At 43.4% G+C, this 143,453-nt stretch overlaps 7 protein-coding genes and 3 pseudogenes across 15 annotated transcripts; 4 read left to right on the forward strand and 6 right to left on the reverse strand.

Moving 5' to 3' along the window:
- Positions 1–961: 961 nt before the first annotated feature.
- LOC139389925 (large ribosomal subunit protein uL29) lies at positions 962–5,500 on the reverse strand. The gene is made up of 4 exons (XM_071136959.1): positions 5,465–5,500; positions 4,777–4,913; positions 3,251–3,332; positions 962–1,148 (listed from the first exon to the last, which is right to left on the reverse strand). Exons 1-4 carry the CDS (start codon positions 5,465–5,467, stop codon positions 999–1,001), a joined length of 372 nt encoding a protein of 123 aa, XP_070993060.1. The 5' UTR covers positions 5,468–5,500; the 3' UTR covers positions 962–998.
- A 257-nt stretch (positions 5,501–5,757) lies between these two features.
- On the reverse strand, positions 5,758–19,714 carry LOC139389714 (golgin subfamily A member 1-like). 2 transcript variants are annotated; one of them, XM_071136618.1, is made up of 24 exons: positions 19,522–19,714; positions 18,702–19,015; positions 16,524–16,614; positions 15,778–15,852; positions 15,024–15,121; positions 14,911–14,943; positions 14,686–14,814; positions 14,228–14,397; positions 13,950–14,061; positions 13,701–13,784; positions 13,347–13,472; positions 11,739–11,834; positions 11,511–11,606; positions 11,299–11,394; positions 10,977–11,108; positions 10,520–10,615; positions 10,187–10,276; positions 9,865–9,967; positions 9,580–9,740; positions 9,276–9,434; positions 9,086–9,145; positions 8,734–8,949; positions 8,532–8,618; positions 5,758–7,640 (listed from the first exon to the last, which is right to left on the reverse strand). In XM_071136618.1, the coding sequence occupies exons 2-24, from the start codon at positions 18,828–18,830 to the stop codon at positions 7,560–7,562; spliced, it is 2,520 nt and encodes an 839-aa protein (XP_070992719.1). In that variant the 5' UTR covers positions 18,831–19,015; positions 19,522–19,714; the 3' UTR covers positions 5,758–7,559. The 2 variants fall into 2 exon arrangements, with proteins under 2 accessions (XP_070992719.1, XP_070992721.1); XM_071136620.1 differs by lacking the exon at positions 15,778–15,852 and having other exon boundaries at positions 5,765–7,640; positions 19,522–19,701.
- LOC139390239 (serine/threonine-protein phosphatase 6 catalytic subunit-like) lies at positions 18,917–26,110 on the reverse strand (annotated as a pseudogene).
- Positions 26,111–26,935: 825 nt separating this feature from the next.
- Positions 26,936–64,000, forward strand: LOC139389648 (multiple epidermal growth factor-like domains protein 9). The gene is made up of 6 exons (XM_071136515.1): positions 26,936–27,615; positions 39,069–39,267; positions 45,791–45,930; positions 47,257–47,406; positions 61,508–61,777; positions 61,883–64,000. Exons 1-6 carry the CDS (start codon positions 27,063–27,065, stop codon positions 62,392–62,394), a joined length of 1,824 nt encoding a protein of 607 aa, XP_070992616.1. The 5' UTR covers positions 26,936–27,062; the 3' UTR covers positions 62,395–64,000.
- On the forward strand, positions 51,778–57,255 carry LOC139390148 (uncharacterized; annotated as a pseudogene).
- On the reverse strand, positions 58,436–59,662 carry LOC139390185 (uncharacterized; annotated as a pseudogene).
- A 3,319-nt stretch (positions 64,001–67,319) lies between the features above and the next one.
- On the forward strand, positions 67,320–69,953 carry LOC139389629 (lymphotoxin-alpha-like). The gene is made up of 4 exons (XM_071136486.1): positions 67,320–67,682; positions 67,864–67,891; positions 67,998–68,048; positions 68,148–69,953. Exons 1-4 carry the CDS (start codon positions 67,479–67,481, stop codon positions 68,615–68,617), a joined length of 753 nt encoding a protein of 250 aa, XP_070992587.1. The 5' UTR covers positions 67,320–67,478; the 3' UTR covers positions 68,618–69,953.
- A 3,514-nt stretch (positions 69,954–73,467) lies between these two features.
- LOC139390253 (proline rich transmembrane protein 1B) lies at positions 73,468–80,354 on the forward strand. Its single transcript, XM_071137514.1, has 4 exons — positions 73,468–73,668; positions 75,160–75,680; positions 76,054–76,182; positions 76,501–80,354. Exons 1-4 carry the CDS (start codon positions 73,659–73,661, stop codon positions 76,645–76,647), a joined length of 807 nt encoding a protein of 268 aa, XP_070993615.1. The 5' UTR covers positions 73,468–73,658; the 3' UTR covers positions 76,648–80,354.
- On the reverse strand, positions 80,111–98,935 carry LOC139390252 (SH3-domain GRB2-like endophilin B2a). Of its 4 annotated transcripts, XM_071137510.1 has the most exons (13): positions 98,781–98,917; positions 97,697–97,838; positions 97,475–97,486; positions 96,786–96,914; positions 93,279–93,412; positions 93,061–93,153; positions 88,456–88,518; positions 87,137–87,160; positions 82,727–82,816; positions 82,438–82,538; positions 82,265–82,279; positions 81,904–82,126; positions 80,111–81,727 (listed from the first exon to the last, which is right to left on the reverse strand). In XM_071137510.1, the coding sequence occupies exons 1-13, from the start codon at positions 98,841–98,843 to the stop codon at positions 81,620–81,622; spliced, it is 1,197 nt and encodes a 398-aa protein (XP_070993611.1). In that variant the 5' UTR covers positions 98,844–98,917; the 3' UTR covers positions 80,111–81,619. The 4 variants fall into 4 exon arrangements, with proteins under 4 accessions (XP_070993611.1, XP_070993612.1, XP_070993613.1 ...); XM_071137511.1 differs by lacking the exon at positions 97,475–97,486; XM_071137512.1 differs by lacking the exon at positions 82,265–82,279.
- Positions 98,936–98,988: 53 nt separating this feature from the next.
- On the reverse strand, positions 98,989–121,142 carry LOC139390251 (phosphatidylinositol 4-phosphate 5-kinase-like protein 1). 5 transcript variants are annotated; one of them, XM_071137509.1, is made up of 12 exons: positions 120,820–121,142; positions 120,497–120,593; positions 102,777–102,825; positions 101,915–102,142; positions 101,649–101,699; positions 101,365–101,519; positions 101,134–101,258; positions 100,570–100,604; positions 100,432–100,487; positions 100,236–100,348; positions 99,928–100,090; positions 98,989–99,722 (listed from the first exon to the last, which is right to left on the reverse strand). In XM_071137509.1, exons 4-12 carry the CDS (start codon positions 102,140–102,142, stop codon positions 99,284–99,286), a joined length of 1,365 nt encoding a protein of 454 aa, XP_070993610.1. In that variant the 5' UTR covers positions 102,777–102,825; positions 120,497–120,593; positions 120,820–121,142; the 3' UTR covers positions 98,989–99,283. The 5 variants fall into 5 exon arrangements, with proteins under 5 accessions (XP_070993610.1, XP_070993608.1, XP_070993609.1 ...); XM_071137507.1 differs by lacking the exon at positions 120,497–120,593 and having other exon boundaries at positions 120,820–121,134; XM_071137508.1 differs by lacking the exon at positions 120,497–120,593 and having other exon boundaries at positions 102,777–102,842; positions 120,820–121,104.
- Positions 121,143–143,453: the final 22,311 nt, after the last annotated feature.

Here is a 143,453-nt window from a genome sequence, read left to right on the forward strand (position 1 = left end):
TCCAGGCTCCATTTGAGCCATACCATTTCAGTAGTTGTTGATCAATGGCATTTGTCAAATACATCGTATGACATCATTGGTTGTTGCAGCCAGATTTTAATTAAACACTTAAACACCATAGGCTGTGTTTTAACCAATGACAAACAAGCCCAATGAAGGCTGCATCACATCCGGCCGTGATTGGGTGTCCCATAGGGCGGTGAACAGTTGGCCCAGCGTATTCCGGGTTTGGCCATCATTGTAATAAGAATTTGTTCTTAACTGACTTGCCTAGTTAAAGGTAAATGGAAAAAATAAAAATCCAACAAGTACATCCCTATAGTTTATGGGGTTGTGCTGCTGATGCTAATTAACTTTCCCACAATCACACATTAATCAACCCTATAGTATTCTCTGAAGTCTGCACACCACGTAATTGAGCATGGGTGGATTTGAGAGGGACCTCTAGGAAATTTAGTTCTCATTACTAATTTTGACATTGTTTGAGCTTTCTGTTTTACATTAGTGAGTTTCCAGGTGTTTTTCCTACCGTTCCTGAGTATTATGAGAATATTGCACACATACAATACAGATAAATGATGCATATGATAGGAAGTACAATGCTTGTTTATATAGCCTTATGATTTTGTTAATTTAATCATCACTATGTACCTAGTCAAAACATTCAGTACCCATACAGCCCACAGGTCTTTACAAGTTATTACATTCCTGCTATGAAATACTACATTCTTCAGATCAGTATTTTAGCAAAGGCTAAAAATAAAAGGTTGTCCCAATTCCAACTAAGAGCCTTTTTTCTAAACACAGCAGAATCCTCCGCATACCATAATATCCAATATCAGTGCATATTAAGGATGCAAAATGTCTCACCAAATAATTACCCTGAAGATGTTTGCAATCAACACCCCATCCGTTCACATAGACTATTTTGAGTGACATCCCTTTACAGAAGACAACACTCTCTTTTTAGTCAATTTATTTGTACAAGACAAACGACCTTAAGCCTTGACAGCAAATTTGCGAATGGAATACAGGCGATCCTTTCTCTGCATCTTCTTTGTTCGGAGAGTCTCCTCATGCTTGTTGAGTCTCCTGCGGATGGCACGAGTCTTCCTGGGTCTCAGGTCCAAGGGCTTATATTTCTTACCCTGAAACATGACATTCAGTCAAATTACAATAAACACTACATGTGATGTGTAATAAAAATAACCAGAACAAAACTCAAGATTAGGACTGCTGCTATTGCATTTTGCTTCAATTCTGGTCTTAAACTGGCCTTCAGCATTTAGCTGGGCTGTATAGTCAGGAGGCCTGGAATTTTGTGATTTTAGGGGCAGGGCCATTTGGCCTTCAAGAGGTGACCAATCTGCCAGGGCACCAAGGCCATTAACCAAAATATGCAATTAAATTGATGTGAAAAACAATAGTTATTCTGTTAAGAAAAACACAAGTGTGTAAATGTACATAAATAGCCTACATGTCGGAGTGTAGGTGAAAACCTATGTGCATTGGCTACAGCCTGTTATGTCCAGACATGGAATCCCCTGAAAATACTTGACATATGTAGGATTATTATTAATATATAAAGGCTTGATTCTGTCCACATAATTGAGGCACTGTTCATTCAGCTAGTAACTCCTTGCAATAGGAGGCAGTCAACATTTTGTAAATTTGACCATAGTTTAAAACCTGGACATGTCATTTTATGAGGCATATCTTAATGTGTTCCGACCATAGGAATGCTAAGGGGACTCGTTTATAAACACTTCCCCATATGCCATTGAAACCAGTATTTCTATTTTTTTCTACTTTCTTTCTCCAGCAGCCAAAGACACAATCCTAGTCATTAACAACCTATGCTTGTTTTTGCATCTTTAGATCTTCCCTCTTTCTACAGTTAAGTATATTGTCATCTGTTATATGAAACTGCTCACTCTTATGTGAAGAAACAGCCTAATAGGTGATCAACATTTTAAGCTAAACGTTCTGACCTGTTGCATCAGCCTCATTGCTTTTAAAAGTTTGATGTACAGTGGTTGTATTAATTGGGGATCTATTGTTTAAAACTTTTATTTAACTAGGCAAGTCAGTTATTAAGAACAAATTCTTATTTACATTGAAGGCCTAGGAACAGTGGGTTAACTGCCATGTTCAGGGGCAGAACGAAGATTCGAACTAGAACATTTTCAGTTACTGGCCCAATGCTCTACCCACTAGGCTGCCTGCTGCCCCATCTATCGCGTCCCTCAACTGTCCCAGAGTATGGTTGGAATATTTAAATCTCTCACAGAAGAACAATCTGACCAATAGAATAGGTAAACTTCTGTACTATGGGGGATAGTAGATTGACATAGGCTAGTGCCTTTGTGGTTGCTTAATCATATTGTTGGTTGACAAAGTAAATATGGACTAACATCTTCTATATGCCCATCAGAATTTGATAAGGACATGTGCTGTTTCATCCCTGATGTCGGTTTTCACTTACGGCGTACTTTGGAGCTGCGATGCCTGTGTGAAGGACTTGATCACGTGACGGGCATTGGTTTATTAGAATTTAGATCTGAGAGCGCCATGCAAGTGAGGTGCTTCGGAGCACGGTGATAGGCAGCCGGGAGAAGGGAATAATAATTATTTTCAGCTCAAGTTCACTACGGCCACACGGCATGGATTTTTTAGGGGGCATTACGGTCACACAAGGGGACATCGACGGCCATGTGCCGTCGGGAAATTCAAGGTCTGATAGTCAGGATTAGCACTCAACCTAGTTCTGAAATATTGAGCTTACATGGGTCACTTTACAAACTAATCTGCAGCATGTTTAACTACAGTCAAGATTGACATTTAAGAAAAGAAGCCATAACCCACACCATGTACAGCAGATCACCAGCTGGGTGTCGACAAACGGTGGCAAGTCAACACGTCAAATCAGAAAATAAACCTAAAATGTTGGCAGATACTCCGTGGTCAGAGCCACCCGCTGCTTTTAACCAGTCATCAGGTTTGTTAAACTAAAGTGTTGAATACATGTGGGTATGGGGCGGCAGGGTAGCCTAGTGGTTAGAGTGTTGGGCTAGTAACCAAAGGGTTGCAAGTTCAAATCCCCGAGCTGACAAGGTACAAATCTGTTGTTCTGCCCCTGAACAAGGCAGTTAACCCACTGTTCCTAGGCCGCCATTGAAAATAAGAATTTGTTCTTAACTGACTTGCCTGGTAAAATAAATGAAAATAAGTGGAGGGCGGTTGCTCTTACCTTGTAGAACTTCCTCAGGTTTTCCTTCTGAGTCTGGTTGATGACAGTCAGAACACGGGCGATGGATTTGCGGACGACACAACTGGAGAGGAAACAGATCAAATATGGGTTTAGTAAAATGCTAAATTTTTGCAGAATGAGACATTTTGACCTACTGCATATAATTTTTTATTTAACCAGGTAGGCAAGTTGAGAACAAGTTCTCATTTACAATTGCGACCTGGCCAAGATAAAGCAAAGCAGTTCGACACATACAACGACACAGAGTTACATGGAGTAAAACAAACATACAGTCAATAATACAGTATAAACAAGTCTATATACGATGTGAGCAAATGAGGTGAGATAAGGGAGGTAAAAGCAAAAAAAGGCCATGGTGGCAAAGTAAACACAATATAGCAAGTAAAACACTGGAATTGTAGATTTGCAGTGGAAGAATGTGCAAAGTAGAAATAAAAATAATGGGGTGCAAAGGAGCAAAATAAATAAATAAATAAAATAAATACAGTAGGGAAAGAGGTAGTTGTTTGGGCTAAATTATAGGTGGGCTATGTACAGGTGCAGTAATCTGTGAGCTGCTCCGACAGTTGGTGCTTAAAGCTAGTGAGGGAGATAAGTGTTTCCAGTTTCAGAGATTTTTGTAGTTCGTTCCAGTCATTGGCAGCAGAGAACTGGAAGGAGAGGCAGCCAAAGGAAGAATTGGTTTTGGAGGTGACTAGAGATAGACCTGCTGGAGCGTGTGCTACAGGTGAGAGATGCTATGGTGACCAGCGGGCTGAGATAAAGGGGGACTTTACCTAGCAGGGTCTTGTAGATGACATGGAGCCAGTGGGTTTGGCAACGAGTATGAAGCGAGGGCCAGCCAACAAGAGCGTACAGGTCGCAGTGGTGGGTAGTATATGGGGCTTTGGTGACAAAACGGATTGCACTGTGATAGACTGCACCCAATTTGTTGAGTAGGGTATTGGAAGCTATTTTGTAAATGACATCTTCGAAGTCGAGGATTGGTAGGATGGTCAGTTTTACAAGGGCATGTTTGGCAGCATGAGTGAAGATGCTGTGTTGCGAAATAGGAAGCCAATTCTAGATTTAACTTTGGATTGGAGATGTTTGATATGGGTCTGGAAGGAGAGTTTACAGTCTAAACAGACACCTAAGTATTTGTAGTTGTCCACGTATTCTAAGTCAGAGCCGTCCTGAGTAGTGATGTTGGACAGGCGGGCAGGTGCAGGTAGCGATCGGTTGAAGAGCATGCATTTAGTTTTACTTGTATTTAAGAGCAATTGGAGGCCACGGAAGGAGAGTTGTATGGCATTGAAGCTTGCCTGGAGGGTTGTTAACAGTGTCCAAAGAAGGGCCAGAAGTATACAGAATGGTGTCGTCTGCGTAGAGGTGGATCAGACTCACCAGCAGCAAGAGCGACATCATTGATGTATACAGAGAAGAGAGTCGGTCACTTAGTCTTTCACCATAAACAGCCAACTCATGACAAGCTGCATAATCTCTGCAGTCCAAATAATACTCACATTTTAGAGAGTTTGGAGGCAGCTCCACCAGTAACCTTGGCTACGCGGAGCTGGGACAGCTCTACCTTCAGGTCATCCAGCTGCTTGAGCAGCTCCTCCTTTTTCTTGCCCCGCAGGTCTCTAGCCTTGATCTTGCCCTGTAAGATTTACAAAGAACGGAGATACAAGCTTTGAAAATCGATTTGGCCAACAGTTAACGAACTAGCTAACTTACCCATGCAACGTTAACGTTAGTTCGCGAAAGTAACGTACTGTCAACGTGGGCTGATAGCTAATGAATCTCGCTAGCTATTCTAATTGGCAACACATATCGAAATAATTAAGTTGATAAGTAGTGTAATAATTTATTGATAACTGCCGTAGCTAGTTAGTAGGCCAACAACCATTCCATTTGGAAGTAGTTAGGAGACATGTTTGACAGCTAGCCAACGCGTAACTAGTTCGTTAACATTAGCCATCCATTTGCTAGTAGCTAACAAGCTTGCCAACGTTAGCTTAATAGCGTTCAGCTAGCTCGCGTTCGGTTTTTATGGTGACAAGCGACAAAAGAAGGGCCTTTCTCGAAATATCACAAACATATATGGCGAGATAAGATTCTCATCCTTATGGATGTTATCAAGTGTGGTCGTTTTATGTGGAATAGGCAGGACAATTTTCCAGAATTGAACGAAAGCCACGAGCCTCTCACCATGTTCGTCGACGCTGCCACAGGAAAAGAAAGAACGAAAACGTGTTGGAGCAGAAGCTATCTTCCGGTCGGAGGCGTCATTTTAGTTGCGCATGGGTGAAATGCCTACAGCACCACGGTGTGGATTCGGCTGGGAATGACTTTGTTCTGCTGCATCTCTGCTTTACTTAGAATCATTAAGATTTTACACTGTCCCGGAGAACAATTATGAAAACAAACCTTTATGTTCACAATATAAATTGAAACAAAAAATGGTTTAGTTAAATGGTAGCGCTTGTTAAAATGCAAATGGAGAGAATCTGTAGTGATTTATTTTTATTTTTTTGTTAAAAACCAGAGTTGAACACATAGTGGAATCAAACAGAAGGTTAAAAAAAAGCATCATATTTTTGATATTGACCTTGCAGTACATTGATAAGTGGAGTCATAGTCACCTGTGCTGTGATATCGTAGTTCTATGAAACTACTTCAGGCAGATTGCTTTCAAGCCCTCACTGGAGTGTGATATCAGGTACTATTCAATAACAGGTCAATGTTAATGAAGTGTGGTGTTATCATTGAATGTAGATCATGTCCATTTTAAGAAAGTTTAAAGCCCAAGGGTTGATTGACTATAGAAACCTGATGAATGTGACCAAAAAAAAATGCTACAGTATTGTAATGTCACTAGACACATGGAGATTTCTCACTGCATGATATGGGAGTAGAATTAAGAGTGCAGATTGGTGTATTCCTGCCTTGCACCTGGTTCACATTCTGGTATAAGGCATGCATACTGTATTCACTGGTCTTTCCTCCAGTACAACATGAATGCCCTCTCATTGTAAGCTCATAAACAGGGTCACTTCTTGCAGGATGCCAATGAACAGTGAGTCAAGCCAAGACTGGCAACATGGACAGACAGATACACGGTGTAAAATACTGAATATAAGAGGTCAAACAAAAATCATTTACATCCAGTGATTTATAAAGTTCTCAATGAATATGTACAGTTTTCATATATAAATAGGACATATGGAATGTCATTTACACAAACACAAGGCAGGTAAAGGTAGAGCACATCCTCCGATAATTCTTATTTAGATATCGTTCAATAATGATTTACTTAATCAACATTATATTAAGAGTCACTCCTCTCCTCTTTACATACATTTTTTTCCATTAATATCAATGCCACTGATGTATGGCTCTCACATCAAACCTTCTCATTCTAACATGATACTTTTCTACATAAGCCCCCCGTAATTAATATTGTTATAGGAAAGAACCAAATGAAAGACTGTTGTGAAGGGTCCTTCAGAAATCTTGGCGGTTATTAAATCTTAAGGTTATTATTATTATTATCATCATCATCATCATCATCATGTACTCCCAACAGAGACATTTGAACACAGAGACATAAATACATCTTCTCAGTCAAACAGAGTCGTGACAGTCTGGTAGTGCTGACCCATCCCACTCTTAACACCTGGCCAATTCCATAAGACATACTTGTACTGTGTGCATCAAAGATCTCATGTTAACTTAATTCCAAGAGGGAGAAGGGTTACTCTTAAAGGAGTACTTAGCGTTAGCGCAGTGACTGGAAGTTCATGGTAACTGCTAGCATGCTAGTAAATACCATATACTTCCAGTCATCGGCTAACGGTAGTTAGCATTGGCTCGCAAAACTACAGTACCGCTAACTTCCTTCACACTGGATGAAGAGACATAAACATGGTATCCATGAGTTCATCTGACTCTGGGGAAGAAGATAAATGCCAAAATATCCCTTGAAGGTTAACATTTATCAATGCATCAATACCATGTCTGCTTTAACCATTTTACTTGTAAAATAACCACCGCCAACATTTAAAAAAAAATGTTTAAATGACAAGACTGACTTTCCAAGTCATTGTAGAGCCCTTCTCTGTCCTCTTGAAGAGCAAGAAATGTCCTTCTAAGGAGAGATTGAAGAGCTACATAGGAATCTGTCACGTCAGAAACCATTTTAAAGCTTAAGTAGTGTCCTCTTCACAATGTTCAGTTGGTTACCACAGTGATGGGAGACATCATGCAAGGACATGATAAAAGTAATGTGTGTGTCTCTGTCCACTCAGCTCCAGTGAGCAGGCGCCCCTGAAACTGACGGCCGAACAATACCCTTTGGAGAAGGCTTGGATCCAAACCAGGACATCTGAAAAACACAGCAATGTTTTCCGATTATATCAAATGAAATACATGTAACACTGTACTGTTACTATAGTTACAACTGGGGAAGGGCCGGGCGCTGGAAAAATAGGAGGGAATTCATCTGGCAACTGGAGGGCTGCTGGGTTCACATCCTGAAGACATTCCCCTATTGTTGGGCCCTTGAGCAAGGCCCTTAACCCCACAACTAGCTCTCCATCCAGGGGTGCTGCATTGCAGCTTGACCCTGTGCTTGTCTCAACTGTATATGTGATGTGTGCTTGAAAGAAATGGTAGCCCAGACTGTTGTCTCTTTCCAATTTTATATGACACATGAATTGTCCATTTTTTATACTCTTCTATAAATTCCCTATTCGCCAGTCTCTAATTAACTATATGCTTGCAACTGTTGCGCACAGCAGGTGCCTTAAGTCTGTGTCTTCTTCATGTGTTTGTACAGCACTGATGAAGGCATAAGGCCCAAACATATTAGCACGTCCACCTTCTGTATTCTTCAGAGCATGGATTCAATTCATTATTCTATTTTTCCATCTCGGCCTCTTTGGGTTTTTCCCTTTTCATGGTTTTGAGTGCGAGTACTTTTGGAACTCCACAGATATTCTCCCTCCCACGCACCGGCCGCCTTTTATTCTAGCCTGTGCACAAACCCTCATACTGGCTTTCTAGCCTCTAAAATAACAATCGTCCTCCGGATGCAGCTTAGGTATTCAAAAATAAACAACAAATAGCAAGTGCATTTAAGAAATGAGGCCGATTGAGAACAAAAATAGTATCATGGCCTATTTCATTTGATACACGCTGGCTGTGTTATGGCCATAACGCCCATTCATTTGACACAGAAGTTTCAGGGAACAGATGTCTGAAAGGAGAAAGTCACCTTGTACTCCAGTGTCTCTTTTAACATGTCCTCTTCCTCACCAGTGAAGTTCAGCAACACAGACACCGCTCTAATCAGCTGATAGGCCTATGAGACAGAACGAGAGGGGGACAGAGAGAGATTTAGACTTCAGCCAAGACCATAGACGTCCAATACTGAGGGGTCTAGCTACGATAACAGGGACCAGGTAGATTGCTCTCACCTCAGCCTCTCTGGACGACATAAATTTTAGCACCACGTGTTTGAGGTACTCAAAGTTGATCTCTCGTGAGTCATTGAGGTCAGAGGTGTTGGTGACAGTGGTGTTTGGGCCAGGGGCTGGGGATGCAGCGGGCTCTGTAAAGGTTCTGTCTAGCCTCTCTCCTCTCCCTTCCTGGGCCCTTTCCTTCTCCTCTAACTCAGTTTCAGGTTTCAGCTTCTGCAACAGGAACACACAGGCACAAACTATCACACACAAAACTCAGCACATGGACCATATTCAATCAACGGAACAAAAAAAATGATTAGATTTAGATTGGATTCTCATACTAAAAAAAGGTATCTAAATGTCTCACCAGCTCCTTCTGCAAGGTCCTCTTCAGCTCGGCTAGCCTCTGCTGCAGCTGCTTAATGGTCTGTAAAGCAACAGGATTCCAATCAAAAACAGCACACACAAATTAACCTGCTCCAGATATTTCAGACAAGGAGTAATTATCCAAACATGCCTGTGTGGTGATCATGGTTTTCGTTTGGTCCAGTACTGACCTTGTTCTTGTCACTAAGCTGCTGCTCCAGGTCTCTGTTGGCCTCCTGCATGTGGTCCAGGTCGTCCACGGTCACGGTCCCATTCTGGTCCGGTTCACACACCTCTGGAGTCTGCAGCTGCAACGTCAGGGTCTCCACCTCCACCTCCAGCTCAGACACCTGACACACACACACAGTCAGAAAACACATACAAAAAGTCCAATCTCTAATGACAGACTTGAGTTATGTACAGTATGGAAGCTAAGAAGGACATTAAGAACAGGTTTATAGTGTCTTAATGGCTGTGCCCGCTGTGTGTTCAGACCCGTGACTGGCAGGAGTCCAGATGCTCGTTCTGGGTGAGGAGCTCCTGCCTCAGGCTGACCAGCTGGCTGTCCTTCTCCTCCTCCCTCTCCTGGGCCCATGCCCGCAGCCTCTCCCCCTCCTCCTGCAGCTGGGACAGGGAGCTCTGGGCCGTCTGCAGCTCTGCAACACAAACACAGTAGAAGGGAGCATCAGACACCACACAGTATGAAGTCAACTTCCAAATTCACATAGCATGGGAGACAGAGGAAAAGTGCACCCGACAACAGAGAAATCAAGTGTTTACCATTGCGAAGTGTTTGGAGTTCCTCCTCTCTCTGCTTCAGCTGCTCAGTGACGTGGGCCAGTTCCTGCGATGTGGTTTGATGTGACGCCGTCATCTGTCCAACCTGGAAAAGAAGACCGTGAACGTCCAATTTATTTATGAGCACAATCGACAAGCTGAATTCATGAATTTGAAAAACACATCACTCAAACTGCCCGAGTATGATTAAGCCAATAGCATTGGCAAGTTTTGGAAACCTCATTCCAACAGAGTGCAGAGAATATGGTTTGTTATTTAAAAAGAGTACAGAAATGTACGATGTAAGTGTGATGTCTCTCCAGACCTGTAGTTGGAGCTCCTCCTTCTGCCTCCTGGTGTCCTCCAGAGCCATGGCTATCTCCACACTCACCGTCTGCCTGCTGCTCAGCTCTGACTGGGGTGACATACAGGGACATCATTACCCCGTGTGTACAGGCAACAGGACCATGGTTTGAAGTTGTAATGCAGTAGCTATTCTCATAGAAAGGAGTGTGGCACAGCACACAAAAAAATCTGGAGGGACCCAGGAATGAAATTGAATTAATTTTTTTCTTAAAACTCTTGTTTGTTTATCAGGAAATCCGTGACTTCCTGTTTTCAACTGACTGCCTAATATAAAGCAGGAAGTGCGTCTGACCCTAGCCTGCTCCAGTTCCTCTTCCCGTCTCCTCAGAGCCACGTCAGCTTCATCCCTCCCTCTCAGCAGACATCCTCTCGCCTCCTCCAACTCACGCTGGGAAACACAAAACAGAGATGGGTGGGTGAGAGAGATGTGGGATAGGGACAGAGAAACACAGATAAAGGGATGTTAAAGAAAGAAAAGCAGAAAGAGGGTGTAGGAACACAGCCTTGTTTGAGTCCCGTTCCATGCCAGCCCTGTAGCCGAGATCAAATTACATGGCAACAGATTTCCAATCCACCGAGACCAGTGGATAAACTGATCAAAATCTGCATCGAAACGATCAAATACCAAAGTGAAAATGTGCCTTAACAGTCAGGCAACAAAACTATGCAGCACATGTCACTGAGAACACTTCAGTGAACTACAATGTCAACATCTACAGATCAAGTGAGAGCTGACAACTGTAACTCACAATCCTAGCTTGGGCAGAGGTCTGCTCTGTGTCTTTCTCTGTCTGCAGTGCAGTGAGCTGCTCCTCCAGCCGGCCTGCCCTCTCCTGGCCCTGCTGCTGCAGACTGACCCTCTCCACACTCCACTCTGCCTGCTGGGGGTGACCACAAGGGGAAAGGGCAGTCTCAGCATCACACATGCTTACATTAACTGGGTCCCTGGCTCCCATAGGATACATGAAGAAGTCTAATCAGTCTAAATAAGAGGTTCAACTGCATTTGCTCCAGCCTCAGCTTCATTTACAGTGGTAGAGCGTCTTTCACCGTAATCTGACAAATATTTACCAGTTTGTCCAGAAGTGCTTGCTTGTCAGTGATCTGCTGCTCAGTGTTCTTGAGCCTCTCGTTGCTCTCCTGCACCTGCTGTTCCAGACCTGCAATCTGTAAGACAGAGAGCAACATGGGGCCGTGTGTGAGAGCACAAGAAGAAAGGTTGAAGAGAGAGCACAGGTCTGAAATGCTTACATCCTTCTCTCCCACAGGGCCCGTTCTCTTACCTGTTCGTCCGTTCTCTCTCTGTAGTTCTTGGAAGAGTCGTCTTTGTGCCGTAGCAGGTTCTGTAGTTCAGTTACATGGTGGTTGATTCTGGATATCTGGGAGAGTAGAGATACAATATGCTTACCAGATGTGTTCACACAATTGCTCATTTGTTGCTGTTATGCAATGGAGCATCTAAGCCAGTTGCATGTGAAGTTGTATATCATTGTGATGAAAAGGCTGTTTACCTGAGTCTCCAGTGAGCTAACCGTGTCTGCATGGTTGGTGCGTGCCTGCAGCAGCTCCACTCTCGTGTCCTCCAGCGTCTGCTCCAGAGTGGACTTCTACACATTAACACACAGGGGGGGACGAGGATTGCTCAACACTTGAACTGACCATCTGCACTGACTTACTGTACCTTAGCACACATGCACTCACTCACACACCCATATGCACAAACACACTCACGCACCACGACTGCTCCTATTGGACTTTATTTATTATTGCTAAAAATAGCTCCATATCCCACTTCCCCGGCACACGTGTAAATATTATACTTTACATTTGTTGGAGTGCCTTCCTTGTATTTATACTTTTGCTAAATGTTTATTCTATTGTTACGCCATTAACCCTTTACACTCGTACCCGTATATACAGGTTGAAAATGGCCGATTTGGACACTGATAAGCGGCTAAATTGGAACGAAGTGGCTGAACAGTAACATGCTATAAATGACGTCAGAGCTCAGGCTCTGTGCTTCACAGCGCTGTCTGCGTTTTGACTGACAGCTGTTCTGAACTTGAGCACCGAATGGGACCAGTAGTTGCCTCCATCCCTCACGCTAATTGGGCAACTGGAAGAAATTGGCCGCGGAACACGCACCTGAATGCACTCACAATTCCTTTCTATGATCACCAGAATGATGATCTGTTTCTCTGAATTGCCTTGTGGAAGCCTAACTAAGTTGTTATTTTAGAACATTGCTAGTCGTGTTGACAATAGAGCAACCGTTCAAATGATGCCCACCTGACAAAGAATGCAATTTATAATGGACCGTTTTGGGATTTCGTAAGCAGTAATTGTGTGAGGCGGGGATGCAGGGCTGTGTTCAAAACAACTACAAGTGTGTTCGCTCTAATTCCTCAACGCCACAGCTAGGAGAGCTCTAAAAACACCTTTCTAGTTGAAGACTCTTCTTTGAGTCATCAAAGTACATGGAAGTGACTTAGGAACTGTGCACACTTTGGAGAGAGCAGTTAGTCCTCAGTCAAACCCTTGTTATTATTTTGTCTTATGTTGCACCTACACCACATTCTTTCAGGAACATTCTTATGTTACTAAATTTATCCAGAATATTTTAAGATTTGCTTATCAACAAACGTGGCAGAAAGTACAGTAAATGTAAAATGCACAAAATCAACAGTGCAATGTGTCAGGTGTACTGCTGTATCCTGAACTTTGGTCTAATAATTTCCCCATAATCTAACTGCTCTCTTTCAATTGCTACCATGCTTATGCATTTCATATTTCTTCTGTAAGAAACATTTCAATTTAGCCCTATCCATATAGGCCATATAGGTCATTATTTGTTCAATTCTTATGGTTGTCGTACTGTTGAAAGGTGAACCTGCAAGTAAGCATTTCATTGTACACTATGTGTTTCTGTCCACATGACTAATAAACTTGACTTGAAATGCATCACCATTCAAATCGAATTTTATTCGTCACCTACTTCGTAAAACAACAGATGTGGACTAACAGTGAAATGCTTACTTACGGTTCTCTGTTGGCCTTTTCCTTATACCAATTCCACAGGAGTCCCTCTGTCTTTAGGATTAGCTGACTGGTGTAGTTACCTCTTTGAGCAGCTCCTGGAGGAGCTCGTCTTCACTCAGGTTGCCCTGCAGACGTCTCTCCAGAGAGGAGACCTTCTCCTGCAGGTCCAGCAGCACACGCTCCCTGTCCTCATCAGTCACTGCTGCCTGAAGACCACAACAGGGAGAGAGAGGGATGGGTCAATTACAGAGCACACTGGGTGAGGAGGAGGGGTTAGATATGGGCAATTCCATGGTAACGGAAATACGCTGACACTTCGATTTTTCACTTTAAAATGTATGCCAAACAAAAACATTTACTGGAAAAACTGCAGATTTGGAAAACAGAAATATGGAATTGCCCATATAAGGAGTTACATTGTGATCTGGTCTTACCTTGTGTTGCTGCAGCTTCAGGGCATTGTAATCAGTTTGTAAGGTATAGAGAGACTTCTCTACAGCTGCTTCAGCGCTCCGTGACTGAGAACACACACACACACAGAGATTGCTACATTGTGAATCATTTTATAAACTGTTATCATCACATTTATCTAACTGTATTCATATGCTGTCATTACAGATATGTACCACTTCAATACAGTGAAAGGATTTTTCAAGGAAGAATCTATGGGTTAGAGGGCTAACCTTCTGGAAGTCCTCAGACACCTGTTGGATGACCTTCTGCAGGTTCTGGCCTCTGCCCTCCAGCTCAGCGATCTTCTTCTCCGCCTTCTCCTTGACCTCCAGCAGCTCCTTTCTTAAATGAGACCACACACACACACAACCCTGTACTGTTAGACAACAACCAAATCCTCAGGCAACCCAGAAGAAAACAGGCAAACTCGCCCTTATACAATTTATTTTTTTGAAAAGAGGTTAGGGGAGCAAGATCTTGCAATCACTGTGTCCTGTCCTGTCCTAACCTTTCGATCTCCAGCTCGGTGTTGAGCCTGCAACTTTCCTGATGCTCCTCTCCCAGAGCCCGCAGCTTCTCCTGGGCTTCGGACAAACCCTTCTTGGCCGTCTGCAGCTCGGTCTCCTTCTGCTGGAGCTCTCGCTCCCGCAGGCCCTGCTGCTCCTCCTTCCTCAGTAGCTACCAGAATGAAACAGGAGACACCACAGAAAGGATGTCACTAAAACAAATGTTTAGGACGTCACTAAAACAAAATGTCTAACTACTATTATTGTCTAGGGTAATAGGAACACTTTTTTCTCCCACCAAAGTGCTGTTTAACCAAGGTGGATGGCTACCGACATAGCTACAGCTTGGATCAGAATAGACAGACAAAGCATAAAACTACCATATGTTTTCAATTGCCTCCTATATGCCACGTGGTGGGTTAGAGTTAGACAGTAGGACCTTGTTGTCAGTAGTGCGTACCATGTGTTTGACTTTGGCGAGCTCCTGCTGCTGGAAGCCATCCAGCTCGTCCAGGTCATCCCTCTTCTGGAACAGAGTAAGGCTCTGCTCCATCATCTCATCTAGCCGCACAGACAGAGATGCCTTCTCCTGAGGGGCCCCAGACAGAAGAGATCTCTCATCTACACAGGCAATGACTGACTGGCTGAATGAGAACCTAGAATATTAGTTAGATGTTAGGAGTACCTGCTCCAGCGTAGACATCCTTTCCATCCATTCCTACAGACAAAGACAGGAATTAATCGAATTATAAACACACACAAACGTATGCCTTGTGGTGCAAAGGATATGATGCTCACCTGATCTTTCTTGTCCAGGGCCAAAGCCATGCCTTCGGCCATTTTGGCTCTATTGGTCTGGTGAGTCTCATTCTGGTCCTGCAGTTTCCTCATGGAGGCTGCATAGTAAAAGAGAGAGAAAGAGGGGAGAGAGAGAGAGAGAATGAGCAATAGAACTGGCTAGCCAAAGATGGCTCAATTGAAACAGCAGGTTGTAGATTTGTCAGTAGTTAGTAGCTGCTAGCTTTGAAAGGGTGAGAGTAATATTGACCATAGAATGTGTCCAGTAAGCAAAAGCTAGGTGTTTCCCAGAAGCAGGCAAGCAGTGCATCTAACCATGGCCAACACAGACATCCCAAATTGACTTATTTGTATAGATGTTTATTGTTATTGGTTACATTAGTACATTGTTGTTTGTTATAACATTGATTATTATAAAAAAGGGGAAGTAATAGACATTTACATACTGATAAAACTTCCACTGTTATATATGGTCTCACATAATTGTCATAGCAGAAATACTTACCTACTTCCAAACAGTGCCACAAACATTTAAAAACAACTATATGTCAACAAGCATGTAAGTCCCTTGTTTCAACAATATATATATATTTTTTGAAATATGGAAACCTATAGATGTGACAGCATATGATTCTGAACCCCTCCTTGATCGATTGACGGTGCGTTGGGTGACCATTACCACAGCCAGCAGACAAACAAATGAGAGAAAGAAAGAACGCAAAATGGGAGCAGATTGGAGAATAAAGGTACGTACAATCCTGATGTTTTTCTAATGCAATTTCAAGCTTGTCCTTGGTCTTCTGCATAAGTCGGAGCTGCTCAGCGTAGTCTAGAGGCAGGAGGTGTGGTGATGGAACACCAACAGCACATAAAACAAACACGTACACACACAGGAAAGGGGGGCAGGTGGATGAGGGTAAAAGCCATGGGGAGGAGGAGGAATAAAATAAAAACATGATTGAGAAAAAAAAATGGAAGGAAAAAAAAAACAATGATTTTCTTAGATGAGAAAACCATCCTGGTTAAGAGGCTGCGTGAAGATGTGCAACCTTTAACCTTTTCTAAGGGGTCACACACACCACCTCTAAGGGAGGAGTAGCTATCACACTAATCTGGGAGAAAAAAAACACACAGAACCTAAAAAGGTAGACTAAATGTCATGGCATTTGCTCTTAATGTTCACCAGATGGAAATGTGGTAAATAATAAAGAAACATTGTAAAAGATACCATATCGGCGGTGTTAAGTTCAAAAGCCATGAGGTCGAGACTGAAGCCAGACACCCGTTGGTTATGTGACCTTTCACCTGAGCGTACTGCTCTTGGTAAAAGCTGTCTCTAAGTACACTAGACACAGATCTAGAATCAGCTTACCCACCACCAAACCTAACCTTAATTGTTGTTGGGTTAAACGCAAAACTAACCTTAGATGAGTGTCTAGGCCTGGGTGCAACCACCTCATCCTACTCTGATTAAACTGGTTCCATACAGACATGTCTTACCTGATAGTTTGGCCTCCAGCTTGCGAATCTGATCATTCCTCCTGAGGATCTGGGAAGAGAGGTCGTCCCTGGAGCTACTGCCATCAGAGGCCTGGAGGTCAACACAAACACAGAGAATAGAGGGGTTCCTCATCAGCACAGCAGGTCACACTGGAGCTTCCATGGTTATGTGGCAGCAGGTACTAGAAACATATGTTGTGGATGTTGAAGAGTCTATGAAATATCCCACTTACAAGATATATCAAAACGATATTTCATAGAGGTACCCAACTCATGTCTATGAGTGTGTTTAGGGCAATTCCATGGTAACAGAATGATGCCGAGACTCAATTACAATTACAAAACAATTACTTCAAACCATGCAACTCCATGCACAAGGACTACTTAACAATTTCCAGTGAACATTTTACAAAATCACATTTTAACTCGGAGAACAGTGCAGATGCAAACCGTCATTGTTACCAAACTTTGCATTTGCACTGCTCTTCGTGTAAATGTGTTGTTGTTCAATTTTCTGTGGAAATGGCCCTTTACCTAAATTTGATGTCATCCTGATTTCACTTCACTACAAATTTGATGAGGGATAGCCTACCAGTTGATTTGATCTCACTGCCAGTCAATGACTTAAATAATTCAAAACGGTGCAAACGAGAAAGGAAAGACATCAGCCCCAAGACACTGGATCTGGCTAACACTGGAAAATCAGCCCCTCCATTCATAGTGTCAAACATGGAGGGGGGGGGGGGGGGGGGGGGGGGGGGGGGGGCAGAAAATACCAACTGAACAGATCAACACTTCTGATGCTTTTCCAATAACATCAACACAATTCAGTATCTAATGATATTCTGAAAGTTATATCAGGTCTAAAACAGCAGTGCAATGTGGAATAACACCATCACATTGACTACTAACTAACTAGCCTCAAAGATTTAAGCAGAATTGTCTCAACATACAGTATGTTAAGCTACCTTCTCCAAAAGAGAAAAGGACCATTGTGTGTGTTTGTTCTAGTGCCTACTTGTCATGTGTGGTCAAGTGAACAGAGCAGGGCAGATCTGACACCTGAGCTGGAGCTTCATGTTACACAGGTTTGTGCCTTAAGACTCAACAATGCATTAAAGGCATAGTTTGGGATTTTGGCAATTACTTTTTATGCATCTGCTTCCGGTATGAAGAAAGTTGAGTTTTGCTAGCTATTGCTAACTAATGTTAGCGCAATGACAAAGTCTACAGGAACAGCTAGCATGCTTGCTGTTTCCATAGACTTCCAGTCATTGCGCTTAAACTAGTTAGCAATTGCGCTAACGCTAGTTAGCAACTTCCTTCAAACTGCATGCAGAGACATAAAAATGATGTTTAAGACATCATCTGACTCTGGGTAAGTAAAGAACGGGCCTCATTGCCGAATCCTGAACTATCCCTTTAACCTGTGCTTACAATGGGGAATATTTCTGAATTAATGTCATCATTGACAAAAGAGTGGTGGTATCGTACATTTACACACTTGACCATGGAATCCACTAGCTTCTGCATGCCAATCTCCAGACACACCTAACCATATAACAACAGGCTAGCTGACTCACTGACCCAAATCATAATCCAAGAGACACTGTCGACTTGTATATAAAAAGACAATTACACCAAACTTCAAATTGCAGCAAATTGCTTCACTGCTCTTTCCCTGTAAGTCTTGTACATTAGGCCTACTTTTTTTGCTGATATTCATAAAGCCAATAGTGAATGTAGCCCTGTTGACATCACGGTGCAGGGGCATTCTGATATGCTGCATGTAAATGGTAGTGAATTACATCATCATGACAGTCCCTGGGGCTCTTATCTGGCCACAGAGGGAAACACTAATGGAGGGCCTGGGCCATTACGGTCAGGTAGGGGCCACAGAATCTCTTAAAACACTGAGAAAGCCTATCATGTTATAGATCAGTTATGTTGAATTGAAAGAGCGTAAAGGATATAAATTACCTTTGTTTGCATTTTATATGTGCAAAACTTAAGCCTATTCAAATTAGAGGTCAGAAGCCATCTTTTTTTCCTTGATGTCTTCCTTGTAGAATAGCCTGGGTAACCTTGTTTCGTGTCATACGACCAACTACTCTTCGTGGGTTCAAAAGATGACTGGCATGGACTGTGTGACAGTGAGGTAACAATACTGGTACTTACAAAATCATCCCCGGAGTCTGCTCCCACTGACGTAATGGACTCTTTGCTGCAGGAGCGAGGCATACGGACTCCGGTCCGGGGAGCTGTGGCAGCCTCCTCAGCAATCTTTTTTTTCAATTTGGCAAACATCTCCACCTTGCCTTAGTGTTTCTTTATCCAAGTGTACTGCCTGCTACTAGTTCTCTCCCCAAAAGCTTCACAATGCAAGTGCTCTGTCACTCAGGCTGTGGTCGTTCAGGGTCCCAGAACAGCTGTATTCCAGTGTAGCCTCCTCTCACGGGCAGGGGAACTGTCATTGTCATTCCTCTTTCAATCTGAAATAGACAACAGAGAGTGAGTCATGGCAATCAGCACGAAAACTATTAGATGCAGAATGAGGATATGCTACAGTCTGTAGCTACCTTATACGTCGTTTTGGCCTTATGATTTGTCATGTCACCAGATTAGTTGACAGATTGGTGACAGCAGGTTTAGCTAGCAGGTTTACGAAGACATACATATGAAGAGGCTAATGATATTTCAGCTGGATGACAAGACAATGTAAATTAGCTAGCTAGCTACTCAGTATTGGCAATGATAGCTGCCTGTTTGCTTGCTTTCGTTAGCAGTTTCCGAATAATTCGTTACCATTCTGTAAAAAGCCCAACATTTCGAGATTTAAGAAATCCGTTGGTCCCAGCTAACTGTTCACGGCTGGTTGATCATGAATTCCAGGAAAAGACAGATGATTTCAACAAATGATAGTTATCAGCTAGCTCCCTAGCTAGCTATTGTTATCCTAGCTAGCGAACTTAGCCAGCTGATCAAGGGAATCTCTTACCGTATGAACTCCGACAAAGTCACACATTCCTAGAGAAGCCCATTGTGTTTAACGTATTCTCTGCGACGAGTAACAACTCTACAGTTTCCCAATATAATACATCTACAAATATACTGCTTTACGACAAATGTGTTACTATGTCTGGACTCTATTTTGGCTAGCTCTCTTACATCAACACGTAATATGCTAGTACACTCTGCGTCCGTGTTCATTGGACAAATCTAAAAGGGTGTGGAAAGGGATTCGCTCTACTTCATGTCAGTCAACAAAGACAGTATGCTGGAACCTGGAGGTCATAAAATGCATTGATTACACACTACGTGGCCAAATGTATGTGGACACTTCTTCAAATTAGTGGATTCAGCTATTTCAGCCACACCCGTTGCTGACAGGTGTATACAATCGAGCACACAACCATGCAATCTCCATAGACAAAACATTGGAGTAGAATGGCCCATACTGAAGAGCTCAGTGACATTCAAAGTGGTACCATCATAGGGTGCCACCTTTCCAACAAGTCAGTTCATCAAATTTCTGCCCTGGTAGAGCTGCCCTGGTCAACTGTAAGTGCTGTTATTGTGGAGTGTAAACGTCTAATAGCAACAATGGCTCAGCCGCGAAGTGGTAGGTCGCACAAGCTCATAGAATGGGTCAGGCAAGTGCTGAAGCTTGAAAGCACATAAAATGGTCTGTATTTAAACCAAATACTTTTAGACTTTTACTCAAGTAGAAGTGTATTGGGTGATTTTTACTTGAGTCATTTTCTTGTAAGGTATCTTTACTTTTACTTAAGTATGACAATTTGGTACTTTTTTCATCAATGGGATAAATTGGAACGCCGACTGCGAGCCAGGCCTAATCGCCCAACATCAGTGCCCGACCTCACTAATGCTCTTGTGGCTGAATGGAAGCAAGTCCCCGTAGCAATGTTCCAACATCTAGTAGAAAGCCTTACCAGAAGAGTGGAGGCTGTTATAGCAGCAAAGGGGGGGACCAACTCCATATTAATGCCCATGATTTTGGAATGAGATGTTCGACAAGCACATGTCCACAAACTTTTGACCATGTAGTGTATTTCCTTGTATTTACTGATTAACAGTAATAGCAGAATCTCTGATTTTGATCAATTCCATATTAACTAGCTCATCCTGTATCACAGTCAGTTCACACAAGTAACTACAGCTAGGCTTACTGCTCTCATAGGCCTGCCCATCTTTAGATCAGTGGTCTTCATCTTAAGATGTGCTTCCCTCAATTATCAGGCTTATAGCTTTATTATAATATTACATTACAAGAGAACTAAGTGCATGAATAAATTCTCATTAAACATATTTCTGAACAAAAACAATATTGCTCATATGTGCTGTTTCTGATTTGAGTGATTTATATATATCTACACGATAAACAAAATTCAATAAATAGAAATTACAAAAATAAAATCAAACTTCTGAGAAATAACATATTCTATAGGCTGAATAGGTTGCAATAGACCCAAGTCAAACTGAAACTGAAACAAGTCAAACAAACTGACTTCATCCTGTAAAGTGGCTAAAAGTGATCCTGCTTCACTTCATGTATTCTTATTGTGAACTACCATAATGAATTTAATCTAACATGCCATGCGTTAGATAAAAAACATAAAATATTGACACTGCTATCACCTAAAACAGTGGTATTACTTGATATGGTACTTCTGTGTCAATGCATGTGGATTGGTACACAGAGCTACAACAGACACAAAAACATGCAGTACATATATAACGTACACACTATAATAAAATAGGAATGACAAAATCAGTGGTGTCACTTCAACAAGAGTTGTTGTCGCTTCTCTGCATGTGATGCATTACAAATGTGGTGCTTGATAACAGTGCGGTGGAAGCTGATGATCGTTAGTGCAGTGTTTACAGGAAATATGGTGTCGTTGTTCTGGGTCGCACTGCCCGGAACAGCTTGGGCTCCCTCGTATTGGCGTCTTTGAAGACCATGATGGAGGCAATGTTGCCGCAGCGATAGCAGTAGTTAGGAGCCGACCAGGCTGTGACCAGCTTATCATCAAACATAAACTTGTAACCCTCATGGACTAACTGGTGTGCCCGACAGATCAACTTCAAGTTGTTGATGTGAGCAAACTGCACATCGAGGGATAATTAATGAAAAAAGAAAGACAGTGAGATAAATGTGAATGTGAGAAAAAAAACATTACTATTACCCATTTCATGTACAGTACCAGTCAAAAGTTTGGACACACCTACTCATTCAAGGGTTTTTCTTAATTTTTACTATTTTCTACATTGAAAAAACACAAATGGAATCATATAGTAACCAGAAAGTGTTAAACAAATTCTTCAAAGTAGCCACACTTTGCCTGGATGACAGCTTTGCACACTCTTGGCATTCTCTCAACCAGCTTCATGAGGTAGTCACCTGGAATGCATTTCAATTAACAGGTGTGCCTTGTTAAAATCATTTGTGGAATTTATTTCCTTCTTAATGCGTTTGAGCCAATCAATTGTGTTGTGACATGGTAGGGGTGGTATACAGAAAGATTGCTTATTTGAGCTATTTTACCAAATAGGGCTAAGATAAATGACAGTCCATCATTACTTTAAAACATGAATGTGTCAATCAGGGAACATTTCAAGAACTTTGAAGGTTTCTTCAAGTGCAGTCGCAAAAACCACCAAGCGCTATGATGAAACTGGCTATAATGGGGACCATCACAGGAAAGGAAGACCCAGTTACTTCTGCTGCAGAGGATAAGTTCATTAGAGATAAGTGCACCTCTAACTGCAGCCCAAATAAATGCTTCACAGGGTTCAAGTAACAGACACATTTCAACATCAACTGTTCAGAGAAGACTGCGTGAATCAGGCCTTCATGGTCAAATTGCTGCAAAGAAACCACTACTAAAGGACACCAATAAGAAGAAGAGACTTGCTTGGGCCAAGAAACACGAGCAATGGACATTAGACCGGTGGAAATCTGTCCTTTGGTCTGATGAGTCCAATTTAAGATTTTTTGGTTCCAACAGTCGTGTCTTTGTGAGACGCAGAGTAGGTGAAGGGATGATCTCTGCATGTGTGGTTACCACCGTGAAGCATGGAGGAGGAAGTGTGATGGTGCTTTTCTGGTGACACCGTCAGTGATTTATTTAGAATTCAAGGCACACTTAACCAGCATGGCTACCACGGCATTCTGCAGCGATACGCCATCCCATCTGGTTTGTGCTTAGTGGGACTATCATTTGTTTTTCAACAGGACAATGACCCAACACACATCCAGGCTGTGTAAGTGCTAATTGACCAAGAAGGAGAGTAATGGAGTGCTGCATAAGATGACCTGGCCTCCACAATCACCCGACCTCAACCCAATTAAGATGGTTTGGGATGAATTGGACTGCAGATTGAAGGAAAAGCAGCCAGCAAGTGCTCAGCATATGTGGGAACTCCTTCATGACTGTTGGAAAAGCATTCCAGATGAAGCTGTTTGTAAAAATAAAGAAAAACCTTTGAATGAGTAGGTGTATCCAAACTTTTTACTGGTACTGTATGTCTATTACCGTGTGAAATTGACAATGTACTCACCTCATTGGTGACCTTTGCACCAAACAGCCACCCTGCTCCCCTGGGGCTGATGGCCCAGGTGTCCACATCCTCGGGGTCTGACCACACAAGGTCACAGAATGCTCCCTTGTGGGGGATCTCTTGGTTACGCTCAATGGTTCTAATCTGGTCCAGGGTCTTTATGTCCGGGGAGAGGCCCCCATGAACACACAGAATCTGCTCATCCATCAGCTGGCACAACAAAAAAAAACAAAGCACAGCATTAGAATGCTGAGTAACTGAGACAGTATAAAATATCTTCATGTTGGCTTGATATGCTAAAATTGTGCCATGGGGGCTGTTAATGCAGGAAATCAGAAATACAAAGCAATAGAGTTACACTCACCGCTGCAACTGTTAACATATCAAATTTTAGCGCCAGGCATTTGCATTTCCATATTTGGTTTGGCATTCATCTGAAAGGCAACATAGACCAGGAACATCCCAATTATAACTAGAGCACCTGGAGTCAAGGGTTTGCAATGGACATCAATTACAAATGTGTTAATACAACATTTGGTTGGGTTGGATATGGTGAATTAATGATGAAGAAAATCTCACCATAAAATCCATACACTTGGGTTATCTGCCTGCTTTCGTGGTTTCCTCTTAAAAGTGTGATGATGATGAAAAAGTACACTCACTACTGTAAGTCACTAAAATGTAACAGAAAACATGTTGTCCCCCACAAATGATGCAGTGTCTAACTAACACATTTCAGTTAATTACTATAGCTTGGGCCAATAATTTTGTAAAGGCCGGATCTTTATGCCAAGATGCATCATTCACCCACATTTCGTCAAAATTGGCCCAGCTGTCTGAGATATCGCATGTGATTTAAAGCCAATTTATGCTTGATCCCAAAATATGGTCAGAGGCGTCATGTGACACAATTGCGGAGCCTCCAGAGACATGCAGAATCAAAAATGAGTTTTGTACTGTATCGCCATGCGCCTCTAAAATGTTGTAACAATGCGGAGTGCTCTGAATAGCTCCGCATTGACATGATTGGTTGACCGTAGGTGAGGTCCTGTATAAACACAAAGTCACTTCCTTTACAACTTCCTTTGGGTCACAGCACATTCGGGTGTGGAAGGGAATTAAATTGTAGACCTGTTAGACAAAAGAGCTTTGAAACAAGATATAATTGATATTAATGTTCCACTAGGTAGAGGTGAGGCCAAATGTAGGATCAGAGCCATTTTGATAGATGTGTGGCAGAAGAGATGGGACTCTGAGCCCAAGGGCCGGCAAGCCATTTTGATAGATGTGTGGCAGAAGAGATGGGACTCTGAGCCCAAGGGCCAGCATTTATATGCCCTCCAAATAATTGTTGTGGACCAAGATTCAAAGGTCAGATTAGGAAGGAAGAAGTGGCGTTTGCTCGATTGCGCTTAGGACATTGCACATTGAACTCGCCATTACATCTGGTTGGCAAGCATGTGAATGGTTTGTGTCTGGAGTGTATGGTGGATTAAACCGTGGAGCATGTGTTGTTATATTGTTGTAAGTGTGTTGAAGAGAAGGAAATATTGAAGTGTTGGGTCAATGAGGCTCGACAGGGTTGGGGGGGGTTTGGAAGGGATTTGGGGGATGGTCTATCAGAAGTTAGTAGGGCTCTTTTTTATTTTCTCAGAAGTACTGAGTTAGGTAGGAGGATTTAGAAATGTTGTAAACCGTGATTGACCACACACTAAAGCACAGTAGGTGGTTGGCATGCACCTTCACATTTGTTTCATAGAAGAAGAAGAAGGCAACATCCTTCACAACAGCTCTGCACTGCTCTGCAAAGCACAAGTAGTATGAATGCCTTGACTTCTGCAGAGGCTGTATCACGTAAGTGCTGCGCGGCCAATGCAGACGTCAAATTGTCCATGTAGCGCCTTTAACTTATGAACAGACGGACAGAGAAAGATCCAGTCCCCTCCTCGATTTCATCATGGGGGGCAACAATAACATAAATGGAGTGGACGAGGGGATAATAGTTGAGTTTATACCCACCATGAAAATATAGTTTGTGTCTGGGACCTGTCCTCCGGTTCTGAAGAGTTCACACAGATCATAAAACTGATTGAATGAAGAAACAACCAAGTTAACTTCAGAATTACTGGAAAATAAAGAATGCAAAGAAATAGAATATAAGAAAACAAATATTTATCAATGATGCTCTATGGCTGTGAAGGTCAATGAAGTAGCCTACCTGCCCGTGTATATCCCCACACACTGTCACTGGGGTGGACACAGGTTGGACATTGGATTCCTCTAGCAATAGGTCACATACATATTCACATAACTTCTGAGGAAAAAAACACACACACCTTTAGAATAAGGAGGAGTCTGATGTGATGTGTGATGTAATGCCCAAGCAATGATTTAATGAATGAATGTCATAATAGCATCATCCATAAACTAGTGACAACTAAGCTCCTGAGTGGCACAGTGGTCTAAGGCATTGCATCTCAGTGCTAGAGGAGTCACTACAGACCCTGGTTCGATTCCAGACTGTATCACAACAGCTGTGATTGGGAGTCCCATAGGGAAGCGCACAATTGGCCCAGCGTCGTTAGGGTTTGGAAAGGATAGGCCGTGTATTGGGGAAGGCCGTCATTGTAAATAAGAATTTGTTCATAACTGACTTGCCTAGTTACATCAAATAAATAAAAGCTACTGTAAATGGCACAATTTATATCATACCAATAATTGTGTCAAGCACGATGATTGAATTCAAATTCTTGAGTATAATGGCATCACAGTCTGTATGTGTGATTTTAGGTCAGTTTAGATGGTCTATGATTTAGAAGTGATAACCATTTTGCCATTGTTTAGGTCTGATAAGTAGGCTACTTCCTATACATGCTGCTCATCGGGCTTATTTCAGTGATCGCCATTGCGAAGGCAGTGATTCTCACCTTGAGGTCGTTTTCAGGTAAATATTTACACTGCTTGGCAATCTCCTCGTATTTATCCAGGTCCAGTGGCGCCATTGTATCAGCTGTTCGCTAAAATGTTTCTACCCTACTTAGCCTACATGTTTGGTTCAGTCTAGCGGATTTAATGAATAATTTGCGTTGTGCTGCCATCTGCTGTGTGGGTTATGCACTACTTTGGCCTTAGATTGTATAGGCTCCAGATCTCCGGACAATGTATATTGTGGGCTCTTTAAGGGTTGTCTAATCATATAATCAAATGCTTAATTATTCAGTGTAACAGCTCTGTTTCTTTGATCTTGAACTTGTTGGGCAGCTCATGTCACTGCTGATGAATGACTGTAGACGACAGGTGTTTAGGCCTATCAGCCACATAGTGGAGCTCGCACACAGTAGAGACAATGGGTGATTAGGCGACAGCGCGCACATATCCTACAGCGTAGGCATAATAAACATCCCCATCTTTTTTTCTCGAGTCTAGGCCTAAAGTCCTGGAGAGCTTACTTTTTCAGCGTGTTGCTGCTTATAGGGGGGTACATCGATTAGAGGGGCATATGCTATTTCATGAATAGCCAAGGCCTAATGTCCCATAATCGAATGGATGTAATGTCTAGTCTATAATCATAAAATAACGTAATTTTAGATTATTTATATTTGTTTTAAAGTGTGTCAAATGAAAAATCAAACATATTTCTCATTGCACTCATCGCAAACTGGCTCACGATTACGCATTGAACCAATCAAATGCCTTTGCGATGGGAAAACAAACGCACCTAACCATACCACGAGACCTCCCCTCAATGCCCTCATTGGCTGAAGGATATGACAATCCACAGCGTTTCCTTTCATTGCGCTGGGCTAGGTTGAACTGAAAGTGAAGTCAAGAAGCTGCGGGTAGTTCGGTTCGCAATCACTGGGTAGCAATTGCGAACAGCATAGGCTAGTCCATTCAGGGAAAGGTCTGAGACAGACCATTACTAAGGCTTTACATGGAGAGCTGAAATTGAATATGAGGTTAACGGCCTTAATGATGTACATATCCCCGGCTTTGCTATTTATTTTGTATATTGGATTTTCTGATGCTGCACCTCGCATCAACTCCTACAATGCGTCGCCTATCTCCAGGAAGCCTCGCTCAGTATCCGAGAGCTTGGAGCAGCTCTACACCACCTTGCCCAATCGTTTACCTGAGGACAGGTTTGTGCTCGGCCTAGTAACTGGGCTCACGCCGTCGCCCACAATTGTCTCCGCCAGAGCGACCAGCAAAACGATACAGGTCTCCACGGTTCCTGACTCGCCAACCGCAACCACAATTCAGCCACCGACAACGGACCCTATAACCCCAAAGCCAAGCATAGAAATGATTTCAACTCCTAGACAACAAATAATGGCTTTGAGCTCCAGAACATCAAATTCAAGCAAAAGATCCACTGATGCGCGATCAGTTTTTCCTCCAGAAAAAACGCTGCAGACCATGGTCTCCATGGTTTCTCAGCGGACGACAAATGATGCGTGGTCTTCAGATAACATCGATGCAAAGATTACCTCGGACAATAGTCAAGGTGAGCCTATGTTGGCGCTTAGATGTGATAAGAATACATATATAATGTTCCAAGGCGCATCAATTGTTATGTTATGTTGTGTATAGAATACCCTCTGCCACACCTCCACAATGGATACACCTCATTAGACTGATAGCCTATATGGAATTTTACTCTCTGACCTTTAATCACCTCACACATTCACTTATGTTTGCAGAAATGTCAATTTTCATGCAAAAAATAATAATCTATTAACATGTAACCAAAGGCACAACCAAAACGTCCGCAGTATGTCTTTTGACGCAGAGCGCAGGCAGGCGAAGAAACTGAGATTGTAGAAACAATAGATCGTGGACCTCAAACCATGGACGGCTTTCTCCTTGCAAAATGATCAGGCATAACTAAATGATCCATATGAATTAGGACATACCGGTTCCAGAGTAATATTACTATAGGCTACGTTTGGCGCTCCCAGAGATGATGGGGCCTTTATTAGGTAGGCTATGTATGTGACATGCACAAGTGTGTCAGATATTATGGTGATTGCATGGGAGGGGGAAGGGGGAGGGTGTTTATCCCTTATTTTTATTCATCCATCCACACAGACTTCTCCATGTCTGCATATAATTGCCACCATGATATGGTTTATTTTTCCTACAAGCAGACAACACGTGTCCGTTTGGACAGTGGTTTGATCCCCGTGGCCTTTGTGTCTATTTAACATCCGAAGACCGATGGGGGACAGGGGAATGTTACCCCACATCCAATCAAAATGAGCAGACCAAGACATGAATGAGCCAGCACTGTTATAACCTTAGCGGTTTATGTTGTCTCCCACCTCCCTCGTCTCTGGCCCCGTTGTTCTGCGGTTGAAGTATTGCATGACGATAAACGTTCCGACAGTCCCCTCCAATGTAGAGATTGGGGTGAGCAACACTTGAAAGTCTACACACCCCTTCCACATTCTAAAAAGGGATCTAAAATAATCTAATCTAATCTAAAAAGGGATTAAATGCGACCCCCCCCCCCCCCCCCCCCCCCCCCCATAGATGTACACTTCCTAATCCAAATTAGAATATATTGATTGCAGTTGTGAATAATTGTGAAAAATATTCTACCAACCTAGCACAACTTTTAGGGAAACTTCTTTTTTTTTTAAAGCAGATTTAAAATCAGGATGGAGACCTGACCATTCAGGTAAACTCAACACCTCTTGGAAATCCATTCTGGAATTGCCCCACTCTATCCTTGGGTTAGGTTTTCAGATTTTCAGAAGACTGGGTGGATTTTCTTATACTCCTTTCATATTTCTTTTGATCCTAACAAACTCCCCAGTCCTTTCCGGTGACAAGCCTACCCATAGCATGATGCTCGCACCACAATACTTGAAAATACAAAGACATCAACCACATGGATTACAGGCAACATCCGCATCGAGCTAAAGGCTAGAGCTGACGCTTTCAAGGCGCGGGACACTAATCCGGATGCTTATAAGAATGCCCACAGATGAACCATTAAACAGGCAAAGCATCCATTCAGGACTTAGATTGAATCCTACTACACCGGCTCTGACACTCTTCAGATGTGGCAGGGCTTGAAAAATACTACGGACTACAAAGGGAAACCCAGCTGCAAATGCCCAGTGACGCGAGCCTACCATACGAGCTAAATGCCTTTTATGCTCGCTTCGAGGCAAGAAACACTGAAGCATGCATGAGAGTACCAGCTGTTCTGGACGACTGTGTGATCATGCTCTCTGTAGCCCATATGAGCAAGACCTTTAAACAGGTCAACATTCACAAAGCCGCAGAGCCAGACGGATTACCAGGACGTGTACTCAAAGCATGCCCTGACCAACTGGCAAGTGTCTTCACTGACATTTTCAACTTTCCCTGCCTGAGTCTGTAATACCTACATGTTTCAAACAAACCACCATAGTCCCTGTGCCCACTAAGCTAAGGACCCTGGGACTAAACACCTCCCTCTGCAACTGGCTCCTGGACTTCCTGACGGGCCACCCCCCCAGGTGGTAAGGGTTGGCAACAAAACATCTGCCATGCTGATGATCAATACTGGGGCCCCTCAGGGGTGCGTGCTTAGTCCCATCCTGCACCCCCTGTTCACCCATCACTGCGTGGCCAAGCACAACTCAAACACCATCATTAAGTTTGCTGACGAAACAACAGTGGTAGGCCTGATCACCGACAATGATGAGACAGCCTATAGGGAGATGGTCAGAGACCTGGCTGTGTGGTGCCAGGACAACAACCTCTCCCTCAATGTGAGCAACACAAAGGAGCTGATCGTGGACTATAGGAAAAGGAAGGCCGAACAGGCCCCATTAACATTGACGGGGCTGAAGTGGAGTGGGTCGAGAGTTTCAAGTTCCTTGGTGTCCACATCTACAGCTACACCATCGAGAGCATCCTGACCGGTTGCATCACCTCCTGGTATGGCAACTGCTTGGCATCTGACTGTAAGGCGCATACGTCCCAGTACATCACTGGGGCCAAGCTTCCAGACATCCAGGACCTACAGTTGAAGTCGGAAGTTTACATACACCTTAGCCAAATACATTTAAATTCTGTTTTTTACAATTCCTGACATTTAATCCTAGCAAAAATTCCCTTTATTTTAAGAATGTGAAATGTCAGAATAATAGTAGAGTGATATATTTCAGCTTTTATTTCTTTCATCACATTCCCAGTGGGTCAGAAGTTTACATACACTCAATTAGTATTGTAGCATAGCCTTTAAATTATTTAACTTGGGTCAAACATTTCGGGTAGTCTTCCACAAGCTTCCCACAATAAGTTGGGTGAATTGTGTCCCATTCCTTCTGACAGAGCTGGTGTAACTGAGTCAGGTTTGTAGACCTTCTTCGTTTTTGATTTATTTTATAATTATTTTTCACTTTAGTTTATTTAGTAAATATTTTCTTAACTATTTATTGAACTGCATTGTTGGTGAAGGGCTTGTAAGTAAGCATTTCACGGTAAGGTTGTACCTGTTGTATTTGATTTGAACATTATTATTCATTCCACATTACTGGCCTGTATGAAAGTGAAAGGAAGGAAGCTTGTGTTAAAAAATCCCCTCCAAATCATCCATTCTGTTTGCAACAAGGCCGTTAAGTGAAGCTTATTACATGGTCTACGCAGACGGGAGATTCACAGTGTTGCAATGCCTTTTTTTTGTCACGAAATGGGCGGCTTCTTGTAATACGCATCACCTATTGTGAAATGGTAGAACCTGCTGTAGCCAACTAGCTAGCCATGTGTTTTTTTTCCATGACCAAAACATGATGACCTCAACGCTAGGCCAAACCCTCCCCGGGAAATGAACCCATGTCTGTAATAACACCTCCAGTACTGCAATACAGTGCCTTAGACCGCTGCACCACTCGGGAGGCCAGGGCATATTTTTCTATTATAAATCTGACTATTTCACATGCAGATGTGGGAAAATGAATCATAATGCGCAGAAGAAGGAAGGAGGTGAGCAGAGCCAAGCGTGAGCTAGCGATATGGTATTGGCGTGTTCTAGTATGTACAGTGCCTTCAGGAAATATTCATACCCATTGACTTATTCCACATTATGTTGTTACAACCTTAATTCAAAATGTATTAAATATTCATTTCTGAACACGTCGTGCATCTACATTTACATTTAAATGTGTCTACTATGTCCACATTGTGTCCATTCCCGCGCAATATTCAAATGCCAGTATGCGTTCTACAATGGTGGAATAGGCAAAATATGATAATAACAAAACAGCTTATGGCAGTAGCTACCAACTGTAGCTAAGTAGCCAGCTAACCTCTGTAGCTAGCCAGCAAGCTAATATAGCAAGCAACGTCGCCCACTGTATGCGCTTTCGGTAGCCTTATTGCACCCAGACTGAGGAGAAATCCGCACACAATGCACCCTGACCACAGACAGATCTGAACACAATCAGACCACACAGCGACTTTTGTCTTTTCAATGCGAGATTCGTATTCTGATAGCAGAAGTCGCATGTAAGTGTCAAGTGTAGACACGACCATTGGAACGTTCTAGCATGTACAGTGCCTTCAGAAAGTATTCATACCACTTGAGTTATTCCACATTTGTTGTTACAGCCTGAATTAAAAATGTATAACATCTTTTTTTCTCACCCATCTACACACGATACCCCTTTTAATGACAAAGTGAAAACATGTTTTTAGACATTTTTGCAAATGTATTGAAAATGATATACAGAAATATCTCATTTGCATAAGTAACAAAGTCACTTGTGGTCTGATTGTGTTCAGAACTGTCTGACCACTTCAGGTGGTTAGGGTGAACCACAGGAGGCTGATGAGGGGAGGACGGCTCATAATAATGGTCTGAACGGCGCAAATGGAATGGCATCAAACACCTGGAAACCATGTGTTTGATGTATTTGATACCATTCCACTTATTCCACTCCAGTCATTAACACAAGCACACTCTATCCAATTAAGGTGCCACCAACCTCCTGTGATTTGCACATTCTTAAAAAAATTCATTAAGCTCTGTCAAGTTGGTTGCTGTTCATTGCTAGACAGTCATTTTCAAGTCTTGCCATAGATTTTTAAACCGATTTAAGTCAAAACTATAACTAGGCCACTCAGGAACATTTAATGTGGTCTTGGTAAGCAACTCCAGCAGTAGAGGCTGGTGGGAGGAGCTATAGGAGGATGAGCTCATAGTAATGGCTGAAATTGAATAAATAGAACGGTATAAAACACATGGAAAATAAAATATGACTCCGTTCCATTTCTTCCATTTCAGTCATTACAATGAGCCCGTCCTCTTATAGCTCCTCCCACCAGCCTCCACTGAACTGTAGTGTCTATTTGGCCTTGTGTTTTGGTCTATTGTATTGCTGAAAGGTGAATTCATCTCCCAGTGTCTGGTGGAAAGCAGACTGAATCAGGTTTTCCTCTAGGATTTTTCCTGTACTTAGCACCATTCGGTTTCTTTTTTTATCCTAAAAACCTCCTTAAAGATTACAAGCATACCCATAACATAATGCAGCCACCACTATGCTTGAAAATGAAGAGTGGTACTAAGTAATGTGTTCTATTGGATTTGCCCCAAACATAATACTTTGTATTCAGGACAAAACGTTAATTGCTTTGCCACATCTTTGTCAGCATTACTTTAGTGCCTTGTTGCAAACAGGAAGCATGTTTTGGAATATTTTTATTCTGTACAGGCTTCCTTTTCACTCTGCCAACTAGGTTAGTATTGCTGAGAACTACAATGTTGTTGATCCATTCTCAGTTTTCTGCTTTCACAGCCATTCAATTTTAAAGTCACTATTGGCCTCATGGTGAAATCCCTGAGCGGTTTGATTCCTCTTTGGCAACTGAGTTAGGGAAGACACCTGTATCTTTGTAGTGACTGGGTGTATTCATACATATCCCCACCGCAACCACAGGCAGGTTCAACACACCTATGTTTGTTGTTGTTGAATGACGTCGAACGCCGAAACTGAAACCTGAACTATAGACCTCGGTTTAAAAGCTGACAGTGTTTTTATATACTGTTATTTTATTTTGAATCCTGCGACTGTGTTGGGATCAATTGCTGTGAGTGCTGCTATCTGTCCCGGGGTCCTGCGAGATTCTGTATGGGGGAGAGACCCGAAAGCCCAGCTAGCCTAGCCGGCTCGGCGGTTCTCAAATGGAGGCCGCTATTGAACATTTCTATCATTGCAGGAGCTGCGTTTACTTTGCTTTGTTCCGGAAGAATGTGGACCACGCTGACTTTCAATGTAGCAACTGCTTGTGGAGGAGGACTACACGAGTGAAGTAGCTACTCTTAGCAATTAAGTAGCAAACCTACATAAGCTACTGGGGAACCCACGCCAACCTACTTTTTATTTTTCTTCCACCCCAGTAGCTGGATGCCGCTCTGGTCTGCTGGAAGTTTCGCCACCGTGCCGGCTCTCCACAGCCGACTGGTCGTTGCAAGGCAGGGTTCCATCCCGAAGGGCTCTCCCCCTCCCCTGGAGAATGGAGCTGATCTTGACCCAACCAACCAGCCATGGAGGAACGTCACTCGCCGTGGAAGTCGAAGAAGGTGACCTCTGGCAACGGGGGTCTCCATGGAGATGTTGAGCCTGGAACTGACACAGACCAGAAACAGCTTTGCCGCCCTGGATCCAGAGGTTCCGGCGCCTTCGTCCTTGGTGGCTTCCCAATCAAGATCGGATCCAGAGGTACCTGCGTCTTCGTCCTCGGCTCTTTCTCCCTCTCCGGTGGCTTCTATCTCTGGTTCAGATTCTCGGAGCTCCCAGACTGTGAGGCTACCTGAGAGACCGGCCCATTCAACATCACCAACTGTCATCATAGGCAGCTCTGTGGTGAAAAACATCTCAGTCCCCAAGGCAAAAACCCTGTTCTACACAGGAGCACGAGAACAGGACATAACAAGGCTGCTTCCGACTGTTCTACCACAGATGCCGGGAGCTGACACTGTCGTAGTCCATGTGGGGTCAAACGACATCAGGAGGGCTAGCTCAGAACATTTGAAAATTGATTTTTTAAAACTGATTTTAGCATTAAAATACCACAAAGAAAATGGATTACGGATTACACATCTGGCTAAAAGACTACTGTAGCTCTGCTGGAGTCACTTTTATTAACACCTTCTGGAAACAGAAGATACTCTACAGGAATGACAGAGTCCATCCAAATCATCTTGGCTCCTGGACTCTGTCCATGCATTTCAAGGCTGCGTTGAAACAATGACTGGTAAATGATCCAAGACCAGCTCAGTTAATCCCTACCATTGTGACAATGAGTCGTCATAATGCGGCATCAAATGTACATGATCTTAGGGGCATTGGCAAACACAAATGTAGGTAATTTAATTTATGTACCCTTAATTGCACCGAATACATCTGTTTATCCTACTGCTATTGTAAGCAGTAATCATGAGCCTATAAACCAGAGGTACACTGTTAGCACTGAGCAATATTAGGAAGATCACTTTATGCAGCTCACCCTGCGCTATCAGCTCCAATGTAAATAACATGCGTAAGTCTACCTCTGATAAGCTTCCCAGTAAAGCAACCTAGAAAAGTGCTAAAAGTAGCCCATATTAACATATGTAGCCTAAGAAACAAGGTCCATGAAGTCAATAACTTGCTTGTAACAGATGACATTCATATTCTGACCATCTCTGAAACTCACTTAGATTATACCTTTGATGATACAGTGGTAGCAATACATGGTTATAACATCTACTGAAAAGACAGAAATGCCAACGGAGGCGGTGTTGCGGTCTAAAATCGTGGCCAAAAGTTTTGAGAAAGACACAAATATACATTTTCAAAGTCTGCTGCCTCAGTTTGTGTGATGGCAATTTGCATATACCCCAGAATGTTATGAATAAGTGATCAGATTAATTGCAAAGTCCCTCTTTGCCATGCAAATGAACTGAATCCCCCAAAAATATTTCCACTGCATTTCAGCCCTGCCGCAAAAGGACCCGCTGACATCATGTCAGTGATTCTCTCGTTAACACAGGTGTGAGTGTTGATGAGGACAAGGCTGGAGATCACTCTGTCATGCTGATGGAGTTCGAATAACAGACTGGAAGCTTCAAAATGAGGGTGGTGCTTGTAATCATTGTTCTTCCTCTGTCAACCATGGTTACCTGCAAGGAAACACGTGCTGTCATCATTGCTTTGCACAAAAAGGGCTTCACAGGCAAGGATATTGCTGCCAGTAAGATTGCACCTAAATAAATCATCCATTTATCGGATCATCAAGAACTTCAAAGAGAGCGGTTAAATTGTTGTGAAGAAGGCTTCAGGGCGCCCAAGAAAGTCCAGCAAGTTCCAGGACCGTCTCCTAAAGTTGATTCAGCTGCGGGATCGGGGCACCACCAGTACAGAGCTTGCTCAGGAATGGCAGCAGGCAGGTGTGAGTTCATCTGTACGCACAGCAAGGAGAAGACTTTTGGAGGATGGCCTGGTGTCAAGAAGGGCAGCAAAGAAGCCTTCTTCTCTCCAGGAAAACCATCAGTCCTTTATCATGCCAACAGTAAAGCATCCTGAGACCATTCATGCGTGGGGTTGCTTCTCAGCCAAGGGAGTGGAATGGTACTAACACACCCTCCGAGAGCAACTTCTCCCAACCATCCAGGAACAGTTTGCTGCCGAATAATGCCTTTTCCAGCATGATGGAGCACCTTGCCATAAGGCAAAAGTGATAACTAAGTGGCTCGGGGAACAAAACATCGATATTTTGGGTCCATGGCCAGGAAACTCCCCAGACCTTAATCCCATTGAGAACTTGTGGTCAATCCTCAAGAGGCGGGTGGACAAACGAGCAACCCACAAATTCTGACAAACTCCAATCATTGATTTATGCAAGAATGGGCTGCCATCAGTCAGGATGTGGCCCAGAGGTTAATTGACAGCATGCCAGGGCTGATTAGAGAGGTCTTGAAAACAAAGGGTCAATACTGCAAATATTGACTCTTTGCATCAACTTAATGTAATTGTCAATAAAAGCCTTTGACACTTAAGAAATGCTTGTAATTATACTTCAGTATTCCATAGTAACATCTGACAAAAATATCTAAAGACACTGAAGCAGCAAACTTTGTGGAAATTAATATTTGTGTCATTCTCAAAACTTTTGGCCACTGTATATTCAGAACCATATTCCTGTAAAGCTTATGATCTAATGTTAAATACTGTTGAAGTAATATGGCTACAGGTTCATCTGCCTCACCTAAAGCCCATTCTTGTAGGAAGCTGCTATAGTCCACCAAGTGCTAACAGTCAGTATCTGGATATGTGTGAAATGCTTGATAATGTATGTCATATCAACTGAGAAGTATATTTTCTGGGTGATTTAAATATCAAGCTGCCCACTCAGGAAAAAAACTTCAAACTATAACCAGTGCCTGCAACCTGGATCATGTCAGTCAACCTACCAGGGTAGTTACAAACAGCACAGGAATTAAATCATCAATCTATTGATCACATCTTTACTAACGCTGCAGATATTTGCTTTAAAGCAGTATCCAAATCCATAGGATGTAGTGATCACAATATAATAGCCATATCTAGGAAAACCAAAGTTCCAAATGCTGGGCCTAATATAGTGTATAATGTAGTGATTTTGTAGTGACACATATGTTGTTGATGTAAATAATATTTGCTGGTCTGTGGTGTGTAATGAGGAGCAACTAGATGATGCACTTGACACATTTATGAAACTACTTATTCCAGTTACTAATAGGCACGCACCCATTAAGAAAATTACTGTAAACACTGTTAAATCCCCTTGGATTGATGAGGAATTGAAAAATTGTATGGTTGAGAGGGACGAGGCAAAAGGTATGGAAGTTAAGTCTGGCAGCCCAACTGATTGGCAAACGTACTGCAAATTAAGAAATCATGTGACTAAACTAAATAAAAATACTACACTATGAAACAACTAAATTATATAAAGAATGATAATAAAAATCTTTGGGGCACCTTAAATGACATTTTGGGGGAAAAGCCAACTTGGCTCCTTCATTTATTGAATCATTACAAATCATTACAAAGCCCACTGATATTGCAAACTACTTTAATGACTTTTTAATTGGCACGATAAGCAAACTTAGGGATGACATGCCAGCAACAAACACTAACGCTACACATCCAAGTATATCGGACCAAATTATAAAAGACAAGAATTGTACTTTTGAATTCCATAAAGTCCGTGTGGAAGAGGTGAAACAATTATTGTTGTCTATCATCAATGATAATTAATAATGTAATCATGCTCCAAGGGATATTCAATGTTTTTTTAAACACATCTACCAATAGGTGCCCTTCTTTGCAAGGTATTGGAAAACCTCCCTGGTCTTTGTGGTTGAATCTATGTTTGAAATTCACTGCTCAACTGAGGGACCTTACAAGTAATTTTATCTGTTTTGTACAGAGATGAGGTAGTCATTCAAAAATCATTTTAAAACACTATTGCACACAGAGTGAATCCATGCAACTTATGTAACTTGTTAAGCACATTTTTCATCCTGAACTTATTTAGGCTTGCCATAAAAGGGCATTAATACTTATTGACTCAAGACAAGTCAGCTTTTAATTTTTGAGATCAAATGTTTCAACTGCGAAAAAAATGTATGCCAAAATCCATCCTTCTCTCACTGCCGGCCACTGGGCTTCCTCTAGTCACCATATTTGTTAGTAAGGGAGATTTGTATTTTTTTTATTTATTTAAGTAGGCAAGTCAGTTAAGAACAAATTATTATTTTCAATGATGGCCTAGGAACAGTGGGTTAACTGCCTTATTCAGGGGCAGAACGACAGATTTTTACCTTGTCAGCTCGGGGATTCAATCTTGCAACCTTTGGGTTACGAGTCCAACGCTCTAACCACGAGGCTACCTGCAGCCCTTCTAAAAGTGCCAACTGGATGCTTCAAGTTTATACACCTGGTGAAACATCTGGCTCATTGTTCGATCTGTGCAACGTCTTAGCAATGGAAGGCGACTCTTCCTTGCCTTCCCAAAATCCCACTCCACCCATGTGCACGCACGTAGATCAGTGGAGTGAAGCTTGTAGTAGCCTTAATACTGCAAGACAATATGCCAAAGACACTTATTGGCCTAACTTAAAAACTACAGGTTTGGGTCAAATCTAATACAACAGAGTGAAACCTTGTGCGTTCGTACGCCCAATCGAGCAAGATTGGCAGCTACACGGCCCAGGATCTCACACAGTCTGATGGGTTGTGCAGGGAAGATGGCTTCATTGAACAAATAGAAAGCTGACAGTGCTCTCCAGGCTTGCATAACCATGCCCTTTCACTGTTACATAAAGCTGGAACAATGGCCAGAGATGGAGAGCGCTGATCTGAGGACGCTACTGTTGCAGAAAATGACATTAAATCCCCTCTAATGGCTATGCCGATGTCTGAGAAGACAGCACAACAATGTGTTCTGAACGTTTAGAGCAGTAATGTTGGACAAAAGTTACTATGTTAAGGTCAAACCCTTCCTATCTCACTGCACTGAAACATACAGTACTGTGCTAATAGTCAACACAGCACAACACCATATTGGATCATAGGACACACTGTTTTACTTCAACACCCATTAGTTTCAATTTCAACCTCTACATGGACTTGCAAGGACAAGCAACCTTGTCAACACACTATGGATTTTCAACTGTTCGTTTGCTCTAGTCATGTGCATAATATGACACATATTCAGCAATTAACATTATTCCTCAAACCTTTCATTTTTTGTTCTCAGCTTTCAATGTACAGTATTGTATAATGGTTTACGGTATGACAGAGTGCAGCCGCCCTGCCTCCCCCAGCCTCCCACATCATTCTTGTAAATTAGGCTGTGTGAGTAGCAGCAACCGGTCTCCTCTCCTGTGGTGCCGTATCATAACAATCTCCTCCTCTCTCTTCCTCTCTGTCCCTGCAGAGTCTCTGTGTAACTGCAGCAGCGAGGGTGTTCTAGACGTGGATGACTGTGACAAGAAGACAGGCCAGTGTGTCTGCATGTCAGGGTACACGGGGCTGCTGTGTGAGGACTGTGAGGAAGGACACTTCACCAATGGCACCACCAGCTGCATAGCCTGCGGCTGTGACTCCTACGGCGCTGTCAACCACCTATGTGACAGGTAAGAGCACTTGCTTCCTCTGTGCACTAATGGCACTGGGAATTAAACACTATACATTCAGTAGAGCGTACCACCTACCAAACCAGAATCAAATCTGATTTTTTTGGGGGTCCCTATCTACTGCATCTTTGGCGAAAGCTCAGGGAGATGTAGTTTTAGAAATCACAATGTATAAAAACTGTTTGAATGACTGATTTAGCAGACACTGTTGTGCATAAAATATACAGCTCTGAAATATACATGAACTTATCACACAAGATGTTGTAGAGTTAGAGCACCTTCAAATCTCTAGTGTTTATGATATACTGGAGCCATCTTGTGGAGTCATTATCTTCCTGGTCTTGTTCAGCAGCCTGGCCGACCAGGCCACCATCCCCCTGGCCTTTGTAGCGAGAGACAGTTGGTGCGCCAGACCTCGGTTGGTTCTCATACCCTGAGCTAAACAACACACTGCCTCAGATACAGCCTTACAGTGTCAGAAAGAGTGTGACTTGGAGAGAGGCAGCTTGTTTGGCTTAGGAATATGCTAAAAATAGCTGTCGTATTTTCGTTTCTGAACCGTTGAAAGGAATGTGTCTGGTCAGAAAGCTGAGTGAACATCCTTGTGATGTTTCTAATGCCCAGTGGCTGTGAATCAACTGTCAACATACAGCAAGCAGGTAGATAACATAGAGTTAGTTTTATTGTGCCAAATTAAGTTTATGACAAACATTTTGTACATTCATGTAGGAATATACATGGGGCTGAAGCTGTAGGATTCAAATTCAGGGAAAAAAAAGGCCAGGGGTTTATTCTGAGGGCAGGAGCGTATGGGGCTAGCCCTGCCCTCACGCAGTAACACTAGCCCACATAATATGATCCTGCTCAGACAGTCTGAGCCTACCCAGTGCTAACCCAGCTAGCGTAGTGGTGGTCTAACCCAGGCGAGGCCAGCTCTCTCCCAGTGGGTAAGCACTGTGATTTACACAGATTAGATGGCTCCCAGACCCCCCCCCCCCAGCCTCCCTCATGCTTTAGAGCAGGGCTGCCCAACCCTCTTCCTGGAGATCTACCATCCTGTGGGTTTTCAGTCCAACCCTAATTTAGTATATCTGATTCAGCTAGTTAAGGTCCTGTTGAGCACCTAATTAGTAGAATCAGGTATGTTAAATTAGGGTTGGACTGAAAACCCACAGGATGGTAGGTCTCCGGGAAGAGGGTTGGGCAGCCCTGCTTTAGAGGATGCCTCTCATTTACTGATGGACACTCCAGCCTTTCGTATTACAGTCATATTCATCTTTTACTTTGCCATTTGGCATTCTATCACATTGGCTATTGGAACTCTAAGTGTGTCTGTGTGTTTTCGCTTAGGTCTATTTAATTGCATGGCCAGGAACAGAGAGCTTGGATTAAACTAATCACCTACTGGTTCCAGATCACAGCATAATACTGATCTGTTCCAGCCTGGAACCTGGGAGAGGACCAGGAAGTCATTGGCTTGCAGACGTCTGGATCAGAGCTGCCTGCCTGGGATTTCAACTTGAGCTCTTTGTTCTTCACATTTCCTCAAGGACATGAACTGACCGGATCTAGGTTAAGCATGAGCATATACCTGATCTGTATAGTGCCATAGTCTTAAAGTATAGCCACAGTTCTCTTCAGACAAACATGGTAAATCCATTGAAGGTTGATGAGGTATTCGTTGTAGTTGAAGCTCAATATGAGATGTACTGTTTCGGTTTCAGTTGTCGTCGCTTTTCATCTTGCATAGGAAGGATGTGCTCCTCTTGGTAGCAGCTCTACATTGCTATAAGAATATGCTTGGTTCCCAGCCTACTAGACCACGTTGGTAGGAAGTTGCTACTTTTTCATTCACTCATCTGTAAGAAGCTATGTCTTACTGTGTCCCGCTGTGCTCTTTACCAAACTAGATCCACAGGTGACCAACAACAAACCGGGAAATAGATCCTTGGCCACAGGGCCCATCAGTCAAAACAAAAGCTACCGAACTGCGAGCTTGTCTCAGAGCCTTCCGTTGATAATTTGTTTTCAGGCGTGATGATTAGTGATCATGACTTGACCTGTGCCTATTCGGCTGATAGTTCATGACAATATGCTCATACAGTATGTGCACATACACAGATGGCAGACTGCAGGAGGTGAACCTGGCCAGTCTCGTCTTGAGCCCTTTTCTAAATCACGATCTGCGTTAACAACCTCAACACACGAAGGTGATTTGACGCTAATCCTCAGCCTAACAGGATAGGTTTTGCACCCGTTCGTACTCCTGACGCCCTCCTGTAGTCTGCTTCATCTAGGGCCTCAATACTAAATAATAAGGAGTGCAGCATTGGAAACAGTGCCGACTGCACTTTCTGTCTCTCTGTGTAGGCTGGGGGGCTTGACGAACAGATACCGCTGCACAGAGACCGTCTGATCGAAATGGGACTAATCTCAAGCCTGTGGGAAAAACAAGCTGTTGCTAAGAGACAGTAGCATGACATAGTAGGAGGCTTCATGTTACTGTATCTTAGCAACTAAATTAATGATTGTATTCTGATATGACGTGGTACTGCTCTATAAACCACTATCATGATTTAGCTCCACAGTTATGTCAATATACTACCAAAAACAATTATGTTCTAGCTCAAATGACTTCCTTTCGCCATAAATGTTATATCAATAGTTTATTTGGGCCAATCCTTAGGGGCACTGTTTTTAAAGTTGCACATTTATTTTTCACCCTCGTCCTCTATGGAATGGAAACACAGTCTGTAATGAAATATTGATTTGGGGCAGATATTTCCGCCTAATCTCACTCTCTAATACAGTAGCCGAAACAAATTTGAATAATACTTTTTTATGTTTGCATATTTCTTGTCAGGAAGGAATTGAGAGATTGCGAGCCATTTTGTATGATTATGAAAACACGCCTTGGTGTAAATGTGTTTTGGCTGCTTTCATTTCTTTATTTTAGGATATTTAGTTGAAAAAGCACTCTCTTTTCAAGGATTCCGGCGCACACCTCTCCCTTTTCATGCGAGTTTGATTGGACATTAACTGGGGCAATCAATGGGAACCCGGGGAAATCCCTCTCAATATCCTCCCTTCCCTTTGATGGGTCATGTCATCATGAACCAGTTTAGCAGAGCACTGTGGGGGGAGCCGTAGTGCATTGATGTCCTTATCTCACACCTGAAATTAACTGTTACTGTTTTCTCCAGAGCGACATGTTAGCCTCTTGATCTAGTGGTGCATGCAGTTGGCTCCGGAGTGCAGGAAGTAGGTTGGTGCATTGGAATCCAAACGTCACAGGACTCTCCTGGTATATGTTACACCAGCACAGCTGGGTGCCTTCTCTGACGGGGTGGAAGAACGAAGAGGATAGTGCTGTGTAGTAAGAGCTCTAGTGACAGGCCACTGCAGACGACCAACCCAACACTCACATTAGCAGGTGGCAGCATCCCATGCTGTATTAGAGGCAAGGACTCAATGGGGAGGCTTTGTTGCTCTAATGGCTGGAGTGCAGTGCAGTGGCCATGTCTGCCAGCACATTGTGCCAGGCTTTACTCTGAGCTGAGTTACATAACTGGCCCAATGTATGATCCTGAGCCAGGGGTGCTCTGGAATGGATCACAACTCTTGGCCCTTGATGTTGTTAAACATTCTCTCTCTGAAGATCTGACAGTGTGCCCTGACTCTAAAACATGCTTAGTGTAGAACAGTGTGTGTCTTTCTTGACTGGCGACCATTCTCCCCCCGCATTGTGTGTATGAGAACACAGACTGCATTTCTGACTTCTGCTGTTTCCATGTGGTTAAAGAGGATGCAGTCAGCACAGATATGTGCTCAGTCTATTGTGATTCCCCAGTCATGCGCAAGCAACTTATGGCCGGCATCGCCATGGCAGCAGCAGAACAGCCGAACAGCCTGGTTGCCATGTAATACTGACCTAGTTAATATGCGTCTGTAACACGGAACAGAGTGGCTGGGCTACGCAGCCTGAAGCCCAATGAAAACACACCAAAACAACCCCCTCCTCCACCTAGTGACACTACGTGGGTGGTAGTTTGAACGTTTCATTGTGGCTCAATAGATACCACCACAGATGGGGGCTTCTAGGGTGTCATCACAGGTTGGTTTTGGGTGGTGATAACAGTCGGGGAATTGGGCCACCAAGGATGAGATCAGTGCTGTCGTACAATACTGTTTACGTCTCGCTGAAAACACATTCAACTATGAGATTGTCTCACCATCTGGTCCCGTTGGCCAGAAAATAAAAGCTTCTTACATCAGAGAGACTGAATCACTGACAGTGACACTGGGAACCTGCCTCCAAATTTCTTGTCTGTTTTTTTTTTTACCAAATAAGCTACCATTCTGGCAACTTTCCCAAAATCCACAGGTTTTCCAGAAATCATGGTTGGAGAATTCTGGATTTCCTGCTTATTCCCTCCCGATTCCAGGAGTCTTTCAAATGTGATTTCTGAAAAACCTGACGAAGTGACAGGAATTTTGCAACCATAGGAACAGAAAAGAGCTTTTACTTCTCTACTGTGTCACATTCCTATGGCTCCCTCTCCAAGTCTACTGCTACTGTAGCTTTCTCCTCTCCGCCTCCAATCCCATGGAGTCATATGATGGTGTATTTTTGTCTTTTGGGGGGGTTCATGGTTTTTTGAATGTGTGTCTCTGTCTGTGTTCCTTCCGAGCTGCTTAAATCCTTGTTCTTCCCATCAGGTTACACACAGTCCACTAAGCATTACCATCAACATAACATTTGCATCAATAGCAGTGTTTTAATTAGGCCTCATTTGAATAAGGCCCACGCACTCATGGGAAGGCATTAAGGCAACTGCTCTGTCACTTCTTGGGCTCGGTTGTTATTGGCTTGTTGTAGTCCACAGATCTATTCGGTTGATCTTTTGGGTGAAAGGGAGTGATCGGGTGTGACTCATTGTGTTGTGTTTTTCCTTTGAGACTCGGGGATCAGCACACAGGGCGATTTGGAATCAGAGCGCGCGTGTGTAGCCTATAGTGTAGCCCCCCCACCCCAGTGTCTCATGTGCTGTATAATTCAATATATGCTTCAGCTTGACTGTTTCGCAGGCTGGCCACACAGCAGTATGTGGAATGTGCAGGGGAAATGCAATGGAGTATATTGGCATTAGGACAGAACACATTAGCGAATGAAATAAGTGATGTTCAAAGCTCGACGGTGTGCTAAAGAGCTCAAGTTGAATTGGATTTATGTGGGCTCTAGCAAGACTGGATAATCAAATAGAAAGCACCCTCTAGTTCCAGCTGTCAGCAATCATACGCATCATCATCAGCAGCAGCAGCACACTAACTCATTGTTTAGTTTTAGCCCGCCATTTTATTACCTCAGAGATTTACATAGACAATAAACAGTTGACAAACTGTGTTTATTCTTCCCTTTCATTTTGTAAGCATTGATTACTTTCATCTTCTTCCAAAAGGCATTGTACTGTAATCAAAACTACAGTGAATTCTCTGTAAAAATGGTACTTTAAATCAAAACTACAGGGAATTCTCTGTAATGAATGACTTGCCTGTTTTTTTTTATTATAGGGAAACCCTGCAGATCCTCACAGTACCATTCAGGGTTAGTTATGAGCTGCATGTCAGTCCACGATGACCAGAGACAACTGGGTGTAAATGAGTTATTGCTTGAGATCTTTCTTAAACCCCTTCTCTTCAGACATAGCTGCTCTTTCTACCCAGCAAGAGAGAGGGCTACGCAGGAGGGGGTTTGTCCTTTTGTGTCTTGCTGAGAGCCCTTGAGAGGTGCTGAATGCTTGAAGAGGATCCCACAGGTACCCTGACCCATTCCCTCTTCAAGGTCACTGTCTAATAGAGTATATGAAAGCCTGGCAGAAAGAGGCCCTGTGAGGCTGAGCATTATCATGGCTGGCCTGTAGGCTGTGGGATCCAGGCAGGCTCCCAGTCTCCAACCTTGGACCAGATGTTCCTAGAGTGCTCCAGTCTGGTCCAGACTCTACCATGCTGCCCTGCCCCCAGAACATGCCAACCATGTTAGTGGAATTAAGTAGACAGCTTTGAACTGTGGAGGATGGGGGGCTGGGCTAACCTATGCCATTGAACCCATCTGGAGTAGCTGTGCTCTATTCACCATGGAGGGAAGGATCTGGTTTTCATTTTCTTTTAAAGCAAAACTACAAGTTACACATTACAACCACAACAATCTCTTAATTGAATCAAAACGGCCAAGGCGTGTTATGGATAGCAGATGGATTGATGGGAGAAACCACTCAGGGGGAACCTACAGGATGTCGTGTGTGAAACCGTTAGAATAATCTGGACACAGAATGTCATGGCTAATGCAATCCTAACCAAATAGTGCAGTTTCCCTGTCGGACTGTAGAGAGCTCTCAAACCCACCATTACAGCAGTACAGTTAGGCTGTTACACAACATAAAGGCTGGACAATCAAATAGAGAAGGATCAAAGTATGTGATGTGACTGTATGCTGGATGCTGACTGTGCTCTCCTGTTCTTTCAGCTCAGGAATGTGTGTGTGTAAGACGGGAGTGTACGGGCCCAAGTGTGACGAGTGCCACCCAGGCTTCTTCCGTTTCAGCAGCACTGGGTGCCAACCCTGTCAGTGCAACAGCCTTACTAACTACTGCCACCCGCAATCGGGTGAGTAATCCACTACACCACACCTTCTATCTACAAACCACAACAATCACCCTTTCAAATCAGATCAAAAAGTGTATTTGTCACGTGCGCTGAATACAACTTACAGTGAAATGCTTACTTACAGGCTCTAACCAATAGTGCAACAAAGGTATTAGGTGAACAATAGGTAAGTAAAGAAATAAAACAACAGTATAAAGACAGGCTATATACAGTAGCGAGGCTATCAAAGTAGCAAGGCTACATACAGACACCGGTTAGTCAGGCTGATTGAGGTAGTATGTACATGTAGACATGGTTAAAGTGACTGCATATATGATGAACAGAGAGTAGCAGTAGTTTAAAAGAGGGGTTGGTGGGTGGTGGGTGGGCCACAATGCAGATAGCCTGGTTAGCCACTGTGCGGGAGCACTGGTTTGTCGTCCCAATTGAGGTAGTATGTACATGAATGTATAGTTAAAGTGACTATGCATATATGATAAACAGAGAGTAGCAGCAGCGTAAAAAGAGGGGTGGAGTGGCACACAATGCAAATTGTCCGGGTAGCCATTTGATTACCTGTTACACACTAATCCTGTGTGTGTCCGTGTCCCATCCTGTGTATCGTTGTGTGAGTGGACAGCTATTGAGAGGCTTGGAGAGGGTCAAGGTGGATGGGATTGTTGAACCCCTCTGTCTGCCATTGTGATGCAGAAGAATGATAAATGCTGTGGATGTACTTCCTTAGCTCAGGTCTGATGTCATGGACAATGACCCTCTGTCAGCCAGGGAGCGTTACATCAGAAACATGAGGGTATGCAAAACACATTAGAATGTCTCTTCCAGATTAACATGACAGTGACCTGTTCCATTTCAATCTGAATACTGGAAAATCAAGCTGATTTGTTCCTACTTCTATAGGGTCATTGTTTTTTAGATAAGAGTGATAGTTAGGTGTCCTCTATCGTGAGGTGTCCTCTATCGAGAAGGACAGAAAACAACAATAGTGTTTACTGTATTCCTTCATTTAGAGAACATCTGCAATGCCCCACTATACTGAATCATTTCATATCCCATATAGAAGTATTGGTTCCTTTTCCACAAAAACCTCTCAACTCAATTACTATGTAACAGGCAACTAAACAGTCTGGGGCTCAAATCAGCAGGATAGTAGTATTTGCTGGATTAACGGTTTCTATACTATACAAACCAAACCACCAGTGTTCAGGTGTGGTCAATAAATACCATATGTCATAGTCCCAACATTGGAGAAACAGACCCGTTTTCAAAACATGTAAGCATAGGACATGGACGTTAACTTTGAACCATAACTTCCCTTCTTTTCCACAGGCATCTGTCTGAACTGCCAGGCCAACACTCAAGGACCCAACAGTGAGGAATGCAAGCCTAGATTCTACTGCAGCTCTGGTGCTACCACCACCGATGCCTGTGTCCCCTGCCCTTGTTCCAACACCACCTCCACTGGCACCTGTCACATTGGTGAGTAGCCACTATCCCCTGCCTCAGTAGTGCCCTTCTTAGGTCACCATATTAGTGCCCTTGCCAGTCAATTCGTCAGGGTGTGGACTCTACAAGGTGTCGAAAGCATTCCAAAGGGATGCTGGTCCGTTGACTCAGGTTGCCTGGATGTTCTTTCTTGATACAAAATGGGAAACTGTTGAGCGTGAAAAACCCAGCAGAGTCGCAGTTCTGAACACACTCAAACCGGAGCGCCTGGCACATACTACCATACCCCGTTCAAAGGCACTTCAATCTTTTGTCAGGCCCATTCATCCTCTGAATGGCACACACACAATTCATGTCTCCCGGCTTAAAAATCCTGCTTTAACCTGTCTCCTTCCCTTCATCTACACTGATTTGAGGTGGATTTAACAGGGATCATCGCTTTCACCTCGATTCACCTGATCAGTAAAATGTCAAGGTTAAGAGCAGGTGTTCCTACTGTTTGTACACCCAGTGTAGAGTCCCTATTAATCTAATACCATCTCTGTAGGCCTAATAATAAAGATTTGTCGTTCAACTTTCAAAATCTATTACCTTTTAATGTGGTATTAACATAACCAAGAGGCGAAAGAAACGCACACCAATTTAGGCGAGGTGCTGGCTAGCGGAGTAGAACACTTCAAAAATGAACGGAGCGCTGCACACTCTAGGAGCTCAGATGCAATTTAATAACCAACGTTTCCACAGACAAGCTGTCTTCATCAGGGTATATTAACATAATCAGTCATGATGTTTTCATCGGATTGTCAATCACCTCAAAATGCTCCTGTAAGCCTGGCTACCTGCGCACGTTCGTCCGCTCTAAAAGAATCCCCGCATCCATAGGCTTCCGTGCACTGTGCACACGCCATTTGGGGAATGGAAAAAGACATCTGTAACAAAACACCCAAAACATTTGCTGATTTTCATTCATTAGGCCTACACTTGTAACCTGAATCGACGCGTCCACTGAATTGATGTGTCTCGGCCACTCATCTCTGCCTTCACAAAATGTCGATCCATAGTGCATTTTGGAGAGCATTCCACACATTATCAAGTCCATTCGTTAATTTTTAATGGGGGTGACATGTGGTAACGATAACTTTTAGGCTATTACACTATTTATCATGGCATCTTTGTTTTAATTATTGTGAATTATTAATGTTCAACCAGTACAGCGTACCCCCACTACTCTTAACTCTCCAACAGTGAAGCACCATCGACAGTCACTGCCAGGGATGAAGGCTTTGTCCCCATTACTATAACCCCATTCGCAAGCATACTGCTTGTCTTTCACAGATAATTGCAATTTACTTGTGATGGTTTGCCAAAGCGTCAATATCTGGACCCTCTGGTTGACGATGTTTAATCCCAAATTTCTTGTCCCTGCTGGTGTTGGTCTGTTAGGGCCTAACAGTTAGGCTTCTTGACAGTGGATGGGTCTCCTCACATCAGCAAAATCCCAAATGTGTCAGGTAGACACGTTCACTATTAAGCATGTTTTAACCAAGCAAGCCAGTATAGGTCTGTATCCATACTAAACTGATACCTCAGCAGATGAGGCCTAATCCTTGGAGCCACAGACATAAGTAAAGTCCCTGTCTGTCTGTCTGTCTGTCAGTCTGTGTCTGTCTGTCTTGTCTGTCCCTGTCTTCCCAAACTCTGATCTGACCAATCAGCCGCAGCCATGTGACTTACGGCCTCCCATTGGGTCCCAGCAGCCTGGCAACAGCCATGTGGAGACAGGGAGTGGAAGGTGGACACGCCAGGCTGAGGTTGAGCTGAACATAGATCACACTGAACATCCTGGGCACAGCTGGGCCACTTCACAGCAAGCTAGTCAGGCAGTAGAACAGAGGGGGTGGGTGGCACCACAACACAGCTCCTTGAATTAGGGGCGGCAGGTAGCATACTGGTTAGAGCGTTGGGCCAATAACTGAAAGGTTGCTAGATCGAATCCCTGAGCTGACAAGGTAAAACTCTGTCGTTCTGCCCCTGAACAAGGCAGTTAACCCGCTGTTCCTAGGCCGTCGTTGTAAATAAGAATGTGTTCTTAACTGACTTGCCTAGTTAAATAAAAAATGAACCAGGCAGCAGTAGGGTGATAATGTTGTGTGTGAGGAATCAACAAAAGCCTCAGAGGTTGCCCTGGCAACAGTGACTAATCCACAATGCAGTACCGTGAGAGAGAGATTAAATTATCTGTGTGTAGCTTCTCTTTTCTCAAAGGTACATAAGGGCTTGACTCATTCATCCTAAGGCTAATAAAACATTGACTTATTTGTGTGTGTGTGTGTGTGTGTGTGTGTGTGTGTGTGTGTGTGTGTGTGTGTGTGTGTGTTTGCATGAAAAGGAAGTGGCTGAGCTGGCTGTAGCAGGGAGGATGGTACTGGGTAAATATCCAGGTCAGGTTGTTGAGTCAGTATCTGTATGTGAAGGTCCTTTGCCTCTCCTGGTGATATAACATGTTTCCCTCTGACAATAGCGTTTCCACTGACAACGACCCAGGGTTAAACCCGACCAATCAGACTGCCTATAGATAAGAGGTGTTATCACTCCTAGACTTTATTGGTCTAGCTCTCATCTAGGATTTGAATTGTCGCTTTGGAAAGTGTGTCTGTTGTGGACACATATTGGTCCATAAATCGGAAAGAGTTAGATATGGATGATATTAAGCAGACTTAAGCCAGCACACATTTAGGGTACCAATAAGTATGTGGCTATTTTCTATATTACCTTGCTTAGGAGGGGATCCACACTTACACTAATGACATGTAGAAAGCCTGATTATTGTACTCAATAATATTTGGTGTCAGACCTCCTGGTACTTAATGGATGTGCTTACAGCAGAAGGGGATATATAACAGTTAGTGAAGCCATTAGGAGAGAATGAAGGGCACTGTCTAGTAGCATCATATTACTAAGGACCAGAGGCTGGAGGAGAACGCTGACCCTGGAGGAGACAGACATCTCATGATAATGAGAAGTGATGAGGATGCTTTAACACAAGGGATCAGTCTTTAGATACGATTAAAGTGAATTTGATTCCGGGCTGTAAAGACCTGTGTTTGTGGAACAGTGTTTGTTCCACACTTAAGCCATATCTTTCTCTGATTACATCGGTGGTCGTGTGTGGCTCAGAGCATGGTGCTTGCTACGACAAGTGTTGTGGGTTCAATTCCCACTAGAGCCACCCACACAAAAACTCTTTGGGTACACATTTCTGCTAAATGGCTTATTATTATCGTTTAATCTTTTCTCTGAAACTTTTGGGGTAGCTTTAAAATGTATCTGAGCAACAAAAACAATTGTATTATTAGCTAGGGAACTCTTATAGTCGCCTAGACTAGAGACACTGCCATAGGGCTTACGTTTTGCGTTGTGCAGTATTACAAACCAATCTGTGTTTGGCATTCTGGTGCCACCTAGTGGTGGTACATCAGCCAAGTCTCTTATACCAAACGCGGTCACGACACGCAGGTTAAAATATCAAAACAAACTCTGAACCAATTACATTAATTTGGGGACAGGTCGAAAAGCATTAAACATGTATGGTAATTTAGCTAGCTAATTTGTCCTATTTAGCTAGCTTGCTGTTGTTAGCTAATTTGTTCTGGGATATAAACATTGAGTTGTTATTTTACCTGAAATGCACAAGGTCCTCTACTCTTGACAATTACTCCACACATAAAACGGTCAACCGAATCGTTTCTAGTCATCTCTCCTCCTTCCAGGCTTTTTCATCTTTGAATTTATATGGTGATTGGCATCTAAACGTTCATAGTATTACCACGACGACCGGCAAAACAGTTTGTCTTTCAATCACCCACGTGGGTATAACCAATGAGGAGATGGCACGTGGGTACCTGCTTCTACAAACCAATGAGAAGATGGGAGAGGCAGGACTTGCAGCGCGATCTGCGTCAGAAATAGGAATGACTTCTGTTTTACGCTGTGTCATTGCATTTCGATACACCAGAAGTACATTCATTTCCAATGGAACACTGCATTTGCCTTGCAGCATTGCATTACAGAGGCAGTTGCAGTGCGTTCTGTGTGGTGCATACATTCGATTTATCGAACGTATGCATCAAATTGTATGCGTAGACTTCACCGAAAGTAGCAAAATATGAATGTAGATTTTTTTTTTTGCACACATATTCAGTAAAAATGTGGGATTACATAAAAACAGTTTGATTGCATAATTTCTTTAAATTTTTTATGAATTTATTTGCCAAGTATATTATTTATTCGATGACATCCACAAATTAATTGTGAGAGCCTATAATATAATTTCCCTCCAAAATGGAGTTTTGGAGCGAAATGCAATAATAAATAGTCAAGATAGCAGAGTAGGCTCTTTCAACAATGAGACCAACGTTGAGGAAGGTGGTCTTGATTGCGTTGTTGGGCCGGGACCAGCCCCGCCGAAAGCGCAGGTCTGTGTGGGTCCAGAGATGGTTAAAGTCCCGAAAGCAGGCAGGGGAGTTCCACCGTCTAATTCAAGAGTTTCTACTGTTTGGAGAGGAATTCCGAAGTTACTTTCATCTGGACCGAAGCCAGTTCGATCACCTGCTCCAGATGGTTGGAGCCAGGATCACCCGGATGAATAACAACTACCGGGAGTCGATCAGCCCAGTTGAACGCCTGGCGATTTGTCTCTGGTAAGCTACATTCTAGTACATTTTTAAAGCCTTTGATACCATAATTTATTGTTATTTGATACATTGTTTTTATGTGCAACCTAGCTAGCTAAAGGGCTCTCTAGTTAATAATCCCTATTTGACATCAGATGCACTTTTACAGAATGTTCATTGGGACTATAACTTTTCCCAAAGTTGGTTTATAATCCTTTTTTAATTATGCAATGTTACCAAATGAAAAGAAAGGTGCCTTCTGCCCTGATGAAGGTAGGCTAGTCTTCTCCAGGACCCATTGTTGTTCAAGACAGTTACAGTCATTCATTACATTCTTATTGGACTCACATACACTCTTAGAGAAAAAGGTTCCAAAAGTGTCCTTCTGCTTTCCCCATAGGATAACCATTTTTGGTTCCAGGTATATGTCACACCCTGACCATAGTTTGCTTTGTATGTTTCTATGTTTTGGTTGGTCAGGGTGTGATCTGAGTGGGCATTCTATGTTACATGTCTAGTTTGTCCAGTTCTATGTTCGGCCTGATATGGTTCTCAATCAGAGGCAGGTGTTCGTCATTGTCTCTGATTGGGAACCCTATTTAGGTAGCCTGGGTTTCACTGTGTGTTTGTGGGTGATTGTTCCTGTCTATGTGTTTTCACCAGATAGGGCTGTTTAGGTTTTCGTTACGTTCATTACGTTCTTTATTTTGTAGTGTTTGTATTGATTCGTGTTTTACGTTTGTTTATTAAAACATGGATCGCAATCTACACGCTGCATTTTGGTCTGACTCTCCTTCTCACATACAGAATGCCGTCACAGAATCGCCCACCACAAAAGGACCAAGCGGTGTGTCAACAGGCAGCAGCAGCAGGAGAAGGAACAGAGGCAGGAGCAGCAGCAGCAGTGGGAGAGGCTGCATTACTTGGAGAAATGGACTTGGGAGGACGATTTGGACGGTAAAGGACCCTGGGCACAGCCTGGAGAATATCGCCGTCCCAAAGAGGAACTGGAGGCGGCGAAAGCAGAGAGGCGCTGGTATGAGGAGGCAGCACGGCGACGCGGATGGAAGCCTGAGAGTCAGCCCCAAAAATGTATTGGGGGGGGGGGGGGGGGGGGCTAACAGGGAGTATGGCTACGCCAGGTAGGAGACCTGGGCAGACTCCCTGTGCTTACCGGGGGGCTAGAGAGACCGGACAGGCACCGTGTTATGCAGTGGTGCGCACGGTGTCTCCAGTGCGGGTGCATTGCCCGGTGCGGTATATTCCAGCTCCGCGTGTCGGCCGGGCTAGATTGAGCGTCGAGCCTAATGCCATGAGGCCGGCTCTACGCATCTGGTCCCCAGTGCGTCTCCTTGGGCCGGCTTACATGGCACCAGCCTTGCGCTCGGTGTCTCCGGTTCGCCTGCATAGCCCAGTGCGGGCTATTCCACCTCGCCGCACTGGCAGGGCGACCGTGAGCATTCAACCAGGTAAGGTTGGGCAGGCTCGGTGCTCAAGAGCTCCAGTGCGCCTGCACGGTCCGGTCTTTCCAGCACCACCTCCACACCCCAGCCCTCCGGTAGCAGCTCCCCGCACCAGGCTTCCTGTGCGTGTCCTCGGCCCAGTACCACCAGTGCCAGCACCACGCATCAGGCCTACAGTGCGCCTCGCCTGTCCAGCGCTGCCGGAGCCTTCCTCCTCTCCAGCGCTGTCGGAGTCTCCCGCCTGTTTAGCGCTGTCGGAGCTTTCCGCCTCTACAGCGCTGCCGGAGTCTCCCGCCTGTTCAGAACTGCCAGTCTGCAAGGAGCTGCCAGTCTGCAAGGAGCTGCCAGTCTGCAAGGAGCTGCCAGTCTGCAAGGAGCTGCCAGTCTGCAAGGAGCTGCCAGTCTGCAAGGAGCTGCCAGTCTGCAAGGAGCTGCCAGTCTGCATAGAGCTGCCAGTCTGCATAGAGCTGCCAGTCAGCATAGAGCTGCCAGTCTGCAAGGAGCTGCCAGTCTGCTAGGAGCCGCCAGAGCTGCCAGTCTGCAGGATGCCGCCAAAGCTGCCAGTCTGCAAGGAGCCGCCAGAGCTGCCAGTCTGCATGGAGCAGCCAGAGCCGCCAGTCAGCATGGAGCAGCCAGAGCCGCCAGTCAGCATGGAGCAGCCAGAGCCGCCAGTCAGCATGGAGCAGCCAGGGCCGCCAGTCAGCATGGAGCAGCAAGAGCCGCCAGTCAGCATGGAGCAGCCAGGGCCGCCAGTCAGCATGGAGCAGCCAGGGCCGCCAGTCAGCATGGAGCAGCCAGGGCCGCCAGTCAGCATGGAGCAGCCAGGGCCGCCAGTCAGCATGGAGCAGCCAGGGCCGCCAGTCAGCATGGAGCAGCCAGGGCCGCCAGTCAGCATGGAGCAGCCAGGGCCGCCAGTCAGCATGGAGCAGCCAGGGCCGCCAGTCAGCATGGAGCAGCCAGGGCCGCCAGTCAGCATGGAGCAGCCAGGGCCGCCAGTCAGCATGGAGCAGCCAGGGCCGCCAGTCAGCATGGAGCAGCCAGGGCCGCCAGTCAGCATGGAGCAGCCAGGGCCGCCAGTCAGCATGGAGCAGCCAGGGCCGCCAGTCAGCATGGAGCAGCCAGGGCCGCCAGTCAGCATGGAGCAGCCAGGGCCGCCAGTCAGCATGGAGCAGCCAGGGCCGCCAGTCAGCATGGAGCAGCCAGGGCCGCCAGTCAGCATGGAGCAGCCAGGGCCGCCAGTCAGCATGGAGCAGCCAGGGCCGCCAGTCAGCATGGAGCAGCCAGTCAGCATGGAGCAGCCAGAGCAGCCAGTCTGCATGGAGCAGCCAGAGCAGCCAGTCAGCATGGAGCAGCCAGAGCTGCCAGTCAGCATGGAGCAGCCAGTCAGCATGGAGCAGCCAGAGCTGCCAGTCTACCAGACTCTTCCAGATCTGCCAGTCATACAGACTCTTCCAGATCTGCCAGTCATACAGACTCTTCCAGATCTGCCAGTCATACAGACTCTTCCAGATCTGCCAGTCAACCAGACTCTTCCAGATCCGCCAGTCAGCCGGGATCTTCCAGATCTGCCAGTCGGCCAGGATCCGCCAGTCGGCCAGGATCCGCCAGGTCGGCCAGGATCTGCCAGATCTGCCAGTCAGCCAGGATCTGCCAGTCAGCCAGGATCTGCTAGATCCAACTACCTGCCTGGGCTTCCTCTCAGTGCTGAGCTTCCTCTCAGTGCTGAGCTACCCATCAGTCCCGAGCTACCCATCAGTCCCGAGCTACCTCTGTCCCCCGAGCTGCCCTTCTGTCCCGAGCTGCCCTTCTGTCCCGAGCTGCCCCTCTGTCCCGAGCTGCCCCTCTGTCCCGAGCTGCCCCTCTGTCCCGAGCTGTCATTAAGGAGGGTAACCTATCTAGGGACGCTAAGGAGGTGGACTAAGACTATTATGGAGTGGGGTCCACATCCAGCGCCAGAGCCGCCACCGCGGACAGATGCCCACCCAGACCCTCCCCTATAGGTTCAGGTTTTGCGGCCGGAGTCCGCACCTTGGGGGGGGGTACTGTCACACCCTGACCATAGTTTGCTTTGTATGCTTCTATGTTTTGGTTGGTCAGGGTGTGATCTGAGTGTGCATTCTATGTTACATGTCTAGTTTGTCCAGTTCTATGTTCGGCCTGATATGGTTCTCAATCAGAGGCAGGTGTTCGTCATTGTCTCTGATTGGGAACCATATTTAGGTAGCCTGGGTTTCACTGTGTGTTTGTGGGTGATTGTTCCTGTCTATGTGTTTTCACCAGATAGGGCTGTTTAGGTTTTCGTTACGTTCATTACGTTCTTTATTTTGTAGTGTTTGTATTGATTCGTGTTTTACGTTTGTTTATTAAAACATGGATCGCAATCTACACGCTGCATTTTGGTCCGACTCTCCTTCTCATCAAGAAAACCGTCACAGTATAATACTTAATACATGGAACCCAATAGGGTTCTACTTGGAACCAAAAGCGGTATTACCTGGAACCTAAAAGGGATCTCCTATGGGGACAGCCAGAGAACCCTTTTAAGTAGACAGTACCATTCTTTCTAAGAGTAGAGTTGCCCTGGGCTACAGTTTATTGAAATAGTCGTAGACTGAATTGTACTATTTCAAGGCATTGTTAATGATGGTTGATGAGTATTACAATATAATTAGTAAAGCAAAATAAACAGTAATGAGGTATATGAGTAGATATAATATGTGGGTGGAATTCAAGTTATACACTATATTGATCATTATTTTGAATTATATTTTAGATTCTTGGCGACAGGGGACTCCTACAGGACCATAGGATTCATCTTCCGAGTTGGACGGTCCACGGTGGCAGGCATTGTCCCCTCTGTGGCACAAGCCATTTGGGACTGTCTGGTTGGTGAATACATGCCTGTCCCCAAGGAGGAAGACTAGAGGGCCATCGCTGCTGAGTTCCTGGAGAGGTGGAATTTCCCCAACTGTCTTGGCTCCATTGACGGGAAACATGTAGTAATCCAGGCTCCACCATGCTCAGGTTCGCAATTCTACAACTACAAGAGTACATATTCAGTTGTACTCTTGGCTGTAGTAGATGCCATCTACTGTTTCCACTTTGTCGATGTTGGTGCTTACGGCAAGGGAAGTAATGGCGGGACCCTACGGGACTCTGCCTTTGGCCAGGCACTTCAGGATGGCACCCTGGATATTCCACCACCTGCATCACTCCCTGGGGCTGAAGACCTGGGACCTGTTCCCCACGTCTTCGTCGGCGATGAGGCCTTCCCTTTAAGACCCAACCCCATGAGGCCCTACGCTGGACACCAGCTGCCATTGCCAAAGCCTGTAAGGATCTTTAACAAACGACTGTCCAGGGCAAGGTTAGTTGTTGAATGCAGCTTTGCGATTCTGGCAGCCCGGTGGAGAATGTATTGGAGAGTGCTTGGTCTCAGGCCCTCAAATGTCGATGCCTGCGTGAAGGCCACATGTGTTCTCCACAAATACCTGCGGAGGTCATCCCAGGAGCCGCTCCGGATGGAGATGGGCACGCCAAATGGTCACCTTCCTGATGTCACCGGGGCAGGTGCCAACAACGCCCCCAGACAGGCACTCCAGGTGAGGGAGAAGCTGACCACCTACTTCTCATCGCCAGCAGGTGAAGTCCCATGGCAGTATGCCGTGGAGTGAAACGGCTCTTCTAAGAGCCCCATAACACAAAGGTTATTTTAAGAACCATCCACCGTTGTCCATAAAATAGCATTTTTCCCCCAGATTACTTTATGTATCATTGTCTCTCTTCATTTTGGAAGTTATATTTAAGTGAAATTTGGGAGTAAACACCACACCTTAACCCCTTCCCTCTCCCATTAACGTCAGTATTATACACACCTGGCATGGTACATCAGGTGAGCGGGAGCACTAATTAAGGTTATACGACATACAGTTAGTATGATAACAAAGGGAAGGGTAACCTAGGTAACCTAGGGTCCATACAAATAGTACAGTTTACCACCATGTTCACTGGCCTGACAAAATACAGAATGTGTAGCCTGTAATCTGTAGCATGTATTTTTGGCACAACTGCAGACCGATACAGGGACTACTCATAAAGCCTAGACGTAGTAGGGGAACTTCAGACATGGCAAAAAAAGAGAGAGAGGGCAGGGCACTGGAGATCTGAGGTACGAAGAGGTGTGTGTGTCTCTGTCTCTGAGAAAAAGGGAATAATATGTAGCCATAACACAGCTAAACAAACAAATGGCCCCTGGACGTCACGGACCAGTCGATGGAACATAACTTCACAAAAAGTTTCAACACCCTGGTTTTCAAGTGGTTTTAAATGAAAGAAATATATTGACCTTTAGTCTCGTAAGAGACCAAGAGCATCTGTGAAAACTCCGGATGAGTTTCAATTCAGAAATCTATGTAACACTAATAATGAATGCTATCCTAAGACTTTATAAACAAATGACTTTACGAATTGAGTGAATTTAAACATAACTGACGTGTGTGAAAAGAAAGGTACAATGAGGGAGGTCAAAACAACCAGCAGACAACTCCTCTTCCTGTCCTTCCTGTGAGCTGGTTGGCCAAATTGACTCCATTTCTGAAAGGGAAGAGAAAAACAACACATACAAGCTTAACATAATATGACACCATAAAAGGTGAGATTTATGTTAACTAAATACTGCTTGCATAGTGTAGTTAGTGGCATAAATATAGGAACAGTGTGGTAAAGTTGGTAATACTTGCTGTTTACTCATGGAATTTGTATTTCAGATCAAAAGATGAATATGACAGGCAGATATTTCGACAGCAAACTGTTTTAGGATATTTTCTAACCCAGAAACAACAGCTATACATTTGCCTCATATTAATACTTTGATCTGAAATACCAATTAACCTACATGACTATACTGTAAAAATAACCTACTTTACTTCACTGTCGCACACTTATGACACTACCTGTGATGTGGAGGAAAAAAACCGTACCATTGAACTCGGGTTCGAAAAGCAGCTGATACATTTTTAACCTTGACTGCTGCTTTTCTTGGCTGAGGCAGCCTCTTCAGTGTTGGCACCAGGCTCATGGCAAAGAGGGTCTCTTCATCCTCCTTCCTGTGAGCATCAGGTTGGGCTGCATCCCTCTCGACGGCTTGGAGGAGCCTCTGCTGAAATTAGTTGAGTGGACCTGGGGGCTGGTACCACCGATGACGCCTGGTGTGACGTTGTTCCTCTTCGTTTCTCTCTCTGTTTCTCTCCACGGCCACATCCTGTTCATCGAGGTCCTCAGTGGTCACTTCCGTGAGGTTCATAATAATCTCAGGTGGTCCTAGATCCAGAGGTGCTTCCTCCATTTCATCATCTTCCATAGCTGCACCGGTAGTGGTCATACTTGTGGATAATGTTGTAGAGGGTCTCACTCCTCCGGTGGAGGTGATGGTCGCATTTGTAGGTGACGTTGAGGGTCTTGATACACCGGTGGCAACAACACTTGTGGATGACGTAGTAGAGGGTCTTGGCTGTAAAATTGCCACTCGTTGTCCTAGGCACAATAAATGGATCCAGAAAATAAAGAATGTGGCAGAAGCGCCAAGGCTGCTGGCCTGAAGCTGCTGACCCAGACCTCTTCTTCTCTTTCTCTGCCCTTCTCTCTCTCTCTGATACCTGTCCCTGAGTCCTCTCCACTTCCTCCTACATTCTTCTTCTACATAGACATGAGCCAAACCATTACCTAGCATAACTATAGTTATTAGATAGCTATCATGGACATGTCACCTACTGTACACATAGACACACACACACACACACACGCTTATCTGAACCAATTATCAGGGGTACAGTAGTATCTAATCTACCATTTCTATGACTATTTATATAGCATACACACTCACACTCTTTCAAACATGATTATTTGGTAAAGTTATCAGGGGTAGTAACTAGCATAATTTATTTGACTTATTTCTTTCACACACACACCTCATGTTAGCTAACACTAACTAGCCACATCTAGCACAAGCTCACTACTAAACTGACCTGGCAATCCTACTATCGTGGACACTTGTCTCAAAGCAGCATTTTTTGTGTATATGTCCCTGTAGCTGTCAGCAGTTGTGTCAAAAAGACAACGTTTTGAGGATACTGCGAAAATGATTCTCTCCTCCATGTGTCCAACCGCATGTGACCATTTGCAAAAGTATAGTTGCCTAGCTGCGCTAAATGTTATGCAGCAGTGACGCAATACACAGTCGGTGTGTTCGAAGCGTTAGCCCTTAGCAACGCAGACGCTCGTTAGCACTCGCGAGCAGTGTGGGTGCAATAATTGAATAACATGGATTTCTAAATTTATTTTACAACGCTCGCGCACGCGACGTGTCAGGTCTGGTCAGCATGTTAAGTTGGAGTCATTAAAACGTATTTTTCAACCACTCGACAAATGTCTTGTTAACAAACTATAGTTTTGGCAAGTCGGTTAGGACATCTACTTTGTGCATGACACAAGTCATTTTTCCAACAATTGTTTACAGACAGATTATTTCACTTATAATTTACTGTATCACAATTCCAGTGGGTCAGAAGATTACATACACTAAATTGACTGTGCCTTTAAACAGCTTGGAAAATTCCAGAAAATGGTGTCATGGCTTTAGAAGCTTCTGATAGGCAAATTGACATCATTTGAGTCAATTGGAGGTGTACCTGTGGATGTATTTCAAGGCCTACCTTCAAACTCAGAACCTCTTTGCTTGATTATGGGAAAATCAAAAGAAATCAGCCAAGACCGCAGAAAAAACATTGTAGACCTCCACAAGTCTGGTTCATCCTTGGGAGCAATTTCCAAGCGCCTGAAGGTACCATGTTCATCTGTACAAACAATAGTGCACAAGTATAAACGCCATGGCCATACCGCTCAGGAAGGAGACGCATACTGTCTCCTAGAGGTGAACGTACTTTGGTGCAAAAAGTGCAAATCAATCCCAGAACAACAGCAAAGGACCTTGTGAAGATGCTGGAGGAAACAGGTACAAAAGTATCTATATCCACAGTAAAACAAGTCCTATTTCGACAACCTGAAAGGCTGCTCAGCAAGGAAGAAGCCACTGCTCCAAAACCACCATAAAAAAGCCAGACTACGGTTTGCAACTGCACATGGGACAAAGATGGTACTTTTTGGAGAAATGTCTTCTGGTCTGATGAAACAAAAATAGAACTGTTTGGCCATAATGACCATCATTATGTTAGGAGGAAAAAGGGGGAGGCTTGCAAGCCGAAGAACAACATCCCAACCGTGAAGCACAAGGGTGGCAGCGTCATGTTGTGGGGGTGCTTTGCTGCCGGAGGGACTGGTACACTATACAAAATAGATGGCATCATGAGGGAGAAAAATTATGTGGATATATTGAAGCAACATATCAAGACAATCAGTCAGGAAGTTAAAGCCTGGTCGCAAATGTGTCTTCCAAATGGACAATGACCCCAAGCATACTTCCAAAGTTGTGGCAAAATGGCTTAAGGACAACAAAGTCAAGGTATTGGAGTGGCCATCACAAAGCCCTGACCTCAATCCTATAGAAAATGTGTAGGCAGAACTGAAAAAGCGTGTGCGAGCAAGGTGGCCTACAAACCTGACTCAGTTACACCAGCTCTGTCAGGAAGAATAGGTCAGAATTCACCCAACTTATTGTGGGAAGCTTGTGGAAGGCTACTTGAAACATTTGACCCAAGTTAAACAATTTAAAGGCAATGCTACCAAATACTAATTTAATGTATGTAAACTTTTGACCCACTGGGAATGTGATGAAAGAAATAAAAGCTGAAATATATCACTCTACTATTATTCTGACATTTCACATTCTTAAAATAAATTGGTGATCCTAACTGACCTAAGACAGTGAATTTTTACTAGGATTAAATGTCAGGAATTGTGAAAAACTGAGTTTAAATGTATTTGGCTAAGGTGTATGTAAACTTCTGACTTCAACTGTATTTGTGTGTTTTTTTGTTTCCCTAGACTCTGATGGGTTCCCAGTGTGTGACCAGTGCCTGTCTGAATACAGTGGTCAGCAGTGTAACCGGTGCAAGGCTGGATTCTACAGTGCCAACAGTGGGTGTGTCCCCTGCGACTGCAGTGGTAACGCAGACCCGACACGCCCGGCCCAGCTCTGCCATCCTGATACTGGCCACTGCCTGAGCTGCACCAACAACACCACGGGACCTCAATGCCAGCTCTGTGCCGCCGGCTTCACAGGGGACGCCCGCGCCCACAACTGCACCCGCCCAGGTAAGGGTCATCCAATAATTTGGTGCAGAGGAGTATTAGTATATTGCGTGTGCCATGAGTAGCTGAATGCATGCCCATTCACATTGTAAATCATTCGTTTTTTAGCAGCACGGATAATTCCTACGCCAGAGCCCACGACAACGACAGAGGCCTCTAAAACCCCCACCCCTTCTCCAACCCCAAGGAGCAAGGGCCTGACCTCCACGGTGCCCACCGGTGCTCCCCCCTCCACCACTAACTCCAGCATCCTACTGAGCGTAGCCACCACCCAGGCGCTGCTCACCAGCCTGGGCAGCCCCTCAGACAACACCACAGCCGCCCTCACAGAGGTCTCCTGGACCCAGTTCAACGTCATCGTCCTGGCCGTCATCATCCTGGTGGTGGTGGTGCTGCTGGGCTTCGTGGGAGGGGTGTACACCTACCGAGAGTACCAGAATCGCAAGCTCAATGCTCCCTTCTGGACCATCGAGCTGAAGGAGGACAACATCAGCTGCAGTAGTTACCATGACAGCATTCCCAACGCTGACGTATCGGGCTTGCTGGAGGACGAGGCCAACGAGGTGGCGCCCAACGGCCAGCTGGCTCTCACCACCCAGGGCAACTGCTACAAGGCCTAGCCCACAGGGCAGACAGACAGACTGCACACTGCTAACAGACTGGACACACACAGAGGCTTCCGGCCTGGCTGCCTGCCTCACAGGACAGAGACCTGAAATGGATAAAGACTTTCAAAGCTGCTGGACACCAAACCCAAAGCTCCATGTGTAACTCGACTCCCTCTATCCAGCTCCTCTCTCCCTCTGTGGAACTGAAGAAGATTCTGCATAAGGCCATTGGCACCAACAGACTGACAGACAAAGGAAAAAGGGAAGGTGTGTTTCTTTTTTGCTTTTGTCCTGGCAAAAGATTACAAGATTTTGTGCTCCATTACAGATTGAAGTGATTCACGTAAAATAAGAAGTCAATGAAGGGTCCAAAGAGTAGACTGTTTTACTTCAGTTGTGCCTGCAGAGGGCACTGTTAAGGATGTGGATGGTTGTGGTAATGCCCATGCAAGAGTATTGGACCGTGTCTCTGTTGTATGGACACTGTTTCTTATGCAGTTCAGAACCTGAGCATTTCAGAACCTTTTAAAACGGACTAACAGTTTAAGTTACAACTTGAACGGAGCTCTGGTCCAGACAATGATTGTTATTTTAATGAATTGTATTTATTGTTTCAAGTTTTGTTCTTGGGATAAATGTTCCACGTGTAAGATGTTTTTCATGGTGTTTAAAACTGTGTGCTATATTGAATGCAAATTGAAAAGTGCAACATTTGTTCATATGTATGTATTTTTTGTTAGCTATTGGGAAAAGTGACGGCTGCTGGCTTAAATGACCTTGTCTTTTGTTTTCGGCTGTATCCTGTATGAACAATTGCCAGGTATACCTTGAGTATTAACAAGGAGTGTTTTTAGATGAGGAAACAAACATACCTTGTATCCTCTCTCTACTCAGCACTGTGCAGGGCAGTAGGTCCCATTGCTTGTTATGATCATCACATTGACTTTGTTTTACTGATAGAGTGCTGATCTGCTGGTTTGAGAAAGACCTACCTCTACGGAAGGTGTTGAACACATTCCTGCTCAAAAAGTAGCTCTAGTCCATTTCAGCTGGTTTCATTAAGTCATCCAAATCTAGGACAAAATGATTCTAGCCTTAATTTCCTATATAGTCTTATATCCGTACAAAATAGACCGATCTTGGTAATGTGTTGCTGGCTGCAACACTATTAATTCTGCTCATGCTTTTATGTTGTTTATAAACTACAATGATATCTAGGATTTGTTTCTGTAAAAATGAATTAATGGGTTAAGTTATTAAGGGAACTTACTCCTCAGGTACTGCCTCTTTCCCCAGTGTGATCACTGTAAATAAGAGTAGGACATTGTACAGATGAATGTGAATAGGATCATTATTATTGTACAGGTGGAGTGCAGTGTACACTCAGAACAGTCGGTACGGTTACACTTAAAGGCTCCGATATGGTCTGGGCACAGTCCACACAGGAAATTAATTATAAATAGACCTACCCTCTGTATTGTCTTGCAGGATACATGTCATCATCCATCCCTAACTACTGATTTCAATTAAATTATTCATGGTAAATTGTGTAAATACCACAAACTCAAAATTTCACATACAATGCTAAATAAAATTGGGTTTCTTGGTTAGTCTGTAACTGTGTTTAGCTCCTTTATATTTGCATGTTTACCCAACCTGGAGTTTTAGTTTGTTATCCTTTCACAGCAGCTGTGTTTCTGTGTTTAAGTCATTTCAGTGCTAATGAAATGTATTTTTATTTTATTTAAAGAGGCAAGTCAGTTAAGAACAAATTCTTATTTACAATGACGGCCTAACCCGGACGACGCTGGGCCAATCGTGCACCACCCTATGGGACTCCCAATCACGATACAGCCTGGATTTGAACCAGGGTGTTTGTAGTGATGCCTCAAGCACTGAGATGCAGTGCCTTAGACCGCTGCGCCACTCACGAGCCTAAGTTCAACAGAGAAGACTGCTCTGAATGTTTTCTTATTAAAGCTAGAATCCGTAGTTGCTACATCAACTTTTGGACTTATAAATGAATTATGTATATATATCCATTGATGCTTGAAGAAGATTATAAATCTCTCATCACCTTAGTTCAGCTGTTGTACATCATCAGAACCCAAAATATAAGCTTGATTTACTCCAATGTTTGTAAACAATGTAAATGTAAACAAACACTGTGTAGCCTCAACATGGTTCAAACTATACATTTGATACACTATATCTACAAAAGTATGCACACCCATTCAAATTAGTGGATTCAGCTATTTCAGCCACACCCATTGCTGACAGGTGTATAAGCAACGTCAACACAAGAACTGTTCGTCGGAAGCTTCATGAAATGGGTTTCCACGGTAAGCAGCCGCACACAAGCCTAAGATCACCAGATGCAATGCCAAGCGTCGGTTGGAGTGGTGTAAAGCTCACCATCATTGGACTCCGGAGCAGTGGAAATGTGTTCTCTGGAGTGATGAATCACACTTCCCCACCTAGTCTGACGGACAAATCTGGGTTTGGCAGACGCAAGAAGAATAATAATGGTCTGGGGAAGTTTTTCATGGTTCGGGTTAGGCCCCTTAGTTCCAGTGAAGGGAAATCTTAATGTTACAGCACATACATTCTAGACCATTCTGTGCTTCCAACTTTGTGGCAACAGTTTGGGGAAGGCCTTTTCCTTTTTCAGCATGACAATGGCCCCGTGCACAAAGTGAGGTCCATACAGAAATGGTTTGTCGATATCGGTGTGGAAGAAATGTACTTGCCTGCACAGAGTCCTGACCTCAACCCCATCGAAAACCTTTGGGATGAATTGGAACGCCAACTACAAGCTAGGCCTAATCGCCCAACACCAGTGCCCAACCTCACTAATGCTCTTGTGGCTGAATAGAAGCAAGTCCCCGCAGCAATGTTCCAACATCTAGTGGAAAGCCTTCCCAGAAGAGTGGAGGCTGTTTATAGCAGCAAAGGGGGAACCAACTCCATATAAATGCCCACGATTTTGGAATGAGATGTTCGACGAGCAGTCGGTTGGTAATTTAGTGTATAGTGGATAGTCAGTCCTTGCATCCATAGCTTGATCTATGAATTTGAGTGTGGCAAAATTTCTCCAGACCCATCCCTTTTTTTTGCAAAACAGGTGGTGGGGAGTTCCTCGTTATTGTTTAGATTAAGAATTCTAGCTTTAAGTTGCATAACTTAATTCATTTTGGCTTCCTTTTTGTGGGCATAAGTGGCAACACAGCAAAATGTTTTCATGTGTACTTGGCCCGGTACTGTGTAGCAGTAGCTCCACCTCAGCTGGTGCACCGTCAGTGGGAGCTACCAGCCCGGGCAGCAGCTGGCTAGGAGAGGACCATGCAGCTAGACCCCCACGTATTGAGTGTTTCCAAGCAGATGGTCAGGGTCATCATCCATGTGGCAGACAGGGTGAATATCCCCTTGGAGGTTTTGGATGAGCAGGACTTTCAGAGAAAACAAGGAAACTCACCTAGTGTTGGCAGTTGTGTGGGGCTGACTGGAGGTTGGCCAGAATCTGCCTAGGCCTACTACTCACAATGGGACTGCCTGGCCCTTCACAATGGGGTTGTGTTTCAGGTATGGAAGGAGATTACGTGTGATGCGTAGGCCTGGCAGTTCCTTGTACCCAGTTCCCTTCAAGCCCATGTCCTTCGAGCTGTTTGTGAGGCAGTGGGGGAGGGTCACTCCCAGAAGACCGAGACCCTCCAACACCTGAGAGAAGTTCTATTGGGTTTGCTGTCGTCCCATCTACACTCAGTGGCTGTGTGTTGAAGGTGAAAATCAAGCAGAGAAAAGTGACTGGCAATCGTGGTCAAGGCCGCTGCGGTGATACTACTGTTTTTTTGGAAACTGATGGCTTCTACGGTTCTGGCATCTGGATGGACCTGTATTCCTCTAGCCACAACTGTAGAAACCATTAGTATCATTACACCGGTCATTCCAGCCTGGCCAGGTGGTCTAGATTGACGGCTCATTCAAATATTTGGAGGCGTGGTTTGCACACAGTTAATTTTTTACAACCACGAGAGTGTCAACCAGTGTATAGGGAACATTCCTCTGCCCCAGGCATTGCTGATGCATGCCAGAGCTTACAACATCTAGATAGATATTTTAATTTATCGCTAATCACATCATATGTTATAGCAATCTGGTGCCCAACGGCACACGCAATCATTGGTCTGAACAGGGGAACGTGACCTATGTGTTCTGTTCAGTGGAGGCTAGTGATGGGAGGGCGACTCATAATAATGAATGGAGTCAATGGAATGGTATAAAACGCATGGAAACCAGGTGTTTTTTGAGTCTTGAGACCCTTCCATTCATTCCGTTCCAGCCATTACTATGAGCCCATCCTCCCCCAAGGGGCACCAGCCACCACTGGTGTTGTGACAATGAAGACTGAGCATGTCTACTGCCAGTTATGGTCAATAAAGAGCAGTAACTTAAACAAAAAACAAACCATGAAAAGACACTTTTAATTTAGTCTATTTTTTGCTTTAATTGGATGACTTATCCCTTTACAAAATATATTGCTGTAACTGCAGTGCACTGTGGTATTTTGCAGTGTAATGCAGTTCAGTTATACTGCACTGTAAGTACAGTTTTACTGCAAAATTACTGCAGTACATTTTGAGGGTTATTTTGGAGGCAATATTTCCAGCATAGTGTACTGCAGCTATACTGCACTCTGACTGCACTCTTTTTTCGTAAGGATTTATTTAATTATCTATTATTTATTGAACATTTCGAAAGATTATATTTTAAACTTGATTGAAATTTGAATCCTGTAACATTTTGAGAAAAAATACAATTACCTTAAATTCATTGCTGTTGAGTCACGATATTTACAATATTTTGGTTTGTGGTATGGCTAGGTTCCTATTCAGTCCTATCAAGTTCAATGTCTAAACAGGAAGTTAAGTGTTACATGAAAAATTGGCCACTGCAGGCCCTACACTGAAACTCACAGATTGAGACAACACGTTTACACGATACCCTGCCTGACTGTAGGTGGAACGTGGGCGACAAGATTTATAAACGTCGGACTTGAACGGCAAAATCCATTGAGTCGTACTCACTCCCTGCTGATCATGACAGCCGCTGCCAATGAAGAGGTTCGCTGTGAGATCCGATGTCATCGTGCGAAGAGTGACAGGATTCTTTATTCCCGGGTGAGCCGCAGAGATAAAGTGCTGTCAGTGTGCCTCACTCGGTTCGCTGCGTTTGTCTCTGTACTTCTGTCGTGTGCTGCACTCCTGCTACACGCATATCAACATAAAGCAGCGGACAACCAGGTAAGCTTATTTTTGTGTGTGGTAAGAATCGAAACTGTTTGGCCCAGTAGCTTAAAGTAAATGTATATAATTATTAGAGAGATCAGAAAACGCTTGTCATTCTAATTGTAGAGAGCTATGGTGTATCTTGCAGACTATTATACACAGTAAATCTGAATGGATCTTGTGTTTTTATTTGTAGCTCACTTCAGCGGGAAGCTATTCTATAGGTAAATCCTGATTATTATTATTATTATTATGGTTGTCATGATATTATTATAATCATCGTCATCATCATCCTCCTCCTCACACTGTCAATTTTATCCCTCCATATAGGCAGTCTTCAGCAGCAGCAAGTTAGAACCAATCCAAGTGCTCATCTGACAGGTACAATTATGATACCCACACTATTCATGATATTACTGCTTGAAAGACCAATCAATAAGACTAAGCTAAAAGGTAATGTCCTCCTTGTCACTCTTCCAGCGCCAGCCTCATTTAATAATTCGAAGAGGGAATACCTGGAATGGGAGGACAAACTTGGACTTGCTCACCTCAGCGACTTTGAGTATGATGACGGCAACCTCATCGTGCCGAAAGATGGCGTGTACGAGGTTTACCTGCAGATCACCTTCCGAAGGCCTAGTCACTTTGTGTGTAGCAAAGAGGGCCCTGTTTTCATCCTCTCCCAGAGGGTGATCCTGTTTGCAATGAACTACCAGAATGACAGAGAACTCCTAACAGCATCTGACACAGTGTACTGCAGTCAGCCCCCTGGCTCAGAGGGCTGCATGGAGGAGGACTCAGTGGTTCCTTACTGGGAAAAGTCTCCACGCACATCCGGAGTGTTTAAACTAAAAGCTGGGGACAGGCTTAGAGTGAGTAACGAGGACAGGTACCATGAGTTGATGCTCCTTCAAGAAGACAAGACATTTTTTGGGGCACATCTCATTTGAGGTACAGGGATAATAATGGACTTTAGGGCTGTATATATATCTGCTTTAGGTTTCTGTTTTTTATTGAATAAGTCTTGTGTCAACTGCTACATAATGAGAGCAGGGCTTTGTTGAAATGATTGGAACCACTATCACTTATCAGACAAATGTCATATCTGTTCACTATATACTTTATTTATTTCTGGAGAATTTTGATTTGAGAATGATTTGAGAATGTGCGTGAAAGAGCACTTGAAGTACAACATTGCAATGTTATTATGATCTCAAGTGTGGCCATAAATCACTTCTTATTCAATAAAACAGTGATGTTGCTATAGGATTATCCCAATTCTGATCTTTATCCACAAATTGGTCTTTTGACCAATCAGCTCTTTTGAAAATAATTTGGCACAAGATCAGAATTGGGCTGTCTGTGTAAATGCAGCCTATGACAAGTACAAGCTGGGAAATGTATGCCGAGTCAGCGGGTTGCATTAGTGAGGAGGACACGAGGGTGGTCACATGTGTTTACAGGGCAGAGGTCCAGAGTTCCAGTCTCGGTGTGGTCTGATGGTTAAGAAAGAAGTACAGTTAAGCAAGCACGGTGACGTCCGTCACACAGACAAATGGGGAACTTTAGATGAGATTGATGATCTTACCCAAATGCGGTGTGTGGTATTCAACTTCATTTCTGTTAGAAATAAGTAGAGTCCAACCCTGGGCCGTTGAAAGTGTTTGTGAGGTGACAAGTTCCTACGTAGTAAGAGAAGCAGACTAGTTACTAGAGGGCTGCTGGTTGAAACCCCCAGGGCTGATGAGGAATGTTTGAGTTGTGCCCTTGAGCAACACATTTAATCTCAACTGCTCCATGAGTGCCTCTCTACGGCTGACCCTGTGGTGTTCCCAGCCTGTCCCGTGGGGTTGGGTACTGTGTCAGCTACACGTGTCCTTAAAGCTCATTCAGTTTTCTACGGTATAAAACAAAGTAAAAGTGACATTTGAGGTGTGTTTCCAGCAGGTAAACAACAGTATGGGCGTACACTGTGTTTACCACCTCAACCTAACCTTACTTAAGAATGCATGGCATGCACGCTATTGCACCATCGTGTGACAGACAACACCCATTGTTGTAAATGTTGATACAATGATGCCAGGCTTCCTGTTTACACAGGCTGACCAGTGCCTTCAGAGAGTATTCACACCCCTTGACTTTTCCACATTTTGTTGTGAGCCTGAATTTCAAATGGATTAAATTGAGATTTGTGTGTCACTGGCCTACACGCAATACCACATCATGTCAAAGTGGAATTATGTTTTTTGACATTTTTACAAAGTAATAAAAAATGAAAAGCTCAAATGTTTTGTGTCAATAAGTATTTAACCCATTTGTTATGACAAGCTTACTTAAGTTCAGTAGTAAACATGTGCTTAATAAGTCACATGAAACGTTGCATGGACTCTGTGTGCAATAATAGTTTTTAACGTGATTATTTAATGACTAATGACTACCTCATCTCTGTGCTCACATGCAATTATCTGTAAGGTCCCTCAGTCAAGCAGTGAATTTCAAACACAAGTTCAACCACAAAGACCAGGGAGGTTTTCCAATGTCTCGCAAAGAAGGACACCTATTGGTAGATGGGTTTAAATAAGAAAGCAGACATTGCATATCCCTTTTGAGCATGGTGAAATTATTAATTACACTTTGGATGGTGTATCAGTACACCCAGGCACTACAAAGATACAGGTGTTCTTCCTAACTCAGTTGCCGGAGAGAAAGGAAACCGCTCAGGGATTTCACCATGAGGCCAGTGGTCACTTTAAAACAGTTACAGAGTTTAATGGCTGTGACAGGAGAAAACTGAGGATAGATCAACAACATTGTAGTTACTCCACAATACTAACCTAATTGAAAGAGTGGGAAATAAGAAGCCTGTACAGAATAAAACATATTCCAAAACATGCATCCTGTTTGCAACAATGCACTAAAGTAATATTTTAGAAAATGTAGCAAAGCAATTCACTTTTGTCCCTAATACAAAGTGTTATGTTTTAGGCAAATCCAACACAACACATTACTGAGTACCACTCTACATATTTTCAAGCACAGTGGTGGCTGCATCATGTTTTGGGTTTGCTTGTAAAATAATCTTTGAATAAATGACTTTGAAACGTTTGGATATCATTCATCACCTCTTATGAAAGAAGATACTCATCACATTATAGGTTTGCATGGTGACCCTAAAAAGGAATAACAAAATGCATAATGAAGCTGTAGTAAGACACCTGAAGCCTGTATGGACTACACAAACAATAAAACAATAAAACAATAAACATGTAGGTTGGATTTTAAGAAGGTGTGAATGGTATGATAAATATCCCTTCTAAGGGATGAAACTGCACCTGCCATTTTCTGTGAATCCTGGCAGTTATTTTAGGTTCCCAAACTTTTATTGTCCCGTACCCCTTCAAACATTCAACCTCCAGCTGCATAACCCCTCTATAGCACCAGAGTCAGCGCACTCTCAAATGTTTTTTTGTTGTTGCCATCATTGTAAGCCTGCCACACACACTATACGATACATTTATTAAACTTAAGAATGAGTGTGACTTTTTGTCACAACCCGGCTCGTGGGAAGTGACAAAGAGCTCTTATAGGACCAGGGCACAAAAAGTAATATAATAATAATCAATACTTTTGCTCTTCATTTAGCCATCTTACATATAAAACTTTATTTGTTCATCGAAAATTGTGAATTTAGCACAGATTAATGAGAAAGGTGTGCTTGAAAGGATGCAAAAAACTCTGCAATGTTGGGTTGTATTGTAGAGAGTCTTAGTGTTAAATCATTTTCCACACGCTCTTTTGTTCAGATATCGTTAAGTGGACTGCAGGGCATGAAAGGGATAACGAATCCAGTTGTTCGTGTCATCCGTTTCGGGAAAGTACCAGCGTAATTGCGCAACCAACTCACTCAGGTGCTTCGCTATATCACATTTGACATTGGACTAACATTACTCCAAGGAAAGCCTTTGATTCTTGTTGTTGATTCTTGGCCTTTGTTACTCAGCTTTGTGTTGGTATTTTATTAGGATCCCCATTAGCTGTTACAAAAGCAGCAGATACACTTTCTGGGCTCCACACAAAACATGAAACACGACAACATACAGAACACTTAGACACGAACAGCCACACAAATGTAAAATACGATCAATACAACTAAAAAAATCAATAAATAAAAAAGGTTCTGTACTTCATACACATACAACATATTAATATACGGCATACACGTACAACATATTAATATACTGCATACACATACAACATATTAATATACTGCATACACATACAACATATTAATATACGGCATACACGTACAACATATTAATATACTGCATACACATACAACATATTAATATACTGCATACACATACAACATATTAATATACTGCATACACATACAACATATTAATATACTGCATACACATACAACATTAATATACTGCATACACATACAACATATTAATATACTGCATACACATACAACATATTAATATACTGCATACACATACATGTTTTAGGGTTTATGACAGAGGCGATGTGTCGTGTAATGTTGTAGCTATTGTCAAAGTTGAATCCAATGTGGACCTTCTTTGTATTACAGTTTGTATTTATTTTTTATTGAACCTTTATTTAACTAGGCAAGTCAGTTCAAATTAAGAACAAATTGTTATTTACAATGACGGCCTATAATTAGGTGCCAAACACAGAGGGATTAAAGACTTTAACACCGGAAAGAATACTGACAATTTTTTGTTTGGAGCATTCTCTCCCAGCCACAGATGTTAATTAGAGTTTTCACTATACACTATCATAGGTAGCACCATATGCTTAATGCTATGATAAAATGATGCATCCCTCCAATGTATTACAATTTACTGTGGGTCTTGAAATAACCATTTTAGATTCCTACCTAGTTACAGTACAAAGGTTTCCAAATCTGTATCTTATACATTGCTGGCTCAAAACCTAATACAGATGTGACTATAAAATCATACACACTTCACTACACATACATTAAATTAATGAGTAGACCTGACATGTTGAACCGCTGGAAACAGAGACTCATCATACCCTGTTAATACAATACCATAAAAGTGACATAGCATCTGATATCAAATAACAAACCTAGCATTCTGCCATTGAAGAAAGCAAGGTGCACTGTGAGCAGAATGATTGTCAAAAAAAAGGGTCACCAGCTAGTTGAATCACCCTGAGGAACACAAGAAAGTAGCACACCTTTGTTGAGGATGAGAAGAGGAAGTACAGTTCTCTAGATATCTGATGACTGAGTCACCCTCAAGTTTCCAATGTTTTTCACGTTATTTGTTTTTTTTGTCTGAACAATACATTAGAATGATTTCTTATCGAATGTTATCACTGTTCCCATTAATGATGATGAGCTCATCCATTTCTAAAACATGGCTGTTTATTTTCACATTTGTTTTGGTCTGATCAAAGACACTGTGATGTTCCTGTTTCCATGTTATGTTTACAATCCAGGTTTCAAGCTCCACCTTCATCAGTAAACCCCCCTTTAGAGTTCACTGTCACATCCTAAAACACACACACACTCTCTCACACACACACACACAAGCACACACACACATCCACCACACACACACACACACACTTTCACACACACATCCACCGCGCGCGCACACACACACACAAACACAAACACACACACACACACACACACACACACACACACACACACACACACACACACACACACACACACACACACACACACACACACACACACACACACACACAAGCCTGTCAATTATTAAACAAACACGATACTATTTCAACCCTGTGGAGGGGAGGCACAAGATCTGCAGCCATTTGTGGGAGCCCATGGGATATCTGCTGTAAACTGTCCCATGTTCTGTCTCTGTTGTCTGGATCAGGCGTTTTCTACAGATGACCACCTGAATCCTCCTCTCTACTGTTCTTCAACTGTATAGTGCCCTGTACTGTACGCTGCCTGCCAAAATGGACCCAGGTTAGTCTCTGTTCATGCCCTAATGCATGTTTAGTACTACCAACCAAAATTATTGTTTATTATTGTCTAAAATGTGTGAAACAGTGGACTTTGGGAGAAATGGGAATTTAAATTGAATGATTAGGATTACACAAAAACAAACAACAAACATTACAATATTAGATAAGCTGTGTGCATTGAGTTGATGTAAAACCAAAGAAGATGGGGTTGTACAACAATCAATATTCGGCAACACTTTACTTGACACTAAGCGCCATAACACATAACACGTCACTGTCATGACACATATTTAGACCTGTTGTGACATATATTGCGTTATTTTATGGCTGGTTATGACACCTACATAAGAGTGTCAAAACCCACAAAACATTTCATTACACCATAGCCTACATGTCAACAGTATGTTTATGTCGTATAATTGTTTTTTTAAATTGACCATATTATCATTGTAATTCCACACACATTGATGTCAGACATGCACCTAGCTGATGACTGGGATGATTGCAGGAGCAGATTTCGGGAGCAGGACTAGACAACCTCTTTTTGACTGACATCTAATGTAAGGGCATAAACGAGATAGGCCTATCTACCTAATATGATTATGATGGTCATAATGCTTCTTGACTGTGTCATAAAGTGTATTTTTTTTTAATGATTTAAAATATGATGAAAAAAAACATGACTGATTACAACAACAACAAAATATTTAATAAACAACATTTTAAGCGAAAGGAAACTTCTTGGCAGGGAAATGTTTTTTTAGAATAACTGTGGGTTTTGATCCTCTTATGTAGGTGTCACAACCAGCCAGAAAATAACGCAATGTATGTCACAACAGGTGTAAATATATGGGACATGATAGTGCTATGAAGATACATTAGGTTGCTATTATTGCTCTATTTATCCTGCAGAATTTTCAGTGATGCACAGGTCCATTATACAATCTACAAGTAAAAATGTATTCTACAGGATCTCAGTTGGTTTCAAATCTACATGCTTCCTATCTTTGCAGGCCGAAGTCTAAAACCTCTCTTTCCCAGACATGCAACACTAGAGCAGCCTGTATGCCTTGGCTCGGGCTCTGCCCTGCTGTTTGTGCTGTGATCTCAGTCAGTCAGCAAGCTCCACCCCTTTCAGAGCAGAAACTCAATAAGCCTTGACAAACCACACCGGCAGCTGGAGAACGACACCGTATACCCACGCTCATTTTGCCTGGGCCTTTCATTAATCAGATGCACTGTTTTCCACTGTAGAAACCAAAGTTGGTCAGTCAACTGCCCTGGAGAAACTTGAGAGTAATAGAGAATAGAGATCACAGGGGCCTTTCACTTCCTCTAAAATATGCCATTCATTAATAATGTTGGTCATGTAGTTATGGCTACATCATTGCTGTAGATAAACAGGTTTTAGACATTTTTTTTCATTGCCAGTTGACCAAGAATCGCAGTCTAACCATTATAATATCTATCCTTCCTCTTTCACTTTCATTAGTCATTCAACCACCCGGCCGTGAGAGCCAGGCCCTGTCCAGTGGGAGGACAGCAGAGCAAGAGGGAAACTCAGGAACCCAAGACCTTGTTGGACGTACAAGCTTACCTGTCCAAACCACTCATCTGTCATCCAACAGTGACAATGTCCACACTGTCTGTCCTCCAGTGCCTAAGGCAGACAGCACTTTTGCTGCCTGTCCGCCATACAGAGCTCAAGGTGACAGTGATGGGAGGTTAACCAGGGAGGAGCTGCTAAGCCAGACAGACCTGGCAGGAGGGACACCCTCGACTGTGTGTCAGCCACAGATCTCCTCGGTCCAACCAGACATGACAGCATCCATCCCATCAGAAGAGCCCCCACCCTACAGCCCACCTGACCCCAAGATGGCCTATATTATCTATCCCCCACAACCACCTCACTACCCAGGACCCCCTGTCATAGCCTGCCAGCCAGGACCCAACCAGCCAGCCTTCTACCAGGCCCAGTTCATGCCTTCACCCAGCTACCCTCCCAACACCATAGTAAGAGAGTATCAGAGTATCAGTATAGAGCAAAAGAAAACTAGTGTAAATGTGCTGCCAAACGCACATACTTTCTCATGTGGCGGTGGTGGACGGGGAGATTTATTAGACACACAGTAAGTTTAGAACGGATTTGTACATTCAATTACTCCTCATAGCTTTATTGAATCACACATGATTCCCGTACGGTTCAAAAATCGATTCCCTTATGGCCACGCGTGACTACTTCCGGATTTAACAATAGATCTGACTATTGTCCTGTGACGTAACGACAGTGTGTCATTTCTATTTGAAATCTCTATTCAAAATCAAGAATGGCCACTATTTTAATAGGTTATTGTGTCCCTGCATGTTTGCCTCTGTTGTGTTTCAGTACATGAGCGGCCCTCCACTGGGGGACGAGCGGCTTCCCCTGCCCAAGGACTACATGGTGGAGTCCCTGCTGGTCACCATCTTCTGCTGCCTTATGAGTGGCCTCATCGCCCTTTTGTACTCATATGAGGTAAATTGCCCACTCATATGAGGCACTACATCCTTAGTGCACTAACAAAGGCCTGGCTCTGAATTGAATTAGGGCAGAGAGTGGGCATGAGTTTCAGTGTAGGTGTAGTAGAATCCTAAGAATGCAGTGACACTACCGAGGCCTTCCTTACGGTAATGATGACATAACAAGATGTCTGATACAGTAGAAGAAGAGTTACATAAAGTTCAATTCATTTGACTTTTATTGTACTCTATCAAACATCTTCAAACAATACATATGCTTGTTGGCTACAGACCAAGTCCTGACTGAGCTGGTTGTCTCTCCACTCTGCTCTAGACCCGTGCTGCTCTGGCCAGAGGGGACATGAGGGAGGCAGAGAGGGCTTCCCAGAAGGCCCGTTTGCTGGTGGTGTTCAGCCTGATGTTTGGGGTGTTTGTTTGTGTGGGCTGGATCATATATGTAGTGATATCTCTCTGTGCATAGCGATTTGCACCTGATAAACATCTACTCATTTACATTTGAGTAATTTAGTATACGCTCTTATCCAGAGTGACTTACAGTTATTGCATTAATCTTAAGATAGCTAGTTTTGACAACCACATACACTCCCCCCTTTGTTGTTATAACAGCTTCCACTATTCTGGGAAGGCTTTCCACTAGATGTTGGAACATTGCTGCGGGGACTTCCATTCAGCCACAAGAGCATTAGTGAGGTTGGGCACTGATGTTGGGCGATTAGGTCTGGCACGCAGTTGGCGTTCCAATTCATCCCAAAGGTGTTCGATGGGGTTGAGGTCAAGGCTTTGTTCAGGCCGGTCAAGTTCTTCCACACCAATCTCAATAAACCATCTCTGTATGGACCTTGCTTTGTGCACGGCGGTGGTTAGAGTGTTGGGCCAGTAACCAAAAGGTTGCTGGATCAAATCTCCAAGCTGACAAGGTAAAAATCTGGCGTTCTGCCCCTGAACAAGGCAGTTAACCCACTGTTCCCCAGTAGGCCGTCATTGTAAATAATAATTTGTTCTTAGCTGACTTGCCTAGATAAATAAATAAACTGTTGCTACAAATTTCAAAGCACAGAATCGTCTAGAATGTCACTGTATGCTGTAGCGTTAAGACTTCTCTTCACTGGAAATAAGGGGCCTAGCCCGAAACATGAAAAACAGCCGCAGACCATTATCCCTCATCCACCAAACGTTACAGTTGGCACTATGCACTGAGGCAGGTAGCGTTCTCCTGACATCCGCCAAACCCAGATTCGTCCGTCAGACTGCCAGATGGTGAAGCGGGGTTCATCACTACAGAGAACTTTCACTGCTCAAGAGTCCAACGGCGGCAAGCTTAACAACCCCCAGCCGACGCTTGTCATTAAGCAGGGCGATCTTAGGCTTGTGTGCAGCTGCTTGGCGCCCGACGAATAGTTATTGTGCTGACGTTGCTTCCAGAGGCAGTTTGGAACTCGGTAGTGAGTGTTGCAACTGAGGACAGATTATTTTTGCTAGAGCGGCACCCCCCTGCTGAGGAGAGCTCTAGCAGGGCAGAAATCTGACAAACTGACTTGTTGGAAAGGTGGCATCCTATGGCGGTGCCACGTTGAAAGTCTCTGAGCTCTTCAGTAAGGCCATTCTACTGATACTGGTTGTCTATGGAGATTGCATGGCTGGGAGTTCGATTTTATACACCTGCCAACAACGGGTGAGGCTAAAATAGCCTATATAATATATTTTTCCTCAATAAAGTTGCTATCAGCAAATTCAGTGCTAGCAAGGGGAAGGGAAGGGAAGGGGTATGATATTCAGGGAAGGGTTAGGATATTCAGGGAAGAGTTAGGATATTCAGAAGATGGGCAGGCACTCTGTTGTCCTAGTTTCACGCAAAAGCTGGTTCCACCATTGGGGTGCCATGACAGAGAAGAGCCTTGACTGGGCTGAGCGGGAGCTGGGATGGGTGGGCCATGAGACCAGAGGTGGCAGAACAGGGTACTCAGGTTGCGGTATAGAGTTTGAGCATAGCCTGAAGGTAGGGAAGGGCAGTTCTTCTTGCTACTCCGTAGGCATGTTCCATGGTGTTGTAGTGTATATGAGCTTCGACTGGAAGCCAGTGGAGCGTGCGGAGGATCGGGGTTACATGGGAGAACTTGGGAAGGTTGAACACCAGGCGGGCTGCAGCGTTCGGGATAAGTTGCAAAGGATTGATGGTACAAGTGGGGACTCTACGGATGTTGTAGAGCATGAACCTGCTGGAGCGAGTCACTGCTCTGATGTTTGCAGAGAACGACAAGGTGTTGTCCAGGGTTACGCCAAGATTCTTTGGACTCTGGGAGGGGGACACCATGGATTTGTCAACCATGATGGATAGGTCTTGGAGCAGGCATGCCTTCCCTGGGAGAAAGAGCAGCTCCGTCTTGTCGAAATTGAGCTTGAGGTGTTAGGCTAGCATTAAAGCTGAGGTATCTGCCAGGCTTACAGAGATGCATGTCACCAAATGGGTGTCAGAAGGGAGGAAGGAGAAAAGTAGTTGAAGGTCATCCGCATAGCAATGATAGGAGAGACCATGTAAGGATATGACGGGGCCAAGTGACTTGTTGTATAGAGAGGAGAGGGCCTAGAACCGAGCCCTGGGGGACACCAGTAGGGAGAGTACATGGTGGACCCTCTAGAATGTACAGGCACTATAGATACACATAACTATAATGACATTTAAAATATAAACATGTACATACTGTATATTCCCAGAAATTACCTACAGCACTTATTTGAAATGTGGATTGGGGCTATTTTTCTTTGTTTATTTGAAATTAAATCATAATTTTAATGCCAAGCATTACAATTATTTTGCAATACTTTATATACATGAACATGTTGATTCAGTACTCATGAAACAATTAGAAATAGGAGAGTATGTTGTGTCAAACAGGGAATTACAAGTATGCCGGCCTAGACGGCATCCCAAGCAGCATCCTCAGAGCAGTGTTTAAAGACCCATTCAACCTCGTCACTATCCCAGTCTGTTTTCCCCACTTGCTTCAAGATGTCCACCATTGTTCCTGTACCCAAGAAAGCTAACTGAATCAAATGACTATCACCCCGTAGCACTCACCTCTGTCACCATTAAGTGCATTGAGGCTAGTTAAGGATCATATCACCTCCAACTTACCTGACTCCTGAGACCCACTACAATTTGCATACCGCCCCAACAGATCCACAGACGACACAATCGCCGTCGCACTGCACACTGCCTATCCCACCTGGACAAGAGGAATACCTATGTTAGAATGCTGTTCATTGACGACAGCTCAGATTTCAACACCATAGTGATGAGCTAGGAGGGCACTAAGCTAAGGGTCTGAACTCCTCCCTCTGCAACTGGGTACTAGACTTCCTGATGGGCTGACCCTCGGTGATGAGGGTAGGCAAGAACACCTCTGCCACACTGATCCTCAACACGGGGGCCCTCCAGGGGTGTGTGTTCAGCCCCCTCCTGTACTAACTATACACCCATGACTGCGTGGCATATATTATATTGTTTACTTACTGTGTATGTATACTGTATTCTAAACAGCTCATCCTAATATACCTACTACTGTACATAACATACCATTCCAAATTATACAGTCTAGACACACCACGTATTTATATTCTGAGAACTGCTCACTAATATAATCTACGTTTGATTGTTAAATCGGACACATTGACATTTGATTTGTTTAGATCTTCTTTGTGTATTTGCTAGACATTCTGCTGCACTGTAGGAGCTAGTAAAATATGCATTTCTCTGCACCTGCAGGGACACCTGCAAATCGACCAATAAACTTTGATGTGATGTGTTACAGGATGTTGGACATAAAGTTTGAATTTGAAATGAAATGTATTTATAAGAGAATGATTATCTGACTGACTGCTACACCAGAATATTAGCCTAAGAACAACTTGAGCTGACAACCACATGACCGGATTGTGTCCAAATAAAGCACACTTTTTTTTATTACATCCTACATATTTTCATTCATTCAGCATGACTTGTAAACAGGCAATAAATACATTGACAGTAAAGGCAGAAAAGGGTCAAAACAAGACATGCCACAGCAGCAATGGTACAAACCAGGGTTGGGCTCAATTCAGAATTGCATGCATATACTTGTTTCCTTTGGTACTAAAATAAATAAATAAATATACATACAGCCATTAAAACTTTGGATTACAATTGTTCTTTTAAAGAGGCTTTTCAGTAGACAGAATAGTCTGTCCAACTCCTGCCAGTAGCACATGCAGCAGCCTAGGTCCTGTCTGAAAACACTTGGACTTGATCACAGAAAAGACATCAGATCAAACAAACATTTTACTAAAAAGAAACAAAAGACAACTGAAGGAACAGTAACATGTTTAAGAAACAGAAGAGCAAAAGGGCAAACTAAAAAAAAGGGACAAATGGGAATATAGCTAATCACAGATACTTAAATGATAAGGTATGGTCTCGCATGCCAAAATGTATGTTCTGTGTTAGATCTGGCCTGTCTTCTTCAAAGGAAGTGTCCAATCAAACAGGAGTGTGTGGACATTGTGGTGTGTACAATACATTCTATTAGCTATAGCAGATGGAAACAGCTCTCTGGCGTCATTGTAAGGCAGCTAGTAAACGACTAGGAGTGCTTCAAATATTTGCTGTAAGAGTGATTACATTCCCAGTACGTTAAGCAGGTCATACGGCCATGAAATGTTTCAGTTCCTGGTAGTGGTAGAGGAAAATTACATTATAGGAATGTGGACCAACCATAGGTGCACAGGGTGTAATGGAATGGAATGGAAAAGATTGGTGCATTGGTGCATATAGTTTAAACAGGTGACAGTGAGTGGGCAGGCTGTATGAAGCTTCACACCTGCTGTGAAAGGTCACCTAAAATAAAACCAAAAAGCCTGAATAATACAGGGGATTTCAGTATGTACAGATCTGCGATCTTAAATTTGGCCACTCCGTTGTCGCAGAGAATTTTCCAGCGCAGCAGGAAATGCAAATTGTAGTGTATTCAAGGTTTAAAAAGGCTTCTAAAGTTTGTAATTTCCACTTAAAAAATGTCAGACTTGATTTGCCCTATTGAAAAAAATGTATCAGCCCCTACAAACATGTCCCTTAATTATAATCCACATAACCATTTACATGTCTTGTAGCTGCAGGATTATTGTCCTGCTGTGAGAAGCAGGGTGAAATTAAAATCTATAAACATCTCACAATTCAGAATTTTCAGCCAAGTTGTCATGGTAACCATTCCTCCATATTCAATGTAGCGCATTTGCCTTCATAATTACCAATGATTTCATGCAGTCCTGGTGCGTACAGAAAGTACAGTGGGTGTGTTTGCTTGTTTGAATTCGTCAACGTCTGCATGTTTGAAGGCATGTGAGTGCAATTGTGTGTGTGTGTTTGTGTGTGTCCATGTATTTCTTTGAGTGTAGTTTCTTTAGCTGAGCAGCTCCAGGTATGTGACAGGTACTCTCCCTTTCTGGTTCCCTCTCTCGCCAACGAGCCAGTCAGAGTCCATGCCTGGCACTGTGTAAACTGTGATTAGCTGGGAAAAGACAAGACAACATACAGTAGTGTATTAATAGTTATTCAGCAGTGTTAATACAATTAAACTGTACATGAGCCAGCAATCAGTCCACATATTCTAGCCTTGCACGGACACACCTGACTAAACTAACCACTGGCGTGCACAAAGAAAGGATTGTGTGCGCGTGTGCTCACCTCGTCAGCCAGTAGGGAGAGCTCACTGGTGTCGGCAGCGTCATAGTCGTACAGGACCTTGGCCTTGCGTGTGCCCGTGGCGGGGGCCTGTACCTCCTCGATTTTCAGTGTGTCTGTCTCCACAGCGCTGGCAGTGTCCTGGGGTAGGGTGGCATTCCCCTGGGGAGAGGAGCCACCGGAGGCCATGGAGAGACCCGGGTTACCAGCAAACGCGTTGGGAAACCTGCCGAGGTTTAGGGAGAGAAGACAGCCATAAGGTACACAGCACATTCCCTAAGGAATAATAAGACTTCACCATGTTTGATTTAGAAAAGAGGTTAACATAAATGTGTTACTGTAATCGTCATCAAATGTTACTTACACATCTCCATTGGAACTGAGAGCATAAGAGATGACAGTGGAGATGGTCATTGATAAACAGCATACACCCATTTGAATTGAGCAAATCATTGCAGCAAATGAAAGCCAGGCATAGACACCCCAGCTAAGTATGCCCAATATACATGTGTGCATCTACCCAAAGCCAGTCCTCACCTGCCCAGCTCTTTCTGCAGGTCTTGCATGTGCAGGTAACACTGCTTGTAGTAGGCTGTCTGTGCCTCCACAAACTCATGCAGGCAGCGCAGGTGGTTCACCTACAGACAACATATCCAAAACACAGACAAGACAACCCCGTTAGAAATACTTGTTCCTCCTCAACATACCCTGTTACCACCATGTTAAAACAGCACAATACACAGTAAACAGTACATATGCTAAAGAGAACGGTTATGTGTAGTGGTCATGTTTGTCCTCTCTATATGTGTGTGACCTCATGACTCACGTGTGTACTGCTGATGCCCTCCAGTAGGAGTCGTGTGACCTCTGCCTGTCTGTCAAACTCTGTCTGGGCCACTCGAAGTTCATGCGCTGCCTACAGAACAACAACAACACAGAATGAGATAACATGTAATTAGGGCTGTGGCGGTCACGAAATTAGGTCAGCCGGTGACTGTCAAGCAAATAACTGTCGGTCTCATGGTAATTGACGTTAATTAACAAACATATTTAGCATCTCCTGGTTTCCACACATCACCGACAAGCCACAGATGCAGGACTTTTGGAACATCTACATTTTAAAGTCTAATAAATCCATGTAATATAGCCTACACCTTCACAATTTATTAAAGAAAGGTCTAAAGAAGCAAGATATTAAGAAAATGTAGTCTATTTCAAATGATCAAAATAGCATACTATGCATTGTCCTTGTTAAGTTCTGATCTGACTGTCATATGGCTGTGAGCTACACCAATATAGCAGACAAGATTTGCTTAGAATTCCGTGGCATTAGTTTATAGTTTGAAGAATACAATTTAACAAAGTTGAATAAAATAGAAAGGATATTTTCTCCAAATGATTTGAGGGAGTGCTGGTATTCTGTGTTGAGCGGTTAACAAAGAAATAGGTACACCTATATACTTAGAGTTAATGTAAAAGTAGTTCTACAAACGTTTGGCTATACGTTTTGATTTTGAATGCATTGTAAGGCTGCATGATGAGACTAATGATGATTTGAAAAAAATTAGCTTGAAGAGCCTGAGCTCTGCTTTGTTTTTTTTGGACAGGCTGTACACACGATCAGTCTCTCATTCATCATTTGACAGCACTTGATAATGCCTCGAATTTCATGGTGGCGTCCCCTGTGTGTGGCCGTTACGCACCCTAAAATAAAAATTCAGGCCTTTTGTGGCCAGCGGACGTTGTGCCCTTCTCCCCGAGTGCTGAGCGCGCCGATGAACCTCTCACTCACATGGCTCTCCATCACTTGATCGGGTTTTTCCTCACAGGCTACAAGTGAAGACAGACACATCGGGGACGCAACTCGCGTGTCCTTATCCAATTCCAAGGTGCATATTGAAGATACTGGAAGAACTGTTCACATGTACTTTGTCAGCCAACAAGATGAGTAGGCCTAACGAACAGCAAAAGCACTAGCCTATGTCAATTTACTACCCCCATAGTACAAAAGTTGACCTATTCTTATCTGTGCGAGAAATAAATATTCCAAACATAGTCTGGGACAGTTGTGGGATGTGATATATCCCAAATTAATATAACCACTAGCATCAAATAAACATTTTTACGCAATGTGGCTGACGTAACAGATCAGAACGTTTAGCTTGAAATGTTGATAAACTATTAGGCTTCACATTATAAGCGCAGCAATGCGCACACGGCAGTAGGCTTGAAGCACAAATGTTCCATGAGCAGGAAAACACCATTGTCAAAAGTGACCGCAAATGTGATTATGCATGTAATGCTTCTATAAAAGGTGCATTTTTATTGTGAAAATTATCTTCCACAAACCTGAAACTCACACGCTGATTATGTAGGCCAGTTAGGCTCTACACCCCTTGTAAAGTGGATTCATGTGCTTAACTTTAAGAAGTAATTTGGCCACTTTAGTTGTGATACAAAACATATAGGCCAGGCTACATGGTGTGTGACTATGATTAGAAAACGTTGCCAAAATGTTTTATTATTTCTTGCCTTATTCTGGGCGTCATTCACAAGTGATTATCTATAATTCATAAGTGATAGTCTGATAGGTGACAATATTAGACTGTTATTGAATTAATATTGTCTTTACATACAGTACTGTCAAAAGTTTGGACACACCTACTCATTCAAGGGTTTTCCTTTATTTTTTACTATTTTCTACATTGTAGAATAACAGAAGACATCAAAACTATGAAATAACACACATGGAATCATGTAGTAACCAAAAAAGTATATTTTAGAATCTTCAAATAGCCACCCTTTGCCTTGATGACAGATTTGCACTCTTGACATTCTCTCAATCTGCTGAGCGCTTGTTGGCTGCTTTTCAGGTCATCTGATGCAGCACTCCGTCACTCTCCTTGGTTAAATAGCCCTTACACAGCCTGGAGGTGTGTTGGGTCATTGTCCTGTTGAAAAACAAATGATAGTCCCACTAAGCACAAACCAGATGGGATGGCGTATCGCTGCAGAATGCTATGGTAGCCGTGCTGGTTATGTGTGCCTTGAATTCTAAAAAAAATAACGACAGTGTCACCAGCCAAGCACAATCACACCTCGTCCTCTATGCTTCACGGTGGGAACCACACATGCGTAGATCATCTGTTCACCTACTCTGCGTCTCACAAAGACACGGCGGTTGGAACAAAAAATCTCAAATTTGGACTCATCAGACCAAAGGACCAATTTCCACCGGTCTAATGTCCATTTATTGTGTTTCTTGGCCCAATCAAGTCTCTTCTTCTTATTAGTGTCCTTTAGTCGTGGTTTCTTTGCAGCAATTTGACCATGAAGGCATGATTAACGGAGTCTCCTCTGAACAGTTGATGTTGAGATGTGTCTGTTACTTGAACTGTGTGAAGCATTTAATTGGGCTGCAATCTGAGGTGCAGTTAACTCTAATGAACTTATCCTCTGCAGCAGAGGTAACTCTGGGTCTTTGTTTCCTGTGGCGGTCCTCATGAGAGTCAGTTTCATCATAGCGCTTGGTGGTTTTTGCGACTGCACTTGAAGAAACGTTCAAAGTGGCCTCCCGGGTGGCGCAGTGGTTAAGGGCGCTGTACTGCAGCGCCAGCTGTGCCATCAGAGTCCCTGGGTTCGCGCCCAGGCTCTGTCGTAACCGGCCGCGACCGGGAGGTCCGTGGGGCGACGCACAATTGGCCTAGCGTCGTCCGGGTTAGGGAGGGATTGGTCGGTAGGGATCTCCTTGTCTCATCGCGCACCAGCAACTCCTGTGGCGGGCCGGGCGCAGTGCGCGCTAGCCAAGGTTGCAGGTGCACGGTGTAGCCTCGGAGCCTTGGTGCGGCTGGCTTCCGGGTTGGAGGCGCGCTGTGTTAAGAAGCAGTACGGCTGGTTGGGTTGTGTATCGGAGGACGCATGACATTCAGCCTTCGTCTCTCCCGAGCCCGTACGGGAGTTGTAGCAATGAGACAAGATAGTAGCTACTACAACAATTGGATACCACGAAATTGGAGAGAAAAAGGGGTAAAATTAAAAAAATTAAAAAAAACGTTAAAAGTTCTTGACATTTTCTGGGTTGACTGACTGATGTCTTAAAGTAATGATGGACTGTCATTCCTCTCTGCTTATTTGAGCTGTTCTTGCCATAATATGGACTTGGTCTTTTACCAAATAGGTCCATTTCTGTATAGCACCTTGTCACAACACATCTGACGCATTAATGAAAAAAATTCTACAAATTAACTTTTAACAAGGCACACAAATTAATTTAAATGCATTCCAGGTGACTACATCATGAAGCTGGTTGAGAGAATGCCAAGTGTGTGCAAAGCGGTCATCAAGGCAAATGGTGGCTACTTTGAAGAATATATAAAAAATATTTTGATTTGTTTAACCCTTTTCTGGTTACTACATGATTCCATCTGTGTTATTTCATAGTTTTGATGTCTTCACAAATATTATTTGTAATTACAATAATTACAAAATAAAAAAAAAACCTTAACTAATAGAGTAGGTGTGTCCAAACTTTTGACTGGTACTATATATTAAATATTGTGTGTGTGAAATTTGCTTTGAATTAGAATGGACCATTATCAGGCACCTGTCCCGAAAAAGGGGCAGCGAGAAAAAACACATGTCATCTATGCATTTAAATAGCGATTGGAGGTTACTTTTCCTAAGGTTCATGTTCATGCAACCCAGGTAGGCTATACTCCTTTTGTAAAGATAAGTCATGTGCTTAATATTAGGAAAGTTGAGAAATAAATATAGTAGGCCTAGCCTATAGAAAGCTGATGGGAACCTCCTCTTTTTAAGTGGCCATCACTCTGTTTTCTCACGTAATTGCATAGCCTATAGAAATGTTGTGCAACACGAGCTCTCATGAAGTATTTGATTAGATTTTCGATTACATTTGCATTGATGTCAGAGTGATTAGAGGGACAATAGAGTGCGGAGTACCAGGCAGTTAGAAGGTTGGTAGGCTACTAATGACCAGCAGCAGCAGAGCTTGGAGAAGCCTAGTTACCATGACTAAAACAGTCACATAGAATTTGACTGCATTCATGAATCGTGAACGCTGGTGTGGCGGTAATAGCTACATATCCTTTATCAGCTGTTTTGTTTGTGTCCACCAGTGTGTGCGGAAAGAGACAATCTAGAAACAAAAGATAGAGTAAAGATATAATTTACTTAGACAATATGTGAGGACGGTATCCAAACATGTCGTACTCACTTTGTCTACTTCCTCACTCCAGAGCTGAAAACCCGCAGGACAATAAGAGAGGGGGAGAGAGACACACATTCTGATGACATCACAGGGGAGACACACACATTCTTAGATTGAGACTGATGACATGACAGTTAAGAAACATACGTTTTCAACCCAGGGGTGCATTCAAGACAGCAGATTTGCCAGATTCTGGTACTGTGCTCAGAGTCAATTTTATCTTTATCATTTGAAGTGAAACACCTGTGAAGATCTTTACACTACTTTTGTGGGTGTGTCCGAAAAGTGTCACATAGATAATGGACTTTATGCCGAAAGCAATCTGGTGATAAAGTGGTTAGAGCGTTGGGCCAGTAACCGAAAGGTTGCTGGATCGAAACCCTGTCAAGGTAAAAATCTGTCATTCTGCCCTTGAATAAGGCAGCTAACCCACTGTTCCTCGATAGGCCATCATTGTAAATAAGAATTTGTTCTTAACTGACTTGTCTAGTTAAATAAATAAACTGTTGCTACAGATGTCGAAGCACATAATTGTCTAGAATAAAAAAATATGTCTCATATTGTGTCTTGTATACAACCCTGGCTGTCATGGGTGACAACACAAAGAGACATGATTAACATTATAGTGTCTTATACTCCAAGTCGATATTCACATCACGTTGTAGCTGTATAGTCCATTTATGTTGTTGGTGGGGCCACAACGTTTTATTTATTTAACTGGGATTATACCATGGAATTGTTGAATACTCAATTCTGATTGGCTGGAAGAACATTCTAGAGCAGGCATTATTTCCCTATAATGCACAGCAATATTCAATGGCTATGAAGTGAATTCTTAATAGTCTCTCTGGGACAGTGCATATTGTTCTTTGCCCTAGCACTAACACACCGGACTCAAATAATCCATCTTGACGATGAGTTGATCAGCTGAATCAAGTGTGTTAGGGCAAAACAGTGTGCACCCCTTTGGACCCCCCAGGACTAGCCTCGCCAGCCACCCTGATCTCAGTCAGCTTACATAAATGGTTAGCTACACAAATATCTACATCTGTGTAGAGAATATCTCACAAGCTTACATGAATGGCTCGTGAGATCAGGGTGGCTCGCGAGGCAACCGCAGGACCAGGATTGGGAAATACTGCTCTAGGACCTCTAGGGGGGGCGGGGCACTCAACACTTGGCTGTAGTCTCTACCTGCCTGCAACATGACGCATGTGGACACTGTGTATGGAGAGGCTGCTCGAGGTTATGAGCACACTGATGTCAGCGAGAGTAGGCTACATGAAGTGTTAGTGTAGCGTGGACTGACTGTTTAAGCTACTTACCGCAGATGCACTGGCTGAGAGGACATAATTCCTGGGTCTGGTCTCCTGAAAATCAGGCACAGCCTACAGACATGGCAGAGTAGTTTACACGTACAGTATGGAGTGCACCAAACCAAAGAAACAAAATCAAACAAAACAAAGTATAATAAAGTCATGTGACAGGAAAGCACACACAGCAAAAACAAAACCCTTTGTTCTTTACTTGCTGATATACAGAGACAATTGAGACCGGTCCCAATATCTTTCTACACCTGCATATCTCCTGGTGATTCCCAAGCCGCGTTAGACTAGAAGGTTAATGACTATACAGCATGTGTATATAAACACAGCAGGATGTGAGATCATTCTGTGTACACAGCCTGTCATGTGTCATAGCCCATAAAAAGGAAGCAGACCTTCAACCATTACGCCATTCTAGCTTATACTATGTGTAGCCTGCAAAGTATACCTAGACAATAGTTCCTGTCTTCCGGTCAGAGGCTAAGCTATAATATAATGGAGTAACTGGAATGTTATATACTGGGTGATGAGTTGTTGGTTTGATCTTTAATGTATATTTTATGTAAATGTATGAGCACGTGGAAAATAATTTATTATTCTGAGGACAATATATCGAATAAAGTGTTTCCCGAACTCGTTTTACTAATTCAGCTAATTCTAATAATTAAAGATGAATTGATTATTGGAAACAGTTGTGCAGTGCTAGGGGGAAAAAAACTCAACTTGCACCACTTGGGGTCCCCAGGACTGAGTTTACTCTCAAATGAGTTCTTAAATCATTACATTGGACTGGCCAAATCCCAAAGTAATTAAAAGTGCAGTACTTTAGGAAATACACTACATGACCAAAGTATGTGGATACCTGGTAGTCGAACATCTCATTCCAAAATCATGGGCATTAATATGGAGTTGGTCCCCCCTTTGCTGCCATAACGGCCTCCACTCTTCTGGGAAGGCTTTCCACTAGATGTTGGAACATTGGCTGAAAGTCCCCGCAGCACAAGAGCATTAGTGAGGTTGGGCGATTAGGCCTAGCTCGCAGTCGGCGTCCTAATTCATCCCAAAGGTATTTGATGGGTTTGAGGTCAGGACTCTGTGCAGGCCAGTCAAGTTCTTCCACACTGATCGACAAACCATTTCTGTAGGGACCTTGCTTTGTGCACAGAGGCAGTGTTATGCTGAAACAAGAAAGGGCCTTAACCAAACTGTTGCCACAAAGTTGGAAGCACAGAATCATCTAGAATGTCATTGTATGCTGCAGTGTTAAGATTTCCCTTCACTGGAACTAAGGGGCCTAGCCCGAACAATGAAAATCAGCCCCAGACCATTATTCCCCCTCCACCAAACTTTACAGTTGGCACTAGCATTTGGGCAGGTAGTGTTCTCCTTACATCCGCCAAACACAGATTTGGCCATCGGGCTGCCAGATGGTGAAGCGTGGTTTCCACTGCTCCAAAGTCCAATGGCAGTGAGCGTTACACCACTCCAGCCGACACTTGGCAATGTGCATGTTGATCTTAGGCTTGTGTGCAGCTGCTCGGCCACGGAAACCCATTTCATGAAGCTCCCAACGAACAGTTATTGTGCCGATGTTGCTCCAGAGGCAGTTTGGAACTTGGTAGTGATTGTTGCAACTAAGGAGAGACGATTTTTACATGCTATGCGCTTCGGCACTCAGTGGTCCCGTTCTGTGAGCTTGTGTGGCCGACCACTTTGCGGCTCAGCCGTTGATGCTCCTAGACATTTTCACTTCACAATAACAGGACTTTTAGTTGACCGGGGCAGCTCTAGCAGGGCAGAAATTTGACGAACTGACTTGTTAAGGTGGCATCCTATAACAGTGTCATGTTATACAGTGCCTTGCGAAAGTATTCGGCCCCCTTGAACTTTGCGACCTTTTGCCACATTTCAGGCTTCAAACATAAAGATATTAAACTGTATTTTTTTGTGAAGAATCAACAACAAGTGGGACACAATCATGAAGTGGAACGACATTTATTGGATATTTCAAACTTTTTTAACAAATCAAAAACTGAAAAATTGGGCGTGCAAAATTATTCAGCCCCCTTAAGTTAATACTTTGTAGCGCCACCTTTTGCTGCGATTACAGCTGTAAGTCGCTTGGGGTATGTCTCTATCAGTTTTGCACATCGAGAGACTGAAATTGTTTCCCATTCCTCCTTGCAAAACAGCTCGAGCTCAGTGAGGTTGGATGGAGAGCATTTGTGAACAGCAGTTTTCAGTTCTTTCCACAGATTCTCGATTGGATTCAGGTCTGGACTTTGACTTGGCCATTCTAACACCTGGATATGTTTATTTTTGAACCATTCCATTGTAGATTTTGCTTTATGTTTTGGATCATTGTCTTGTTGGAAGACAAATCTCCGTCCCAGTCTCAGGTCTTTTGCAGACTCCATCAGGTTCTCTTCCAGAATGGTCCTATATTTGGCTCCATCCATCTTCCCATCAATTTTAACCATCTTCCCTGTCCCTGCTGAAGAAAAGCAGGCCCAAACCATGATGCTGCCACCACCATGTTTGACAGTGGGGATGGTGATGAGCTGTGTTGCTTTTACGCCAAACATAACGTTTTGCATTGTTGCCAAAAAGTTCAATTTTGGTTTCATCTGACCAGAGCACCTTCTTCCACATGTTTGTTGTGTCTCCCAGGTGGCTTGTGGCAAACTTTAAACGACACTTTTTATGGATATCTTTAAGAAATGGCTTTCTTCTTGCCACTCTTCCATAAAGGCCAGATTTGTGCAATATACGACTGATTGTTGTCCTATGGACAGAGTCTCCCACCTCAGCTGTAGATCTCTGCAGTTCATCCAGAGTGATCATGGGCCTCTTGGCTGCATCTCTGATCAGTCTTCTCCTTGTATGAGCTGAAAGTTTAGAGGGACGGCCAGGTCTTGGTAGATTTGCAGTGGTCTGATACTCCTTCCATTTCAATATTATCGCTTGCACAGTGCTCCTTGGGATGTTTAAAGCTTGGGAAATATTTTTGTATCCAAATACGGCTTTAAACTTCCTCACAACAGTATCTCGGACCTGCCTGGTGTGTTCCTTGTTCTTCATGATGCTCTCTGCGCTTTTAACGGACCTCTGAGACTATCACAGTGCAGGTGCATTTATACGGAGACTTGATTACACACAGGTGGATTGTATTTATCTTCATTAGTAATTTAGGTCAACATTGGATCATTCAGAGATCCTCACTGAACTTCTGGAGAGAGTTTGCTGCACTGAAAGTAAAGGGGCTGAATAATTTTGCACGCCCAATTTTTCAGTTTTTGATTTGTTAAAAAAGTTCGAAATATCCAATAAATGTTGTTCCACTTCATGATTGTGTCCCACTTGTTGTTGATTCTTCACAAAAAAATACAGTTTTATATCTTTATGTTTGAAGCCTGAAATGTGGCAAAAGGTCGCAAAGTTCAAGGGGGTCGAATACTTTCGCAAGGCACTGTATGTCACTGAGCTCTTCAGTAAGGCCATTCTACTGCCAATGTTCTATGGAGATGGCATGGCTGTGTGCTCGATTTTATACACGTGTAGGCAACGGGTGTAGCTGATCTAGCCAAATCTACTAATTTGAAGGAGTGTCCACATACTTTTGTATATATAATGTAGTTAGGCTAAACAAATACATATATTTCAAAATTAGCATGCCTTCATGTGGCAATCACCATGCATACAGGTTTCAAATATCTGATTTGATATTAGTCTACAACTGAAAGAACATATATTTTCTCCATACATCTGTTTATTTACTCATGTTATTACAGAAAAAAAATCGAATCAAATGGCTAATACAATGACTTATCAAATCAGATCTTTGCCCTGAAGGAAAAACTCAGCCAAAAATCTAAACATTTGAAATGCTCTGACAGAATGGGAGCAGGGAATATGAAGTGAAGCTAGACCTTGGTTATGGTATAATAGGGCAAGCAGGTTAGCAATCAGGACTCTCAACTCCAGCTATCTTCACTCACATGGGACATGGCCTCTCCTCTCACTACTGCTATCAAATAGGCCTTTGTGATTTTATGAGGGGATACACTTGGTAATTGGATGCAGTTTGTCACGGACTCAAATTAGTCTAATTTGAAATACACTTTTGTTTCACCATTTTCCAAATACTTGTGTACTACTCAGTTTTGTTGACTCTAGGGTCATATACGGGTTTGCTCCAGTGCAAATCAAATCAAAGTTTATTTGTCACATGTGCCGAATACAACAGGTGTAGTAGACCTTACCGTTAAATGCTTACTTACAAGCTTAAAATTCTTACAAGGCCTTACCATGCCACAAGTTCATTTCACTCACTTTCAAGAGAACTCTAGTCTCTCTCTCTCTGAAGACAAACATGCACTTAACTGGATTTCATGGTGGCAATGAGCATGTCAGAAAGAAAAAGGCAAAATAAAATAACTAAAAGTGGACAATATTTTACACTAATACTCACTTCTCCCTCACACTGTGAACATAATTAGAACAGAGACAGATGTTAGTTAGCAGTAGCAGTTCGCTCTGAACTGGAGCCTGGTTACATGATGCAGCTGAAGGTGCACAGGGAGAGGTGGTGGAGGGTAGACTCACCGCGGCCTTGGACTCGGCTAGTTTGGCTTTCTTCAGTCGTGCTTTACTGGAGTCCAGGTCCAGTCTGCGGTTCTCCAGGATACGCCTCTCTTTCTGAGGCAGAGAGGAGAAGATCAGCACCTCTCTGTACGGCATGACCCCACACATAAATCCTGGTCTATACACTGGTCTGCATGCAATCTCATGATGTCCCTCTGAGGCCAGAAAGCCAGACTCACTGAGATGGTCCTCCAGTCTCCTTCCAGAAAGTTCCTGAGTGGGGCAAGGAAGCTGATAGCGGAGGTCTGTAGGAACTCTCTCTGTGCACCGCCTAGTCTCCTCTCACAGTCACCTACCTTGATCAGGGTGCTACCTACAGAACACACACACGAGAATATGATGAACCCACACACAATATGTGAAATATACAGTGGGCTCCAAAATTACTGGCAATGCACAAACACTACTTTAAAAAATAAACAATATAATTAGAGAGATAAACTCAAAATACCAACATGTGTGAAATACTGTACTTTATTCATGTTTCAAATCAACCAACCAAAATGATGCAATTATTTAAAACCAAATACATTTCCCCAAAATCAAGGTTTCATAATTATTGGCACACCTCATTTAGTACAACCACCTCTGGCAAGGATAACAGCATGGAGTCTTTTCCTGTAATGTTTGACAAAGAACACATTTGGAGGGATTTTGGACCATTCCTCTATGCAGATCCTTTCTAGAGCATTCACATTCTTGGGTTTGCGCTTATCAACTGCCCTCTTCCACTCAGCCCACAGATTTTTGATTGGATTGAGGCCTGGCGACAGATGGCCACGGCAGAACATTGATTTTGTCACAGAACCATTTCTGTGTGGATCTTCAAGTATGTTTGGGTCAATGTCTTGTTGGAAAGTCCACCTACGGCCAAGTCCCAGCCCTCTGGCAGAGTCAACCAGATTGTCAGCCAAAATTGCCTGATACTTGGTAGAATTCATTATGCCATCAATCTTAACCAGTGCCCCTGGACCTCTGGAATTAAAACAGCCCCAAAACGTCACCATATTTCACCGTGGGTATGAGGTGCCTCTCCTTGTATGCATCTGTTTCGACACCAAATGTGCAGATGCTGTATCTGACCAAAACGTTTAATTTTGCTCTCATCTGACCAGAACACCTTCACCCAGTCATAATGTAAATTACGTTTGGCAAACTCCAAGCGCTTGCGTGTCTTGGGGTCAGAAAGGGCTTTATTCTGGCAACCCTTTCAAAGAGCCTGTGGTTGTGGCGTCTGATGGTGCTTTTTGAAACCTGGTGACCCCAAGACACCACCAAGGCCTGCAGTTTTCACAGTGATTCTTGGGGATTTTGATGCTTTTCTCACCATCCTGAGAGAAAATGCAAATGTATTTGCGTCCTCTACCCGTGAGGTTTTCAACTGTTCCATATCTTTTGAATGTTTTAATATTAGCCCTGACAGTGCTCAGTGGTATATTCAATCGTTTGTGGATCTTCTTGTAGCCATTACCAGATTTATGAAGGTCTACGACTATCTGTCTCGTTTGAACTGCCACTACTTTTGTTTTCTTCATGGTGTTGGATGACAATGGGATATTGCACGTGTTACCTCATTTTTATACCCTAGTGAAACAGGAAGTGATGCAATGGCTCAATATATAGTTCCTTAAGACATAAACATAAATAAGTTTAATTTAATTCCCGGTTTAATTTTGGTTGATGTTATTTTCAATAATCTTTAAGGGTGCCATTAATTGTGAAACCTTGATTTTTAGGGACATTGATTTTTAATGAAATCAATAAATTATTTTGTTGGGTTCCATTGGAACATGAATAAAGTACAGTATTTCTCACATGTTGGTATTTTGAGTTGCTCTCTATAATGAGATTTTTATATTTTAAGTATTGTTTGTGCATTGCCAGTCAGGAGTGACAGTAATTTTGGAACCCATTGTAGGTATAAGAGTCTAACTTATTACTTAGGAATGACTTAATGCTTATCATAAGAACACAGACAGACAAAAGTCGAGACCAATAGGACTTAGTAGTGCAACACAACCGGTTTAGGATCTCAAACATTAAAGCTGCAGTATGTAACTTTTTGGGTGACCCAACCAAATTCACATAGACATGTGAGTTATTAGTCTGTCACTCTCATTGAAAGCAAGTCTAAGAAGCGGTAGATCTGTCTATGTGCAATATTTCTATGCTTTCCGTTCTTAAGTTTCATTTTTGCATCTTTTTTTAAGTGCCCAACTACTTTATACCCGCGAAGAAAGAGGAACGGAAACAGAGGGGAACCTCTAGAGTAGCAACATTCTTGACATGGCAGAAACTCAAATTTCCCCTTTGAATGTAGGGGTTTCTCCAGATGTAAAACAGACAAAAGGAGTACAGGAATACCTGATGGATAACACCACACCGCAAGGATTATATCATCAAACAGGCCTACAACTTGTGGAATTTGAAGTATGCATATCTGTGTGGGTTACTTGTTGGAAGGCATGGACACACCGCATTGGTATACTGAGGAAATGTTTTTCGACATGTCATTACTGTGAGGAGACACTACTACAACAGAGTTTCTACACCCACACACAGAAGGTTGCATCACTAAAACCTACAACTGAGAAACAGACCACTAATGACCTGATTAGAGCAGCTGAGTGTCCATCTAGTTACTATTGCAGGAGAGGAAATAATGGGATTGATGACTGATGTATCGATCTGTATGCCAATAAGGGGTTTCCACTGCTCCACACAGCTGTCTGCTTTGTGACATGGTGTACACATTAATTCATTAGAAATCGAATTATTTAAATCACTAAAACATGCCTGTTCTTGCTTAGTATAGGTTACTGTATGTGTGCATTTTTATTATTGGATAAAAACAAAAAAGGGACTTATTGGCATCAGCTTAATGTATAAAACAAATCATTGCTAAGCAGGAGTACTGCAGAGCTGTTCATTAAGCTGTACATGGCCCAGCACTCAGATCTGTTACTGAGCTCCATTTCAACTGAAGGAGAAAAGCACCAGACAGGCAGCCTAATAAACTAATTTCTGCATAAACATTTATGTTTAAACATTCTGCATATATGAGCCAAGCTTGAAGCTCTCAACAACATTCACATAGGAGAGAGAGAGAGAGCGAGCGCAAACTATTGATCCTCAGGACTGCCAGTGAAGGGGAGAGGCCTATTTATTGGCCTGACAGACATGAGACAGCCTGGAGGGCAGGGGCGGGAGGAGACCAATTCACTAACAACAGCTATCGTCACCAATCTCACTGCTCACTCACCTTAGGGTGAAATCATCAGTAGAAACAAAAGGCTTTGGGAAGAGTTCTACACTATAAACTACTGGAAAATGATCATGATGTTCACTGTACCCTGTAATTACACCTGCAACCCTGTACATTAAACGTCTAATGTCATTTAAAATCAATATCCTGTATCAACTATGGAGATCATTTCTCACAGGGATATACCACAAATGGTTTGAGCCCTTCTTATAGCACAAGGGTGAGGGCACAGGGTGAAGATGTATTGGGTAAGTGAGAAAATGCATTTTCCATAAAATGTCACTCATGGATTTGACTGGGGCTCAAGGCACGGTCTCGGTTTCCTCTCTCAAAAATGAAATGATCACTGGCCAATCCTCTCAAACAAACCAGATTTAGACCACCTGTGAAGAATAAGTATACACAAAGCCTGAGTACACACCATATGGAGTTCCAGGTCCAAAATCTTTAGCCGCATCCTGCATGTAATGACCCAGTAGTTCTCCATTATTTGGTCTGGATGGAACCGTTCTGTCAAGCTTCTCATACAGGAACTCCTCAATCCTGGCACCTGCCAATACAAAGAGGGGGATGTCCTGCTTCAAGAGAGGACTTGCAAAAAAAAAAAATAGTTGTCACAGATGGACACTATGAAACCTAGTCTGAGAATGGAAATTCATGGGAGAGAAGAATGCCAAAGAAAAGTAAGAAAATGGCCAATATGACAATGTAGAGTATTGTAATTCAACATGGTGGGAATGAGGTGTAGAATGAAGATGTCGTGGAGATAAATGTTATTTCGCTCAGATAATGGTTTTGTAGCGAGACTAACATATTTATCCCACACACGGTAAATGCAAGTTTGAGGAATGAATTGCTGCATGTTACCCACAAGCCTGAGTCAGTGTCTGGTGTGCTTAACACACAGAGCTGTTGAGCTGCTCACTGATAAGTAGGCTACCGCTTGCAATGGAGGATAATCAACAGGTTTTCATACCCACAGAACAAGCGCTAGAACAGACTGGTGCTTGAAAACAGCCAATACTGCATAGAGCATTTGTCTGCTGCACTACAGACCAGTAGGATGAAAAGATTCCACAACAGGGCACTATGGGAGGGAGGGATACTCACCAGTGTGGTCAACTGTAGCATGGAGAATCAGAGAGTCACAGGTTAGAGCACAATGCTCTCTATCACCATGCTACCGCCATGTTTCACATAAAATAAACTCATTGGTTTTCATTTAATGTGTTTCTGGTCCTTCTATCCTGTGTGTGTGTCTGCATTATAAGTAGGGTTGGGGTTTGTGGAGGCCTCTGTCCTGATCAGTTCAGTGTGTATGCCGGGCCTTACTTGGGTTGGGCTGCAGCAGAACCTCTGTCTGCCTGAAGATTTTCTCTGTCCAGTTTTTTGTGGAATCGGCACGGCTGAGCAGATTCTCAAAATGGGCATCCAGCTCAGTCTTCTCTACCTGTCCGAACTTTTCCCCTGTGAACTTTGCCAAAATACACAATGAAAGAATCACTTTCACTTCTCTGTGAACAAGGCCTATTGCAGTGACTCAACATCAATAGTGCATTTCCACTGTTTCTGTGTATCATGGAACTTTTCTATAGTGTCCGTGGAGCTGCCCTATGACATGTCACTTGAATCTTCAACATTATCACTGGTGTAGGGATGCTCTTCACGCCATGTGACTCCTCATAGGCTACTGGAAACCATTAACTAAATACCACGCCCTCATACACCATGAAACACTACACCTTCTAGTCTCCCAGTCCCTGTCTAATTAATGTTTCACCAGTCTTTTCCCATTGCCAGTATCCTCTGCCAAGGGGTTTAGATACAAAGTCTGGGAAATAAAACCGAATGGAACTTCTATGGGCTGAACAGACATCCATTGCTTCCTTGCAACGTTACTGTAGACATTGTGAAATCAGTCCCAGTCATTTTCATCATGACCTGTTACACTGTCACAATAATGAAAAATGTATCTGGCTTTGTAATGTTTGGGGGTTGGGCAAAGGGGGCACGAAAGGTCACCTCTGACCCCACAGCTACACCGTACCTGAAAAGCAAAGAAAGACCTCTGCGAAAACACAACTAGCGAACGTCAGCTATAGCATCAAGCTAGCAGTGGCTATCACAGACCGCATAGAAACCTTCCTTCAATATATCTATGTTACAAGCCAGGAAAAAAAGCAGTGCCGTACGATGGCTACTATGAAGGGAGGTTAACGTCAGCTGAACCAATGTTTTGTGTAGGATATAGAGGGTATTATGTCAGTAACGTAAACTAAAGGATTTGGAAATGATGCCAACTCATGCAGTTTCCAGTTTTTATTTAAGCCAGACGTTACTAGCTATTTCGCGAACATTAGGTAGCTAGCATTTAACGTTAATCAATGTATAGGAGACACGACATAAATTACCCTACCTGTACAGCTCGTGTGAAAAACACTCCAGCATCCGAAGCTAATTTCTTCACGTTGAAATCCATTATGTTGGAAGTATCTGGCTAAACACACATCTAGCTATGTCCAGGGAGACGATATTCAGTCAGCGGTATCTGTCACCGTCTCTGGTATCTACACATCATCCTGGAATCATTATTCTATCAGTGATCGTCTACCCATTTTATGGAGTTCGTGGTTTCTTATGCAGTGACAGGTTTTATTATTGATTCTCTAGTCACGACTTATTCCAATACATTTTATACACATTCATACATGATTTTTGAGAAACCTGTCACATAATTGTTTGGGGGAAATATCACTAATGTAAAATTCCTCTAGATATATTTTTTTATATATTTATAGTAGGCTACCACTGCAACAGAAGCTATTTGGTGCCACCTACTGTTCATGCTGTTCACAAAACAAGTTTGATTATTCACTTGACAGTCTCTTCTGTCTTTCAATGGGCTTCAGTGTCCCTGTTTTACTTGGTGTGGTCCTTCACCCACTGGCAGAACCTCTGGGAGTAGGTAGCTGGGCTGACAGTGGAGAAGGCTCTGCCAGGGAAGCGCAGACTCTTCCACAGGTTCTCCTGCCTTTTCTTCACACCGTACACAGTGAAAAAGTCTACAATACCCACAAAGTAGCGCAGCTTTGGTCCATCTATGACATGCACAGAGTTTTTTAAATTAGGCAGCAGCCTACGGTGATGAGCTTGGAACTCCAGGAGTTCTGCTTCTGTACAGTTTACGGAGTGTAGGTTTATCTCCTGGAGGGGGATTCCATGGCCAGAGTATTCCCCTGTATTCTGGATGTGGTCTGACCCACTGTCTATTGGATCTGATGCCAGTCGAGCAGAGTACCCCTCCAACAACGGAATAGTGGGGGGATCTTCCTCTGCGGGACTGTCTTGGTCCATGGACCTGCAAAGGAAAGACCATTCAAGAACTGAATAACAAAGAGATAACAATCAGCTTAAGAGAAAAATACCTGATTTGCAATTATCTTCTCACTATGTTACTTTACATTAGCTGCATGTCTGGAAGGTCCACAAAAGAAAACTAGTGTGTCACTTTTTTTTTCATACTTTGTCATACAGTAGATTATTGTTCTCCACTGAACACTTACTTTACAGTGCGCATAGTCAGGTTACTAAAGGAGTGCTTCCTGTCCAGCTCATCTTGGTGCAAGGGTTGATGGGCCAGCAGGATACTGTAGTCAAGCACATTGAGGCTACGGAGGAAGGCCGAGTCTATTTCAACCTGATCCACAAGCCAGGAGCGCTGCTTATCTGTCAACACATGATAAATGTTGACTTCTTAGGGGATCGTATGGGGTTTTATCTTTCAATTGATAATAGACACAAGGAAAGAACACAATATTATTTTATCCATCCCCTCAGGTACTGACAGATACAGGACATACCAGACTCTTACCCAAAATGATGTGCTTTCCTTCAAAGTTGTTATCCTTCAGAATCTTAGTAACTGGGTTTCCCGTAGATGCAGGGTCAGTCCACCTACCCACCTCACATCCCTTGATGTCATATCTAAGAGGCAAAGCCAAAATTGACAACATGTTTTTATTTTTATGTTTATCATCTTTCATAACTACAATACAAACAATGTTTACCTGGTATTAATCCTCTCGTCCGGGTAAAACACATTCTGCATCACAATGAAATACTTCTGAGGGAGAATGAGAGAAAAGTTACTTAGAGTAATAAAAAAACAACTGTGTTTGTGAAATTTTGTGTTTCATTAAAATTACCTTTGTTTTATTTGGAATTTGAATGCTATAGAGCCCTGGAATAAGAAAATAAGAATATGAACATCTGACAAAGGTGGCAGTCGATCTCTTGTGATATTTAGTATTTTTTTAACCCCCTTTTCTCCCCAATTTTGATCTTGTCTCATTGCTGCAACTCCCCAACGGGCTCAGGAGGCAAAGGTTGAGTCATGCGTCCTCCGAAACATGATCAGCCAAACCTCGCTTCTTAACACCCACCTGCTTAACCCGGAAGCCAGCCGCACCAATGTGTCGGAGGAAACACTGTTCAACTGATGACTGAGGTCCGCCTGCAGGCGCCCGGCCCGCCAAGAGGAGTCGCTAGAGCGCGATGAGCCAAATAAATCCCCCCACCCCCCGGCCAAACCCTCCCCTAACCCAGACGACCCCGGGCCAATTGTGCGCCGCCCTATGGGACTAAAGATCACAGCCGGGTTGTAATACAGCCTAAAATTGAACCTGGGTCTGTAGTGACGCCTCTAGCTGCACCACTCAGGAGGCCCTGTCATTTGATATTTTGATCTTAAGCTGTTAGACCTCTCTCACCCAGGAACCTGACCATCAGGGAGTGGGGGTATTTCTCCAAATGATCCATATATGCCTTCAGGTTGGATAGGAAAAACATAACCTCCCGCGTATTCTGTGTCTTTAGGAAGAACCTCTTGTCATTCCTAAGGAGGGGGGGAAAAAATAACATTTACTACACGTGCTACTATGTAGAGTTGACATAGATTAGATGTGTTGTGTGTACATGTATGAGGTTTATGATGTCCTCACGTGAGGAAGAAGTCAGCCTTGCTCTTGGAGTTGCTGATGAACTGTAGATAGCAGCCCTCTGAAGAGAGGGACCTCTGGTACTCCTCCTCTGTTATATCCAGGGACCGCCGCAGGCCGGCAAACACAGGCCCTGCAAACGTCTGCATCTCCAAGTCCTGCAGGGGGAGGCAACAGAGGACCATGGGTTCGAAACGGAAACGTGTCCCAAAAAACATTTACTCAAATAGGCAGTATGCTGTTGGGATTGGTTTAACATATTTGTTTGAATAGTGATTAAATAGCACCTTGTGGACTTGAGTCTCCGCCGATTTGTAATGTTCAGCAGAAAGTTTATCCTGATTGAAACAAGATCAACTCATTATAAAACCACAATGAAAGGTTTCTTGTCATATAAGTAACTAAGGGAAAGCTATATACAATGCAAGTACTGTATGTACAGTCATTTCCTCAGAGGTGGGTCAATACCGTAAGTTCCAATGGTATAAAACTGTATTCTATGTGACAGTTGAAATAGTGTGTATATTGTTGTGCAGTCTATAGGTTTGCTCACAGGTACTGTTGTGTTGTTGCTGGTCTGTAGGACAGCATGCAGGCCCTCTTTCATAAGACAGGTGAGGCTGTATAAGTCATGTTCCTGGTTGGTCTTAAACACCCCTAGCATCCTCCATGTAAATGTAAATGTGATGTAAATGTAAATCCATCTTCTCCTCAGACCCCACCATCGCCTTCGCCTGGCTGTCCCAAAGTGACACAGGCGCAGACCGCTCCTCTTATCCATCTGACAATCACACACACCACAAACAACTCACAGTCACCAGAGGCTCACCAGGAGGGTACCACACACAGACTGTACACAGACAGACAGACAGACAAACACACACACACACACACACACACACACACACACACACACACACACACACCTCTGGATCTACATTGTATAGCTAAAAATGTGCAGTTAAAACAATAAACAAAGAACACACCTGCCACTGTTTCCATAAGAAGCTGACAGGTGGGGTTGGAGAAATGTAACCACTCAAATTCATAGACAGAGCTATAGATGCAAGGATTGACCTTCCATGATTTCTAAATTATAGTTTTAATCATGTTGAGGCTATAAAGCGTTTGTTTAGATTTACTTTGTTTACAAACATTGGAGTAAAACAAGCTTATATTTTGGGTTCTGATAGAGTTGTGACAGTCAAGTCCAAAAATGGATGTAGCAACTGCAGATTTCCGCTTATATATATTTTTTTAAAGAAATGGGAATTACATATCATGTCTGAGACAACATAACATTAAAATAACAGTTGACCAACATAATTACATTCATTGATCGAATGTGAGAAGCTACTCAAGACATTGTTATTTGTTGTAACTGTCATGAAAGCTGACAACCACGTCGTTCTTACCTTTACCAGCCTACTTTCCTCGTGTTGTCCTTTATGCTTTGATGCCTTGCTGTACAAGGGAAGTATCTGGATTCAGTGAAAATCATTGGAGATATATTTTAAGCCTATGCTTTCACCATTTTCATATGCATGTGGATAGCATTTTGGACCGTAAAGATTAAAAACAAACACATTTTCATGACAGCGGTCGGCCTCCTTTTTCAGCCAAGAGTAGGCCAAGTGCCGCATACCATGGTAAGCGGGTTGGGCAATATATTCAGGGTGTGTTACACCTGGGCTGTATTTACTAGCTGGAAACCAAACAGCCAACAAAAGCGAACGGAACTGACCAATGACGCACATCATTGGTAGTGACCTACCTACATTTGCCCAATAGAAACTCTTGTTTTCTATGGAAAACGTTTTGTATTGGCAACTGTTTACTCAGGTGTGCACTAATGATTACACCCCTGCAGGCGTAAAACGTGTGTCGTAATTACTTGTGGTTTTTGAATCTGCCACTGCAGTTAAGTAGTAGAGTGCTACGTTATCGTCATCATGACAAAGGCCCGGATTCGGGAACTAAAACTGTACTGGTTGTGATTTTACTATGTTATTTATTTGACTTATGAATGTCTGATTTCTGTAAAAAAAAAAAAATGCTCCGTAAAGATTGGAATCTCGGGAACGCTGTCCATTCTTCGGCGCTTGTCCCAGAGATAGATAGAGGACTTGTATCAGGCAATTATAGGCTACTAGCGTCTGTGACCGCTTGGGCAGCGCCCAGGGGGAATGAGTGCCCCCTCTCATTGAAGCAATGGAAGTTCAAGGCCTACCGCGATACTGCAAGCATTGCTAGTGTAAAACAGGATCCCCCACTACAGTGAATGGAATAATCTTTGTGTAAATAAAAATGTTTTTAGAAGACAGTCATGGTACCAATAATTGCTTCTAATACACCAGATGTATGTCCTTGAACAGATTATTTTAAAATCGCACACAGAAGAAGGTAAGGATAATTTAGTTACTTATTGCAGCCTGCAGGACCCCGGTTTCCCTTCAATTTGAATTACTCAATGAGATGGGGCAGCACTGACCAAGACTGCAACATGACTTCTTGGAGTAGCTCAAACTGTGTATGTTTATTTTTATTTGACCTTTATTTAACTATGCAAGTCAGTTAAGAACAAATTCTTATTTTCAACGACGGCCTAGGAACAGTGGGTTAATTGCCTTGTTCAGGGGCAGAACGACACATTTTTACCTTGTCAGCTCAGGGATTCGATCTTGCAACCTTTCGGTTACTATGTCTCCTTGAGATGCCATTTTAACCGACTTAATTTGGCTTCAATGTGCTATTGAGTATTCACATAGGAATTAATGTTGTCACGTGATCGATGGCTTTGTCTATTCATATATACAGTCATAAGTATTTAGGCTACCTCAATTTTAAAGTAGTCAGTTTTCTTCTTTTGTGTTTAAAAAAAATGTTAAGCTAATATTGGTTATTTGCTGCCACTTGTGTCATTCGTTTATTGTGGCCACTCGATGGTGGTTATATAGGTTAAAGCCATTTACAAACCATAACACCCAATTTGAAGAAGAAGACAATGCTCTGATCATTAGCTGATTGCTCCCAACCAATAGGATTCCCCACCCAGTTGACTACTTTAAAATGGTGGAAGACCTCAATGCAATGTCCATGCATAAACAGGTTATATCCATGATGAGTCTTCTATCTATCTCTATGTTATGTCCTCATTGAGATCTAACTAATTAGTATTCTAATCAAACCAAAGTTTATTGATCAAGTGCACACTACAGTAAAATGCTTTCTTGCTAATAATTCAGGGCCCCGTTTCCGATAGTGATTAATCCTAATATATATATATATATATATTCGTTAGCGTTGCTACAAAATATGAATGAAAACTACTCTAATGGTGAAGAAGACATGAATCATGATGGTGTCTCTGACTAGTATTTTTCTGATTCTTAGCCTCAACCTGAACCTAAACCTCCTTGGCCTAACTGCAAAAAAGCCAGAACTGTGCGCACTGAGCAAGTGCTCACACCACCACCAAATGAAACCGTGAGACCGAAAAGAGGAAGACACCTTTTGGAATAGAACAAGCCGATGAGAATTCTACAGGCTATTATCAGTAGAATATGTCATCACTGAGGGAGCAGGCCCTACATCTCAAGTAAGAAACTAAATCAGCAACGCACTCAACAGCTGTCGTTGTTTAGGCTATGTGACATGGACATGCTCCAACTGATCATTGACTTTTTGACTGCTGTCATGTCAACACTTACATGTATAATGCCATTATTGCTTTTGTGATGATTTTCACTATTATCAAGCACACTTGGCGCTTGTAATGATGATTAGGCTACTGATGTTTTTGCAATTCAACCATGCATCTTGCTGACCGTGTATCTTGGTGGTTGAGGTATTTATTTTTATTTTGTTGTGTTAAAAATAAGCTTATACCGGGTTCAAACACCAATCCTTTCTGTTTCATAGTGGTAGCAAAGGCACTCCACTGAACCCTTTAATATATATACACTGCTCAAAAAATAAAGGGAACACTTAAACAACACAATGTAACTCCAAGTCAATCACACTTCTGTGAAATCAAACTGTCCACTTAGGAAGCAACACTGATTGACAATAAATTTCACATGCTGCTGTGCAAATAGAATAGACAACAGGTGGAAATTATAGGCAATTAGCAAGACACCCCCAATAAAGGAGTGGTTCTGCAGGTGGTGACCACAGACCACTTCTCAGTTCCTATGCTTCCTGGCTGATGTTTTGGTCACTTTTGAATGCTGGCGGTGCTTTCACTCTAGTGGTAGCATGAGACGGAGTCTACAACCCACACAAGTGGCTCAGGTAGTGCAGCTCATCCAGGATGGCACATCAATGCGAGCTGTGGCAAGAAGGTTTGCTGTGTCTGTCAGCGTAGTGTCCAGAGCATGAAGGCGCTACCAGGAGACAGGCCAGTACATCAGGAGACGTGGAGGAGGCCGTAGGAGGGCAACAATCCAGCAGCAGGACCGCTACCTCCGCCTTTGTGCAAGGAGGAGCACTGCCAGAGCCCTGCAAAATGACCTCCAGCAGGCCACAAATGTGCATGTGTCTGCTCAAACGGTCAGAAACAGACTCCATGAGGGTGGTATGAGGGCCCGACGTCCACAGGTAGGGGTTGTGCTTACAGCCCAACACCGTGCAGGACGTTTGGCATTTGCCAGAGAACACCAAGATTGGCAAATTCGCCACTGGCGCCCTGTGCTCTTCACAGATGAAAGCAGGTTCACACTGAGCACATGTGACAGACGTGACAGAGTCTGGAGACGCCGTGGAGAATGTTCTTCTGCCTGCAACATCCTCCAGCATGACCGGTTTGGCGGTGGGTCAGTCATGGTGTGGGGTGGCATTTCTTTGGGGGGCCTCAATGTGCTCGCCAGAGGTAGCCTGACTGCCATTAGGTACCGAGATGAGATTCTCAGACCCCTTGTGAGACCATATGCTGGTGCGGTTGGCCCTGGGTTCCTCCTAATGCAAGACAATGCTAGACCTCATGTGGCTGGAGTGTGTCAGCAGTTCCTGCAAGAGGAAGGCATTGATGCTATGGACTGGCCCGCCCGTTCCCCAGACCTGAATCCAATTGAGCACATCTGGGACATCATGTCTCGCTCCATCCACCAACGCCACGTTGCACCACAGACTCTCCAGGAGTTGGCGGATGCTTTAGTCCAGGTCTGGGAGGAGATCCCTCAGGAGACCATCCGCCACCTCATCAGGAGCATGCCCAGGCATTGTAGGGAGGTCATACAGGCACGTGGAGGCCACACACACTACTGAGACTCATTTTGACTTGTTTTAAGGACATTACATCAAAGTTGGATCAGCCTGCAGTGTGGTTTTCCACTTTAATTTTGAGTGTGACTCCAAATCCAGACCTCCATGGGTTGATAAATTTGATTTCCATTGATAATTTTTATGTGATTTTGTTGTCAACACATTCAACTATGTAAAGAAAAAAGTATTTAATAAGAATATTTCATTCATTCAGATCTAGGATGTGTTATTTTAGTGTTCCCTTTATTTATTTGAGCAGTGTATATATATATATCCACATAGGAGATTTGTTCTGGCAATGGCCCTGCATATGGCAGTGAAAACTGTAGCACTACCCCCCTGGGCTGGGGTGGCCACTGTACAGGGGATCATAGTGTTGAGTTGAGGGTATACCCAAGCATAGATCGGTAGAGGGTTGGTGTTTCTGAACAGGGCAAATAATGGATTGATATCCAGGGAGAAGGAAGTAATTAGGTGGGGTCATTTGGCTGGTGGAGTATGCTCAGTTTGCCTGGGATATGCCCTGCCCAAGGTATGTGAAGGACCAGGAAATAAAAGGCCTGCAGTCATGACTGGTGTAGAAAGAGACGTGGCCTATGGGATAGACAGGAATTTATGAGGCCCAATAAAGGTGATGGATCACATATTCTGTCATTATTGCCACCTCCAGTTTCTTCTAGGGCTTAGGTTGTGAGTATGCTGTTCATTAACTACAGCTCAATGTTCAACACCATAGTGCCTACAAAGCTCACATCTAAGCTAAGGACCCTGGGATGAAACACCTCTCTCTGCAACTGGATCCTCAGGGGTGCATGCTTAGTCCCCTTGTGTACTCCCTGTTCACCCACGACTGAGTGGCCAAGCACGACTCCAACACCATCATTACGTTTCTGATGGCACAACAGTGTTAGGCCTGATCACCGACAATGATGAGACAGCCTATAGGGAGGTCAGAGACCTAGCAGTGTGGTGCCAGGACAACAATCTCTTCCTCAACGTGATCAAGACAAAGGAGATTATCGTGGACTACAGGAAAAGGAGGGCCGAACACGTCCCCATTCACATCGATGGGGCTGTAGTGGAGCAGGTCGAGAGTTTCAAGTTCCTTGGTGTCCACATCACCAACAAACTTTCATGGTCTAAACACACCAAGAAAGTCATGAAGAGGGCACGACAACACCTTTTCAACCCTCAGGAGACTGAAAAAATTTGGCATGGGTCCCCAGATCCTCAAAAAGTTCTACAGCTGCACCATCGAGAGTATCCCGACTGCCTGGTATGGAAACTGCTCGGGCATCCGACCGCAAGGCGCTACAGAGGGTAGTGTGTAAAGTCCGCATCACTGGGGCCAAGCTTCCTGCCATCCAGGACCTATAAACTAGGCGGTGTCAGAGGAAGGCCCAAAACATTGTCAAAGACTCCAGTCACCCAAGACATCGACTGCTGAACAATTAATCAAATGCCCACCCCCCCCCTTGGTTTTTACTTTTTACACTGCTGCTACTCACTGTTTATTATCTATGCATAGTCACTTTAACATAGCCTACATGTGAAAATTATCTCAACTAACCTGTACCCCCCGCACATTGACTCGGTACCGGTACCACCTGTATATAGCCTCATTATTATTATTTGATTGTGTTACTTTATTCCATCACTCTCCTTCTTGGTCAAATAGCCCTTACACAGCCTGGAGGTGTGTTGGGTCATTGTCCTGTTGAAAAACAAATGATAGTCCCACTAAGCACAAACATAATGGGTTGCGTATCGCTGCAGAATGCTATGGTAGCCATGCTGGTTAAGTGTGCCTTGAACTCTAAAAAAAAATAACCGACAGTGTCACCAGCCAAGCACAATCACACCTCGTCCTCCATGGGAACCACACATGCGTAGATCATCTGTTCACCTACTCTGCGTCTCACAAAGCCATGGCGGTTGGAACCAAAAATCTCAAATTTGGACTCATCACACCAAAGGACCAATTTCCACCGGTCTAATGTCCATTGCTTGTGTTTTTTGGCCCAAGCAAGTCTCTTCTTCTTATTGGTGTCCTTTAGTTGTGGTTTCTTTGCAGCAATTTGACCATGGAGGCCTGATTCACGCAGTCTTCTCTGAACAGTTGATGTTGAGATTTGTCTGTTACTTGAACTCTATGAAGCATTTATTTGGGCTGCAATCTGAGGTGCAGTTAACTCTAATGAACTTATCCTCTGCAGCAGAGGTAACTCTGGGTCTTCCATTCCTGTGACAGTCCTCATGAGAGCCAGTTTCATCATAGCACTTGATGGTTTTTGCGACTGCATTTGAAGAAACTTTCAAAGTTCTTGATATTTTCCAGATTGACTGACCTTCATGTCTTAAAGTAATGATGGACTGTCGTTTCTCATGAAGCTGGTTGAGAGAATGCCAAGAGTGTGCAAAGCGGTCATCAAGGCAAAGGGTGGCTATTTGAAGAATCTCAAATAAACAAATCAAAATATTTAATAACACTTTTTTGATTACTATATGATTCCATATCTGTTATTTCATAGTTTTGATGTTTTCACTATTATTCTACAAAGTAGAAAATCGTAAAAATAAAGAAAAACCCTTGAACGAGTAGGTGTGTCCAAACTTTTGACTGGTACTGTATATTTTTTTCACTTTAGTTTATTTAGTAAATATTTTCTTAACTCTATTTTCTTAAAACTGCATTGTTGGTTAATTAAGGGCTTGTAAGTAATATTTGACGTTAAGGTATTCGGCGCATGTGACAAATAACATTTGATTTGATGATCTAGACGAGAATTTATGAGGCCCGGTAAAGGTGATGGATCATATATTGTCATTATTGCCGCCTCCAGTTTCTTCTACGGCTTAGGTTGTACACCCAGTGGGTAGGACGGGGTGGAAGTGGAGAAAGGACCCCAGGACTGCTCCTGTCAGTGGGATGAGGCCCAGCTGGGGAGATGTGAAGAATGCAGTGATCTAAAAAAGGGCAGGCCTTCTAATGTCAGCCGAGTTGGCTGATGTTTACCAGGTTAGGAAATTTACCAGACTCCTACCGAGTGTATCTCAGTGGGCCAGGCCACGTCAGAACGGAGTGCCTGAACCCCTGTGCCCAGGGAGGGGACACCTAAATATGGGTCACACAATTAACCGACTGGATAGAGGCCATCGATGGCTGCTGGCCAGCAGTGAGAAATGTGTTCAACGTAAACCAGGTCCTCTTGGGTTGGGAAAGGCCCGAGACCCAGTTCAGCGTGTATCGGCCGGAAGGTGCTTTGGAGGAGTTTAGCCTGCTCCCCGTGGCTAATAAAGATATGGCTAAGGGTTGGACAGTCCTATGGAAATTATACCATTGGAACCAGTTGATAAATTAAATAATGAAGGACTCTCGAATCTCATGGGAGGAAACGGGAATTCAAATTCCGGATGAGGAAGGGAAAAATAGTAGTAGGCTGCGCTAAGTCCTTACCAAATTAGATGGTTGAGGGAGTAGAGAAACCCGAATAAGGTGCAAGGAAGCGATTCTGAAGGCAGTCGCCAAGGAAACAAGACAGAGTGTGCTGCAGGTCCCTGGGAGTCAGGCGGACAGAGTGCCTGGTCCACTGGCAGAAAAAGAGCCTGCGCAGCTGTGGGAGAAGCTTAGGATGGTCTATGTGGCGTTAACGAGTCTCTGCTCTCTTTTGATAGAAGTGAGATTGGTAGGGCCAGGAGCTGGAACTGATCTGGTAAAAAAGGACGCCGCCGGGCGGACACTCAGAAATGGCAAGAATGGAGGTAAAGGGAAGATGGAGCTTCCCTACCATCTGGAGGAAAGCCAAGCAGGAAGTGGTGTAAATGAGAGTACAAAATGAGCATGATCATGCTGTTCAGGGCTCTGCTCATGGTAAACCTGTACATCATAGGGGCGCATGGTTGGGAATGCACACATTTTAGGGGAGGAATAAGGCCAGCTACTGTAGACAACTTAATGGAACGGAGTATATACTTGTGTTTGAAACATACACACTACCAATGATACAGTATGTGGGTGGGGACAATGCCGGGGCCCCGGAGATGGTAGCTGTTTATTCAGACACTGGAATGTGAGCAAAAAGTGGATTGGGTTCAACAAAGTAGTGGGGAAGGAGTTGACAACTGTACCCAGGGCTGGATAATTAGGTCACTGATGGCAACCTGAATCATAAGACTGGCTTCCGAATTTTGGATGTGAACTGGGACCGTAGATATTTGTATTTGGTCACGTGTCATGGTCCGAACTGGAGGACAGATCTATTCAGGTGAACTGGATTAGAGAAATGGGAGGACCACCTCGTCAGTATGCTGACTGATGTATTAAGAACCCCAGGGGAGATCCCGACACACCGCTCTGGGAAAGAGAGTGTGTGGAAACAGTGGATCAGGGTGGAGGTCGGAATGCATTGTGAGCATACACCAAGATAGCCAGTTCTGGGGAGAACTAGAGTTGACATGCCCCGGGTCAAGAGACGCCACCTCGGCTGTAAGGCCTGAGGGAGACCCAAGGTCACAGGCCCATAGGCAGGTTAGTAAATACCTCAGGCTCTATAGATACTATGAACAGTGTGTGACAAAGATACTGGACATGGACCCAGGCTCATGCGTGGATGGGAGGTCATGTCCAAAGTTATGACTTGGGTAGTGGCTCAGTTGTAAAATGTCGCTGCTGCAGTATAACTGAGGTAGGGGTCGATAGAGAGATTAATGAAAACTTGCCTTGGGTATGGAAGAGGCCTGTTACACTGTACACATTAGGTGTGAACGACCCCCTGGAGAGGTGGGAATAGAAATGTGCGTACAGTCCCAACCTACCTCCGGGGATTTGGAGGGGGTGAATCGAACTCACTTTGCAGAACTGGATAAGTGTGTGAGTAAGGCAAGGACTTCACCTTGGATGGAGACAGGAAGTCTTGGGGAACTTCTAGGTGCTCTTTACACCAGGTGGAGCATGGGAGAAGGGATTATGGCGATATAATTGCACAAGGCAACGAGGATAGGGCACGGTGTGCTGAAATCGTATACCCAGGTGTTTGCCATTGATAAGGCTTGTATATGGTGCGGTCTGCAAACCAGGGAGGTGCTGATCTATGTGAAACCATGCCTGATTAAACTGGGTTGGAAAAACAATTACTGGATAGATACCAGTATCTGGCCATGGTTTATTCAGCAGGAGACACATGGGACACCCAAGTGATTAAGGTACCCTATGCTCTGAGGGTAGGACCATCCCCCTGAGTGTTAACTAAGGAGAAGGATGTGACCGTTATAGCATGAGCCAGGGTCAAGCTGAATTGTTTCAGTCTAAAGGGAAACTTGTAAAACAAAAACAAAAAAAAGGGCACCTGAGGAAACCAGGTGGAAGAGATTAGCCGGTGGAGGTAGGGTTTAAATGGTAATAAGGAAACTTTCAGCCACCACTATGTGAGTGGAGGTCTGATTGGTCAGACGTTCACACAGGAATGGATGAATGAGTGGCTGAATAGCTGGGTCTGGGAGGTTAGGCGAAAATGGAAATATAAGCACCCGGCTTTACACGTTGCAAACCCCCTGCTCCATGGCCACCGAGTTCACCAGTGGAGACAGGAACTATGTGACGGTAGGGTGCTGGAAAGGCTGGACTGGGTTGGTTCTAACAGGATTTACACTAATGCTACCTGTGAAGAAGCGAGGGCCTGCACTGTATCGTTAGAGATATGGGGCATGTCGTACTGGGGGTTTTACTAGGATGACCTATTTTACTAGGTTGGCGGATTTGGTTGGGAGCGTCCTGGAGGTACCCCTGTGGTTGGTTTATGGTTTACCTATTGGGGAGAAACAAATTGAAACCAGGTAGGGAGAAGTACTATAAATGGGGGGCCTTAATTGCTTGGCAAGCTATGGATGCTGGGGTGGAGTTGTTTGGTGCCCTGAGGCCACTATTGTGGGTACTAGAGGCCTTTAGATTTTCTTATTTAAACTTGATCTAACTAGGCAAAGTCAGTTAAGAACAAATTCTTATTTACAATGACAGCCTACCAAAAGGCAAAAGACCTCCTGCGGGGGTAGGGGTGCACTTAGGACTATACCTGTTGGTGTGTGTGTGAATATGGGCAACAATAATGTGCAGCAACAGGGCATAGTAGGAACGTCACGCAAGGATGGAATGTGCTGTGGAGAGGAGCCTATCTCCCGAGCTCCCTGAAGGAGCTCGAGGGGTAAGGTTGGGATATATTCATGAGGAGATGGTAAAGGCCAGGTGGGGGCCGAATCCGTACCATTCACTTGGCGGATGGAAAGGTTTTCTACCAGAAGAGAGAGTTAATCCATGGAGCGGGTGTCGTGACCTGGGGGTTGGATGTAGGTCTCCCTCCTGCCTTCAATACAGCTCTTTTGGGTCGGAGGGAACAGGAGGCTAAAAAGACGTTCTTCTTTTCACAACAAGTTCACAACAGGAAGGGCAAGGCCGAATCAGCATGCTTACTGTCGTCGTCAGCAACTTTGACAATTAGGCCAGCATCAGCCGAGCCAAAGGTAGAGCCGGGGAATTACCAGAACGAGAGGCAGAGGGAAGTGTGATGAAACATGAACTTCCACAAACCCCTTCTTTGACGTCCTTCTGGTAGATGACAAGTAACAAGGGCTGGGAGTTTGGGGAGGGGGAGTCCAGTATGGACCAGATGTAACCGGTTTTAAGGGAGTGATTGAATAAGGGGAAATTATAGTATTGTATGAATCTGACGTAACCAGTTTTGAAGGAGGAGTTGTGTCGGGAGAATATGACAGTATGTCAGTCATGGTTTAAGGCAGTATTCACCAACCGGTCAATCGCCAAGGCATTCCTAGTCGAGTGCCAAACATTTCTGCAAAAAAACAACGATAAGCCTTGCATACCAATTTTTTAAAATGAGTCTCGCTCTGTTGGCGGTAGGTGCACCCGATTCAAATGCCTTGCGCACGGGGTAGGCGCCGTGTTCCCATTTTCAACCATTTCATATGTTTGAAGGTACAACTGCCTTCCCGGCAGGCCCGGGGGGAGCAAATCAAGTGCACTATAGGCCTACCACTGACCAATCAGATGATTCATATTACCGCGTCTGCAGTAACGCAGCAGGCGTAAAAGAAACCTTCAGCAAAGTTGACACTGTGAGGTTTTAAAACCAGAGATTGTCATTGAAAACAGCAAAGAGCTGCTGTTTTTATGAGTGAGTTCATGTTTAAGTTTTTACTCAGCACTTTCTATTCAAAATGTGCGTTCTCCCTACTTCCGCACACGCTACAATCAGCACTGCAGCTGCAATGAATGAGTAGGAAAGTGTATCCATAGGCTTGCGTTGGTATTATTAGCGGCTTGAGTATTTTTTTTTATATCTAGGAATATTTCACTTTCTCTGGTTATAGGCGTAACATGAATTTGTGCATGAGGTAGAACTAATGCAGTGCAACTCGAGTTTCACCAGCAGCTGGAAGCCGGTGTCCCTTTTTGGTCAGTGTCAGCGGAGGGAAGGGAGAGCAGAGGGAGAGAGGTGGAACCAGTCTGCTGCCCTCTCCCTCCGCTGAGACTGACCATCAGATGCAGGCTCCATCAGCCCAGTAAAGTAAAAAAAATATATATTCAAATATATTCTCACTCAGCTGTGCCTCACAAGTAATACAACAACTGATCTATTGCCAGTGTGATCATATAGCCTACCTCAAATCCTGATCATTTTTTTATGGTCTGAGAAGAACAACAATGCATTGGGAGGGCAATTCAAGCAATGTCAATATGCTGTGATAATGTTTTGGGCCTATAGCCTACTACACAAACTTCAATACTACAGTACTGTTTTTAATAGGTTAATGTTTTAGGTCATGTAAAATAAATTAGAGATTATATTTTTGGAGATAATTAGAGTCATTGGAAAGGGCTTTCCTTTAATGGAAAGACTGGGGCCACTGACTCGAAATAGACCTGAGTCTCCTCTTTCTTGCTACTGATGGGGTCCATGTTTGGTGTGTGTATAGAAATGTCTATACCTCTTCGTATTGGTGACTATACCTCTTACGGTGAGTAACTCCAGGTCCACAAGTGAAGGGTTTGTGACGCCACCCGTGGGTGTAAAACTAATATTTATTTAATGTAAATTGCCGAGCTGAGAAAGTATACTCGACACTCGAATTCTCCTGGTATTATATTCCTAGGAGAGCCTGATGAACTATGGGTCACCCAACCCCTGATCTAGACGTGTCGCTGAGTGGTTTTTAATAAAGGTTACTACCACCCCAGCCGTCGGCAGCCGAGTTGGAAGCCGGTGTCGCGGTTGGTATCAGCAGGTCTCTAGGATCGGGTATGGGCTGGAACACCAACACCCGTTGGTAATAAACATGAAGCAGGAATAATTTACGCTAGCTCATTAATCTCAAGGAGAGGCTTGAGTCGGGCAAGACAGTGGCGAAGATATTACCGTGTCTCTCTCCAGAATGCGCTAAACTGTCTCACACCAATTCTTGCGCATGCATTGTTTTATTGTGTTAATTGTTTGTCCTTTGTTTATTTTTATCATTTCCCAATTGCATATGTCACTAGTAAAACATTTACCATTAATTTGGTTACATTCATTTCTGTTAATGCATGGATTAATTAGGTCATTTACCGTTCTTATTCTCAGAGTGGAAACATTGTTTGCAGAGTTCACAACCTGCTACTCTTTCTTGTGGGAAACAGTTAGTGATTTATTTCATACCATCATTTACGAGCCTTTTCAATTTCGAAATTGTATTTTGTTTGGAGCGCTCCACGTGAGCAATGAGCATGTGTCTGGTTTCTCTGTCCTCTTAATGTGAAGGGAGCTCGCGCACCTGAGCAGGCACAGAAGTAGACCAACTGGCCTGCTGTGCGCAAAAGTAGGAAAGTGCCCATTTGGGGATGTCTGATTTCTGATTGTCTTAACTCACCACCACTAATCAGCGGAGCTTCTCATTATTTTTTTATACCTCACACAGTAAGTCAAGTCTTTTTTTATGACATCCATTGTGGATGATAATAGTTTCTCATATTATTTGAAAAATCCTGATTATCACCAGGCCTCGTTGTGAAAGAGCAAACTGTCATGCTCTTGGGATACTATATATCCAGTGGAAACGTCATAAAATACCTGAACACATTTCCCTTTGCACAAAAACAGCTGTGTCTGTCCCGAGCTCACAGGTGCAGGAAACTTTGGGGGCCCGGAATAGGCTAGTTGATACAATGTGGTAAGTTTGCTAGCAAAAGCTTCCGGCCAGACAGTCATTGGGTGGACACTGTTGATTGATTTGATACAATGTTGCACTTCACTAGCGATAGCTCAAGTCGAGACAAATAGAAAGGGAGGCAGGCAGATGGAGTAGAGACATGAATGCAATTGAAAGAACCAGCATTTTCATCAGGATATATATATATATATTTTTGTCAGCTTTATGTATTTAGCCACCAATGGCTTACAGTGAATCAATGTGTCCATACGGAAAAGGCTGTTCCTCTCGCATTAGTGGAATTTTTACTTTTAGACTATTATAATTTTAAAATCCAATTTGTGTTATTAACCACATTACAGTAATTCTGAGAAATTAAAATGTTATTATTGAAATTAAACTGTTCCACGAAAATGTGCACGTGAAAATCAAAACTGGCACGCAGATCGGTAGTTAAATGGTTGGATAAATTGTAAGTTTCTCCCAATTTGAAACTCACAAACTTGAAACTCACTCACTGCCTAGGAATAGAGCGTTGTGAGCAGAGTGCACATTTATTTGTACTGCATAATTACAAAGGGTGTGTCTGTGAGAGAGAGAGAAAGTGGAGTTGTAACTAAGATTGTATCTATTAAAACTGAGCACAAATGGACAGCTACTCGCTGGGCCACGGCCAGAACTGTGTCTCTTGGTAGACTAGTAGGTTAGTACGCCTACGTGTTTGACATGGGCAGGAGCAGGCCTTCGAACCAAGGGCGAGAGAATGCCATGATCCTTATTTGATATTATTCCCATTCTCTTTTCGCCAAGTTTAGAATGGTAAACTAATAGAAAATATAAGTGGGAAATTATTGCTCCAGATCACTTGATCTCCACCACAAGGGGGAGAAAAGAGAGGAGGGAGAGAGAGAGCGAGAGACCCGACTTAACTCAAACTAAACTGTCTATTTTACAGCAGAGTGTACGGGAGAGCTCTGCATGCAGAATTGGGACCATACAGTGCTTTCGGAAGGTATTCAAACCCCTTGACTTTTTCCACATTTTGCTACGTTAGCCTTATTCTAAAATGGATTAAATAAAACAATTTCCTCAACAATCTACACACAACACCCCAAAATGACAACAAAAAAAAAGCAGGTTTAGACATTTTTGCAAATGTATTAAAAACCAAAAAACAGAAATACCTTTTTTACATAAGTATTCAGACCCTTTGCTGACACTGTTGTTTCCATTGATCATCCTTGAGATGTTTCTAGAACTTGGAGTCCACCTGTGGTCAATTCAATTAATTGGACATGATTTGGAAAGGCACACACCTGTCTATATAAGGTCCCACAAGTGATAGTGCATGTCAGAGCAAAAACCAAGCCATGAGGTCGAAGGAATTGTTCGTAAAGCTCTGAGACAGGATTGTGTTGAGGCATAGATCTGGGGAAGGGTACTCAAGTATTTCTGCAGCATTGAAAGTCCCCAAGAACACAGTGGCTTCCAGAATTTTTAAATGGAAGATGTTTGGAACCACCAAGACTCTTCCTAGAGCTGGCGATCCGGGCTAAACTGAGCAATCGGGGAAGAAGAACCTTGGTCAGGGAGATGACCAAGAACCCGATGGTCACTCTGACAGAGCTTTAGAGTTCCTATGTGGAGATGGGAGACCTTCCAGAAGGACAACCATCTATTCAGCAGTCCACCAATCAGGCCTTTATGGTAGAATGGCCAGACCGAAGCCACTCCTCAGTAAAAGGCACATGACAGCCCTCTTGGAGTTTGCCAAAAGGCACCTAAAGATTCTCAGACCATGAGAAACAAGATTCCCTGGTCTGATGAAACCAAGATTGAACTCTTTGGCCTGAATGCCAAGACAACACAGGAGTGGCTTCAGGACAAGTTTCTGAATGTCCTTGAGTGGCCCAGCCAGAGCCCAGACTTGAACCCAATCGAACATCTCTGAAGAGACCTGAAAATAGCTGTGTAGCTACGCTCCCCATCCAACCTGACAGAGCTTGAGAGGATCTGCAGAGAAGAATAGGAGACACCCCCCAAATACAGGTGTGCCAAGCTTGTAGCGTCATACCCAAGAAGACTCGAGGTTGCAATCGCTGCCAAAGGTGCTTCAACAAAGTACTAAGTAAAGGGTCTGAATACTTATGTAAATATTATATTTAATCATTTATTTATTTATAAATGAGCAAAAATGTCCAATCAAGTTTTTTTGGGGGGGAACTACACATTAGTTCCCCAAACTACACATTATTTGCAGTTTTAACATCTCACCATCCTGAGTGCCACAGCGTTCAAAGGCACTGCATCTCAGTGCTAGAGGCATCACTACGGACCCTGGTTCGATTCCAGGCTGTATCAAAACCGGCCGGGATTGGGAGTCCCGTAGGGTGGCGCATAATTGGCCCAGCGTCGTCCGGGTTAGCGTTTGGCTGGGGTAGGCTGTCATTGTAAATGAGAATAAATATAAACTACCAGATGGTCCTGTAGCACCCCCCAGCATCCCTACTTCCCATGGCTATCACAACTATCATGGGTTGCTAATATGACTACGATAATACCTTTTGGCTGCTAGACAATGAAATAAAGTTGATTTGAAAACCAATAGAACAGGAGGGCTATATGAGTCTATAAAATAATTGCATCCACATTTCAACGGTGATATTTTGGCTATAGGGTACTTTGAAGCAAGCTTAGACATGCTTCATTATATGGTTTCAAACAATTAAGCAACAGGAAAAATATAGCGATACTAATAGCCCTAACCATCTTCTGGTAGTTTTTTTTAGAAAGCCTTTTCTTCTCAATTAAATGGTAATGCTACAAAGTAGCCTACGCCTACCTGGAAGACGGATATCATGATTATTTGCATCAATCCAGTGGCCAATTGTTTTGCAAACTCCACCTCATGTGCACTGCAGAAACACAGCTGACCAAACAACAGTGCCAGATGAATTAAAGGGTAACTACACTCAAAATCTAAATTTCTTAGATTTTTCCCAGACCTCAAAAGGGTCTCTTGATGTGTTTAAGTATTGTTGTGGACTTAGAACATCCCATGTTGATGTTAAGAAAGTGTGATTTTGAGGGTGAAAACCAGAATATATATATATATATTTTTTTTTGCTAGCTGGCTTGCTATTGCAAGCTAATTTGTCCTGGGTTATAAACTTTGGGTTAATTATTTTACCTGAAATGCACAAGGTTCACTACTCCAACAATTAATCCACAGATAAAAGGGTAAACTGAGTTTGTTTCTAGTAATGTCTCCTCCTTCAGGATTCTTCTTCTTCTTTGGACTTTATATGTCACCCAGTAAAATACTACTTGAGTAAAAGTCAAAAAAAAATGTTTTTAAGTATACTTAAGTATCAAAGTAAATGTAATTTCTAAAAAGTACTTAAGTATAAATAATTTCAAATTCCGAATATTAAGCAAACCAGATGGCACCATTTTCTTGTTTATTTACGGATAGCCAGGGGCACACTCCACTCCAACACTCAGACATAATTTACAAACAAAGCATTTGTATTTAGAGAGTCATCCAGATCTATAATAGTGAGCACTTTGAATACAATGTTGTTTGAGATGACAACGAATTAAAATGCCAGGGAGGAGTTATTATGACAGGTTAGGAACTAAAGTATTGATAAGTGTTTCCTAGGGGACCCTATAAGCTGTGGCTACTTCATGTAGCTAACATATTCTTGCTTTGCATTTTCCTCTTTGATTTAGAAGATATTGTTGCACAAACAAGGTGCTGATTTAGGTCTACACCATCACTGGTATTATCAGGCTGCATTAGCTAGCAACGTTTGCGCGTACCCAGTACATTTATTAGCTAGCTAGTATTAGCTGCTAACAATTAGCATCTCACAAGATTTAGGGCAACTTGCTAAGAAAAGACAAACTAGCTGTTTGCTGATGTAAGAAACACAAACTAATAGTGTCATTATAGAACGTTAGTGGATTTATATTAAGAAGCAAAGTGAAAACAGCATTGTTATCAACATTGTTCCATGTGCTGCATTGACCATGGAAACCCGAACGAAAGGGTCTCATGGTTGAGGAACATCAAATGTGCTCCTTGAGTGACAGGGGGCGTGGCTAGATCTATGTGGCAAGTGGCGCTGAGAGAAATGACTCAAGTAGCGAAGTAAACTTAAAAAATGAACATTACACATGTCATATCACATTTAACAAACCAAACATTCAAATACTGGTATAGATGGTAAAGTAAAAACCCAAACCAGTCCCTGCTTCAATACCGGTATATCATAAAATGGTGAGGGAGGATGATTTTTTTTTTGTTCATGAGCATGGCCCTATTTCTATTATAGCATGTTGGATGACTCTTATTCTTATTCCATTCACCCAGTTCAATGTAACAGCGATAAGTTTAGGCTACAACCTAGCCTCTGAATGAAAGTTTACAACATAAGTGCACACAGTTCGAGAGACAAATTTGAGGTGAAAGACAACGACATTCAGTATGGCCTTGCACACTCTTGCCTGCATCTAGCAGATGTAGGGGGGAATCATTAGTCCAACAGTTGCAAACAGGAGTTTCTATTGGACAAATTCAGGTATGTTTATCCACGTTTTGTTCCGTTTGCTTCCTTTTAAAGAAACTTTTTCAACAGAATCGCACCCCTGATCACAAGTAAACACAGCTCACTTTCATAGCAGCCACATTGTATTCCTTCTCGCATCCATGAACTCTCCTCCTCTCACCTCTTCCCTTCGATTGTGGTCTTCAATGCTCAACACATCAGCTGTATGTGACCAGGCAAAATAACCTTTCCAAACCAAACTGCCACACACAGCCTACAGCATTGTCACCATTTTAGCTAAAGTAACTTCATAGTCAGAGTAGCTAATAGAACTAACGTTAACACTTTAGTAAACTGCTACAATCATGCAGTAACATCAGTGCATAGTCAGTAAGCAGTTACACCGGCGGGTCCCAGTGGCAATAAATTAGTAATACCAAAAGCTTACCTTGACTTGGAAGAGTTCCAGTGTTGTGTTGGAAAGTCATAGCCAGCTAGCTAAAATAGCATCCCTCTGTTTGAGCAGGGTGTTTCAGTAGGCTAAACTAGTTAGTTGCATTTGCTAGCTAAGTAAGTGAAACTGAAAGTGACTTTTTTTTTTCTCTCTCTCTCTATTTGTCTCTTGCTTCTCCTTCATTTTGGAAGAAATTAATTTGTTCAAAACTGTTAAACTATTCTTTCTCTCTCTGAGTCAACTACTGACCACATTTTATACACTGCAGTGTTAGAAGATAAACTACAGCTATGCTTTCAGTACTAGATTAATTCTCTGATCCTTTGATTGGGTGGACAAAATGTCAGTTCATGCTGCATGAGCTCTGATAGGCTACACCATAATGCTACCCTACAGTGCTGTTGACCTTCTTTGCATAATAGTGTGTTTTAATCAGTTATTTGGTGACATGATTATATTTAGTGTAGTTTTATCTAAAAGTATATATTTCTAAATGTTTTACAATAAATAAAATACTGAAATCCACTGCAAAGGATAGTCCTCCCCTTCCTCCTCAGAGGAGCCAACACCGCTGTACACCAAGTCAGAATCGTAGGATAAACAAAGGGGGCATATCAAATCAAATTAAAATGTATTTGTCACTTGCGCTGAATACAACTGTGAAATGCTTACTTCCAAGCCCTTAACCAACAATGCAGTTTTAAGAAAAATAAGAGTTAAGAAAATATTTACTAAATAAACTAAAGTAAAAAAAAATCAAAGTGCAACAATAAAATAACAATAACAAGGCTATATACAGTGGGGCAAAAAAGTATTTAGTCAGCCACCAATTGTGCAAGTTCTCCCACTTAAAAAGATGAGAGGCCTGTCATTTTCATCATAGGTACACTTCAATTATGACAGACAAAATGAGAAAAAAAATCCATAAAATCACATTGTAGGACTTTTTATGAATTTATTTGCAAATTATGGTGGAAAATAAGTATCTAGCCCCATCTAGGTGTTTATGTATGTCCATGGTTGACTAGATTGGTTCTCAATAAGAGGCAGCTGTTTATCGTTGTCTCTGATTGGGAACCATATTTAGGCAGCCATCTTCTTTGGGTACTTTGTGGGTTATTGTCTATGTCTAGTTGCCTGTGTATGCATTGTTTGTAGTATAGCGTCACGGTCGTTTGTTGTTTTGTAAGTTTGTTTTAGTGTTCTTTCTTCATTAAATATAGAACATGTATTCATATCACGCTGCGCCTTGGTCTCCTCCATTTGACGAATGTGACAGAATAACACACCATAAAAGGACCAAGCAGCGTGGTAAAAGGCAGCAGCAGCGATCGCAGGACTCATGGACTTGGGAGGAAATTCTGGACGGCGGAGGACCCTGGGCACAACCATGGGAATATCGCCGCCCCAAGGCAGAGCTGGAGGCAGCGAAAACAGAGAGGCGCCGGTATGAGGAGGCAGCACGGCAGCGCGGCTGGAAGCCCGAGAGGCAGCCCCAAACATTTCTTGGGGGGTGGCACTTGGAGCAGTCGGCAAAGTTGAGGGTTGTGTCTGAGATTGTCGAGGAGTTATTGGACAGATTGGAGGAGAGTGAACCGAGGGGAGATTATGAGACATTCGAGGAGTTGTTGACGAAATTGGAGGAGAGTGAAGAGAGAGAGCTAGTGGTTTAGTGTAGTATGCACGGCATTCGCCCTGAGTGTGTTAGCTGTCCGATGCCACCTGTGTCAGTTCCTCGTACTCAGCCTGAGACTTGTGTTAAAGTTCCGGAAGATTTGATGTCGGCTATACACACCAGGTCTCCAGTACACCTTCACAACCCGGTGTGTCTTGTTCCTGCTTCTCACACTCATCCTGAGGTGCGTGTCCTTGGCCCAGTACCACCAGTGCCGGCACCACGCACCAGGCCTATAGTGCGCCTCGGCAGTCCAGTACGCCCTGTTCCTCCTCCCCGCACTCGCCCTGAGGTGTGTGTCCTCGGCCCAGTACCACCAGTGCCAACACCACGCACCAGGCTTCCTGTGCGTCTCCAGAGCCCTGTATGCCCTGTTCCTCCTCTCTGCACTCACCCTGAGGTGCGTGTCTCCAGCCCAGTACCACCAGGGCCGGCACCACGCAGCAGGCCTACAATGCGACTCGCCAGTCCGGATCCGCCAGAGTCTCCCTCCCGTCCGGATCCGCCAGAGTCTCCCTCCCGTCCGGATCCGCCAGAGTCTCCCTCCCGTCCGGATCCGCCAGAGTCTCCCTCCCGTCCGGATCCGCCAGAGTCTCCCTCCCGTCCGGATCCGCCAGAGTCTCCCTCCCGTCCGGATCCGCCAGAGTCTCCCTCCCGTCCGGATCCGCCAGAGTCTCCCGTCTGTCCTGAACCGCCAGAGCCGTCAGCAAGCCAGGAGCCGCCAGAGCCGTCAGCCAGCCAGCCACCTAAGTGCGCCAAGACTGAGGTAGAGCGGGGTCCACGTCCCGCACCCGAGCCGCCGCCGTGAAAAAGGCCCACCCGGACCCTCCCCTTTTGATTAGGTTTTTGCGGCCGGAGTCCGCACCTTTGTGGGGGGGGGGGGGGGGTACTGTCACGCCCTGACCTGAGTATTCTTTGATTTCTTTATATATTTTGGTTAGGTCAGGGTGTGACATGGGTGTCATGTATGTGTTTTTGTTCTGTCTACGGGTTCTATAGCTTTATGGGGTTATTTACCATCTAGTTGTTTATGTATGTCTATGGTTGCCTAGATTGGTTCTCAATTAGAGGCAGGTGTTTATCGTTGTCTCTGATTGGGAACCATATTTAGGCAGCCATCTTCTTTGGGTATTTTGTGGGTTATTGTCTATGTCTAGTTGCCTGTGTATGCATTGTTTGTAGTACAGCGTCACGGTCGTTTGTTGTTTTGTAAGTTTGTTTTAGTGTTCTTTCTTCATTAAATATAGAACATGTATTCATATCACGCTGCGCCTTGGTCTCCTCCATTCGACGAACGTGAAAGTGGGCAAATTATTTCATCCAACTTTGTCATCAAAGTCTGGCATTCTCTGGATTTATGGTGCTTTCAAGACAACTGGGAACTCGGAAAAACAAGGTTGAATCATGACATCAGTGATCTTCAGGTCGGAGCTCCAAAAAGACGTGTTGGATGACCAGTCAAAATTTATTTTTCCAGTCTGAGCTCGTTTTCTTCAGAGTTCCCAGTTGTCTTGAACTCACTGAAGTCGGAGATTTCCAGTGGTTTTGAACGATGCAGAAGTTATGCTGGATTGACAGCATGGCCAATGTATTCAACCTTTTCTGGCCCATGGTGTTGAATGTTTATCCTTTTAAGCTGGGAAAACAGACCCTTAAACCCAGACTTGGACCACACACCCACACCCACCGAATAGCAGGCTAGTGCTTTGCAAAGCTTACAGTTAGCCACTGATTCCTTCCAAACCCCTCATTGGTCAATTTGCGACTTCCAACTTGTTGTGTAATGTTTATGTCCAATGGCCGATGAGCACCAATACATTTAATCTGTAATTTATCTTCATATGACAAGGATGGAAAATGATTTGAAGGTAGATTGTCGACATGATTCATGATGATGACTGCTAGCTAAGATTTTGAAAGTATGATGTTGATGTGCTCAGTCCAATCAAAGCTAAGGTAGATAGATATAACATGATTCGATGTAACTTTATCTGTGGCCAATGACCTTGAACCTTCTTGGATTGGCACTTCTAATGTAACTCTCTGGCAGCACCCAAGGGGCTTGAATTTTTGAGCTCTCCCTGTATATTTTGTGGTGTAGTAGTGTCCCCATGAGTGACCGAACACAAACCCCTATGCTCCGTATTTTCCATTGGCTGCCCCACCACCACAGAAAGGCTGAAACACCTGCATTTTGGAGCTGCCTTACTCAAGAAAGCAAAAAAGAGACCATGTTTGTATGCGGCTTTATTAACTCAATAAAACATGTTTTTTTCACATTGTTTGCAAACTGATTTGTGACACGTATTAATGCCAAAATAACATGCAAAACAGGCAACAAAAAAACAAATGTTTTTCTTTTTTTTTTGCTAAACAGGTGGGGCTCTGAACTGCCCTGAATGATGGGTTGCCACTGGGCATAGGCAACAGATGTGTTCTTTTAAACAATTGGAGCGCCTTTCGTAGTTCTAAAAGGACAGCCCTGAATAAACTTTGATTTGATTGGCTTGAACACATGGTTACAATATACCCTATAGAATAAAATAAAACAGAGGGGTGAACTATCAATTTATACAGCTAAATTTATTTGCATAGATTTAATCATCAAATCAATTGACCAAGTAGTGAACATAAATCATTACTATGTAGAATTGCTGGGAATTTATTTTAAAACAGCCATAAAATCAAGCGAGAAATTTAGAACGGGCCCTGCGTCTCAACCAATAGTCAATATACACTATATATACAAACGTATGTGGACACACCTTAAAAATAGTGGATTCAGCTATTTCAGCTACCCCCGTTGCTGATAAGTGTATAAAATCGAGTACACAGCCATACAATCTCCATAGACAAACATTGGCAGTAGAATAACTGAAATACTTCAGTCTGGTTTTAGACCCCATCATAGCACTGAGACTACACTTGTGAAGGTGGTAAATTACCCTTTTAATGGCATCAGACCGAGGCTCTGCATCTGTCCTCGTGCTCCTAGACCTTAGTGCTGCTTTTGATACCATCGATCACCACATTCTTTTGGAGAGATTGGAAACCCAAATTGGTCTACACGGCCAAGTTCTGGCCTGGTTTAGATCTTATCTGTCGGAAAGATATCAGTTTGTCTCTGTGAATAGTTTGTCCTCTGACAAATCAACTGTAAATTTCGGTGTTCCTCAAGGTTCCATTTTAGGACCACTATTGTTTTCACTATATATTTTATCTCTTGGGGATGTCATGCGAAAACATAATGTTAACTTTCACTGCTATGCAGATGACACACAGCTGTACATTTCAATGAAACACGGTGAAGCCCCAAAATTGCCCTCGCTATAAGCCTGTTTTTCAGACAAAAGGAAGTGGATGGCTGCAAACTTTCTACATTTAAACTCGGACAAAACAGAGATGCTTGTTCTAGGTCCCAAGAAACTAAGAGATCTTCTGTTGAATCTGACAATAAATCTTAATGGTTGTACAGCCGTCTCAAATAAAACTGTGAAGGACCTCGGCGTTACTCTGGACCCTGATCTCTCTTTTGACGAACATATCAAGACTGTTTCACTGACAGCTTTTTTTCCATCTACATAACATTGCAAAAATCAGAAACTTTTCTGTCCATAAATGATGCAGAAAAATGAATCCATGCTTTTGTTACTTCTAGGTTAGACTACTGCACTGCTCTACTTTCCGGCTACCCGGATAAAGCACTAAATAAACTTCAGTTAGTGCTAAATACGGCTGCTAGAATCCTGACTAGAACCAAAAGATTTTATCATATTACTCCGGTGCTAGCCTACATACACTGGCTTCCTGTCAAGGCAAGGGCTGATTTCAAGGTTTTACTGCTAACCTACAAAGCATTACATGGGCTTGCTCCTACCTATCTTTCTGATTTGGTCCTGCTGTACATACCTACACGTACGCTACGGTCACAAGACGCAGGCCTCCTAATTGTCCCTATAATTTCTAAGCAAACAGCTGGAGGCAGGGCTTTCTCCTATAGAGCTCTATTTTTATGGAATGGTCTGCCTACCCATGTGAGAGACGCAAACTCGGTCTCAACCTTTAAGTCTTTACTGAAGACTCATCTCTTCAGTGGGTCATATGATTGAGTGTAGTCATGGCCCAGGAGTGTGAAGGTGAACGGAAAGGCTCTGGAGCAACGAACCGCCCTTGCTGTCTCTGCCCGGCCGGTTCCCCTCTTTCCACTGGGATTCTCTGCCTCTAACCCTATTACAGGGGCTGAGTCACTGGCTTACTGGTGCTCTTTCATGTCGTCCCTACGAGGGGTGTGTCACTTGAGTGGGTTGAGTCATTGATGTGATCTTCCTGTCTGGGTTGGCGCCTCCCCCTTGGGTTGTGCCGTGGCGGAGATCTTTGTGGGCTATACTCGGCCTTGTCTCAGGATGGTAAGTTGGTAGTTGAAGATATCCCTCTAGTGGTGTGGGGGCTGTGCTTTGCAAAGTGGGTGGGGTTATATCCTTCCTGTTTGGCCCTGTCCGGGGGTATCATCGGATGGGGCCACAGTGTCTCCTGACCCCTCCTGTCTCAGCCTCCAGTATTTATGCTGCAGTAGTTTATGTGTCGGGGGCTAGGGTCAGTTTGTTTTATCTGGAGTACTTCTCCTGTCTTATCCGGTGTCCTGTGTGAATTTAAGTATGCTCTCTCTAATTCTCTCTTTCTTTCTCTCTCTCGGAGGACCTGAGCCGTAGGACCATGCCTCAGGACTACCTGGCATGATGACTCCTTGCTGTCCCCAGTCCACCTGGCCGTGCTGCTGCTCCAGTTTCAACTGTTCTGCCTGCGGCTATGGAATCCTGACCTGTTCACCGGACGTGCTACCTGTCCCAGACCTATTATTTGACCATGCTGGTCATTTATGAACATTTGAACATCTTGGCCATGTTCTGTTATAATCTCCACCCAGCACAGCCAGAAGAGGACTGGCCACCCCTCATAGCCTGGTTCGTCTCTAGGTTTTCCTCCTAGGTTTTGGCCTTTCTAGTGAGTTTTTCCTAGCCAACGTGCATCAACACCTGCATTGGTTGCTGTTTGGGGTTTTAGGCTGGGTTTCTGTACAGCACTTTGAGATATCAGCTGATGTACGAAGGGCTATATAAATCAATTTGAAGAGCTCAGTGACGTTCAATGTTGCACCTTCATAAGATGCCACTTTTTTCCAACAAGTCAATTCATCAAATTTCTGCCCTTTGGGAGCTACCCCGGTCAATTGTAAGTGCTGTTATTGTAAAGTGGAAACCTCTAGGAGCAACAATGGCTCAGCCGCGAAGTGGTAGACCACACAAGCTCACAGAACAGGACCGCCAAGTGCTGAAGCATCGGTTGCAACACTCAGTACCAAGTTCCAAACTGCCTCTAGAAACAACGTCAGCACAATAACTGTTAGTCTGGAGTTTCATGAAATGGGTTTCCATGGCTGAGCAGCCGCCCACAAGCCTAAGATCACCATGAACAATGCCAAACGTTGGCTGGAGTGGTGTAAAGCTCGACGCCATTGGACTCTGGAGCAGTGGAAACGTGTTCTCTAGAGTGATGAATCACGCTTCACCATCTGGGTCTGGAGTGTGATGAATCACGCTTCACCATCTGGCAGTCCGACGGACTAATCTGGGTTTGGAGGATGTCAGGAGAACGCTACCTACCTGAATGCATAGTGCCAACTGTAAAGTTTGGTGGAGGAGGAATAATGATGTGGGGCTGTTTTTCATGGTTCGGGCTAGGTCCCTTAGTTCCAGTGAAGGGAAATCTTAACGCTACAGCATGCAATGACTTCCAACTTTCTGGCAACAAAGGGGAAGGCCCTTTTTTTTCAGCATGACAATGCCCCTGTGCACAAAGCGAGGTCCATACAGAAATGGTTTGTCGAGATCGGTGTGGAGGAACTTGACTGGTCTGCACAGAGCCCTGATTTTAACCCCATCGATCACCTTTGGGATGAATTGGAACACCGACTGCGAGCCAGGCCTAATTGCCCAACATCAGTGCCCGACCTCACTAATGCTTTTGTGGCTGAATTGAAGCAAGTCCCCGCAGCAATGTTCCAACATCTAGTGGAAAGCCTTCCCAGAAGAGTGGAGGCTGTTTTAGCCTCAAAGGGGGACCAATTTCACATGACTGGGAATACAGAAATGCACCAGTTGGTCACAGATACCTTTAAAAAGAAAATAAGGTAGGGCCTTGGATCAGAAAACCAGTCAGTATATGGTGTGACCTCTATTTGCCTCATGCAACTTGACTTATCCCTTTTCAGTTGATCAGGTTGTTGATTGTGGCCTGTGGAATGTTGTCCCACTCCTCATCAATGGCGGTACGAAGTTGCTGGATATTGGCAGAAACTGGATCATGCTGTTGTACATGTTAATCCATAGCATCCCAAACATGCTCAACGGTCAAAGTACCACGGCCTGTTGCTGTTTTTCCTCTTCACTTGGCCCTAATACTCTTCCATAGATTACTGAGGGAACAATCAGAGCGGCTCCAAACCCCTTCAGACTCTCAGCTAGCTAAAACTCCCGATGCAGATATCAGTTAACAACCCTGCCAATCAGTGGGTGTGTGTCATGTGTGTGTTTTTGTATGTGTGTCAGAATACACTGAAAAGTATATCGATACACAGACAGAAATTCATATTTTTTGCTGAAAGTTGAGAATGTAATCTTTCTGGCAATATAAAACATCAATAGAAGGTTCCTCCTTCATGACACTGACAAATTGATTTGTATACAGACTAAAATTATACTGTTTGCCATTGATCTCTTACATGATTTATGAACCTAAACTACACAAAAATGAACAAAGAAGTCCGTCTTTTGCACTATTATTTTCGTAATCTATTTCAAGTGTGTTGAATACTTTCTCTACCCAGTCCCTGTCCCAGCTGTGTTTCCAATACCCACCACACTCACTCTGTGATTTGTTTTATTATGGATTCTCAAATAACAAGTTATTCCCCCCCAAAAAAAGCATTCATGCATGATTTATTTTTATGAGAACTATGGCACATTATTTTCAGGTTAAATGTCTCTTCAGTCAAATTCCTGAGAATATTTATTAAATCATAACACACACAAAATGCCATGTTGTGAACAAATGGAATAACAGTTAAATGACAAAAAGTGTATGTACAGTAAATATCTATAGGCTACCACTGCAGCAGAAGCTATACGTGATGCCACCTACTGTTCTTAATCAATCTTGTTTTACAGCGAATGTAGGCGTTGTATAAAGTAATTATACAGACAGTATGTTCACTGACACAAATAGAACAAAATGCCATTTGATTATTAATTTGACAGTCTGAGTGCTTCCTGTCCAGCATGTCTTGGTGCAAGGGTTGATGGGCCAGCAGGATCAGCAGTCAAGCACATTGAGGCTACGGGAGGGAGGCACAGTCTAGTTCAATGTAAGCTACAAGCCAGGACCGCTGCTGATCTGTTAATACGTGACAGATTTTTACCTTTGTGAATGCCACTTAATCTCACTTTCTGTTCAAATGGATGTGGTTAATTCGATCCAAAGATTAGGCAGAGACTAATGTAGTTCTATAATGGTGAATCTTTAATACAAGCAGCTGATAGGTAGATTCCCCTCTGATCTCAGTCAGGGAAGGAGCTGGAAGAGTAGATGGTTACATGCCCTTACATAGTGAGAGGTGATAAAACAATCATATTATTGTTACACAACAGTTATTTTATATGAAACAACAGTTCCAGAACACAATGGCCTTGTGTTAGGGTGCAGACATAACAGGAGTCTATGAAATGCATAGTATCAAAGTCCAACACAGAACAGAGCTCACCCCAATTCTGCCACAACAATTCCCCCTTTGATGCTACGGGAAACATAAGCATCACCCAACATTATATACCTGAGATGTTGTCAGACATGACTTAAAATCCTTCTGGTTTCTGGGAAATTGGTATTTTACACGGAAAGGGGTGGTGTGAATGGAACTCTTGAACGGTAACTAAATAATAATAATAATCTGGTGGAAAGGGAGGTTCATAGGGATCGGGGTCATTTCGATGACAGTAGGCTTTGTCCCCAATAGGGCCATCTGGATAACCAACGAAGTGTGAAACGGTGATGAGGTCTGTCAAGTCATTTACGTTAACTTCTGTGGTCATGACGATCTGGTGGGGAGGAGATACTGCTGTTTCACGCAATCACCTCACCAAGGTCATCCGGCTTGAGAAAAGATAGCAAAAAGGACTCCAACTAGTACCAGGAGACATTGCAACTAAAGTTCCACAAGCTAGTTTTCACCCGTGCAAACACATCCCAACCCAACTTATCTTGCTTGTTTGCAATAGAAACCACTGCGTCTGATAGTGGCAACTGACTCAGCATTCTTGACCCACCAACGCACAAACCCCTCCCTTATACAAGTTCAACAGTTAATTATTCAATAGCAGTAGCATTACCCATTCTTTCTACATTTGCTAGTTCTCTAAAAGGAATCAAGCACAGTTGTCATGCCATAATTGGGAATTAATGCAGAGAAAAGGGTGATTTGGGGATACTGGGATAGCACACACAACAGGAACAACATAGGCAGCATAGCAGGATCCTGACCAGTTTGTTTGTAGGCAGATAATAGTAGGCTTTCCCCCCACACACACACATACAGTAGTTCCACTTACTGAGGAAGTAGGTTTAGCGTTCCCAATGACATGTTAGGGTTCCGATCCATTTCTCAACAGTAAGGGCAGGATTATGTTATTGTAGACAGAAAGGTTATACTTACAATGACTTTCCCCCAACTGGAGACTGGTTCCATTTGCTATATAACACATAACCTGGGGAAGAGTAGGACAGGGTGATGGGTTGTTTGGGCAGAGGTGGGATTATTAAAACCTTCTCATATAAAACACCTTATCCTCCACCGGATCAAGCTCTCGGTATGTAAGGTAACTGCTTTGGTCCACATTAATATTTAATAAACACCGAGGGGTGTAGCTAGTAATGGCATAGTCTCAGCACTGTCTGGTAACCATCCACAACAATCTGATACATTCTGTAGTACAGAGACATTACTAGCTAATTGTAAGAAAGTGTTTGACCCGGGGGAAACCCCAAAATGTTAATGTCCTCTTTTTCTTCTCTTCAGGTCTGCAGGGTCATCTTCTTTGGGTTTAACCCTGTGGAAGCCGGGCCTCTTTGGAGCGGAGAGGTTATAGGAAGTTAACCCGCCTCTGGCTCAAAATCTGCTACCACCCAGAGGATGCCAACAGCCACAATGGCTGCGAGTCCCATGGTAAGCAGAGTGCCCCTACTGGGTTGTAGGAGGTCCCAGGGTAAGCAGAGTGCCCCTACTGGGTTGTAGGAGGTCCCAGGGTAAGCAGAGTGCCCCTACTGGGTTGTAGGAGTAACATCTTCTTCCGGCTCTGCTACATGCTTACAGTGGGAGGCGTGGATCCAGGTGTTTCCCTAAGCTTTTTTACTACCAATGGGGTAGTGAGGGTGATCTGATGGTTCTTTACCTCTGTTGTTTCTCCTGACCATTACCCAATCTCCAGGTTGGAGATTGTGATGGGGACGGTCGTCTGGGGGAGTTTGGGCAGCAGAGACCTGTGAGTGAACAGCTCGAATACAGTTAGTCAGTTATACAGTACTTCATCATAGTGTCATCCAACAGATGCAGATCTGGGACTGCAGCTGGTGGTGACACAGGGGTTTTCATGGGACGGGCCATCAGAAACTTTTCCTGACTGGGGTGGAACGCATTGAAAACTATGAGTACGGCATCCACGCAGGTAAGTCCTGTTTGGGCACATATTTTTGCCAGTTTATTTTTCAGAACGCCATATTAGCCTTCCACAAGTCCAGAATTTTCCGGGTGAAACAGTCCATAAAAATATCTTAACTTGTCTCACAGTTCTTTCTTTATCTTCGACTTGAAATGTTACCCCAATTGCACACCAATTTGTGCAACAATATGTAACAGGCATTTAGCCACAGTCTTTGATTCCTCATTAGATGTGGGGAAGGCTGCAATCCATTTTAAGTGGCTGTCAACCATTACCAACATCTCTTTTTTTCTTTTAAAGGCAGGCTTGTGAACAAAATCAATTTGCATATTTACCAAAGGGCCCCTGGGGACTGGTAGTCTTGACAAATAGGTTGGTGCTTCCTTTCCTGCGTTGTGATTCTTGACAAATTAAACATTGGGCACATGCTTTTCTACAGCCACCACCATTGCCCCTTTGGACACTTGACTCACACTGTGTACTTGTGTGTGAGTAGCTCACCCGCCCCCTCCCTGTGTGCCTTCTTCACAGTTCAGGGGCAGCGCTCTGTCTCTCTCCTTCTCGCCCGTCCAAATCAGAACTATCAATGAATTATAAAGGGTAAAGGGAAAAAAGGTGATTTGTTTCAACAACAATACACTTCGTCATACTTATCAGCATTTACATATTATATTTAAATATAAACCAATGTCACTGATCTTTCTAGTGAGGGTGATAAGACCTCGTCAGAACAGAGGTCATTCAAAACCTTTAAGTGAGTCTGTTCTTTCCCTTTTCTTTCCCTGTACTTCAGACTAGTTTTAAAACATGTTAAATATTATCTATACCAGGTTTACATTGGGTGTTTCAGTACATTTCTCAACTTAAGTGTGCAACCAAAATTCAGACAATAGATACTTCAGAAAATGTCATTTGTGTGCCCTTTAAGGTATTTTGGTATTTTATTAGGATCCCCATTAGCTGTTGAAAAGCAGCAGCTACTCTTCCTGGGGTCCACACAAAACATAATACAGAATGACTAAGTACATGTTTTGCATATCGGGTTAGAAAGGTGCATCTTTTCTAACCTGTGAAGAACCTACTAAAAACAAATAGAAAACCCCACACAATAAATCAGACACAGTATTAACAGCACTAACAAATATTCATAAGTATAGACGGTTGGGTTGTGTGTGTGTATGCAGGTGTGTGTGTGCGGTAGAACATAGGGCAAAAACAAACAAATGGCCAGGCCTTACTTAATTTGGGAGCTCCCTTAACAGCCGGATCCAGGTACCTTTATACTTTATAGTACTGCAGAATTTCACTAACTGCTTTCCCCAAGGCACCTGCCTCAGGAAACACTTCAAAAGGAAGAAATACAGAATCATTTTTAAACTCATCAGAAAACTTGGTAGTGGACATTCCATCAGTCCAGAAAGAGAAAATAAACATGTAATTCATTTTCACTATTCTACATCTTAATCAATCCTAAAAATGCAATTTTTGGTACTACTATGCCCATCTACCTCCCTCTCATTTTCAATCGAGCTCACTGCATTTTGGCGAGGAAGCCTCAATAAAAACATGCATACATATAATCATACTGGAGACCCAGATGATACAGGGTCCCATTAAGCCAAATAGGCACCTTCTAAAGTAAACAATCCCAGAGCTCCTTTCTTGTAATCTTATCGTTTAGACCGGTTGAGTTGACGTATGGCTTGTGTTCTGTATTTTCTGTCCCTGGGACATCAACTAGTCAAAATATGAAACCTGTTGTTTAACAAATCTGCTAGGGCCTTCAAAAAGTTGGTGCTGGTTTATCAGCTCTTTCATACTAAAACATGTATTTGTATCTACTCACTTCAATTTTGGACAGTGTTCCACGTAATACAGATTGTTTTTAGATGATGTTTCCTTCTTACTTACTTATTAAAATCAAACTATCGAATTGAGAAATAATTGGAAATGGTCAAAAATGTATCCTATTCTATTATTCATACCTCTGTTCCAAATTTTTCCACTGTGTCCCTTACATCCTGTTTGAGTTCACTCACTGTTACTGGCTGCTTATATATCGGCCACAGGAAGCTTATGTTTAACCCAAACACCAGATGGCAGCCTCTAATTCAATATCAGTCCTAAGGCTCAATCCCTCTGTTCGCAATGGCAACCAAATGCTGTTCACACTCATATTTTTCATGTGACCTTGTAGTGAAACCATAGCTCTTCAAATTACTAAAATATTGCATTAATGGAGTGCTATCTGAAAGCTACTAATAACATATTACCATTCACCATACTGTCAACACTCATTACATTTGATAGACCATGAGTACCATGAATCTTTCCATTATCATTGTCTTACCTTTCATTAGTCTCCATGTCTGTTTCCTTCAACTAGGACCCTTCTACTCTTGCCAATAGGAAAACCCTCTCAATCACTACTGAAAATACACACGGATCACTCTCAAACAATGTTCTGCAAAACAAATTTGATAACTTCTGTTCACCGGGATGCCACTTTCCCCTTATTGGAAGGCATTGTTTGTATTTTAGTCTACCCTAACAATATTATATTTATTATCCATTTCCGTTGGATATTCACTTTATTTTGAGAGTAATATTCAATGTGCCCAAATTATAAAAATTTATCAGCCAATTCAGAAGGGGATACATAAACTTTGGTGGGAGCTTGTTTTTTAAGGTAGCTCTCAGGACCAGAGGCATTGATGGAGGAGTCAGGGATGCAAATCAATCCCAGAACAACAGCAAAGGACCTTGTGAAGATGCTGGAGGAAACAGGTACAAAAGTATCTATATCCACAGTAAAACGAGTCCTATATCGCCATAACCTGAAAGGCTGCTCAGCAAGGAAGAAGCCACTGCTCCAAAACTATGGTTTGCAACTGCACATGGGGACAAAGATCGTACCTTTAGGAGAAATGTAATCTGGCATGATGAACCAAAAATAGAACTGTTTGGCCATAATGACCATCGTTATGTTTGGAGGAAAAAGGGGGAGGCTTGCAAGCAGAAGAACACCATCCCAACCGTGAAGCATAGGGGTAGCAGCATCATGTTGTGGGGTTGCTTTGCTGCAGGAGGGACTGGTGCACTTCTAAAAATAGATGGGCATCATGGGGGAGGAAAATTATGTGGATATATTGAAGCAACATCTCAAGACATCAGTCAGGAAGTTAAAGCTTGGTCGCAAATGTGTCTTCCAAATGGACAATGACCCCAAGCATACTTCCAAAGTTGTGGCAAAATGGCTTAAGGACAACAAATTCAAGGTATTGGAGTGGCCATCACAAAGCCCTGACCTCAATCCCATTGCAAATTTGTGGGCAGAACTGAAAAAGCGTGTGTGAGAACGGAGGCCTACAAGTCTGACTCAGTTACACCAGCTCTGTTAGGAGGAATGGGCCAACTTATTGTTGGAAGCTTGTGGAAGGCTTCCCGAAACGTTTGTTCCAAGTTAAACAATTTAAAGGTAATGCTACCAAATACTAATTGAGTGTATGTAAACTTCTGACCCACTGGGAATGTGATGAAAGAAATAAAAGGTGAAATAAATAATTCTCTCTACTATTATTCTGACCTTTCACATTCTTAAAATAAACTGGTGATCCTAACTGACCTAAGACAGGGAATTTTTACTTGGATTAAATGTCAGGAATTGTGAAAAACTGAGTTTAAATGTATTTGGCTAAGGTGTATGTAAACTTCCGACTTCAACTGTAGACAGGTGTGTACCTATCCAAATCATGTCCAATCAATTGAATTTACCACAGGTGGACTCCAATCAAGTTGTAGAAACATCTCAAGGATGATCAATGACAACAGGATGCACCTGAGCTCAATTTTGTGTCTCATAGCAAACGGTCTGAATACTTATGTTTTTTTTATTTTATAAATTAGCAAAAAATTCTAAAAAACAGTTCTCTCTTTGTCACTATGGGTGTTGTGTGTAGATTGCTGAGGATTTGTTTTATTTAATCAATTTTAGAATAAGGCTATAACGTAACAAAATGTTCAAAAAGTCAATGGGTCTGAATACACTGTATATATTATATTTGTATTTAATTGTAGGGATTCCAATTCCTACTTGGAGGCCTGCTAATATGCTGTTCCAATAGTATTTTTCCAAGTAATTGTAGGTAAGCCCATCCTTACCCATCAATTCTACCAAATTTCTATCAACATGTTACATGTGCAACCAGAGGGGAAAAAAATTCTAGATCACCTGTACTCCACACACAGAGATGTGTACAAAGCTCTCCCTCGCCCTCCGTTTGGTAAATCCAACCACAACTCTATCCTCCCGATTCTTGCTTACAAGCAAAAATTCAAAAAGGAAGCACTCTGTCTATAAAAAAGTGGTTAGATGAAGCAGATGCTAAACTACAGGACTGTTTTGCTATCACAGACTGGAAAATGTTCCTGGATTCTTCCGATGGCATTGAGGAGTACACCACATCAGTCACTGCCTTCATCAATAAGTGCATCGAGGACGTCGTCCCCAGAGTGACTGTACGTCAGTGGTGGGCCGTCAGGGCCAGCAAGGCCTTCTCTGCTGGCCTAAACATCATCAGAATCTATTTTTAAAAAAATATATTTTCCCACAAATATGTATTAAATTATTCCCCAGAGTAAGAGTTATACTCTTCATTTCATAGCTTTCCTCTTGGTTGCACTGCTTCCAGCCCCAGGTTGAGATTTGGAGGGCTGGTCTTTATGTTAGATCTTTATTCCAATCATATTCAGCCATCATGTGTTGCCAGGGGTCTAAAATCGGCCCTCAGAATCAACAGTGCGGGCGCTTGTAGCTTAAAGTGAATGGAAATTAAAATTTAGTGTCAACCAATCAGCTTTAGAGTTGCTATTGTACGCCTGCTGGCTGGCTCCAGTGTTACACAGGAGCCAGCTAGTAGGCGTAGTGCGTGCACGTCTTTTGATTTGATTACCAATATTGAGAGGCAGGTCCTATATGGGCAGGTCTATGCAGAATCTCAGAACTAGGATACTGAATTTGATAAACAAATTAATTTGCGTACTACTAAGCTGTTTTTTCAACCCACAATGGCGGAAGGAGAAGATATCGATTTGGTCGAGGATATAATTATAACGCCATTCTCAAGACAAACTTTTCAAGAAAAGTTAGACATTGTCAGGAGAGGTCGACGCCGACGCTACAAAGCCTGTCACAGGCGGGAAAGGGGTTCGTTCGCCACTTTCAAAGTTCCAACTACGAGCGCTATCAATGGCTCACAGGCTCCGAGAAGCACTGCAAACTGTACTGCTGGGAATGCCTATTATTTGCAAGTGATCGATTTGGTGTTTGGAGCCACACTGGCTTTGCAAACTTGAGTTGTCTAACCAAGGCAGCAACGAGACACCAAAGTACGGCTGGGCACTTACAAGCAATGGTGCTTTTGAAAACTTTTGGGGACACCCGAGTGGATCTACAGCTCAATGAACAAGCGCGCAGGGCAACGAAGCTGCACAATGAAAAGGTATTGTACTCTTCCCATGCAATTCTCTGAATAAAAATGTAAATTTCAAGGTGACGCAACGCCTGGTTATACTGCGTTTCTGTCTAAATGTATAGTGTCTAGAGCCATGGCACCATAATGATGGTAATAAGAGGTGGATTAATTCGGGTGGGACTGTGTAGGACTTCACTGAAGGCCCAGGCCCCAGGCACGCCACTGCTGTACGTACATATCTCAACCAGAAGCCATGGATTACAGGCAACATTCGCACTGAGCTAAAGGGCAGAGTTGCCTCTTTCAAGGTGCGGGACTCTATCCCGGAAGCTTACAAGAAATCCTGCTATGCCCTGCGACGAAGCATCAAACAGGCAAAGCGTCAACACAGGGCTGAGATTGAATCATTCTACACCGGCTCCGACGCTTGTCTTATGTGGCAGGGCTTGCAAACTATTACAGACGACAAAGGGAGCCAATAGCTGCCCAGTGACACGAGCCTACCAGACGAGCTAAATCACTTCTATGCTCGCTTTGAGGCAAGCAACACTGAGGCATGCATGAGAGCATCAGCTGCTCCGGACGACTGTATGATCACGCTCTCCGTAGAGGATGTGAGTAAGACCTTTAAACAGGTCAACATACACAAGGCTGCGGGGCCAGACGGATTACCAGGACGTGTGCTCCGTGCATTTACTGACCAACTGGCAGGTGTCTTCAATGACATTTTCAACATGTCCCTGATTGAGTCTGTAATACTAACATGTTTCAAGCAGACCACCATAGTCCCTGTGCCCAAGAACACGAAGGCAACCTGCCTAAATGACTACAGACCTGTAGCACTCACGTCCGTAGCCATGAAGTGCTTTGAAAGGCTGGTAATGGCTCACATCAACACCATTATCCCAGAAACCCTAGACCCACTCCAATTTGCATACCGCCCAAACCGATCCACAGATGATGCAATCTCTATTGCACTCCACACTGCCCTTTCCCACCTGGACTAAAGGAACACCTATGTGAGAATGCTATTCATTGACTACAGCTCAGCGTTCAACACCATAGTACCCTCAAAGCTCATCACTAAGCTAAGGATCCTGGGACTAAACACCTCCCTCTGCAACTGGATCCTGGACTTCCTGACGGGCCACCCCCAGGTGGTGAGGGAAGGTAGCAACACATCTGCCACGCTGATCCTCAACACTGGAGCCCCCCAGGGGTGCGCGCTCAGTCCCCTCCTATACTCCCTAATTACACACAACTGCATGGCCAGGCACGACTCCAACACCATCATTAAATTTGCAGAGGACACAGTGGTAGGCCTGATCGCCAACAATGATGAGACAGCCTATAGGGAGGAGGTCAGAGACCTGGCAGTGTGGTGCCAGGACAACAACCTCTCCCTCAACGTGATCAAGACAAAGGAGATTATTGTGGACTACAGAAAAAGGAGGGCCAAGCACGCCCCCATTCGCATCGACAGGGCTGCAGTGGAGCAGGTTGAGAGCTTCAAGTTCCTTGGTGTCCACCAACAAACTAGAATGGTCCAAACACACAAAGACAGTTGTGAAGAGGGCACGACAAGGCCCATTCCCCCTCAGGAAACTAAAAAGCTTTGGCATGGGTTCTGAGATCCTCAAAAGGTTCTACAGCTGCAACATTGAGAGAACTGGTTGCATCACCGCCTGGTACGGCAATTGCTAGGCCTCCGACCGCAAAGCTCTACAGAGGGTAGTGCATACGGCCCAGTACATCACTGGGGCTAAGCTGCCTGCCATCCAGGACCTCTACACCAGGCGGTGTCAGAGGAAGGCCCAAAAAATAGTCAAAGACCCCAGCCACCCCAGTCATAGACTGTTCTCTCTACTACTGCACGGCAAGCGGTAGCAGAGTGCCAAGTCTAGGACAAAAAGGCTTCAGCAGTTTTACCCCCAAGCCATAAGACTCCTGAACAGGTGATCAAATGGCTATCCGGACTATTTGCATTGTGTGCCCCACCCCCAATCCAACCCCTCTTTTACACTGCTGCTACTCTCCGTTTATCATATATGCAGTCACTTTAACTATACATTCATGTACATATGTACATACTACCTCAATTGGCCCGACCAACCAGTGCTCCCGCACATTGGCTAACCGGGCTATCTGCATTGTGTCCCCACCCACCACCTGCCAACCCCTCTTTACGCTTACTGCTACTCTCTGTTCATCATATATGCATAGTCACTTTAACCATATCTATATGTACATACTACCTCAATCAGCCTGACTAACCGGTGTCTGTATGTAGCCTCGCTACTGTATATAGCCTGTCTTTTTACTGTTGTTTTATTTCTATTGTTCACCTAATACCTTTTTTGCACTATTGGGTAGAGCCTGTAAGTAAGCATTTCACTGTAAGGTGAAACCTGTTGTATTTGGCGCACGTGACAAATAACATTTGATTTGATTTGACTATTAGAGACACAATGTAAATCAGTTTCGTTAGATTTACTCTCTGGAACATTTTCTAAGATCCTCTGAACCTATTTCCTTAGGTTCTCTAAATCCGTTTCCTTAGGTTTTACTGTGCCTCTATTGATCAGTGTTAACTCTGGATCAATTCCCTTAGGCTGTACTCTGAATACATTTCCTTAGATCCTCTTAACCAATTTCCTTAGGTTATAATACTGTTCACTGGCCAGATTCATTATTATAGGGAAATAGTTCTGCCAAATTGAACCCCAAAATGTCATGGATTTCATGGAAGAGATATTTTACCATTAAAGCTTGGCTAGAAAACACAGTCCCTCACAGATTTTTTAATAAGGTCTCTTACCTTTTTTTTCTGGCCAGAGGGTTGTCTGGTTCCAAGCCAATAAAAATGGATCAAAAAGTCAGGTCGCTCTCATCCGGGTTACGGCACCAAATGTTGTGGAAAAATCCATTCAAAGATTAGCTAACTAATTTAGTTCTATAATGGTGAATCTTTAATACAAGCAGCTGATAGGTAGATTCCTCTCTGATCTCAGTCAGGGAAGGAGCTGGAAGAGTAAATGGTTACATGCCCTTATATAGTGAGAGGTGATAAAACAATCATATTGTTACACAAGTTATTTTATAGAAACAACAGTTCCAGAACACAATGGCCTTGTGTTAGGGTGCAAACATAAATTGAGTCTATAAACATAACATCACAGTCCAACACAGAACAGAGCATAACCCTTGAGAAGTTACACCAGCTCACCCCAATTCTGCCACAACAAAGTCCTAATAGACAAGGAAACAACACAATACAAATAAATATGAATGTACCCATTCCCTCAGGTGCTGGCAGATATAGGGCACAGCGGTTTGACTGTGTCAAGAACTGCAACGATGCTGGGTTTTTCCACAATCAACAGTTTCTTGTGTGTATCAAGAATGGTCCACCACCCAAAAGACATCCAGCCAACTTGACACAACTGTGGGAAGCATTTCAGTCAACATGGGCCAGCATCCCTGTGGAACGCTTTCAACACCTTCTCCAAGCGCCGATTAATTGAGGCTGTTCTGAGGGCAAAGTGGGTTGCAACTCAATATATTTTTCTACACTCAGTGTATATTGTATAGCTCAATTTCAAGTTAGAGATGTTATTTTATTTGAAGAAATTGGAAATATATCTTGTCTTTTAGGTATAACATGGACACAATTATATTCATTACGCTCAGACATTGCTAACTGTTGTAACTGACATAAAAGCTGATAGCCACACACTAGGCAGAAACTGGTTGAATCAGTGTTATTTCCAGATAATTTCAACAAAAAAAATATTTTATGACATTGAATCAACATGGAAAACTTATAGGATTTGCAAAAAAATCCTCAACGCAATGGAATTGTCTTCTTTCACCTATCTTTCAACCGAAATCAACATTTTTAGTTGATTTCACTTTGAATTTCCGTTAATTGACAACTCAAGCAAATGTAAATCAAAAATAGATGTTGAACTGATGTCAGTGTTCACGGCAGTTCTTACCTTAACATCAGAAAACTAGGTTGTCTTTTATCTTTTGATGCCTTCCTGTACAAGGGATATACCTGAATTCAGTGAAAATCAATGGAGATGTATTTGAAGCCTATTCATAATTTTCATAAATGAAAAGAAGCACATTTTTGATCTTCTTTTACCTATTTTTCCAGTCCAGAGAAGTGAGTCAAGATTTTACAGATGTGTCACACCTGCAGTGCAGAGGCTCAAAAGGTGTGTGCAGTGAGGTGTTCTGGTTAAATAAATGTATTAAAAAAAATGAGGTGAGGGCATCAACTTACCTCCTATTGTAGTGACTTATATAGGGGACTGACAACTTGGTTTGAACCTGCTGTTTCAGGGCATGAGGGCAAGTGCACTACCTTATGAAGCTGAATAAACAAAGAACCCATTGGGCACACACTCATCGTTTCAACGTCATTTGTCAACCTATTATGACGTGGAATCTACATGGAAAACATTTTGCAAAAAGTGATCAATCAGTACTGTTTTCATCTAAATTCAACCAGTGTTGTAAATATTCCAATTAGGGTAAAACTTCAATGAGTTAGCTAGCTAGGACGCTTTAGGATTGGCACAAGACGAGCAGTGCACCAGGCCCATGTAGTTAAACCATCAAGCAATCCATCTGTTAATTGATAATCACTGAGCGCATGCCTTCTATATGAAATGACCAACAGTAGCCAGTAGGATTACACACAAATGCGTGCACACACACACACACACACACACACACACACACACAGGGTGAGCACAGAGGTGCAATGATTGCACAATCGCTACCCCTCTTTGTTGTGCCGTCCCCCTGCTCAAGCCAGCACATGTCCAGGCCCGTCTGAAATTTGCCAATGACCATCTGGATGATCCAGAGGAGGAATGGGAGAAGGTCATGTGGTCTGATGAGACAAAAATAGAGCTTTTTGGTCTAAACTCCACTCGCCGTGTTTGGAGGAAGAAGAAGGATGAGTACAACCCCAAGAACACCATCCAAACCGTGAAGCATGGAGGTGGAAACATCATTCTTTGGGGATGCTTTTCTGCAAAGGGGACAGGACGACTGCACCGTATTGAGGGGAGGATGGATGGGGCCATGTATCGTGAGATCTTGGCCAACAACCTCCTTCCCTTAGTAAGAGCATTGAAGATGGGTCGTGGCTGGGTCTTCCAGCATGACAACGACCCGAAACACACAGCCAGGGCAACTAAGGAGTGGCTCCGTAAGAAGCATCTCAAGGTCCTGGAGTGGCCTAACCAGTCTCCAGACCTGAACCCAATAGAAAATCTTTGGAGGGAACTGAAAGTCCGTATTGCCCAGCGACAGCCCCGAAACCTGAAGGATCTGGAGAAGGTCTGTATGGAGGAGTGGGCCAAAACACCCTGCTGCAGTGTGTGCAAACCTGGTCAAGAACTACAGGAAACGTATGATCTCTGTAATTGCAAACAAAGGTTTCTTTACCAAATAATAGGTTCTGCTTTTCTGATGTATCAAATACTTATGGCATGCAATAAAATGCTAATTAATTACTTAAAAATCATACAATGTGATCTTCTGGATTTTTGTTTTAGATTCTCTCACAGTTGAAGTGTACCTATGATAAAAATTAGATCTCTACATGCTTTGTAAGTAGGAAAACCTGTAAAATCGGCAGTGTATCAAATACTTGTTCTCCCCACTGTATATAAAAATAGGCCGATTAATCGG

The sequence above is a fragment of the Oncorhynchus clarkii genome, chromosome 30, assembly GCF_045791955.1.
Source record: "Oncorhynchus clarkii lewisi isolate Uvic-CL-2024 chromosome 30, UVic_Ocla_1.0, whole genome shotgun sequence".
NCBI classification, from domain to species: Eukaryota; Metazoa; Chordata; class Actinopteri; order Salmoniformes; family Salmonidae; genus Oncorhynchus; species Oncorhynchus clarkii.

What these genes read in the sequence shown, in the direction of transcription:
- LOC139390251 (XM_071137509.1), bottom strand. Translation starts at nt 102,142, where the DNA reads ATGGATAAGAGGAGCGGTCTGCGCCTGTGTCACTTTGGGACAGCCAGG. An exon ending in AAGGCTGACTTCTTCCTCAC is followed by an intron (nt 101,259 to 101,364) that starts GTGAGGACATCA and finishes CCCCCTCCTTAG; the next exon opens with GAATGACAAGAGGTTCTTCC. An exon ending in AGGAAAGCACATCATTTTGG is followed by an intron (nt 100,091 to 100,235) that starts GTAAGAGTCTGG and finishes ATGTGTTGACAG; the next exon opens with ATAAGCAGCGCTCCTGGCTT.
- LOC139389629 (XM_071136486.1), top strand. Translation starts at nt 67,479, where the DNA reads ATGACAGCCGCTGCCAATGAAGAGGTTCGCTGTGAGATCCGATGTCAT. An exon ending in ATAAAGCAGCGGACAACCAG is followed by an intron (nt 67,683 to 67,863) that starts GTAAGCTTATTT and finishes TTTTATTTGTAG; the next exon opens with CTCACTTCAGCGGGAAGCTA. An exon ending in AGCGGGAAGCTATTCTATAG is followed by an intron (nt 67,892 to 67,997) that starts GTAAATCCTGAT and finishes CCCTCCATATAG; the next exon opens with GCAGTCTTCAGCAGCAGCAA.
- LOC139389925 (XM_071136959.1), bottom strand. An exon ending in GCCTCCAAACTCTCTAAAAT is followed by an intron (nt 3,333 to 4,776) that starts GTGAGTATTATT and finishes TTTCCTCTCCAG; the next exon opens with TTGTGTCGTCCGCAAATCCA. An exon ending in ACCTGAGGAAGTTCTACAAG is followed by an intron (nt 1,149 to 3,250) that starts GTAAGAGCAACC and finishes GTCATGTTTCAG; the next exon opens with GGTAAGAAATATAAGCCCTT.
- LOC139389714 (XM_071136618.1), bottom strand. Translation starts at nt 18,830, where the DNA reads ATGTTTGCCAAATTGAAAAAAAAGATTGCTGAGGAGGCTGCCACAGCT. An exon ending in TCGCCAAAGTCAAACACATG is followed by an intron (nt 14,398 to 14,685) that starts GTACGCACTACT and finishes TCATTCTGGTAG; the next exon opens with CTACTGAGGAAGGAGGAGCA. An exon ending in ACTCCAAACACTTCGCAATG is followed by an intron (nt 9,741 to 9,864) that starts GTAAACACTTGA and finishes TTTGTGTTGCAG; the next exon opens with AGCTGCAGACGGCCCAGAGC.
- LOC139389648 (XM_071136515.1), top strand. Translation starts at nt 27,063, where the DNA reads ATGAGGTTAACGGCCTTAATGATGTACATATCCCCGGCTTTGCTATTT. An exon ending in TACCTCGGACAATAGTCAAG is followed by an intron (nt 27,616 to 39,068) that starts GTGAGCCTATGT and finishes CTGTCCCTGCAG; the next exon opens with AGTCTCTGTGTAACTGCAGC. An exon ending in CTACTGCCACCCGCAATCGG is followed by an intron (nt 45,931 to 47,256) that starts GTGAGTAATCCA and finishes TCTTTTCCACAG; the next exon opens with GCATCTGTCTGAACTGCCAG.
- LOC139390253 (XM_071137514.1), top strand. An exon ending in GCTACCCTCCCAACACCATA is followed by an intron (nt 75,681 to 76,053) that starts GTAAGAGAGTAT and finishes GTTGTGTTTCAG; the next exon opens with TACATGAGCGGCCCTCCACT. An exon ending in CCCTTTTGTACTCATATGAG is followed by an intron (nt 76,183 to 76,500) that starts GTAAATTGCCCA and finishes ACTCTGCTCTAG; the next exon opens with ACCCGTGCTGCTCTGGCCAG.
- LOC139390252 (XM_071137510.1), bottom strand. Translation starts at nt 98,843, where the DNA reads ATGGATTTCAACGTGAAGAAATTAGCTTCGGATGCTGGAGTGTTTTTC. An exon ending in TTTTCACACGAGCTGTACAG is followed by an intron (nt 97,839 to 98,780) that starts GTAGGGTAATTT and finishes ATTTTGGCAAAG; the next exon opens with TTCACAGGGGAAAAGTTCGG. An exon ending in TAGCCGAGTCCAAGGCCGCG is followed by an intron (nt 88,519 to 93,060) that starts GTGAGTCTACCC and finishes CCATGTCTGTAG; the next exon opens with GCTGTGCCTGATTTTCAGGA.